The 144,179-nt window shown below is 45.6% G+C and overlaps 1 protein-coding gene and 1 long non-coding RNA gene across 2 annotated transcripts; both read left to right on the top strand.

Annotated features, from left to right (window-relative positions):
- The first annotated feature begins 10,447 nt into the window (after positions 1-10,447).
- On the top strand, positions 10,448-13,594 carry LOC113983506. Its single transcript, XR_003539123.2, has 4 exons — positions 10,448-10,536; positions 10,827-10,890; positions 11,051-11,186; positions 13,257-13,594. It is a non-coding gene; the product is annotated as an uncharacterized LOC113983506 (long non-coding RNA).
- Positions 13,595-76,938: 63,344 nt separating this feature from the next.
- ADRA1D (adrenoceptor alpha 1D) lies at positions 76,939-122,248 on the top strand. The gene is made up of 2 exons (XM_027712654.2): positions 76,939-78,519; positions 120,690-122,248. Exons 1-2 carry the CDS (start codon positions 77,553-77,555, stop codon positions 121,256-121,258), a joined length of 1,536 nt encoding a protein of 511 aa, XP_027568455.1. The 5' UTR covers positions 76,939-77,552; the 3' UTR covers positions 121,259-122,248.
- The last annotated feature ends 21,931 nt before the right edge of the window (positions 122,249-144,179 follow it).

Genomic DNA, 144,179 nt, shown 5'->3' with positions numbered 1-144,179 from the left:
TCTCTTCTTCCTTTCTTCACTTGAAGCTGATTGATTTTCTCTAGGCAGCACCTCTGGGAACTGCAGAGAGATCAATATTTGAAGAAATGGGGAGGCAGCTGTAACATCACTAAATCTATTCAAAAGAAATAATTCAGTATTAACTCAGACGATTTTCTCTTGTGGTTGAATCAAATGGACATTTAATAGAGCTATTAATGTTTTCAAGTGTAGGTTAAAAATAAGAGGTAAACACACGAAAGGGCACCATGTTAGCAAGACACACTGCAGCCAAAATAAATTACAGCAATGGCCACTGGGCCAGGCCTGTGGCTATATGAAAGGAAAACTCTGTTCAGTGCTCAAAAGTTCCAGTTTGGTTAGTTCCTTTTGAATTAAGAGCATGGGGAGGCTGCTGCTACAGCCTCCATTTGGGAAATTTTGTGTGTTTACAGGGCAGACGTTCTCCAGAGTTCAGCTGTGAGAAAAGAAATACAGTGCTTTATTACAGCTGGGATCAGGAACTGAATGAATGGGAAGCAACAACTCCTGATCTCTGTTGGATATTCTTATTTTCTGTAGAGTTTGATTACAAAGTCACAGGAGCATGAGGAGAATGACACTGAACTGATGACTTATGTGCATGGATTGACTTCAGTGAGTGCAAGGAAAAGGACTGGATGAAGCAAAGAATGATAGATCCTGAGATGTGACCCCATCCCCTAGAGATCTCTCTGCCTCTTCTTTGATATCTCTCAAAATTGGTAACAAATTATTATAACATATTTATCTACAGATTTCTATTCATTACTGGAAGAAGCAAAAAGATGTATTCATTTAATCATCATCACAAGGCCTTTTGTGCTTCCACCCATATCCCATCCTGGTTGTGAATTGTCTAACAATTTATTGCCTAAATGATATAAACATTTGCATTGGTGGCTGTGAGTTCATGGCCTTCAGCCACTCTTACCCTGTGAATGCACAATTTCATTTCAAAAATGATATCTTCTGTGAATTTGACATAAAAATAGCAGACGAAGCTGCCTGGCACACTGTGACTCAACCACAGGGAGTAGGAAAACTTGTTTCAGTAGTAAATTACAGCAGCAGAAGAAACTGCTCTGTTTTCCAGGTTTGACAATCGAGGCACTGAGCCAGTAAATATGACTTGGCCAGGACATAGGTTAGAGTTTTCCATGCCCCCCAACACTCAGCACAGGACATTGATTTTTGATTAACAGCAGTAGAGACATAAGGAGATGTTTTCTGTGAGAGGACAGCGAAGAAATAGGATTTCAAAATAAAAAAAGAGTCAGAGATTTATGGAGGAGATGGTTTCCATTTGGGAGGGAAAAATTCACTGTACTTGTTTTTTTTGTAACACACACAAGTACTGGTGAAGGGATCACTGAGTTTGTCTAATGCCTCTTCTGCCAGGGAATGGTATCACTGTTACAAATATCTTTTTAAATTTATACATGGTGAGCTATAATGATAAAGACTTTCCAAAGCCAACTAGAGTTAAATTTAAAGTTAAGGATTTGGCTTCTAGAATCTGTTTTCTGGCACTCAGACTTCTGCTGGCATCATCCAGTCCTCCCTTCTCTCAGCAAATATTGAACATGTTGGCTTTAAATCTGATAATTTTTTAAAATATTTGTGTATATTTAAGTTATTTAAATATTTTTCAAAGGTTATCTTACCTTTTATGTAATTAGTGACATTTTATTCCACTATAACATTGATCCAAGATCACAAATTTATGATGGGAAGGGGTCACGAAGATATTTAACCCAGCAGAATGCAAAAAAATCCCAACATCAAATAGCCAAAATACAATAATATCAATTCTTTTAAACAGGGAATTTGATATCCAACCTGAAGAAGTCAGCCTTGGCATTTTGTTGTTCAGCTTAAATTGATCTGAGACACAACAGAAATGCCAGCTGTGGGTTTTTAATATAAAAGGCTTTGTCAAAGGATATTTTTTGATACTTTTTCTTCCAATGAATTAAGAGATTCCCTCTGGATGTCTCTTCTTCAAAGGAAGCATATTCTAGTTTACTTATATAACTCTTGCCCTAAAACATGAGATTTTCTCCTCGCCATTTTCCACCTGTTTACTATGGTTACTTCAACAAAACTCCATCTCCCAGAATTTTGCTGGGTCAAAACTCTTCCCTACAGACATTCTGCTCACAGTCAGTACAGAGAAATTATCTGTTCCGAGTCCATTGCCCATCAGAAGACGGGAATGCATAAATTATTGGCACCACCTATTGGCCACAAAGGCAAATTATACAGGACTGGGAGGTTAGTTTAAATATTTTGAGTAAATATGGCTTCAAAAGTTCCTCCTGTTATGTTTTATTTTAATGATACAACCCAGAAAAGCCACTCAAGCTTTGAATTTCCTTGTGTCAGAGACAGTTTGTTGGTCTGACTGGGGATACTTCTCCCCAGGGGTCACATAATGGAGGAGGAGGCTCCAGGTGAGCAGGTATCACTAACCTGACTTGAGTTTCAGGTTCTTCTGGGTACTTTTCCCATAAGATGCAAAGTTCTTTCCCATAAGATGCAAAGTTTTTTTCCACTCCATCACCACAAGCACCAGCTACAGCTGGTCAACGAGTCCCAAATCAAAGTGGCCTTGGTGACTTTTGGCTCTTGTGAACCAGGAAAGAAGCTGCATGACACAGAACTTGCTGAGGCAGATGCAAAATTATGGGAATTTCATGAGCAAAAACCCAAAATGTCCTGGCATCTACGCAAAAGATGATGACTGAAAGGAACTGCAAAGATCAAACCCATAATTTGGAGGCAGAAGCATCTGCGTGTTTATGTTCCTGTGTTCATCCCGATTCTCCTGTCTGTGACAAGGTTCACATATATCACATATCTCTAGAGGACGTTTTTTGACTGTGAAAAAAAGCTGAGCTGAGACCTTTGTGGTGACCCTCAAAGAGCAGAAAGAAGTGGAAGGGATCTGAAAACATTTCAGGTGTTTTGAATCATTTTCTATCAAGAAGTTCTAACTTGGATTATCACTATTAGGCTAGAAGTGATGAAAAACCTCTGTGCCATAAGACCTGTTGGTTCTTTGTGGCCTCTGGTGAACAGACTTGTTTGAATGATTTGCATTTTCACTGAATAAAAGAGAGGGGGAAAGAGAGAATGGCGTTTTGCTTCAGGCTACTTTCAACTCCCAAAGAGTTGTTTTGTGTTGATGTTAGCCCCAAGTTATCTACTGAGAGGCATTTTTAGCTCTTGGTGTGCTAAACTATGCTTTCAGAGCATGGAACTTTGGCTCAGCACGGACTAATTGAAATGTGGAAGGAGTCTGCTGAATACTTTAGCACTATTGTAACTTATCCTCTGAAGTTTCCCTAAAGTTTTTTTTTTCTTTTTCTCTTCCTGAACTTGGAAAAACACTTTTCCTTCTCTCTAAAATCTTCCACCTGGAATATATCTACCTCATCATCCTGGTCCTCCAGGTGTTGCACATGAGCTGATCATCTCATATCAGCATCAACAACAGTGGTCCTTTGCTGTTATTACCCTGCCCAGCAGGATTGGCTCCTGTGCTCCAGTTCTTGGAAACAGCAGGGATAAGTGAGGACACTTGACAGACACAGAAAGGCTCAGCCTTCCTGAAATTTATGAAGCACTGCTTGTGTTTACCAGGTGTACCCGGACTCTGCCATGACCTAAACTTTACCATGCCATTTATTCATACTCTGTGGGATAAAACTGGCTATACATAGCAAATAAATAAGCTCATATACCTTCATTTGTTTTTAAAGAGAATATTGTTCTACATGTGTTCAATTTTAGCATAACAGGCACATACATGAGGCAGTGATAATGACAGAAAAGAATTCATTTGCCAATTGGTTGTACTTGCCTGTCAGAAAGAACATTAATAAAGATGTCCCATCATGTCTGATCTTCTGCCTTGAATAAGTCAGAGGGCAGCTTCAATCTTAGGAAAATCAATTTTCTCTTGAAAATACACCTCTCTTTATGGGCTTCTGCTGCAATACACTACATTATTTATTTATAGTGAGTGTCTATTGTTGTTAGACAAGTTGAGGATAAATAATAAAAGCTTGGAGGCTGAATTTAGAAAGTGCCAAGTTTTATTATTACTATTTAGGTTTATAAGCAAGTCAGTGAACTACAGATAACCACCACTGTGTGAATACTCTTTAAGTGAACTGAGAAGAAGGAAGCAGGAATTTAGCATTTCCTCACTCCAACAAATAGGATAACGAGCCCTTTTCCTGACGGCTCCCATGCTTGGGGAGATGAAGGGTATCCTGCCCAGTTTGTACCCATGACATGCAGCACAATGCCAAGTGTGTACTGACCAGGGAATGGTCACATCTTCTGACTAAAGGTCTGGGGAAAAAAAAAAAAAAGATATGATGTAATAGAGGTAAAATGTTGATGAAATTTATTTCTCCAACTCAAGTCTGGTCTGCAATGTGATGTGGACATTTCGGGGTGGGTGTTGTATGGATGATGGTCCATCCATAGTCTGACATTCTCCATGGGGAAAGAACAGACCTGCCATGCAGAAAGCAGCAGTTTTGGGGGGGGTGTGTCTTACCTAGTCAGGACCAGCGGGCCTGCCTTAATTGATATTGTCACAGAATCATTGAAGGGACCATAAAGACCATCTCGTTCCAACCCCCTGCCATGGGCAGGGACACCTTCCACTCGACCTGGTTGCTCAGAGCCCCATACTGCCTGTGGGCAGCCAGTTCTGAGTGTTTCTGGTCAGATGGTGGCAGATGAGTTTTAGGGATGGCCTTTCCCAGGAGCCTGCAGCTGTTTAAATAGTCGCCCCGCGGGAGCCACAGCACCACAGCAGTGTTTGACATCGTTCTACCTCAGCAGGGACAGGCAGAGCCATGGGGACAAGGAGTCCTTCCCACTTCCTGGCTTCCATAGATTACTTTAATTGGTAAAACTATGCTCCTGTCACTGGGGAGGGCATGTCGTAAAGCAAAACACGAACAAAATCCTAAGCCTAAGAATTCATTTGCCCTGAGGCTCAACAAAACTGTTCTGGGTAAAGCTGTGTCTACAGGGAGTCAGAGCACCAGCAGAGAGAGGAATCCCTTGGAGAGGGGACAGGCTTGTCACACCTCTCAAAGGGGGACATAGTAAACAATCCCTATGGCTTCCTGCCAGTCCTTTTGATTGTTTGTTTGTTTGTTTTCCCAGTCATTTTTGGCTTTTCCGTCTGAACAAGGATGCACATCCTCAGTGTGGAGTCATCATCTTTCTAGGGAGAGGGAAAAATAGCTCTGCACACAGATATGTGAAAGTCAGGGGCATTATAGAAATAAGATGCCGGTTTCCTGCTTTCACGTTGAATTCAGCATAAATTCACTATTGAAAGTGGTTAGCAGCTCACACTCCTTCAACACATATTTTTTTTTTTCTAAAGTTAATCAATAAAATTTTTACAGGAACAAATAATTCTGCTTTGTGACTAAACTTCAACAAGTGCTATTAAACAGGCTCCTTTAATCCAAAGCTGTTTATGCAAGCCTGTTTCATTTGTGCTAGGGATGGACGTGATCCACTTTACAGTTTTCAGAACAGAGAACTAGGATTTGAAGATAAACTACAATCTCCATATAAGTAAGTTAACAATCCCCTAGACACTGTGTTTCATACAGCCAGTATTATTCCCTTAATAGATATGAGATAAAAATCACCTTCATGTGCTCAGAAGACAAAGTAATCCTAAATACAATCCTGATATTGCCTAGAGTTGTTTTGGAAATAAAATTTAAGCTTACTCTCCAGCCTCTCTGCTCTACGCTATTCTATATAAAATCAGTAAAGAAATTCAGATTTTTTGCCTTTGAATTTGCTGCTGATAATAACTGCTGTTCTTCTGAGCCTACTGCCTGACTCCAGCTGATTTTCCTATAGAAAGGGCCTTTGGTAGAGTGTGCCCAGTCTCACTTCTTGACTTTCAACACATCCTGGGCAGGTCCTTGCTCTTCAAGCATCACACTACATCGGGTGAGAAAGTTTCTTACACCTCAGTTTTCCTCCAAGATGCCCCAGACATTCCCCTTTCCACGCTCAGAGGAAAATAATTTATTTGTCCAGTTTCTCCGTGTGGCTCTGAGACCCTTTCCCAATCTCCCAAAGGTCTCTGCACAGGACAGTAAGACCCTAGAGTAGAGCTGCCCTCCATATATACACTGCTGATCTTCTGTGGAAGTTTCCAAGGACCTCAGACAAGACTTTGTGACCTAAAATCAGAAAAAAACCAGTAATAATATGTTTTAAAGATTGGCTTGGGCATGCTATTCACAGAATTCTAACTGGAAAGCACATGTGTGATCAAGTACGGCGAACATTTTATACCTGTGAAACTTGTAATAAAACTTCCCAAAAGCTGGTTTGGACTGGTTTGGTTTGATTTTTCCCAACAAGCAAAGTTGCAGAGAGGAATCAATGCTCATAAATTTGATTCCACAATTTTACTTTTTTTTTTAAGTTTAGCTTTGGTTAAAAGCTTTAGGTGTCTTCAAGACCAGCTCATTGAAAGCATGATTTGATCAACAGTTGTTTTCTTAAGTCTTGCTCTACTAAATTTGTTTGATGGATGTTTAACTTTCATTCATGTGGTAGATGAAGGCGAATCAGAATGTTCTTTAGTATAAGGGAAAAATGGTGTATCCTACAGCCTTTAGACTGCAGATCCATGTCACAAAGCCATGGGAGATGTCACCCCAACATCTCTATGTCTCCCACTCTATAACAGGTCTCTGTACAAGTTCCCATGACTGGAAACCCTAGTTTCATTCCATGAGGGTTTACTTTGGAAAGAAACTTGTTCCTGCAGCTTGTGTCCACGTGATCTCTCCCAGCTTCTAAGTGCAACTTGGTTTTATTCCAGAAAATGTTGCTAGATGTAAAATCCAACAGCAAGAGATTTCCTGCAGTCAGATGGAGTCAGAATTGGTACCTGAGCTCCAAGCTGAGCTCCAGCTTTTGCCTCTCCAACATGGACTGGCCAATATCTTAGCTCCAGGCTTTCCAACCCATTTGTGGAGCATAGGAAGGACACTACGTAATCAGACATAATCAGCCCTTTAAAAGCTCCTTGATAAAAAGGTATAAATAGTCCTTGGAACAGGAACTGGAAACCAGCTTTCGCATTTCAGGTGATGGCCCAATTGCTTTGGCTCCCAGATGTCCTTCCTGCGAACCCCCTGTGATACAGAGGAGATTTAATCCCAGATCTGCTGCATGAAGGCTCAGTTTTACCATGAGAGACAAAGAATGCTCTCCCCTGCCTGCCCAACACGTAGGCTGCCTGCTGACAAAGCCATTAGTGGGGCCTCATATGAGAGTTTGAACCTCCACAGAGAGGGTCCGGAAGGCTTTCAGCTTCCCAGGATATGCTTGAAAGGGGGCAGCAATTATCTCCTCTTTCTGCAGCACCCAAAGAGAGCAGATAGAGTTTGTTTCATTCTTTTAAAGGCAAAAATGTACTCATTAGTGCTAGTAGAGGTGGCCTAAATAGTAAGGATCCCCTTGTGTAAGAACCACATGTCAAACCTATGGAAAGGGAGGAGTTTAAGACCCACAGAATCATAGAATGGCTTTTGTTGGAAGGGACCTTAAAGATCATCTTGTACCAACCCTCCTGCCATGGGAAGGGACACCTTCCACTATCCCAGGTTGCTCCAAGCCCCATCCGTCCTGGCCTTGGACACTTCCAGGGTTGGGGTACCCAACCCTCGGTCACCCTCAGTCTGTCAGAGGTTGAACATCCCTTTTGAAACCATCTCTTTTTCCTAAGGCTGAAGGGACCAGGAGAGGAGTCAGGAAACACCAAGTGAGTTGTTGTGACTGTTTCTTACTTCATCTATTGATCTCCTTTAATAGTAGATCTTCTCTCAAAGACTGTCATCTAACCTAAGATTTGTATACAAAGATGCTCTTACAGGGTCCAGCTGGTTGTATCCTAAGTAGGTGAAGTACTCTTGCTGCCTAGAGGTTTCCTTCTCTCTTCATCCTCATTTGGCCTCTCAAAGAATGTAGCAGATCCAGTGTCTTGCCATCAAGGTGTTCCCAGTGTGAACCCACCAAGGCCTTTTACTTAGGCGAGAAAAATCCTATTGAGAGCACCTGACATTTTCTGGATTTAACTTCTGGGGTGAGGCTTTTGTAAAAATGGAAGAAATTACTGAGATCACCCAATTTTTATCTGTTTCCTCTATTTAGATGGCAATTTTCCCATGGCAGGCTCGCCTTTTAGTAAGTGGGTGTCTAACTTGCTGGCACAACAGCATCTGAACGTTAGAAATGTGACAGGCTGGAGGTGTGCATTTGTCACTTAGAACCTGCTTTGCTTTTAAAAAATACATTTTGCTTTTAGCTTTCCTGTAGCCGTCAGTTTGCCTCAAAGTGATACATCCACAGTGTCTTGCAGTAGGCATTTTAATGACACAAATGATACATTCTCCAATGAACAATGATTATGGCTGTTCCCAAGTCTCCTCCTTGTCCATTATCTGTTGAATTGGGGGTTTTTTATTATTAAAGTTCCCATACCAGCTGAAAACCACAGAGTTCCTGTGGGTGAATTTTAAATGAGCGTATCAGATGGAAAATATCGATTTTCAGTCAATTTCTTGGAAATAAAAAAACAAACCAACAACACGGCACATATTTTACAACGAAAAAGTTCACACAGGACACAGGAAATAGAGAGAAATGTTTCCTTCCCACTTCAGTGCAGGAGCTACACAGCGTGTTCCAACTCAGAGAACATGCAAACAATGTTCAGTCTTCAGACAGGGTCAGCAAAGCAGATGTGACTTCAAGTTTACCGCTTGCGAGGCGTGAGAACAATCCCCGGATAATGGGAAGACCTTATGGAGAAGCTGTGGAGCATCCTGGCTAAAGGCACCAAATGATTCACTGAGTGCCATTTCCACATTGCTCAACGCCCCTGGGGCTGCTGGAGCACCAATGATTAGAAAAAGAAATGACTTTGAGTTAAGTGTCTTTAAAGATCGTAGGGGGAGGGGAGAAGAAAACATCAGGAATCCAGGGTTTCCCTTGCAGTTCCCTATCAGGATGCCCTGCTCTCCGTGGAGAAGTTGCATTACTGAAGAGGTGTGAAGTCATCTTAGGGTGAGATACAACCAGTCACCTCCTGGATTTTCAGCCACTCTTGGTTTTTCCATTGGGAGCTGTGAGTTAAGACCTCCAGCATAAAAACTAACTTAGCACATGGCCTTTGTGTTTGTTTAAGTGATTTCAGGTTCAACACTTAGCTCATTGGAGTCTCAATCCTTGACAGAGGTTTCTGTATTTCAAAGAGGACAAGGAGGTGAAAACATGAATTAATGTTTGCACTAAAAGCAGGGCATTTTCCTTGGGAACTTCTCACAGACATATCAAAAAGGGAGACCTGTCCAAATAAATATGCAGTTCACCGACAGATAAAGATTATCCATTTGTCATAATAAAAACATTAAGGAGGCAGAATTCCCTTTCCAAGTTTTTGGAGGGGGAAGAACAATAACATTGTCAAGTGATGTATGTGACAGAGTAAGTTAACCTTTGTAAAATCTGACCAAGGTCAGGTGACTAAGGTTGGAAAATAAATTTTCATCCCACTTTATTATGTGGGTGCCAGGATCTGATAGCTCTGGATCCCCTACTGCACAGACTGACTCAAACTCCAGTTTTCTCCTGATCTGCTATTCCATTAAGTAGTGATGAATTGGAAGCTGAAGCTAGTAAAACTCTAATGTGATGGTTTTTTTCTGTGAGCATACTTATCCACTAGCACAAACACCCACCACTTATTTTCTCCTTCATGCAGAAGTCTCTGAACTGGTGGTCTATGTTTTCCTAGGAAGAAAAAAATAAATTAGGCAAAATTGAAGAATCACTGGCTAATGCTTGAGGTCTGATTTTGATCAACAATCAGTTTAACAGCGTTTATTCTGCAGCTGAGAAAAATAATGCATCAAAATTCATTTACATGCCTTAGTGGAATGCATGTGTGTGTAAATTAGTATAGAAAATTAACTAGCAACGACCCCTTATAGAATCATACAATCATAGAATAGTTTGGGTTGGAAGAGACCTTTAAAGGTCATACTTTGAAAATAATTTTACCTTAGTCATGGTTCTGGAGCAAAAGTATCCACCTTATAAGGAAATAACCACGGGTAAAATCATGACAAATCACCTTTCTGAAGTTCACTTGTTTTTCTCACCTGCTCTTCTGCTGTCTTGATATTTCAGGATATTCCCAAGGTGGGACACTGAAACAAGCTGGTAAGGTGAGGTGGAAAACTCGCCAGCTTGTGCATTGGAGTCAGCTATTCTGTGGAAAAATAGTCAATTTAAGTGTTACAGAACTGAAGAGCTTCCAATAAATTTTCTTTCTTTACTCACAGCAGTTTTAACAGAGGGACTGGCACTCAGTTGTCTTGATCCAGAATTTGGGCCCATGGCAGCAGTGACTGAGAACTTCCTGAGAATCTTTAAAAGGTTTGAAATCTGATCTGTGATTCACTAATAGTCTTTCAGATGATGTCATGGAAATAGTTTTGTTAAAGAGTAAAAAGCTTCATTTTACCTCCACTCTGTGCAGGAACAGGAGACAAATAGAAACCCAGAATTGTTAGTTTGGGGCATTTATTTAACTTTTCCACACCATTTAAGGTTTCCTTTTCATTTTCCAGCAGGGAGTTAGATGCACTTTGACTTCCAGCTCACCAGTTCATTCAAAGTTGAACTCCTGAAAAAAAATGCTTTATTTTCTTCATTTTTCATTCCAGAGAGATCACAAGAGTAAACTTGGAAAACATAGTGCTGAAAAGATCTTGCCTTGAACTTGGTCAGGTGAGTTCAGAATTAGCTTTCCCCGCTACGTGCTCAACTCAAAAAAGACATCCCACAGCATCTGTTCCTCCTCCTGCTATTCTCCTGTATTGAAGGATGGGGGGGGGGGGAGTGATTAAGCAATTATTTGCATAGAAATAATATTGATGTCTGATTTTAGGACTCCATTTTCACTGTGGACTCCCAGATTGCTCTCTGCCGTAAGCACAACCAGGATTATACCAACAGCTTTCTTTAGTGACCTCAAGTGAGTTGGTGCTGAAGGTATCAGTGAAAAATGAGTTCCCAGAAAGCAGGTGAGACCATTGTACCAGTGGATGTGGAACTGGGGAATATTTCAAAGTACAAACCAGTGGTGGTGAAGGATAAGGCAGGGGACACCTTGCATGTTGTTGATCTGTAGTTTTAGCTTTTAGACTAGATTATAACTTCCTAAAAACAAAGAGGGACAGGGAGAAATCACATCTCAGTGCAAGGACATATTTTTCATTTCAGTGCAATTCATACTTTTATCTTGATTTCCCTGCTCTTATATAGCAATATATAACGTAGATTATAGCAGAACTTCACAGCAGACTGCTAATATTTTATGCACCACTGCACAGCAGAATTGATAAGACTCTGCACAACCTCATATGGGCTCTGTGTATGTCTCATTTCGAGGGGGTTTAATGCCTGACTTGGAGATATGACTCTTTTATGCCTGTGCTCTACATAAAACTGTCAATAGCAGTGGAGATACTGTGACAGATCAAGTTTGGATGGTTAGGGAGAGAAATTAGACCAGCAATTTGGGGAAAACAGTTACAACGAAAGTCGTGTTCTAAATGAGTTTTAATGTGCTGCAATAGCTTTTTTTGTGTATTTTTCTCTGCATTTCTCTTAATATTCAAATGTCATTTCAGTTCATGAATATGAGAGCATATAGATGTTTAATTTAATTTATCCAGAAGAAGGTTAGAAGCCTTCCTGATACCAAATCATTGGCCAAGCTGAGTAAAGATTTCTGATCTGACTGCACACTTTCATTTATCAGAAAGATTCACAGTAGGATTGAGTATCTGCCAGAAAAGCTTAGAAAATTCAGATGGAAGATCAAAACTCTCATTTTTGCCTTCCACAAGTTACAAAACACGATATCAGTTTACCACAGGACATAACAAAGTCACTTTTCCTTAAGTCTGTAAATCAAGGCACTTTAGTTTTCTAGAACAACCTGATGTGGCTCAACCATTTAGTTTGCCTAAAACTCTGTAAAATTCCCCATCCTGCCTTTGTTCTGCAACAGGTCAGTCCAGGTGGCTCCTGAACTTAAACATAAAAATCTTTGAGTGCGAAGGGATTGAGTGCAAAAGGGACAGAAGCATGACATTTAAAGGACACACATGTATTTGCTCAGAATACGTATCCAGTAGTCATCCTCTTGGATGACTGCTTCCCTGCACATCCTGTTCCCAGATGAAGTGATCTTTCTGCCTTGTTTATAGAGAAATGTATTGCATGCAATGGTTATTTTCTTTTAAAAAATCTAGGGAGATATGATCTGTAGGCAGCAATAAAAAACTTGCCCTTTTCTTCTGAAAACAATGTCTTTTTTATGGTTCAGTGTAGCACTGTTGCCCACAGGGATGATTTTCAATATCACTGTGTCCTCACAAGCAAAAGAACGATATTTCTACTGAAGCATCAAGAGTCTCATTGCTCAGATGATTAAAGGACACAAGAACTGAGATAATGATTCTGATGTCCCCATTAACACATATTTTATCCTCCATGGTCAACCCAACCAAAAAGCCAAGTCTTGCTTTACCTCAAAAGTGGAAAGAGACAACTGTCCATGCAGGAAGGGGAATGTTGGTCCTGTAGGCAATCGTCTCACACTCGGCCTCTGCCCAGTGTGGGCATCACACAGCCAGGACACTTTATGTCCACAGACAAAAAATTTCTGGCAGCAACTGTGGATGAACTTTCCATGGCTGTCACCAGAACAGTCCTTGCTTTGCCAAAGGGAGCTTTCCCTTTGTGTCAGCTTTTGGATGTGCCTTTCCTGTGAGCACCCCTGCCTAGGGACTGTCTCAGAGCAGGGACTGATGGGCTGTTTTCCACAGTGTCCTGTCCTGAGGATCATGGAATCATAGAATGGCTTGGGTTGGAAGGGACTTCAAAGACCATCTCATTCCACCCCCTGCCATGGGCAGGGACACCTTCCACTAGCCCAGGTTGCTCCAAGCCCCATCCGACCTGGCCTTGGACATTTCCAGGGATGGGGCAGCCACAGCTTCTCTGGACAACCTGTGCCAAGGCCTCACCACCCTCACAGCCAATAATTTCTTCCTAATATCCAATCTAATCCTACTCTTTTTCAGATGTGTTCCTCCCAGCTCTTACAGAGATACAAAAACTGAACAGAGTATGGTGGCAAGAGAAAGGAAAGATGGAAAGGCAGAGGGGAAGGCAAAGGTGAAAGCTCAAGAGAAGACATCCTCGCTTCTCTCTGCATCTTTTCTTTCCTGAACCTTCACTTTCCCCCCACCCCTTTCAACACTTCATTATTCACAAGTCCCACTTGCCCTTTTATCATCCCTTGGTACCATTATCCTTGAAGAGATGAGGAACATTTATATCTGCAGGTCCATTAATTTATGGTCAAAAATGCTTCTGTACAGAGTTTCTCTATTTGCACATTAATAGATATGTATGCACACCCCCTTCCTCGCTCAAAATTATCTTTGAGTCTATAATTACACAGTAAGTCTTTCAGACTCCCTTTCTCCTGCTGTGCTTCATAGAGAACACTATTTTATTGGTTTTGTTTCAATCTTCTCCATTTCTACAGCAGATTGATGACACATTTTTACAGCTCTGGCATTAACACAGAAATAATGATGTTCTCACCCTGTCCATTTCTATAGATGATGCTGCATCCTGATGATTTTGCACCACAGTGGGTTTTTCACAGTGTTTTCAAGACAATCATAATAATGACTGATCATTTATGGGGATGCTGGTCTCCCCAGTTCCAACTTTTCACATGCACAGGGGTAGAAAGGACTACTCAAAGCATGAAAGCCTTGCATCAAAAACTGTGCAACGGTCCTGGGAATATCTTTAAAATATTTAGCATGCCAGAACATGAGCCCAGGGGTGCCCAGGTGGCCAAAAAGTCCAATGGCCCCTGGTCTGTGCCAGCCCTGGTGTGTCCCAGCCCCAGGGCAGTGCCTGTCCCTGTGCTGGCACTGCTGGGGCACCTCCAGCCCTGGGGGCACTTCTGGGACCCTCAGACAGGAGAGACATGGAGGGGCTGGAGCGTGTGCAGGGGAGGGAACAGAGCTGGGAAGGGGCTGGAGCAGCAGGAGCAGCTGAGGGAGCTGGGGGGGCTCAGCCTGGAGAAAAGGAGGCTCAGGGGGGACCTTCTGGCTCTGCAACTCCCTGACAGAGCCGGGGGGGAGTCAGGCTCTGCTCCCAGGGAAAAAGGGACAGGAGGAGAGGAAACGGCCTCAAGTTGTGCCAAGGGAGGTTTAGATTGGATACCGGGAAAATTTCTTCGCAGAAACAGTTGTTAATGATTGGAACAGGCTGCCCAGGGCAGTGGTGGACTCACCATCCCTGAAGGCACCCAAAAAATGTGTGTATGTGGCACTTAAGGACATGGTTTGATGGTGAACATGGTGGTGGTGCTGAGTTGATGGTTGGACTTGATGATCTTAAAGGTCTTTTCCAACCTTAATGGTTCTATGAACTCAAACTGCCTGGGGACAAAAATTTGCTCGTCTTGAGCTGAGTTGTCTAACTCAGAAATGTAATAGTGGTATGAAACCTGTGAAAATTGAGAGGTAATCTGGGGAGCTTGCATTTTTTTGGTCGTGGGGTTTGTTGGGTTTTTTTATACATACACTGTTCAATGATATCAAACTGCAAAAAGTCTGTAGCTATATTAGGGAAACTAGAATATCAACTGATCCTGCATGTCTCTGGAATTAATGCCTGAGAGTTATCGATTCTTCAAGCCTGGATTAGACACCAAAAAAAGACTTGCAGAAGCCAAATTGTGGATGAAATTAACACTGATAGACACTTACCCTGCTCTGCAACTCTTGAACCTGGAAGCCAACTTCAATAAAATGCTATGGACAGAGAGCAGTCTCAGATATATTATGACTTCTTAAGCTTGATAATTATGTAACTACAGAGCAGAGGGAAATTCTGCTTAATGTCCTCTCTGAAAGAAGAACCCACTCAAGTGCTCACAGAAAGCATTTCACTTTGTCTTAGAGATACAGGTCTCCTGGCACTCAGCCTGACTTGTGCTAGAAAGAGCTCCCTCTAATCCTGGAATTGTGTTCCACTTCATGTAGAGGCTCTACAACGTGTTTTTAAATTATTTTCTTCTAAATCTAAAAATTTCAATAGCAGGCTAGAGGGGGAAACATGAGGCTGAGTCCCTCTCAGAAACAAAGTACATCAAATCCAGAGTCAAACCCATAAACAGTAGAGGTCTGACATGATGCAGTGATGTTTTTGAATACTCATGATTTAGATAAAGCAGCTTTGGAATCAGACCACAGAGCTCCTAAAAGTCTGTGGCAGGTGTAATGCCAAGAGGTGCCAGGCATGTAATTTTCTCCAATTAAAATAATTACAAGATTGATCATCAATTACTGCACTTCTGAAAAATAACTGGGAATCCCTCACCCATGGATACTCTGAATGACTTTTTAATACTTTCTGTCAAAGAGATATGATAATCACTGCTCTATATGGAGTATCATATCCACCAGCTCTCTCATGCCTGGTTGTCTTTTGGCAGGTTGTTTGTAGCTGTATTAAAATGGCCTCACAAATGTGAACTAAATTCCCTTTTTATCCGTTTTCTAACTACTTCCAGAAAGCTGGATCACCAGATTTACAAGATGTAGGAATGGTAAACTGGGGTAAATCCTTCTTTCCCTCTCTGTGCATGCCTTTGAATATTTTATCTGCAACCCTGAGATCAAGCACCAAAAATTAATCTGAACTTTATTATATGCTAAACCACCAGTAAAACAGTTCTCTGTTGCTGTACAGTGTCTTGTTGGAAACTTTTCCTGATAGTCTTTTAAAACAGATCAGATAAGGAGCCTGATCCTCTCAGAAGGGAAGAGAAACCTTGCAAGGGCTGGGGAAGGAAAAGCAGTTTCCTTCTGCCCCAAGATCCCTCTGATTTGCTGCAAACACAGTGTTTAGCTGCAGCAAGGCTGTCTGGATGCAAGAGCATCCCGTGATGGCACAAAAATGCAGTTGCCGTTGTTAAGCAGGAACATGAACTCCTGAGGGAACCATACAGCATCAGAGGGGTGGGAGTTCATCAAGCAATGGCCTGGACTGTATCCAGGGCTGAAAATGAGTCCACAGTTCATGATTATCCCAAATAAGATGAATGCAAAAATGTTGTGGGGTTGAAAAACTTGCTTCTCCAGCAGCTCAGCCCTTCTGGACACGAGACTGTGACACCTGTAGGAAAAGAGACTCTGGTAGAAGAAGCAACTCGAAGAGGAGGTCTCTTCATCTCCAAGTCCAACAAATAACATAGGCAGGGATGGAAAGGTGAGCAGATAGATGTTTGGATGTTACAGAAGGGGAAGAAGATAAATAAAGCACTGCCGGCCTACAGAAATAGGAAGGCACGCATAGCACATACGTTTATTTAACACATAAACCATCCCAGAGGTTTGCAGAAAACCCTGAAGACCTTTAGGATCTTCTGGTGGAACAAGCATGGTCTGAATTCACTGCAAGGTTTCATCTTCAGGTGCAGCAAATGAACTGACAACTTCACTCTCAAATTCTCTCCCTCCTCCCCCTCAGCAGCACAGGGAAATGGGGGCTGTGGTCAGTCCATGCCTGCTCTCCAGGGGGAGGACTCCTCACACTCTTCCTCTGATCTGGTCTGGGGTCCCTTCCATGGAGTGCAGTCCCCCAGGAACAGGCTGCTCCACTGTGGGTCCCCCATGAGGTCACAAATCCTGCCCAGCAAACCTGCTCCAGTGTGTGCTCCTCTCTCCACGGAACCACAGCTCCGGCCAGGATCCTGCTCCAGCACAGGCTTCCCACTGGGTCACAGCCTCCTTTGGGCATCTCCCTGCTCTACTGTGGGGTCCTCCATGGGCTGCAGGTGGATCTCTGTTCCCCCTGGACCTCCCTGGGTGCAGGGGCACGGCTGCCTCACCATGGGCTGACCCTCGGGCTGCAGGGGAACCTCAGCTCCCATTCCTGGAGCACCTCCTGCCCCTCCTGCTGCTCCGCCCTGGGGTCTGCAGGGCTGCTCCTCTCACACATTCTCACTCCTCTCCCCCTGCTGCTGTTCCACAGCGGTGTTTTTTTTTTCACCTTCTTAACTGTGTTATTCCACAGGTGCTGCCACACTGGGCCATTGATCACAGTCGTTCAGCCCTCCTGTGAAATTTAGATGTTACAGAACACAGTCTCAAGGCAACAGGAGGGATTTCATAGGGCAAACAAGGCCAGACTTGGGCAGTCCTTCATGCTCAGTGCCTGGTCTGGGACACCAAACTGCTGCTTATCCAGTTTTCAGTCCTGATCAGTTCACAGCCAGGGCTGCCTTTTTTTCCTCTGTATTTTGCTTTAGAAATTGTATCACAAGGGTTAAGTGTTTTGTTTACGAATCCTGACAGGACTGTGCAGTGTTTCAAACATACTGGGTTATTTTTAGACAGAGAATTCTAAAATTAAACATTCGGCCTTCCTAAAAACACCCTGCCACACTTCAGTGGTTCCCATTGATGAGACATGAATACAAAATACATTTTAATTTCCTGCCACAAAACAGAAGAAAAGGAAAATGTTTCTCCCTCTGAACAGAGGGAGTGGAGTATTTTCTTGAAGTACCAAATCTTACCTCTCAATCCTGCCACCCCCAAAAAGGCCTTGCTTGGTGACTCATCAAGTTTATGGGGGAAGTAGAAAAGACCCTGAAGACCTCTGCACTTGAGATTTCGGGTGGGAGGCACAGCTTTGAGTGAAGCAATGCCTTAAAATCAGATGTGAAAGAGGATATATGTTGTAAGTTTTGTAAAGTGTTCGATGGAATTTTTCATGATAAAATCATGTCTAGCATATCAGAGGTAAAATCCTGTCTCCAGGGGAGTCAGAATTTCTGGAGGATTTCCAAACCTTCAGAATTTCTTCCATCATCTTGTCCTTTTTGCTTCTTCTCCAAACTTTAAATAAAGCGTGCTAAGCAATAACAACAAAACCTTTAGCTCTCTCAAAAACAGACACCTCCAACAAGAGCTTTTTATTTTCAGATGCTCAGATGGTTTAAATCCATGCAATTCTTTCAGCGCTGTAGAATTTTGGGTATCCTTGGCTTGACTGAGGCTTTCAGCCTTCCTCTGATGTCTTGCAAACATGGTCCAAGCTCAGGCACTGGAGTTACTGTGGTTGAGATTTGGGTCAAAAAATATGTATGGGCTTGGGAAAACAGCTCAAATACCTCCAATTATCAGCAACTTGCACACTCCAGATGACACTGCGAATTTCCATAGCTGCTTTGGGAAACAGAGTCCTGCAGGACACAGGCTATCCTCAGCCGTTTCTGCCAAACAACTAAACTCCCTGTATTAGTTTCAAAATCCCATATCTTTTTATGGATGAAATCAATTATAAAACTCTTATGTGTTCCTTGGAGACACTATTTCAGCTGATTTTTGGAAACTTAAAATGATTTCGCTGGTAAGCTGCCATCTTGCTGAACAGAATAATAATCACTGGTGGTTTTGTTCAGATTCAGTCCCACAACTAAGATTCCAGAATAATTTAAAAGCAGGCTACATTTTTCTTGATGGAAAATTTCTCCTTGAATACCCAGAACCAGCTTGTCCCCCACACCAACCACTTTCTGGTCTCCTACAATGTTATGACAATTGGGGATTTGTAAACTATTTGCTCTTTTTAAAAGTAACAATGATTTCAACAGCCAAATGGAGCAGTGCCTGCTGTGGTGGTGGAGTATCCACCCTACATCTCCTAATTACTGTACAAGTTCAAAGCAATTTTGCCATCAGGGTGAAAAGTTTCTGAGTAAATCACTTTAGGATGACGTTAGTGAGCCCACTTGGGTTTCTGACGAGCTCCACTGAGACCAGGTATGGAACTATTTTTACAGCCTGGTTGAGAATACTTTACATGGAAATAAACTGACTTTTAAATCTCCATCTCGAGGGTGTCTTCTGGGACTATCACTTGTTTGTGCATGCACGATCCTACGCACTGGCTGATGAGTGAGTCATCCTGCCTGACACCTTATCTGCACAATACCCTGCAAGCTGGAGACTGTGGTCACAGCAGAAAGTGATTTTACTACTCCTAGCTGCCCAGGCCAAAAGCTGAAGCAGAAAAAGGAGATTTTTCTGTCTTTCTGTGTGTTGTGAAAGTCCAATACGCTTTTTTAAATCCATGATTCTGATTTGCAGTTAAAAACTAACAGGAAATAAACCTTCCTTTCCTCTGTGGCTCTTTTGTTCTTTTTTTTGTCTTTGAACTGCATCTCATTTATTTTGGTTAGTCAGTGTTGCTTCCCTCCAAAAGAGAAATCTGTCTTTACATACTTGAAAGGCAAGACCAACTTGGTTTCACATCCTTATCTGTGCAAGAAAAATCAATTCCAGGCCTGCATGAACTCAAGATTAGACACAACTGAGCAAAGCACTCCTAACCTCAGACAAGACCCATGCAAACTTCTCATGTGTCAACTCTCCTGGATCACCCAGTGTAGTTTCTGGACTGTGCAAATCCCTCTGCTTTAAAATCTGCATCTTCATCCAAGCCAACACTGCCTGTCCCAACCCAGACAGCACAGCTGGGTGACAAAATGCCTACAGTTTCCCTTTGAGGGAACCCATGCCTTTTATTAAAAAACACCATCCCTTATGATCTAAAGAAAACAGATGACAAAGAACCATGAAGCCTCTAGGGAAGTTGTTAAAGGGGTGGATTTCTCTCACTAATAAAACATCTCTTCTCTGTTTCTGGTCTGAATATCTCCAGAAGTTTATTATACCCTGACCTCCACCTGTCACAGTATCCTTTTGTCCTGGGTAGAAGAGCTGTATTCTCCCAGAAAGGGTGTCTCTGAAGAGATACTCATAGAAATGAGGCCAAGTCAAGTCTTGATTCTCATTAAGAGTGAAGCTGAAGAGAAAGCTTTTAAATATCTTGATAAAAGTTGTAACCTAAAAGCCACTTCTTGCTGCTTTTTAAAAAGCCCTTTACTTTTTTTTCCCAATATTCTCCCTGAAATACAAATATCAGGCTTGAGTAAAAACATAAGTATTTGTCCAGTTAAGGCTGCATTCAATGTAATGAGTTCAACAAGCATCCAGACCATGTTCTCAGCACATTGGTGTTATTTTTGGGGATGTCCTGTGAAGGGTCATGAGCTGGACTTGATGATCCTTGTGGACCTCTTCCAATTCAGCATATTCTATGATTTTATGATTCTATAATACAACCCATCTGAAAATCCTCTCTCAGTATGTCAGAGCATGGCACTGGCCATACATACAACAGCTTCATGCTGCTCAATGGTTCCTCCACCATAACCCTGTGGAGATGTTATATTGACCCTTTTAATGCTGCACTTTTAAATCCCTGGAGGAAACTGTTCATTCAGCCAGGCAGACACAGGAAAATGCTGATGTTTATGCCCCTTGTCGAAAAATACTGTTTCCTTCAGGAGAGGAATAAAGTCACAAGTGAAGGAAGTATCCTTTCTCCTTGGGAAAGGGGGAAGATAAGTTGGAAGAAGGTGCAAGCTGGATCCTACTGCCTATGAACTCTTGTTATATTTAAGGGTTCAATGACACCATGTTTGTTGATGATGTTACTGTTCTTGTCTGTCCTTGTTTAGTTATGGGAAACTTCCTGCCCTGAAACAGCCTGGAAAGGTGATCCAGGATGGACAAAGAAAACGTACCTGTGTTTGAACTCCACAGTTGATCAGCCTGTCAACAGTTCACTCTCACTTCAGCTGCCCAACATCTGAAATGCTGTGATTTAAATCAGCAGAGACATTGCAATGAAGTTTCTTCACTGTGCTCTTTGTGTCACGGTACTACACTGAGCTGACTCCTGACATGGGGATTTGGGCACAGAATCAGTCACCCAGTGGGCTGTTTACCTTTGCTATTGCACTGGTTTTGTCATCCACCTCTATTTTGGGTCTAATCTGCCAGATTCTTTCAATTCCAGGAACAGAAAACTATCAGTTGGATTCATAGTGAACCGTTTCCACTTTCCCCTCTCAATGGCCTGGTTCTGGAAAGGTCCCTAAGTTGGTATACTAAGATCAGGAGCCTGGTACAGTTAAAACCTTTTATTTCACTTCTCTATTACATTGCCTGTCTAGACAGGATCTATTTATACTTGACTGTACACCTAATTTAGACAAATAAGTTCATTTTGGTAGAAGTCAAGCCATAAATGGCACAGACATTGCCTTCCCTGATCTTTAAACCTGAGCCATTTCACTGTGTACCTATCAAGGTTTCTGCAGATGAGGAATTTCCAAGCAGGGAAGGGTGGGATACTAGGAGGAGGAGGTTTAAAGTCACACAACACCTTCACTGCCTGCAAGATCACGGAGGAAAACTGATCTGAGTGTAATTAATTCATGGAGGCTCTCTTTTCTCCTCCCCAGACTCCCACCACTGTTATTAGGCTTCATCCTCTGATCAGTGCTATCTTCAGAGGAAGATAAAAACCTGTAATGAGTCACAACTATTTGTAATGTCCTGTATCATGGGCTGATGTTGTTTTCACATCCATGTGATGAATTAGCAAAAACCTAGGTTGCATGTCTTAATAAACTGCTAATATTCATTGTCCTGATAAAAGGCAAAGATTTCTTAGGGGGCAGCTGCTAAAGCTATTTTCTTACCTTATACCTTGCAATAGCAGCATCACCAATCTCTTTGGGCCAGCTCCCCAAAAATGCAGATTAGACCTAAAGGACCTGGGTAAAGGAAATACTCAATTTCACTGTGGCACAGGATGATTTCAGCAGATTTTATGATGTATCTGTGAACAGGAGTTAGGGAATGGAGTGTGTCAGGACACATCACTGCCTCTAAGATTAGCTTGCTAGTTATGTTCACATTGCAGAGTTGAATTGTTCAGCTCACTTGGACCTGAGCTATTTCTGTTTAATTGCACAGGAAATGTTTGCCCAGGGTCTCTTCCCATTCCAAGCATTCTGTGATTCCCTGAACCATGGCAGATGCAATCTGGAGGGGGCCACAAAACACCTATTTTCCATGTTGCTATAAAACTCTGCCCAATAAATGTGGGCACATAGAGGAGGCTTCCTAATTAAATCATGCTGGGCCATGGGAGAAAGTTGCTGAGAGCAAGGCTGGTAACTCACAGGTAGGAACAGACTGAAAGAAACTCCTGCTTGGCACTCCCTATCCATAAAACCTGGACATACTAATAAGGTGCTTTTTAAAAATTATTTATTTTTTCCTCTCCTGGCTGTTTTTCTCCCAAATTGTCTGTCCCCATCCCTCCATGCTCACCAGAACCAGCTGTTAAGCAGTGTCTGTGACAATGTGCAGTTGTCAGTGAAGTGATGGAAAAAGACATTGATTTTTTTTGGTGCCAGCTCAGTCGAAGGTGCTCAGGGCTCACTACAGTGTGCTGCTAAGCCAGGGACTGGTCTTATGCCTGCAGCTTCTCTTCCTCTCCTTTTCAGTGTTCCATGGCTGGTGTCCCACTCTAAAGGATGGAAAGGTTCACAAGGATGTCCCAGCCTATTGTTGTCCAGTGTCCTGGACAATGTTTTTGGAGTTTTGGAGAGAGAGATTAGAAGCTCAGGTTTAAGGAAGACATTCCCAGAGAGGGGAGAGCTTCAAGACCCAAACCACCGCTTAAAAAAAAGATTCCAGTGCAATTACTCTTGGATATGAAGGAAAGGGAACATGGCTACTGCTCTTGGCTCCACTCAGTGCTGTCAGTCTCTAAACGTGATATGATCACACCCAGGGGGCAGCATGGACAGAAAGAACTACTCCCTGAATCCCAGGATTATTTAGCCTTGAGATAGTTTTGTGGAGATCCTCAATCACATCTGCAGCTAGGCTGAGAAGCGGAATTTAAATTGTCATAGGTTTTCTGAGGAGAAAAAGAAACAGTAAAGTCCTCTCTGGCCTCTTAATTGCCTAAAAAGGCAAAATTTAGCCACATGCCTTAGGGAGTTAGTGACTTTGTCCTTGGTTTCTATAGTGCTCAGTGATATCTCTGTTCCAGTGCCTGCTCTGCCTTACAGGAGTGTTGTAAGAATAAATGGCATTTGAGTGCTGGCCACACCCATCGTTAAGAGGACCCTGCCAGTGCCAAAGATGGGTGAATGGATTTTACAGCAAGCCCTGGGGGACATGAAAGGACAGCTTGCACAGAGCATGTCTTCTGTTGAGTTTCCCTTTTGACAAACTGCATTTAGGGAAGGTATAAGGATACCAATTAAATTTCTTGTGTTAAGCCATTAAACATTTGAACACTGAAAGGTTCAAATCCAGATACCTTCAGCCTCCAAAGTTCATCTTTCTCATTTTTCTGGGGCAAAAAAAAAAAAAAAAAGAAAATGTTGCAGATGCTATACCAAGTTCTGAGCCACTGTTTGCAATACATAATGAAAATGCCTGAAACTGGAGGAGAATAAGAAAAACACCAGATTGCTGAATACAGAGCTCCTGTCCCATCACATCCTTGCTCCTCTGCTTGTGCCTCATTTGCCACACAAAGTTATTCCACAAAAAAAAGGGCATTTCCACCTCTTCATGTGGAAGCTTCTTGATGGGACAGGTCCAGGAAGACCCACTAAGTGAGCTGAGACTGTCAGGAAAGACATTTTTCCTGGAGATCAGCACGAGAAATTTTTTGGTTTTTCTTGTCTTATAACTGCCCTGTGAGCTTTCAAAAATTATGTGGAAATTCCTCATTCTGGGGTTGAACAAAGCAGCTGATTTTATCACTTTCAACAAATAGTAAGGAGAGCAATGAGCCTGCAAAAGTGCAAAACTTACTATTCACAGGAGTTCTTCTTTTATTTTTTCAAGTGTCTTTTGTTAATAAACCTTTTTCCAATGCCTCTACTCATTACCCACTCTGCAGCTGCTTATTTGGAGCAAAGATCTGAGGGACTGAATTTGGGGATGAAGTTATAATCAGTCACCAAATGAGAGCTGGTCTTTTCTCCCAGGTAAGAAGAAATAGAACAAGAGGACACAAACTCAAGGTGTGCCTTGAGAGGATTAGATTGGATATCAGGGAAAACTTTTTTACAAAAGGATTGTCAAACATTGGAACAGTGCCCAGGGCAGTGCTGGAGTCATTACCTGTGGAAGTGTTAAAAAAAGAGGTAGATGTGGCACTTGGGGACATGGTTTAGTGGTGGCTTTGGCAGTGCTGGGGGGTGGTTGGACTCGATGATCTTGGAAGTCTTTTTCAACCTCAACAAATCTATGAGTCTATGACAGGCAAAGAATAGGACATTTGCTAAGGAGGTCTCCAGCTGCCCAGGCAGTTACTTCAGCAAGGCAGTTGCTCCCATCTTTAAACACTCTTTTTTTAATCCCACCTTTTTTCTTTCTTCCTAAGTATTTCACCCCATTCCCACATGCAACTTGTGCTTGTTAGCCAGAAAGCATCACCTCCCAGGGGCATTCAGTCACCCTGTCCCAGAGATCTGGATGCTGCTGGAAGGTTTCCAAGGCTGCGTTCCAGAAGGTCGTGCCATGAATGCCAGGAGTCAGCTCTACAAACCCCACCAGACCTCTCTAACCTGCTTTTTTTTGGGGGGGGGGACAGGGATGTGAGTGTTGATCTCTTTGGGGAAGTACATTGAAAAGCATGAGGGAAGGGAAGGTGTGTTACTGCACCCTGTCCAGCCTGGCTATGGCTCTTTCTAACCCTTGTGTTCGTGCAGAAGTTTCTAATCATTATCTTTACTGCACTGGTTTGTTTAGTGCCATCATGAAAACCATGATCATTAATAACATTACCCAAAGTGTGTTCTCATGCAGCTTCTGCACCCCCCATGCAACAGTTTGGAGACCCTCCAAGAGGACTTCCTCTGGGAGCTGGCTCTGCAGCTGAGCAGCTTTCACTGCTATGAAACGTTTCCTGATACACTGTGTGTTTGTTCCCTTGGGGACACCTTCCCCCTTCCCCTTCCCTCTGGTGTCCACCCCCTTCACACGCTTCAGATGGACCCCTTGGCATCCTCAGCCTGGCCATTTGGTGACATGCTTGTGCTGTGGCAGCCTGGGAAGGATGGATCCCAAATTCATATTTATGTCATTAAATAAAAACCCTTGGCTTAGTTCTGGTGTTCCTGCTAACAGACACAATCACGTGTCCAACCACCAAATTCTGTGTTTCTCAGCTGTGTATTTTTCCCCTCACAGAAACATGACAGTCCCACTGTTGTATTTTTCCTTCTGATGGAACAGAAAAGGGAGGCAGAGAGAGCCTGTAGGTTATCAAAAACATCAGGGGTCATGAAATAAACTTCCTCACATATACCTCACATGTCTGTGCAGTCTGCACTGAGGCTGAATTTGGTTTTAATAATGACATGGGGATGAAGCGTGAAAGGGTGATGTTGTGGGATATCATTTAAGGAAAAAGCTTTGCATGGTCAGAACATGAAAAAGCAGAGAAGTGATTCCCTGCTTTGACTGAGGAGCTGAAATCCAGATTTTGGATGGTAATAAGGCATTTCTTCTGCTCTCCATCAGTGACAGAGGAGGGCTAGCACAATCATAGAACCAAAGAATATCCACAGGGGTAATCAAGTCCGACTCCCAGCTCTGCACAGGACTATCCCAAAAATCCCACCATATGCCTGAGAGTGTTGTCCAAACTCTTTTTGAACTCTGGCAGTCTTGGTGTCTCTCCACAAGTCCTACCCCACAGCACACACAACACTCTCTATTGCCTCAGCACATGGTGTTCAGTGAGCTCTTCCCCTGCACCAGGATAAAGCAGGCTTTTATTTTTTGCCAAGTTTTTAGGGATTTTTTTGTCTTCTTACTCTGTATTGTCAAATAAAAGCAGAAGAACACTAGAAAATTATAAAAGAATGCAATATCATTTAGGCTAAGAACTTTTCACTATAGAGCTTAATTCCTTTGAAAAGATGAGGGAGGGGATAAGCATCCCTGAGAAAATGTTAGTTCCTGAAGAAGAATAACAGATTTCAAGAAATAACCAAAGCAAAACAAAAAGTGTGAGAAAGACCTGTTGCCATGGGAACAACGTGTATCAAACTGATGTCAAACATTGTGCAACATAATCTCACTGAGTTGTAAGATGCAGTGATGGAGGAGGCTACAAAAAGAGGCTGTCAGTGTTTTACTTATACTATTTTTCATATACCTGTTTGCCTGTGTGGTGTTCATATATCACACCCACACTCCCACCCACAGCACACAGCTGTCTCTCTGAACTTTCTTACCTGTACTCCAGAAATTCAGGTTATGATGGAGGAGAAAGAACAAGGAGAAGAAAAGAAAATAGCATTCAGATTTGGCAAGAAAAACATAGTTGCATCTTTTTAGGACCAGGTAGATGTTAGTCAAATGGGTCAGATTCTGTTCTCGTCTCAGTTCTTTGTTGCACAGTTTTCAGTAATGCAATTCCAGGTTTGTGCCAGTGGAATTGAGACTGGAACAAGAGCATGAATTTCTATGTTAATGTCTTATTATTTCATTTGTGTGCTCTGCAAGTGTCGATGCACGGACATCAGTCAATCCAAAGGAAGAGGGTTGGGGATGCTGTGTGAAACTGCCATGGAATCACAGTTTCCATGGTGATGGAGTGGTTTAAGGGTGGAAGGGAGCTCTGGAGGTCATCCTGTCCATCACACCCCCCCCAAGCATGGTCACCAAGAGCTCATTTCCCTGAGCCATGTCCAGGCTTTATAATATCTCCAAGTATAGACCCTCCACAACATCCCTGGGAAACCTGTACCGGTGCTCAGTCATTCTCACTGTAAAAATGTGTTCCCTGACGTTCAGAGGGACCCTCCTGTGTCTCAGTGTGTGCCCATTGTCCCTTGTCCTGTCACTGGGCACCACTGGGAAGAGCCTGGCTCCGTCCTCTCTGTACCCTCCCTGCAGGTGTTGATGGACTTTGATGAGACCCCCGGAGCCTTCTCTTCTCCAGGCTGAGCTGTCCCAGCTCCCTCAGTCTTTTCTCACAGCAGAGGTGCTCCAGTGCCTTCATCAGCTTTGTGGCTCTTCACTGGATTACAGCTCTTCCCTGTACTTGTCCCAGAACTGGACACAGCACTCCAGGAATGATCACCTACCTCCCTTGCCCTGCTGGTAATGCTTTGTCTAACACAGACCAGGACACTGTTGGTCTTTTTTGTCACAAGGACATATTGCTGGATCATGGTCACCTTGATGTCACGAATATCCCCAGGTCCTTTCCTGACAAGCTGCTTCCCAGCTGGGTGGCCCCAGCACAAACCAGTGCCTGAAGTGCACAAGGTTGACCCTCCCCAGCTGCAGGAGGTGGCAGAAAAAGAGACTTGTCTTCATCCTCTCATGTTGCAAAAGGAGAAACACAAGCTGGTGATGAACTTCTGTGCTTGTAGACACGATGGGCCCCGGGAGCTGCTCAGAGGACAGAGCTGAAGCTTGTGAATCACTAACACTAGTATTTCTGCTGTTGCCAGAGGAAGCACCTGGGTCCTCCAATGGGATCTTACAAAGCCAAGAAGAGATACCTTGATTTGCAGCAAAGCAAGGAGAAGAGAAAGAGCTTCATCCCTGAGGGCTGGAGTGGATTTGGAGGCAGGCAGCAGCTGTAGCAACCAGCAGTTATTTTTATGAACAAAACAAGAATGTTTTTTTCCCATTTGTCCCACAGCAACCTGTACAGATCTTGCACTTTTTAACTTTCTATCCTAACCAGGTAGAGAGATGCAAGCACATATATCCATCTCTACACAGTCTTTCTAAGTTCCTCTGATATTCCCTTTCCAATTTTCTGAGAGCACTTCCAGGGTTCATGAACACAAACCCTCGGCTCCAACGAGCAGTGACCTCACTATCACAACAGTGTTATCCTAAACCTGCCATATCCTCTTGTCTCATCTTTGCTGTGCTCCCAACCACATTCCTCCTTGTTCATACATCCCTTCTGCTGCTTTGTTCCCCTTCCATCAGGCTCCCTGTGGAGCCTGGTAAACCTGACCAGCTTAGAGTCACAGAACCACAGAATCACTGAGCTTGGAAAAGACTTCCAAGATCACCAAGTCCACTGTCAACCAGCACCACCACTACATTCACTACTAAACCATGTCCTCAAGTACCATATCCACATGTTTTTTTAAAGCTTACAGGGATGGTGCCTCCACCACTTCCTTGGGCACTTCCTCAGACTCATCGTGGTTCATCTTGTCCCACCCATGTCCCTGCATGGACCATTCTTCTTCCACAAGCTGTGCCAGTCTCCATCCCACAGACTACTCCCTGGCTGGCAAAGTATTCCAATTCACCTCAAACACAATGTACTAAGAGGCCTCTGCAAAGACCAGACACTGAAATCACATGACAAAGCCATGAAAAAAAAATATAGATGAGTGATGGTGTAAATCTATGAAGATAAGGACAAAAAAATTATAGCTGCTGTAAATCTGAGCAGCCTCCTTATTCCAGGTGACCCTTTGGTTCCTTACACATCTGCAGGTAAACACTGTGCTCCTTCAGAGTGCACAACACCTCCTTGGTGACCTCAACTCACTACCAATTCTGGGGCATAAACCTGAACTCCAGCCCTGTAAGTAATTATTCAGATTGGTCATTTATTGCTGAAGCGGGATTTTGTTCTGCACAAAACTGAATGCCTTTTTTTTTTTTAATCCTTTGTTCCACGTTTCAGTTGATCAAACTTTGCCAAAGACAACAACGCCACTGGATAAAATAAGTTTATTTTGGATTTCTATTCAGGAGTACACCAATTTTCTGCAATCAAGACTGTTTACAGGAAGCACCTGATTTCAGTGAATTGCCTGTTTTTAAAACAGAAAACCTGTGAGAAAACATGAGGAAAACTGTGTGATATTACTCACTCTGACACTTCCACAAGAAAAACTGACGTTTTCTCATATAAAGTAAACTTTCATGATGAAACAGCTGCTGCTTCATATAAGTATCTACTTTTAAAGGTTAAAACAGGCATCAGCAGAGCCATCTTTCCTCCTCCTTTGCAGCTGGCCTGTGATTTGTAAAGTCAATTTGCAGCTTTGAACTCTGTGCAGAGAGCTGCACCAGTAAATCCCTGGTAGACCCAGTCAACATCCACCTCTGCTAGCACCTTTCTCTGAAATGAAAATAAAACTCACTGTAGTATGTGATATTTTGTTCTTCCATCTAGATTTTAGGATTTAGATGGATTGAGGTTTTTTTGTTGTTTCCTTCTCTGGAGTTCCTAACCCCAGGGTGGCTGCACTTCTGCTCCGTTTACATCTTGAGAAACACTTTTGGATCCTTCAAGGTGGTACATGGGGCGTTTGGGTGGCAGGGCTGGACAAGCACCCGATCCCAGCTGATGGCTGAGAGTTCTGCAAGATCCAGGGAAATGGGGGGCTCAGGGGAGTTTCAGCCTTCTGATGAGGTGCTTCAACATGTAGAAGGACAAGTGGTCTGGTTCCCTTGCAGACATCTTCTAGGAGACACCAGTTTTAAGAGCTGTAAATGAAGATTTTCCTGAAGCTAGGCTTTATGCCTTGTTTTTGTCATCCACCTGCTGAACTCCACATGAGGCAAAAGAAGACAGAGCCCGTTGCACCTTCTAATGTTTAATATGAAGTTGCTGGGAAACAGGGAAGAGCAAAGAGTATCGGTGTCCCCTCTTCTTGTATCTGCTTTGTTCTTTTACCTCCTGGAAATTCTGGAGAAGCCAGCCCTGAATACTTCAATGCCTGGAATTACAGAAAGGATGAGTGGAGCTTTCATGTTTTGTTTATTTATGTTTTTGGTTGTTTTTTTTTTTCTCTTTGGAAACAAGATGAAATGATGAGCCATTATTTAGAGCTGGCCTTTTGCCAGGCTGGAGTTTCAGAACTCCAAACAGCCTGGAGGTTGAACTCAGGAGAGAGTAAATCTGTTGCTTTCACTCAAACAAAACTAGTGCTGTTGCCTGGCTTTGTGACTTCCAAGAAAAAAAAAAAAAAAAGGGAGGGAAGGGGGGGTTGTTTTAGCCTGGATTGCTCCACGGTTGCAGTGGAGTCATCAAGATTATGTTGAAGTGAAGTCCTTCCCTTCCTCCCCTGCCACTGTCCCCATGCCACTGTTTTAGAAGAAGTGCAGTCTCAAGGAATGAGATGGGTCTTCAGGATTTGGAGTTTTAAAAATGAGTTTTCAAGTGATTCCAAAAGGAAACCATAGAGGACTTTTAAAACTCCAATGGTGTTGCAGGCTATTTTTGGATATTAAAGTCTCAAGTCAGTTTGATGAAGAACCCATGAATGGCAGTAAGGATTGGAGTAGGTGAATAGAAATAGAAAAAAAGGTGATATTTTGCTTAATCCAGTGTTTCTGTCCAAGCTTGAACCTGGCAACAGCTGTGGTACTAAAATATGGGCAACTCTGCTGCCCAACAGATAAGTCAGACCACAGGGAAACTCCCTATATGCCTGACATAGCACTTGCCACATCTGATCCAATGAATTTTCAAGCAGCAATAAGGTAAATTAATTGTGTGGATGGAGAAACCCCAGTTTGGGATGGAGGGCATTACGAGCTCTACCACAAACACTATCTGTGGTTGTGGTGATATCATGGGGTGTCTGACCTTCAGCTCTTGATAAATATTTAGGTGTGGATTTACTGCAGAAGATTCAGCTGATTTTCAGCCACTGGCCAGCTGCTTTTCCTGATGTTCCTCCAGGCATTCCTGCTCAGTTTCCATGCATTCCCTTTGCCTCAGATGCAGGCAGACAGTTTTCCTCCCTCTTGCTAACAGGACTCTGAGGTCCGAGGGGCATCATGAAACATGTTATGTATCCTACACAGCTTTACTTCAGCAAACTGTTCAAGCCTGAAGAATGGATGAACTGGATTTGGGGTTGAAATAGAGCCTGGAAAGCACCAAGTGGCCTGACAAGCACCTCCTGCATCATAAATGCATCCTGAAAGTACAGGATTTTTTTTCTAAGCAGATATTGTGTCTCCTCTCTCTAGTTCTGCACATTTTGCTAGTATTCACAGGTGTGAAGAGTAGTAGTGACCATGGATGGGAAGAGTTTTGGTTCCAGAACTGAGAGAGGGATGTGACGATTTTTTGTAAATTATTGAACTCTGATGGTAAAATAACATAATAAAACTGTGCCTGGGTTCTCAGAGTGACACGTAAAATTGGCACTGCAAGGAGATGACATGCTAGACAGAGTAATGTTTGGAGTCTTCATTTTGATGAATGTATTTAATCAAACATTATGGATATATTAAAAAAATGATCAACTGGACTAAAAATACTCCGTGAACAAAGAGCCATAGAAAATAATGGGCTTTGGTGTTTCCCTTTGTTTACTCCAGAGAAATTGGAAGTCTTCCATGTGTTTGGATTAGTGAAAGTAGGGAACCACTAGTCTTGACTTACCAGTCATTTCCAGCTGTGGTCCATGGACCTCTCTGGTGGGTGTGGGAAAGATCCTTGCCCATTGTTAGTCAGCTGAAATTCATAACACAGATGCCTCCAATCCCACTAATGCAATTTTACAGCTGCCAAGATGAAGAGGGTTGGAAATTACAAGGTCCAGATGCTCAGCTGGGGCAAGCTGATAGTGCTCCATCCCTACGTCAGCAGACTTGGCTGCGTCTCCCTGGCTGCATCAGGAAAGATCTCATCATTTGCCTTCTCGTAGTTCTTTGTACACAGAGCTGCTCAACACAACATGTTTAATCAAGGAGCCATGCCTGCCAGGCAGACAAGTCTCCACTGCATGGCTATGGAGCATCTGAGGTCAATGTTACCTGAGCAATGGTCAGTAAACCAGGGGATCAAGTTGCCAGTCCTTATTCCTTTAGCACCAGTGAAGTCCATAGCTCTGTGCACATTTCAGTTTTCATAGATCCAAAGGGTTGAAAAGGGGAGCACAAAGCCAGATATGCTCTGCCTTTTTTTTATTTTATTTTTATTGTACAAAACGTCTGCGGGAGAGGGAAGCTGGAGACTGTTTGAGGATTTCTCCCCCAGGCTACCCCGAAACACAAACTAAACCAATGAACAACCTTGTTCTGAACCAGCCAGACTACAGTGCCTCTGGTACATTGCATCATTGATTCTGCTGTGGGGTTTCCACAATGAAAAAAAAAGGATTTTAGTGAAATAATGCTTTGAAGGAACTTTATTTTTTCCCAGAAAATTTCTTTCTGGTAAAGAAAATCCCTTCTTGGGGATATTCTACAGATCCCACTGTAGGCAGTTAACAAATGCGGGTAGTGGATTGCACGGTGTTTGCGGAAGAAAATTATTCCTCAGAATGGGGAATTTGGGAAGATCATAGTCTGATTCATCTGCTCTGAATCAACACCTGCAGCCCTTTAATCCCCTTCCACTGGCCAAAGGAAATTGGTTTCCTAATTATGAACTTAGCATGAAGCGACCCACAGGTATCGGGGTGGCACAAAATAAAGGAGGATCTCCAGCCCTGTGTACAACTGGTTTCATCCTCTGAAATGTGAAAAAACATGAAAGAAAAGTGGTCAAAGAACAAACTTTTGAAGAGAGAAAAGGTTGCAGCCCAAGTGGGTTGTAAATTGGCTGAGCAGTGCTCACCTCACCCACTGCACCTTGGGTGAGGACATTGCTACTGGACCGGTACCTGCTCCAACATCCACCTTAGTTCAGGATGGATCAGCCCAGTACCAACTGGTGTCCAAATTCCCTTCCTCACATCCTCTGGGGTTAGTGAACAGGGTCAAGTTCTTCTGAAAAAACTCTCCTTGCACTGCAAACAATACCACAGTCACCTTGGGCAAAAGCCTCCCTGGAAGATTTACTGCACAGAAAGTGCAGGGATGGCCATGCTGGAGTGGAAATGGCTTGGGAATAGTGTGATATCAAATCAGGCAGCACATGGTCATGTTTGGAGGGGAGATTATGAGTATGCCCCAGTCTTCTAAACCTGATACACCAGGGACCCACCCAAACTGGCTACTGCCCCAAAGAAGATGTAGAAATGGTGTAGAATAACTGAAGCTTTGGGACCTAATTGAACCAAAAGGGTTGTCCAGCCCTGGTACAGCTGCCCAGGGCAGTGGTGGAGTCCCTGAAGGGATATAAAAGCCATGTGGATGTGGCTCTTGGGGATATGGGTCGGTGGTGGCCTTGGCAGTGCTGGGGAATGGTTGGATTCCATCATCTTAGGGGGCTTTTCCAACCTAAATTATTCTGTAATTCTCTGATTCTATCAGAAGATCCATGAAGGCTGCCCCGCTCAGACACCTCCCCAACCCACCAACTCGAAGTTGTCTCACAGAGGAGACAGGTCCCAGGCATCCAAGGCTCTATCCCACCTCACAGGCAGCTCTCAGCAGACTCACCAGAGCCCAACTTTTAGGGAAACTTCTCATCTTACCATTTGTCTGTCCATGGGATTTAATGAGAATGGTTCCTCTGGCTCATTTCTGCTTTACCTGTAGGTGAAGGTCCTGCTGTTTTCTCACAGTGCAAACCCTGACTACTCATCAATTTTGCAGCTTGTCACTGTCAGCATACCATTCATTTGTGTGTCAGAGGAAGCATCCCCAGCACAAAGCCTGTATCCAAGCCAGCACTTGGTGCTGGTTCCTCTGAAACGGAGTAGTCATATTTGTATCCAGACAGAGCAGAAAATGCCATGCTGCCAAAAAAAAAGCAGCTCCAGATTGCAATTCCATTTGCATACAAAGCTTTGGAGCATTGCTAAGCAAAAATTACAACTTGTGGGTGGGCAAAGTTGGTTAAAGCTGATTCTGGTTTGGTTTGGGCTCAAAAAAATAACATAAAGCAGCACAGAGATAGAAGAGTCAGTAGTAAAGGGAGACAGGATAAGCATCTCTCATCATCCTGAGAGCTCCTCGTGGGAGCAGGAACCTTTTTTTGCCACAACCCCCCATGTCACCTAACACAGAGCCATCACTCTGAGGAGTTTTTCCTCTGCTTTAAGGGGATATTAAGAGAAAAGTTGGGAGTGGGCAACCCTCTCTTTTCCAGTTCTGAGGTCTTCCCTCTCACACACTCAGGCGCCAGCTTCTTATAGTGCTTTTGGTTCTTTCCTGAAGCCATACCAATGGCACAGCACTACCACAAAATGACCCAAACTGATTCCAGATCCAATCCCACAAGCCTCTAGAATAATTTGCCAGGAAGGACTGTGCTATAAAGACCTTTCAGTCTACCTGGACAGAAGAAAGCAGGGAAGCCTGGGCATACAGTGACTCAGCTGAACAATCATGATGATTCCCTACTTAACTGGTGCTCCCTGCCCTGTGGAGCTCAATTCATCAAACTGACCTTCTCTTGTCAGGGTGGACAACTCATCCCCAGCTGATGGGAACAGTTACACCAACCAGATACAACAGGAATAGCCTCAGTCTTTGATTTTCATTCCAAGCTGGTGTCAACATATAAACAATGAAATCTGCACTCAGATTTAATTATTGCTAATTAAGTGAGACTGTGCAATAAGTCTACCTTGCCAGAACCTTATGTAAGAGCAGTGTTTGCATGCCCTGATGTTGGCCAGATGCTTTCTGCTGTGCATTAAAGAAAATAAATAGTCAACTACTTTTCCATCAAGTGCATGTTTTGTCCACATCTGTTGAAAAGATTAATGAGTCCTCTTGAACTGGTTTTACAGCAACTCAGATTTGTAAATTACAAACTTTCTTTTTTTTTCCCCAAATATGTAACAAACTAAAAAGAAAAATATATACTGTTGAGTTTTTAGAAGTAGCAAAACTAACCGGCATAAAAGAGGAAACCTGGCTAAAAGTGAAATTTAACCTCGAAAGGGAGCTTATAACAATCAAAAGTTTTACCCTAAGGTTTTCCAGGTTGATCTGTAATTTGATGTTTTCAGCAGTGCCCTTTGAAATGTGCAGAAGTAGAGCAGGACTTCTCTGATGGGAAGATGTGTGTATCATTTCCCTTCTCCAGCCACACTGCTCCACCACTCAGCCAGGTCGACAGTCACCCACACTTGGATTCCAGCACTTTTTTCACTTCAACCCTTTGTCACCAAACCCTTCCCAGCAAATAAAACTGTTCCTGCCGGGCTTGTTGGTGTCCCAGACCTGACCCACCCTCCAAGGGCATTGCCCTGGGCTGTTTAGTTGTCCTCAAGTTCCTCTCAGCAGTGACTCCCAGTGGACCTCAGTCAGATGAAGATGGAGCAAGAGGGAACCACTGAGGAGGAGCAGCTGTTAGTTATTTAAATATTCGCATGATTTGTCATTTTTGGCCCGTGAAATTGTTGCCCATTTAGCTGTGTGGCCTCTGAGCCTTCATTCACCCTCTTGAGCTGTTCTAAATGGAGAGAGGGTTCAAGGAGCTCATTCTTTTCTTTTTTTTTAAAATATTCCAGGGATAAGTAAGTGATCTTTAAGGTCTCTTCCAACCTAAGCCTTTCTATAATTCTTTGAGTCTATGATAATAGCCAAGGCAGGGAGCAAGCAGGCTCAGCAATATGGACATCCCCCACCCCTGAGTTTGGACACAGAGGGAAGTAAAGACCTCTGGAATTAAGTCCAAGCTAGTGGAGAAGGATCTGGTGAGAATCAACAGTAACTTCAGGAAGACGGACCAGAAGCTGGAGGCACTTAGTAAATGTGAGGCTAAATTAGGAACTGTGATTTTATGACCAAATCAGACAGATTCTGCCTCTCATTTTGATACACCTGCCTGACTGGGTCTTTTTTAGGGGCTTTTTCTTGCTCTTTTAAAAAGGTACCCCTGAGGTCATGGGGGGATGTAGCCAACCAGGGAATCCTGGTACAGGTACAACTCCATCCTGTACTAGGGGGAGGAGGAAGAGCCTCTGGTCTGTGTCTGTCGGACCAACACATCCCACTAAGCAGAAGAGAGAAAATATTAAAAGGGAAATACGGCCCCTGTTTCTCTGACAGAGAGTAGAACTGCTCAGCTGTGTAGCAGCAGGCACTTTCTGTTGGAATAGGTTGTTTGTAGCAGTTTGACACAACACTGGAGACCACCCAAGTCCTTGCTCTCCATATTTCCGGCGTCGTATTCAGTTTAGTTTCTTTTAACCAGATAAAAGACAGCCATGGACTTGACTCAGCTGGGAGCAGAGCCTAAATGCCTGTCTCAAATCCTCAACGTGCTGCTGAGTTCTGAGATGAAGCTGAGTAATCCTGGAAAATAAGGATGTGGAACTGGGGGTAGTTAGGTCTGTTCCAGACTCAGCAGGTGAGTCTGAGCGAGAATCATCCATTTGCATGGTACTAATTAGTCACCCTCAGATTGCTTTAAGCATCCATGAAGAGCTATATAGACATGGGAGAGGGTGATGCATCTCCTCCTAAACTGGGTTATCATCAGTCTGTCAGGAGAATTTTCCCCTGGAGGCACCAGTTTGTCGTTTTTCACTCTAATGGAAGGTCACAGTAACTGGCTTAGAGTGAGACATCTCATTTCAGATTTCTGCAAGTTAAGGGAGATGGATGCCCCCGTGCATCCTCTCCTTGGTGCCATATCTGTAAAATAAGACTAATGTAAAATGAGAATAATGTCTCTGTGCAACTCAGGGAACCTTCAGCAGTGAGTGGTTGAAGGCACTAAGAGACTCTCATGGGACATCACGAAATTCTTGGTAATGAAGTGTCTTGTTAATGAAGATGTCACCCCAGCTTTCATCAAGGCAGATAAAGTTTTGCTCACTAGATTAGACCTCATCAGTAGCTTTGCAAATCAAGATACCCAGGACTGCAGTGAGCAGGAGTCTTCAAGTCCTCCTCTAATTATGTCCTTGGTTTAGGAGATCACTCAGTTCGTCCTTGTTGGGACATCATCCCTTGAACTGGTGGAGAACAACTGCAGCAGCCCATTTGCCCCTTCAGCAGCCTTCTTATCAGTCCTATTGCTGACAGAGGTTTCTGCCCCTCAGATGAAGAGCAGTGCTTTTGGTGTATTATTTGGTGAATTTTGACTGGGAAGGAGAGTGGACAGTGCAGCTGGCAGGACCTGCTGAGGGTGAGCTGAGTTGCAGTGGGATGAGGAGGCAGCAGCCCTGCTCTTGGCCAGACATGTCTTGCTTCAGCTGCCCTCAAACAGAGTGTAGGCTTAGGTTGGATATTAGGAAGAGATTCTTTACTGTGAGGGTGGTGAGGCCCTGGCACAGGTTGCTCAGAGAACTTTTGGCTGCTCCATCCCTGGAAGTGTCCAAGGCCAGGCTGGACAGGGTTGGAGCAACCTGGGATAGGGGAAGGTGTCCCTGCCCATGACAAGGGGTGGAACTGGATGGTCTTTAAGGTCCCTTCCAACCCAGACCATTCTGTCATTCTCTGCCCACAACAACCTGCAAGGTGACTTCACTGGCCTGTTCCCCTGGAGGATGCAGCTGCAAGTTTTCTGACTTCAGAGAGGTTGTTATTTGTGCTGTTGTCAATACAAAGAGGCAGGGATGGTGTGGATGAAGCCCAAGGGAAACCCTCTGCTAATATCCTACCCTGAAACAACAGGAAGGTCACAGCTAGTTCCCTGCATCTGCCAGAGTCAACCCCCCTTTCCCATCCCTCCCCCTGCTCTGGGGACAGACACACCATCAATGCCAGAGTCAAGCTCGTCCCAGGGTTCATCAAAATGCTTCTGAAGAACAAATTTTCTGCTGCAAGGAGCCAGATTGCACAAACAGGCAGATGTTTTGCAAACAAACGTCCCAAGGAAGATTGAAATCCCAAGGCACATTTTTTTTGTAGCTCACATCTCAGTTGCTGTCAGGATGCTCAGATCACCCACTGGAGACAAAATATATAGAAACAACCAGCAGAGACAATAAGAGGTGGAAATTTCCAAATGATGAGAGATGAGGTTTGCTTACAGGGTGCAGCAGGGCTCTGAAATCCCACCAGAGACTGGGGCCTTGATACCTACAGAGACAAGGAAAGTCTGCTTCTAATCTGAGAACAGGTAGAGAAATATTGTCCTCCAGAAGAGAAAAGGACCTTGCTACACTCCTGCACCTGTGTCAGATGATGGGGACAACCCGCCTCTTCCTCCCAAGGTTGGCTACAGCCAGTTTTGTCCATTTTGGATAACCCTCTTTTACTTCTACAATGCGTCCTTGTTAAACCAACAGCCCAGCTTTTCTTTGCTCAAAGGGAGTTCAAGGACACATTCCAATGCATTTATACTGAACCATCTCTTCCTTGTCACCTCCTACCCAGAGAATCATCTGTCAACAAGTCTCTGTAATAGTCCAAGAGGCTGAAATACTTTTCAAGTCTCCAAGGGTTACCTCCAGATTGGGCTTTGCAGCACTTCCTGACATCCAGGAAACCAAGGCTGGAATAAATGGCTAAGGGCTTCTCCTGAAGACCTGTAGGATCCTTGTAAAGGCACAGCTCTCCTCTCCCATCATCCACAGAAATGGGATGACTTATGTAGCTCCAACAGACAGACCAACCATAGGGATACAGACGTACCAGGGTACTGTGTTCACCCCTCCCCTTCTCCTGGGAAACTGTTCAGGTTTGTGTATACAATATAAACAATATTCAATCATAAAATCAGCATTTTGGTTGTTTGCACACACATTTGTGGTGCAGCTATGTGAATTCCCTCAGTTCCTCAGTCCAATGAGTCAAACAGAGTTGATTTTCCCACCATCTGCATGGAATATCTGCAAGAGAAGTGCAGTCGTGTCACACAGATGTAGACCCATGGACCTCTCACAACAGAGGATTTTCTTTTCCAGTATGAGCCAGAAAATACCACTGTGCAGTCCCCTTTCAGCCCTCCTTTCCCCCAAGTGCATTTAGGACACAGCTCCTTAGTTAGGGTTGGTTTTGTGCTTTGGAGCATCCTGGCTCTAAGTAGTGCCACCTTAGCACCTCTCATGCTGAGGGATGTGAGTATTGAGAACTCCAATGAACCTGTTACAGTGGATTTTGATTCTTCTGTTCTGTGACAGTCTCAGTCTATCCCCAAAGAAAAAGGGTTACATGTGTTAAAGTTAGAAATTATCCTCTCCATATTTGTAGGTGCTTCAAATCTTTCTGATATTGTAGCATCCCAAACTGCACGTGGTACTGTGTCAGGGGAAGTTTAGGCTGGATATCAGGAAAACTTTCTTAACCCAGAGTGTGGTTGGGCACTGGAACAGCATCCCCAGAGAAATGGTCACAGCATCAACCCTTCCAGAATTCAAGAAGTGTTTGGACAACACTTTCAGGCACATTGTGGGATTCTTGGGGTTTTCCTCTGCAAGGCCAGTGGTTGGACTTTGATGAACCTTGTGGGTCCTTTCCAATTCAGGATATTCTATGATTCTATGATCTTTCTTCTGTAGAAGTTCTCCACTTCTTCCCTCTCCATGGGTTTCGTAGTTCTTCAAATCCTGCACATTTCTTTTTTGTACCTGATGCTCCCATCCCTCCAAAAAAACCTTTCCCACGGCTTCAGGCAGCAGAAATTGCAAAAATACTTTACTCAGCCTCTGAAGAGACTGGCAAAAATTGTGTCTGACAAAGATGGCTTCATAAACAGGGTCAGGGACCAGTTGTACCCAAGGAGCTGGCCCTGGGGCAGGTTCATTTCAGCAGATGTGAGCTGCCATCCCAGCTATGTGGGCCTGATGCAAAGGGCTGCGTGAGACCCTGGTGAGTCACCCTTGGTGTATCCAGTCACCCATGATCTAATCTCTTGAAACCATTGCCTAAACAAGACTAGTTTTCATTTCGCTTCATGTAACACAATTCATTAATGTCACCAGAGCACATGTTGGCTGAGGAATCAGCTCCCCTGGATTTTGGAATGGAGCTTGGATGGCAGTCCTGGGCCTGCCTGTCAACCTGTTGTCTTTCCAAACAAGCCTGGGATAGGCAGCCCAGCCAAGCAATCAAGTGCCCAGTTAGTGGGGCGAGACTGCCTGGAGCCTTACATGAAATATGCTTGGGAGGAGTCTGAAGCTCGAAGCCAAGGCTGGTTAGGGAATAAAAAACGTCCTATTTTGGGTGCTCTTGCTGAACATTCCACTTGAAGGAATTTCCTCCTCGTAAGAGGGAACGTGAAATGGTCAGGCACCATTAAACTGACAATTTTATATTTTGATTTTGTGTGTTGTCTATATATAACCAGAAATCTGCACAGCAGGTCGGGTAATGAGGAATGACCTAGGGATGACCCTCAACCACATCATCCTTGTGCATTTTCTTGCTTAAGAAAACAGGGTCTCACATCCTTGACAGGCTGGGATGGAGCTTTTTGTTCTTCTTTTCTGCACCTGTTACCAGAACTTCCTTAGAGGTTTTCATATATAATCTCCAAAGTGGAAAAAGAGAAAAAGAGAAAGAAAAGGATAGGAGAAAGAAGAAAAGAAAGAAAAAAGGAAAAAAGGAAAGAAGGCAAAAAGGCAAGAAAAAAGGCAAGAAAGAAGGAATGAAATAAGAAAAGAAAGAAGGAAGAAGAAAGAGAGAGGAAAGAAAGAGAGAGAAAGAAAGACAGACAGAAAGAAAGAAAGACAGAAAGACAGAAAGACAGAAAGAAAAAAGAGAGGAAGGAAGGAAAAGGATAAGAAAAAGAAAGAGAAAAGGAAAAGGAAAAGAAAAAGAAAAAGAAAAAGAAAAAGAAAAAGAAAAAGAAAAAGGAAAAGAAAAGAAAAAGAAAAAGAAAAAGAAAAAGAAAAAGAAAAAGAAAAAGAAAAAGAAAAAGAAAAAGAAAAAGAAAAAGAAAGAAAAAGAAAAAGANATAAAAAAAAAAAAAAAAAAAAAAAAAAAAAAAAAAAAAAAAAAAAAAAAAAAAAAAAAAAAAAAAGAAGAAAATAAGGGGGAAAGAAGACTTCCAAACCTCCGGGACAACAGCAGCTCCTACTGCTGCAGGTCATTATCCTCCTGGGTTCATCAGTCTTTTCTGAAAGTTAAACTGTGTGTGGTTTAGATTTCAGCTTTAGCAGCATCACATCAGGGTAGCTAAATAACTGTGAGACCTTTGCAAAACCCTTGCTTTTTCACCTTTTATAATAAGTAAAATAAGACCAGTCTGAGAGCTTCTTGCCCCAAAGCAGGTCAGGTTTATACCTTCCCCAGTATTAGCCTTCCATAGCCTGAAGATGTGTGAGGAAACATTAAAAATTAGACTGTTTGGTCAATAATAGGCAGGGTTCTGCCTCTACTTAGTTTATTAGTGGAGATGCAGCACTAGGCTGGTGTGAGGCTTTCTGAGTTGTTCTATGAAAATTTAAAAAATCAGCCCTTTTTGTCAATAAACTGGCTTGTGAAGTAAAATTTGAGTTACCAACTCAGCCAGTGACTGAGTGGTTTCCCTAATCCTCTGCCTTTCCAGTCCACACCAACAAAGTGAAGGCAATGGAACTTATCTTCTTCCCTTTGCCTCTGGATGTCTCAGGCTTTTAATAGTGCAGAGCACAGCAGGGTAATAGAAGCAGCACCACAGTCAGAAGTACCATGTCCTGTCAAATCTCCCCTGTGCTGCACAGGTCAGGTTTGGTTTATGGTACTTTTCCATTTGCAGTTCCCTGTGGGAGTCCTTCCACACCTCTGGGATGGATAAAACTGACTTTTCTTACTTGGTGATCAATAAAAACCCTGAGATTTCCCTCTTTTTGGACTTTGTCATTCCCTTTCATCAACCTGTTCCCTCCCTGTGTTCGTATTGGCCTTTGCTGAAACTTTTAGCCAAATCATTCCCCAAGTGTGGAAAACCTTTGTGTAATCACCTTTCTTTACCTCTCTTGGCTGCCCAGATGCTCCATGTCCTCACTCTTTCCTTTTTCTCATGTGGAGCCAAAGAAACTTTTGCTCCTTGCTCCTCATCCTCTGCAAGATCTGATTCCCCTGACACCTCATGCTACTCAGCCTGGGCTCCTGTGCCATTTGCTGGAATTCCAGATTTCTATAGAAAAGGACCAGAAGAAAAAAACACAAAACCTTGTCTTGCATATCCATGATGTAAAAATAAACTAAGTATTAACCATTGACTGCTCCATGAGGCTGTAAAGAGCCAGACTTGCCCACCTAAGCAGGCACAGAGAACTTTTCCATATCTTTTTATAACTTCCTACTCCACAATTCACCGTCGCTGCTTAATATGTTCCAAATTGCACCTTTTTTCCTTCTCAGAAGAAAAGGTTAAATGGTCAGATCCCATTCTGTTACCCACTTTGAATAGGAAATTGCTCTTTAAGCAGCCTCCTCCATGCAATCAGGGGTGAAAGCAAGGGGCACACTCCCTAAGGAATACCTTTCCTGTCTCACCAGGATTTGGGGAGCAGGTTGATCCCTGGCAACCACACAAGGTTAATGGAGGACTGCAGAGGTAGAAAAGTGGCAAAACAGCTTCAGGGGGTGTTTTTCTCTGGGAATCCAGTGTTCCTGACTCCCTGATGGAGCCAGATGGGTTGGTTATGCCCCAAGCAACTCCACATACACTGTCATGCTGTGTGCAGGTATCCAAGATTTTTGGCCTTGTTTCCCATGGATGTTTTTCATCCCTCCTCCAAACTGCTTGACATCCTGATTAACACAGATAATTACTCTGTAAATACCTTTATGGTAGTCCAGACCTCCATGCCAGAGGCTGAAGACTCTCCACAAACATGGATGTCCTCAGTGTTGGCTTGAAGAAACAGACCATCAGAGTTGCTTCAGGATGCTCAAGTCCTTTTTTATTGTAACAGAACTGCTCTTATTACACCGGAAATTAATCCACTGGTGTTAAAACAGTGACACTCCAACCCACAGCCCAGTCCTGGGCCCAGGCTGGCCACAGAACCAGTAATCCCATCCCCAGGATTTGGGGTACTTCCCAACCAAGCTCTCCCCAAAGAGCAGTAGATTTTCAGCCCTGCCTTTGCACAGTTTTTATTTTCTTGTGAAGATCGAGCACTCTGGAATCCACTGATGACATGAAAACAAAGGAGCACCAAAACCTCAGTAAAATGGTCAATCTGTAAAGTGACCAAGAGGATGTAGCACAGACCACTCAGATTCAGCACAAGTCAAAGAGAGGAACAGGAAAACCAACACAGACAAGTGGACTCACTGTTGCTGGAAGTATTCAAAAATGTGTGGATGTGGCACTTGGGGACAAGGGTTAGTGGTGGCCTTGGCAATGCTGGGGAAATGGTTGGATTTGATGATCTCAGAGGGCTTTTCCAACCCTAAAGATTCTTTGATTCTGTGTAGTCAGACATGCAAGGCATCAGGGGTTTTGCCATGGGCAGAAGGCTCGTAACAGTTGTCATCAGAGATCACAGTCCCTTATTGATCTGCTGAAACATTCCAGAAATTATCACATTTTTTCCTATGTGAATTGTCATTTTTGGACACTTTCATGCTGTTAGAACTCTTTTAGTAGCGCTCTGCAGGTCCTGAAAACCTGAGCTTACAAAAAAAACCCAACTGAAATCAAGCTGGTGACAACTCAGTGTATGGGTTGTGGGACTGACTATGGTGTGATGCTCTTTGCAGGTTCTTTGACTTCATTGGTCATATTTGTTGAATGCCAGGCCCTGTTTGTAAACAAGGAGAGTTCAAGAAACATCCACCAAAGAGATCAGGTAAAAAGTTTATTTAACAACATACTGCTCAGTGCAACAAGTAAATAAAATAACAATGCAGTAAAACTATGCTATGGCCAATGCATACACCATGCTGGCATGAGATGTGTGTGAGTACAAATTAAGAAGTGAAAAAAAAATTGATACTTAAAAGCAAAAAGAAAAAGTATTTAAGGCTGCTTGCAGGTAATTCATAAACCAAGGAAGAAAATCCTGCCTTTAGGGTTTTTGTTTTCTTTTTTTTTTTGTGTCGGAAGCAAACTATGTGGTGGATAGTTCATTACAGAAACATAGAATCATGGAATGGTTTGGGTTGGAAGGGACATTAAAACTCATCTCATGCCATGGGCAGGGACACCTTCCACTGTCCCAGGGACACCTTCCACTAGCCCAGGGACACCTTCCACTAGCCCAGGGACACCTTCCACTAGCCCAGGTTGCTCCAAGCCCCGTCCAACCTGGCCTTGGACGCTTCCAGGGATCCAGGGGCAGCCACAGCTTCTCTGGACCAGGGCCTCATCACCCTCACAGCCAACATTTTCTTCCTAACATCCAATCTAAACCTACCCACCCTCCTTTAGCCATCCCAGTTGATACAACCAAGCAAAAGGAAAGCTCTGCACACAAGTTCCTCATCCGTCGCAGGGTGTGTGCTGCTGTTGGGAACAGATGGATTGTGGCAGCTTGTATTCACACCCACCCCCATGTCTCATATAGTTTGACCCAAGGAGAGAGAGAATATTCGGGCACTAACACGCCTTCAACAGAACTCACGTTGTTTTGCAGCGCTGTTGTGAATCCCCACACTCTGGAGATTTCCAGGAAAGTGCTATCTGTGGTGGGAAAACCACCCTGTGCACACTCAGCTGATCTGGCTTTGTCAGGCAAGCAATAATCCCCATTTCTCTCCATGGCACCACCAAAACAAAACCAAAAAAAAAAGCCCATGACCAGGCAGCTTTTACAACATGGATTAAAACTTCACATCATCCCTTCAGCCTCACGTGCTCTCTCCAGGACTTGGCACAGCTTCACAAGGCTTTGGACCCTCTCCTCACTCTCACTTGTTGGGTATCACAGTTTGTGCAGCCTGGCCACCCCTGGGCAGAGGATTATCCCTGCTAGTCCTCCCACCCAGTTGCTGGATGGACATTGGGTCACGGGAGCCGTACGTGCCAGGGCCAGATGGGGGAGTGAGCCTGACCTCGTGGGAAGGCTGTTCTTCACATCCTCCCTCACTTTCCGTGTCCCCGTGAGTTAGGGTGAGTTTCCAGACTGGCCTCGGAAGGGTGGAGGGGAAATCAGAGCGTGTTCCTTGTCCCCATGGGACAGCACTGCAGGTATTAAAGTTAGTTTGGTCTTTGCCTTCAAATCCAGATGGCTTTAGGATTTAATTAGTAAGATGTTCGTGATTTTTTTTTCCTTCATCTGAAAAGCAAATCCGCGCCAGTCTTGCGTGCAACATGTAATTTATAAAGTCCTGGAGTACAAGCAGCAGCACGAATGGAAGAAGTGGTGACCAGGAAAACCCTTCAAATGAGAACCAAACTAGCTGTGACAACGCTGGTTTTGCACAAAGAATGTCAGGGTTCACTGCAGCCCCAGTTTTAAGAAAGGATGGCAATGGGAACCCTTCTGGCTCAGCAAAAGGGAAACAGCAAACGAAAAAATGTCTTTCAGCAGGCAGAAGTGAGATGGTTTTGTGAGCAGATGCACTGTTAGGGAAAAGCCAGATTGACTTCAACTCTAGGTTGAACCAACTCCTAATGATCACACAAAGAACATCCCAGGCAGACAAATCTGACAAGTTTTAGTGGGAAATAACTTTTTATTTCATTTTGGAACATTCGGCAAATGCAGCCAAGACTTGCATTCAAACACCTCTTTTGAACAGTTTTCTCTGTAGCCAAGGATCTCTGGCGGCCTTTTGCTTTCCAAAACATCCCTCTGTTTCTTTGCCCACCCCTTCAAAAAGGGAAGATTTTCTGCCCTTGAGTTGGAAGGATGTCACAGGAGGTGCAGTCTGATTGTGAGGCCAGAAAACATCACAGAGTTGCAGCGAGACGTACCTGAATAAAGGCTCCTGGGAGAACCTGGAGCAGTTTCTGTGGACACAGAAGAGTATTGAAGCCACCAAACCAAAATTATTCACTATGATTCAAAGTGTTTTGGTACAGAATAGTTCAAAGACTGTATCATCCCAGAAACAAGCAACCCCAGGATGACACTCAGCTCCTCATTTCTATTTTGCATAAGGAGAGAAAACATAGTGATGGCAGAGCCAGGAAAACCACAGCAATTTTAGCCCGTACACAAGCAATTCCCTTCGAAAAATAAAAGCTGCCTTGAAGTTTAATGCTCAAAATTCTAAGAATCCAGGCCAAATTCAGATCACTAAGGATGATTAGGGATTTCTCTGAAAATTGGAAACACTAATCTGTTGACATTCTTATGTGTATTCAAGACTAGCAGATGTAAGGGGCAAGGTTACCTCTGGTGATATTTCAAAAAAAAAAAAAATTTACTCCAGAAAACATAACCCTGGCCTTATTCTAGGAATTGCTACATATTTCTTGAAAAATATACAAGAAATTGTGTATTTGCCTCTCAGGCTGGAGGAGGACACGGTGTGTGGACAAAGCAGTTTTGAAGTGGTTCACTCTGCCTGTAATTGCAGCAGGGTTTGGGGCTTGATGGTTTCTTGACTTTTTTTTTTTAATTATTATTTTTTAACCATTAATGATGCTATTGTGTGTTTTGGGACCTATTAACTGTAAACAGATGTGGGCTTATCAATGCTCTGACAATGCTTTCTACTGTTTCAACTCCCTTGAAAACCAAGGGTTTGTGCTTCTGCTTCATGAGCAATAGGCTGGTTTTTACTTTTCAGTTGGAAAACTTACAAGGAGAAATTTGTTCTGAGGTGACAGAGGAAGGTTTTGGGTCACAGAGCCCTCAGGACTCCCACCCTGTCAGAAAAGCAGGCTGAGATTTGCTCACCCTGAATGAAACCCGCCTCTCCCCGCAGCTGTCCCCAGAAACATCCGTGGATGCGGTAAATGCTGGAGGAAAATGAAGGGGGGATGATGGAGTAGAAATGCTGCCACTCCAAGTGGCTGAGGCATCTCACTGAAAACCATCCCAGCACATTTTGTGGTAGACACACAAAAATTTGCCCGCCTTGGCTTCCAGAAGGCTCTTCAGCTGGGCTTGCCTCCCATTCAGCAATGGTGCTGGTTTGCAAAGGGGTTGGCTTAGAGGAGAGGGAGGCAAAGAGGAGTTTTTCTGAAATGTGTTCCGGAGTCTAAATAGCAAATGAAGTCTTCTGAAAACCTGGCTTTGATGGTGGGTGACAAGCAGGTGAGCATTTGCCTGAGAGCTTTAGAAAAACCAAGCCTGTGATGCTGAATAATAGAATACACAGACAGAAAAGAGCTGATCTCTCACTGACATTCTCCCCCAGCAACGCAGAATTGCTCTCGGCGACACATTTTCCAGAATCCATTTCCGTGTCAGACAAAGGCTCGTGCTTTCAATCTGCACAGGGGGGGGAAAGATGAGAGCAGAGACAGTATCCTGCTTCTTGGGCAAAAGGCTCCCAAATCAGCACAGTCTGAACTAACACGAGGACAGGCAGCTGTTTTCCTTCGCCCACTTGCTTGCAAAGTCCAAGTTGTGAGAATCACACTGCTGGGCACGGCTTGGGGGTCCACCAAAGGATGGTGGTGGTGGGATATTTGGCAAAGTGATGGCAGAAGTGCAGGCAGTGGCCACAGGGCACAGAAAAGGCGAGATTTGTACTCTTTCTTTTAGGTCAACTAGTGCAGCTAAAAAACAAACACACAAAACCCCCATGTTTACAACAAATAGTCCTTTTTCCAGGTCCTGAAAGCATCTTTCTCATTAAACCTTCCAGTAATAGCTGAGGCTGGGGGAAGATGTTATCTCTTCCATGAGATGCAGCCTGAGGAAATAAGATTCTTTGTTTAGGATTTTCTAATCTGACCTCCTTCCAACCACAGTCCCTGTACCCTTCATGTATTAAATTTTGTTATCAAACTTATTGGGGCAGAAATCCCCAAGTACATTTTTTGCAATTACTCCCGTTGGCTGAAGATCTTCCCAAAAGAGGCATTGATCCTGAAATCCTGAGAGCCAGACTCCCCATGCTCAGTTCCTTAATGTACCTGCTGTAACTGCTTATATTTGTGCCAGAGAAACAGGGAACGCTGCTACATTCCTTGCTGGACCAGCTTCTCCTGGGTAAAAGGGTAGAGCAATATCAACCCTACAAATGCAACTGGTTTTCAGTGGTGTAAATAGGACTTGGACATGCTCCAGGTGCAAAGCACGGGAGAATCTGACACAGGGAGCAGAGCCAGGGACATCCATTCCCTTTCTTCCTCCATGTGTGTTTCTCGTTGCTTTGACTCCCTGGTATTGGTGCTGGTTTGTGCTATAAGGCACAAAAAGTGGAGGGTAAAAAGACAGGATCAGGTGCTTTGGAGAGAGCAGAGTTCCTTTGCAATAGAGCAAATTATTCTCCTCATTGCAGGGAGTGAGGGATTCACCCCCTGCACCTGAAAGTACCTTCTTAATCTAAAACCAGAGCGCTGAGCATGTTCTTACATTAGCAGAGAGAAGACACTGACCCTACCCATTAACTCTCTGAAGGTGTGTAATTAGGGTCTGGAGTTAGAACAAGAGCTTTTGAGGGAGAACTAAGGCAGGAGTTCAAGAGGAGTTTTGAAGGGCTGTGGCAAACACCCTCTTCATCCCTAAAGTCTTGCAATCCGGCCTGAGTGACGTGGCCGAAAGTTCTTGCATTGAGAAAACAAACGACTGGACTGAGTTCAAGACCCAGCAGAGGAAGTCCTTTCTCTGCTGTTGGCTAGGGGTTAAGCTAGATGCGACGTTGCCTCTTGTGGTTAAATGTAATGTTAAAATTGACTGTGTGTTTGGGGTAAACAGTCACGCACTTCCTCTGCCACCGGTCAGGCTGATGGGGTGTGAGCCATGTACCTCCCCAAACCCTTCAGCCATACCATGGACTGATGCCCCTGCTGCAATGCCCCACCCTCCACAGGGACACGAGCAGCACCAGAGTCCCACCAGCTTTATTCTGGAGTAGATAATGGGTGGGAGGAACTTCCTCCCCCCTAAGCACATACACGGTATCAATAGGTTATTAATAGGGACTCCAGGGCTTCAAAGTAACAGCAGATTCTGTAATAAACTTATCAGTTGCCTTCAGGCTGTCATCTACAAATCCCAGAGGGAAAAATGGTCTCTGAATTGCCTTGCAGCCCATGAAAAGTAATTAAGAAATCAGAACTATTGTCAGCAAGCTGAAGTTTGCTGTTCGGGAATCTACTACTCAGCAGAAAGCACTGAGGTACCTGCAAACCAAGAAAAGTCTTGGGAACTTACCAAAAAAAATGAACTTACAAAAATTACAACTTACAAAAAAGAGAATTACCTAAATCAGCATAACCCTCTGTTAAACTTTTAGTTCTAACACCTTCACGTAAAGCAGAATACTGCAGAGAATATGCATTTCTTCCTCCCAGAGCACCATAACCCCCATGGCACAGCTGCACTCCTTTATCCCCTGCCATGGATGGACAAGCTCTGATTTTTACCCTCTGTGACCTTCTGTGAAAAACACCAAGCACTTTGTTTTTCCCCTGGTGGTGTGAAAAATCCCCAGCAGAAATGATAGGTCTGGGATTCAGAAGGATACTGCTGTTGAGTGTCTTTTTCAGTGTCATTTACAGACTGTACTGATTTTCGTGGGCTACCTGCTATCAGATGTGTGTCTGCTTCTGGCTCTCTCTTTACCTTGTGACTGAAAATGTCACCTTCTTTCAGGCAGAAGTACTTTTCTTGCTCCCTGTGCATCAGACATCTTGCTGCTGTAAGGTGTTAAAACAATCTCCATTCATTTTCAGATAGAAATCACTTTTATTTGACCTCCAGTCAAGAGACCACCCCAAGAGAGGCAGAGACCTCAGATCAGGAACCACCTTAAAGATCATAGAATCATGGAGTGGCTTGGGTTGGAAGGGACCTTTAAAGGTCATCTAATCCAACCCCACTCTGCAATGAGCAGGGACACCTTCCACTGGACCAGGTTGCTCCAAGCCCCATCCAACCTGGCCTTGAACACTTCCAGGGATGGGGCAGCCACAGCTTCTCTGGGAAATTTTTGCCGGGACCTCACCACATCTCATCTAACCCTGCCCTCTGGCAGTGGGAAGCCATTCCCACTTGTTCTGTCCCTCCACTGCCTTGTCAACAGTCCCTTTCCAGCTCTCTTTGAGCCCCTTTAGGTACATGGGGACAGAAAAGTGTGAAACTTGTGAGGAGAACAAAATTGCACGTGCTGGAGTGACAAATCCAAATGGCTGAGCCTCCCCTGGCAAGCAAGGGAAGATGCTGCCCAACCCAGCTCCTCTGGAAGCTGCTGGAACGAGAGATCGTTCACCAGCACTGAATTCCTGTGGTGGGTGAATTTTTGAGAACTAATAGTCTCTGCCCATCTTCCGTGCAGGAAAATTCCTGAAGTAACAAAGCAACTGGGCTGCAGGCACAGGTCAGAGAGCACCAGACATATATCCTGCATTTTACTGTACCCTTCTCCCCAGCTCAGCATCATTAACAGTGATAACATTAACATAACAAGCAGTCCAAATAAGGCACAAAGATAGCTGGTGTCCTTCTGCATGAAGATGACACCCCTCAACAAGGGGATCATCCTTGATGAACCATTAAATTTGCCTCTAAAACACAGACTTACAATTTCTCAGTGAGCTGAGGAAGGGCCCTGACTGAGAATGGGTCAAGTATATAAGGATACACCATCCTCAGAGGGGACAACTGTCATACTTTGATAACCCTGGTTAGATGCCTCTTCAATGAATTCTTCCTTCCGTAATTCCATTCCCTTGCTTTCTGAAGCTGTGTAAATGTTGGGCATCCCCAGCATTTTGCAGTGAGGGTGCCACAGGTGACAGGATGACTTGTGAAAAGGATTCCTCTTTTCTCTGTCTCCTTTCCACTTCTTTTCACACCGTTGACAAAAAAAAAAAAAAGAAAAAAAGAAAAACCTTCTTGGCCTTTTGAAAATTTCTTTGTGTTAGATATGAGAAGAAATTAATCCTCATTTCTCAGAAATGGGTGAAGTTTTACCTGAAATCTCACATCCAGTGTAGGGATTTCTCTTTAAGAAAGCCAGAAATGAACTGGAGGAACTCCAGGGTTCAGGTGTGTTAAAAAGTGACTTTAATGAATCACTGGGAAAAAAAAAAAAAAAGAGCTTTTTTAGTCTAAAAATAAGAAGACAAGGGAGGATTTAATGGTCTGCTCATCTAAAACAAAACCAAGAAAAAAACAAAACTTTATATAAAAAGATGGATCATTGTTCTCTGTGCCCAGGGAATTCCTTTTGGAGCAGGACACAAATTAATTTCCTTTGCAGCAAAAGAGATTTTGGTTAGAGAGGAAGCCAATCTTCCTAAGTGTTTTCTTCCAACACTAAATTTTATCTCTCTGTATCGTACATTTCCCATCCAATGTGTGAGATTCCTCTAGAAAGTGATTCACCATCTTTTCAACAGCCCTGATGTGATATGTTTTATCAATATTCATAAATAAATTCTGCCAAGGAGTGGACTTTAGATCCATTCCCCAGCTGCCCACACCACAAAAATCATTACTTTGATCCCTGGACGGTTTGGGTCATTCCAGTTCTCTCCACAGCAAAGTCTGGTTTGGTGAGAATTTCACTGCAAGGACCTCTCCCAGCAGGCAACAGGAGTGAGAGGAGATTTTGGGGCTCATCTTCCTCCCTCTGTACAGTTTTCCAACAACATGCTTGTCTTTGCATCCCAAATATCCCCGGGGACTCTGCGATTGCAACAACCCAGATATGAAATGTTGTCCCCTTGCTTGGAATTATTGACAAATCCCCCCAAAAGCTTAGTGGTGTGGAGATGGCCTGGTCAAGGTGGGGCTAACACGAAGTGCAGACACAGGCTGGTGCATCACTTCACCTCAAGGTTCAGGATTGCTCCTTGGACCTCTTTGATTTACCAGCACAGACATATCCCTTGAGGTCCTGCTTTTTCCACAGGAATGTTAGTGAGAAGAGAACCAAATCCCTACATTTTCGGTCTGAATGTGTCTTTTTGATCAGATGGTCTCGTTTGTTTTCTCACAATAAAAAATGGAGGATAAAAATGAGAGAAAATAGCCCCAAATCTGCCTTCTTGTCTTTTTTTCTCAGTGGTTTCAATGCAAAATGCTTAAGAATATCTGTCTGTGTGTCATTTTCAGTTACATTTTGCATCCTCCTTTTATTTTTTTTTTTTTACAAGGAGAAAGAAGGGTTCATTGTCTTTTTTAAGGAAGAGTATAAAATCAGAACATTTTTCACCACTTCGAAAGGAAAAAGGATATTTGGAAAAGGCAAAAAATCATGGGTTGTTTTTTTCCCCCCACTTAATTTGTTTGGGGAAGAGGATCAAGGTGCAATGTCAGGTTTTTGCGTTGAACACCAGGTTTTGCCAGCACAGGTTTAAAAATCCTGCTGCCTTGGTGGCTGAGTGATGCTGGGTCTATTCTGGGCACACTGGGCTCCAGGCTCTGTTCCCATTTCATCCATACTTCTCCAAACCCAACACAACACATTCCTGCCCCAGATGACTCTCTCCAGGCCTTTTTTTCTCCCCTCTGACCCTTGATGCCCCAGGAACCAACCATTTGATCTATTTGTCTCTTCAAAACCACACATTTTTCTGTTTTCCCTGTTGCCTGTTCTCAGGACAGAGTAAGAGGATAAACTGTTGCTTGGACTCGTGATCTTTTTCCCAAAATCGTGAAGGATTTAAAACTACATTAAGCCATCCTGGCATGGCCTGTGGGGCTGTGGGCTCCCCTTTGACTGAGAGGAGGTGTAACCCAGAAGCTCCAGAGTGACAGTATCTAAAGTTACCTCTGTGCCACTGTTGCATGGCCACCAACCCAGCTCATTGATGTGCAAGGAATGGGATATCTGGGACCACTTTTAGGATGGTACCTGTCCCACCTGCCTTCTTTGGGCTGGGTTGAGGTCAGTCCTCTCCTGCTTTTCTTCTGTTTTCTGGGATGAAGCAGCCAGACAGGACAACTAGAGCCCTACCTATGACCCAGACTCACCAAAGGGAGCCAGCTGGCCTGGTGGGCAGCGTTCATTGTCCCTTTTTGAGCAGATTTTCCCTGTCTGCAGGGAGAGATGTGCAGGTTGGCATCCTCCCAGGGCTGAGCTCAGTGCCTTCCCTACAACTGGATCACTGGTATAAAACAGCATCTTCAGTTTCTCTCTCTTTTCTAAAGATCAGATCCTTCCCTCTCCCCATCCCTGCTTTCCGGTCCATCATCCAGCTCTACACATGATGGAGGATTTCTCTCCAGAAGGACTGTTATTCACCCTTTTGTGAGGCTCTAGGTTTGGAAACTTCTTTGAGCGTTATAATAGAGGTAACCTGGGAAGTATAACTCTTAAAAAAGCAAATTGCCTTTGTTCTGCCAAAATCCTTTTTTACCTGGATGGGGAGAGAAATCCTCCATCATGTTCAGAGCTGGATGATCTTTTCCCCATCCAAGGAAAAAGTTTGAAATGATTGCTGTTTGAAGAGATCTCTTGGAGCCTCAGACATTGGGACATAACTTTTGCAGGGCTCTGTGAAGTCCCCAGACCTGTGGAAGGCCAGATGTTCAGTAATTATAACAACATCCCGCAGACATACGAATCAGAATAGCTCCAGTGAGGATACCACTCATCTGCTAAATGAACAAATAAAATTAAGTCTGTTTTAGTGGTATTGATTTGCAGTAGCCAGGGAGCTTCTGTTCACTGCTCTAGAAAATAATAGAAAATAACAGAAAATAATAGAAAACTTGCATCTCTGTAAAGTAAGGAAGCTGAGGAATAAAGCACTATGAGCAGCTCTCTTCCTTTTAAGCCTCTTTTCCTCAGGAAATAAGGCTGTACAATCACACTGTGTGTTTTATCTGCCTTCCTGTGGCAGCCCTAAAGCAATTCTAGCCCTTTTTAGAGTGTTAAACAAATTTGACAAGCCATGTAAAGCCTGAAAGATATCATGGCATATTAAAGATAAAATTTACATAAAAATACTACGTGGGAATGGTTCCCAGTACCTCTGTGACATGACTAAGGGAGTCTGCAGCTTGTTTCATTTCAGATATTCTCCACTCAAAAAAGCTGGACAATATCTGGGCTCCCTCTTTGTATCCCTCTTCCCTCTGAGCAAGATGCTCTCCAACCACATGACCAGGATTGCTCTTTAAGGAAGAAAGAGCTTTTATTTTCTGCTGATCCTTTTCAGCCCAAAATGGTAAAATGCTCCAGACACTGTAATGTGAGCTAAAGGCTAAGGAAAATTAAAGCATAAGCAGGGGAAGAGTGTGGCTTTTATCTTTGCCTGGTTATTCATGCTGATGTCTTTCTCAGCACTTCTCTCCCACTTGTCTGGCAAATTAAAAACATAAGGAGATAAAATAAAAGGTTTCATTTCCAAAAGCTGGCTTTTTTTTTTATATTGTGAACAGTTTTCAAGCCCTTTCTGTTCTACTGGGGATGGGACTCCCACAGTCATGCTTTCTTCCAAGCATGAAAGGACTTCAAACGCTCAAGAGATGCGCTAAACATTTGCCACATGATGCAGAAAATCAATAATACCATTTTGGAGAATTCCCAAAGCAGAACAATTCTGGTCAGCATGCACAGTCCTTGCACCCTGGGATCATGTCTGCTTTGCTTCTGGGTAAACTGAGGTGCAGAAGCAGCATGTGAATTTATCACAGAATAAGCCAACACTCTTAAAATAGTAAGTGCAGCTGCAGATGCCCTAATGGACGGTCTAACCTTCGCCAGAGCTGAGACATAAGGCTTCCTTCTCTGTCCTGCTTGGAGATGCCATGGAATGAACTGTGAGGCATCTGACAGTGAGCCACGAAGTCCAATAAACTTCCAGCCAAAATGTGATCAGCCAGTGCTGAGCACCCACTCACCCACAGGGGCCAATTGCTGCCTCAGTAGTGAAGAAGGAACAAACGCAGGTTTCACACGTTATTCTGACACATACTGTGGAGAATTAGAAGACTCAGAGCCTGGTTTTTAGCTGCAAGGCACACATTGTGTTCACACCTTTTTTTTTTTTTTTCTTTTTTTTTCTCCCCAAACAGGATTACCTTGTCTGTGCTGCCTTTGGGGAATGATCCTTGGCAGATGGAATCTCCTGGAACGGTGCTGTCCAGGAAAGCACCAGCACAGGGCAAAAGGTGTCCAGGATGGTGAGCCAGGGCTGGAGGCTGTGCCTGGGACTTGGGGACATCAGATATGTGTCATCCACTGCTTAACCAGCTCTTTGCATGGTGCAGGAATGCACAGACATGGATGAGCCATGGAACAAATCCTAGCTGTCCACAGTGATGGATGGAAGCCTTCAGCCTATGCTGGTGCTGGGCTCTTCAACAAGAGCATTTTATTACCTCCAGATTTGGCCTCAAGACCTCTGTTGTAAAAACGCAGTCAGCCCAAAATCACAAAGGTAGGATTTGCCATTTAGGGTTGATGATAGGCTGGCAGAGAGTAGAACTTGTCCTGAGAATTTTATGTATCTCATTTCTCCCTCTGGAGACTACTGAAGTTAAGAGAGGATAAAGTAAAGCGAAAACCACATATTGTCTTTATTTTCTCATGGTGCACAATAGAGGAGGAATAACACAAACACCAGTAAATCCAATGTCTCTTCTGGGAGAAAATCCTGTTGCATTTGGAAGAGGCTGTTGACAGATAACTGGAAGCGTTGAAAGCGTCATTTTGTTCGAGCAGTCTCTTGCTATTTATAATCATTGACATGCTGGAGTTGGAGGCAGATTAAATGGGAGGCACAGAAGTGACGACTGGAGTTTTAAAGCAAACCAAAGTGTATTTAACATGGGGATGGTTTGTTCCTCGTGCTCTGCTTTAACTGCCCCTGAGAGCTTCTCTGCAGTGAAGAAAAGTGACCTTTTGTGCCAAATTTCGGGTTGACTTTCTTTACTGCATCCTGCCTGGCCAGTGGAGTTGGACAAGCATTATCAAGTGTGAAATGAGCAGAAAAGCCCCCCTCAGATATCTGTCGGCAGTAGGCTAAAAATACAACAAGCTGGGCCACTGTACTGCTGTGCCATACAGCCAAAAATCATCCAGATGCCAAGAGTTATTCTTTGCCCTCTGTTGCAGAGGAACTCGTGGGAGAAATGTGCAGTGATCCCTCACAGTCTTTATGGTCCATGAAACATTCACTGGGACCACTTCTGGCGAGCCGTCGCCTCCCCCAGGGTCTGTGCATATGTGCAAAAATAAGCTCATTTTCAGGCTACTTTGCCCAAATTCTGCTGCCACTTCCAGGGCTGCAGCTCTGCTTGATGAGTCCCTGCTCATGGCAGAACCTGGCAGCACATGGAGATCGTTTCACCCTGGGACACCGATGACACAAAGGATTTTTGGACATGATTATGGCCCTGCTAATCACCCAGTGCCAGAAGGGCCTTTCCAGCTTGACAAATGACCATTTTTATGCCAATGTGTTATGGAGCATTTATTTATAAAGTTTTCTGGGGGATTAAAGGATATTTTTTTCCTTTCTCAGGCAGTGGAGCAGAATGGGCAGAGCATTGCACAAGAGACTCAGTTCTATTTCCAGCTCTGACAATGGCACAAAATACATGAGTGGGGCAATTCACTTCACCTACTGTTAAATGAGATAATGAATCTTGCTTTATTTACTTTAAAATGTTTTGAGATCCACTGACTAAAAAACCCACAACAGATCAACATGAAAACCCAAAAGCATTATGAAAGCAAGTTGCTTTAAGGCATTCTGAGGATGAATGTTCCTCAGAGGCAGCAAGAAAGAGCAAAAGAGTCAGTGATGGCTTTAAACAACACCTAAATTGCATCTCTAACTTTTCTCCTGCTTTCTTTACTCAGACCTTCTCCAAATTTCTGCTTTTCCCACAGAAAACTCCCAAGGCGTGACTTCAGCCTCAAACAGACTTACTCATTTGAAACTAGGGACAAGAAGGATTCTGGCTTCTGGAAAAGCAAACATAAGACTTCTGTGAAGAATCAAACAAAAAAATTAAGTGAAAATTGATCTCTCTCCACATTTCTACTGAAGGAAAGAGGTGCTGGAGACAGAAGATGAAGCAAAGCTTCAAAAGAGCCTTGGTGGATCCTGTTTCTGCCTGTTCAGGTGACAGCAAACCCGGGATGGGCTGGATTTGGGGCAATTCTGCCGGTGCAGACTGTGATGGAGGTGGAAGGTGGTGGTGGAGAAGAGAGAGGGGGCAAGTCAGGATATTCTCACAGGAATTCCAGGCAGCAAGGCACCTCAGACTGTGAAGTCTTGTCTCGAGTCTGACATCCCACCACATCTTCCAGACCCTGTGAACCCAGAAGCTCCACATCATCCTCAGCTGCCTCAGCCCAGTTACAGCAACAACCAGCATCCGAAGTGATGTTCTGTGACTCAGCCACTTTCCTGCAAAACAGTGGATATGGAAGAACTGAAGCAATTGAGCACCTTGACCTATTTGGACTTTTTTTTCCCCTCCTCATTTTTCTCCTTCAGAAATCTACCCAGAAGGCTCTGCCTCAGCCAGCAGCAGCAAGGAGGCTCCTGCCCAGCAGGAAAGGCTGAACTTGAACTTGTGTGCAAACACTGAAACCTGAAGTGTAGATCCCATCATGTGTCAGCATGGACTTGCATTAACCTATCACCTGCTTGCTCTGGAATGATGAAACACAGCTTTCAAATTCTTTTCCTGTAGGATCTGTCCTTTTTTTAATCCATTTCAGAGTTTACCCAGATGCATAATAAAAGTCTGTAGTGCTTTTGCTTAAACAAAATTCAACATAATGACTTTCTGAGTCCATGCATAGCTCAGGGACTGTTCTGGGGGCATTTTTGCTGCCTGGCCATCTCCCCATTTTGTTGTGAAAGGTTAAGCTGCTGAAGGGACAGTTGTGATGGCTGACGGAAGGAACAAAGAGCTTTGGATACGTGTCAAAGCTTTCACAGGACTGGTTGATCATAGCTATTTCAGGGGCATTCATTATCAGCATATCTGAATAATTAGCCTCATTTTCCAGAGGAAACAGCTACTAACTACAGCTTGGTGCTTTCTGACACAACCATTTTCCCAGCTTTTTAATGTAACCAGTTATTGACCCTTCAGGGGGCTGCTCAGAGCTGTTGCAGCCCAGACAATTGGATCAAATCTCACTGCTTTGGACTCTTCTGGAAGTGCTACATGGGCGAACTTCTCCAAAACAGGTTCCAGTGTGAATAACATGTCCTGGTGCTCAGCTGCTCCATGATATTGGTTCCAATATTTACTCTTGAGCTCCTCAGGGACCTGAACCTGATTTATTCATAGTTCATCTTTGCAACTGCTAATGAAAATGGTTGCCAGGTTTACTAGTATCAAGAAGATTGCTTGAAAACAGAGGAAAGCAAGTCTTGGTCATGGTGCTCTCTTCCATGGGTCCCACCTTATGGAGAATGTGAGACTTGTGTTTGTCTTCCAGCTGGAAGCCCAGCAGGAGCCCTGCCTCTCCTTGTCCACTCCACAGTGAGTAGGAAGATTCTCACTTTTAACTTGTGTCTCTCTTTAGTAAAAGAGCTCTTGAGGGATACTGCAACTCCTACCTGTGTTTTAAATGGCTTCAGCTGAAAGAGAGCAGGGTTAGATGGGATATTGGGAAGAAATTCTTCCCTGTGAGGGTGGGGAGGCCCTGGCACAGGTTGCCCAGAGAAGCTGTGGATGCCCCTGGATCCCTGGAAGTGTCCAAGGCCAGGTTGGACAGGGCTTGGAGCAACCTGGGATAGTGGAAGACGTCCTTGCCCATGGCAGGGGGTGGAACTGGATGATTTTTAGGTTCCTTTACAACCCACAGCATTCTGTGATTCTCTGATTCTACAAACAGGTTACTGCACACTCCACTGAATTCCTTCTGGTGTGTGCCCTTTAAAGAGCTGCTTGAAGAATTGGCTGACACAGGTGAAGTGAAAAGTCAACAACTCACCTTCTAGACACGTGGCTTTTGCCACAAGCCCTTTAGATCTTTTTAACCCTCCTGGTCTTTCAAGTCTTTGAGCAAAAGCCTTATTACAGTGTGTAACTATTATGCTGGCTGGCAGCTTGATGTGGCTCTGCGTTGCTCATGTGCCCTTTTTCTTACAGTTTTTCTCTCTCAATCTGATTAATAGATTTTGCTTTTTTGGAAGCATCTCAGCCTTGACATTGGGCCCTTTGTGACCTAACACCTTTCACACCTTCATTCTCATCTCCTGTGTGCTGAGACTCTCAATACTATATTTATAAGGCAGTTTTTTTCCTGCAAATTGCTCCCATGTATTTTGCTATTTAATAGTTATTGGTCGACACTGAAGTGCTCAAATAGGACCTCAGTTGCTCTCTGCTGGACTGTGACACTCCCTGCCCTCCATCTCATCAGCCTCCATGAAATGGCACTATTTCAGCTTATGTTAACAGCCATAATTGTACAGTTCAGTATCAACAACACTCCAAATTTCAGAGCTGGCTCAGTCTATGAGATTATTAGTAAAAGTCACAGACAGCTTTGCAACAGATTAGACACAGCTCTGTCCTTGGAGAGCAGAGCCAGGAGGGTTATCTCAAATCTGCTCAGGAAAGGAGGCTCGGATAAGAAACAGGGTTACATCCCTTTGGAATAAGCTGAGCAGGCTTCCATAAGATTCCTAAAATACTTAGGATTATAGCCTTATCTTATTTGTCTTTGGGGGAACTTTGCATAACTTGAAGTCAGCAAATATATAGTTTACTTTGCTTAATGGCTCATTAACATAACAAACCTGTTTTCGGTAGTATTAGAGCCATTGGCTTGATACCACGCTGAAGTCTGAGAAATGCTGCAATTTTGGACAAGTTTAACATAACTGAAAACCTCTGCAAGGCTGTGGTTCAGTCACTTGCTTAAGTACACTCTACTAAAGAAGACATTGATTAGAATTCCTTCCCCTCCCAGCACTGTAACCTCAGTTACTCCGTCACCTCGACGTCTTTGATAAATGGATATAAATGACAAATGCTAATAAATTCCTGTGCCATTCACACAGGTCAAGAAAACAAGCAAACACAGGATTAATACAACTGAATCAGATACTGTTTGCACAATAATTAAAGTCTTGAAACGTAACCTCTCTCTGTTTTTAATAATGAATGTTTGTAAATCACTGTTGCCACAGGAGATCATTCAGCCTTATAACTTCCAGCCTAATTTTGGTAATGATTGCTTTTTCAGGCTAACACTGTTCTTTAGATTTAAAGTTAGCAGTTTAGTATGCACATAAAAAATAAGTACATCACCTCTAATATCTCCCCAGTGGCCAGGTTTCACTTTGCATGACTGAACCATTATGGATAATTAATATTGGCATGATTACAGTTTACCAAATAAAACTGTGGGCCCAGGGAGTAATAACAGATCCACAGAACTTCTCTGCAAGTCAGAGGGGTGTATAAAATCTTGGTGACTTGCTGTTAAGTGCTACAGTCTGTCTGCCTCCAGATCATATAATTTTGGTGAGGTCTAATGGATGAGTGATGTTGAAATCCCTCATGTTGGTCCATCCCAAAGCTACCACATCAGCACAGGAATTAATCCCTCCCTGGCAAGCTGCGGGCTGCCAGCAGTGCCCTCAGGGTGCCAGGTGGTGGGTGAAACTTCCCCATCTCTATGGTAGATTCAGATGTCCTCTTCAGAGTTATTCTTCTAAAAAAAAACAACCAAACACCTAAGCTAAATAAATTTAACATTTAATTTTTAGTATTTAATGTTTCTCAATGACAATTTTGTTCTATTCTATTTGTCAGAGGCACTGGCAACAAAGTGCAGTGGCAATATAAGAAGTAGTCAGAGATTTGGGGGAGTTACCATCCCTGGAATTGGTAAAAAAAACGTGTGGATTTGCCACTTGAGGACACAGCTTGGTGAACGTGGTGAAGGGGCTGGGCTGATGTTTGGACTTGATGACCTCAAGGTCTTTTCCAACCTTAACGATTTTTGTGATTCCATTTTTTGATTCTGAGCAAAAGCCTTTGCAGCAACCCGTGCCTCAGTTTCCACTGCAGTGTCACTGCCCCCAGTTTAGGAACTGAAAGGAACCTGTGAACATAATTGGGTGTGTTGGCATCCCACAGGAACTTCTGCCATGCACAGCCTTGCACTTTCTGGGGGCCACGTTCACAAATCACAGCTCCAGTGCTCCAGACCACCTGTGTCCCGACCATCACATGTCCCATTCCTGAAGCTGTGAGGGATAATTCAAATTATGTGTATCCTTTACCATCTTTCTTGGATTTCTGTTACACACAATGATCTCTACAAAGATGTGCAGTTTATTTATAGCTTATAATGGACTAAACAGTGCAAGACAGACTGAAGTAAAAGAAGTAGCTTGTTCTCACTTTTTGTTCTCCAGCCTTTTGTTTGCTGCACAATCAAACACGTTTCTGCAGCTCTTTTGAATTTTCCATGCTGTTAACTGCCCACAATTGTATTTTCTGAATGAGTCTTGTAACTTCTCCATAAAAAATCTCTGCTATAACTCCTTTTACATGTACATTTTTCCCCCTCACAGAAGACATCCTAAATTGTACAAAACTGGGAGGTCAAGTGTAAGAGAGAAGCTGTGACTGTTCTCACCTTGTTCTGCACCAGCAAAGCAAAAAGTTGGTTTCATCTCCCCCCTCCTCCCTCTCTTTAGTTATCCCAGGGCAAGCACAGCATTAAGTTTTGTGTTTGTTTTTTATACCCTCTGCCTTTCCCTGTCTCTCTCTATCCATACTGTGAGATGAGAGGAGGTGCTGAGATTTCTGGATGCTTTCAGAGTGCTTTTTTTAACTTCCCCTTTTCTTAAAAGCCTCATTGCCACTACAGAAACCCAGGCCATCACATTTTATTTTTTCCTTGCCTTCCCTTTCCCCCCATCACCATCCCACTCTGCTTTCAGGAGGCTACAAATACAACTCCTGCCACCAGCACTAAAATGCCCCCCCTGGACAGCTCTGGGGTAAAGTTTAAAGCCCCCAGGGGAATGTGCTTCACTTTTGTGTGTGTGTCCTTGCCTAATGCTGGAAAGCCTTTCAGCCTGACCCATGCCTGGAAGGAGTTTTACCCAACAGAAGTGTTTTGCTGCAGAAAAAGGCAGTATGTCACTCCTGCATCAATAGCCAGGTTAGAGATATGTCATAAAAAAATGTACTAAGAAACCTTTTTTTTAATAACTGGCGTGTTTGGAAGCTTTCCTTTACTATTAGATATGACGGAATCCCAGAATCATGGAAGGGTTTGGGTTGGAAGGGACCTTAAAGATCATCCAGTCCCACGCCCTGCCATGGGCAGGGACACCTTCCACTAGACCAGGTTGCTCCAAGCCCCATCCAGCCTGGCCTTGGACACTTCCAGGGATGGGGCAGCCACAGCTTCTCTGGGCAACTTGTGCCAGGGCATCCCCACCCTCACAGCAATGACTTTTTCCCTAATATCCAATCTAAACCCACTCTCTGTCAGTCTGAATCTATTCCCCTTGTCCTGTAACTCCAGATATATCTGCTGCAGCTGTAAACTGGGTGACACATCCCAGAAACGAGCTACTCCTTGTCTTGGGAATATTTCGTGTTTCCAAAATGCGATGTGTTTGCCAAAGTTCTTGATCCCAGTTCCTCTTCTACCTTCTTTTTCTTAGTTTCACAAAAAAAATTATTTTGTTTAATGCAATCTAGTGTAAATCAATCAATCCAAAGTATTTTTTTCTTTATAATGCATATATACATAACTAGATATAGGTATGTACATAAATCTTCCTTATGTGCTCTGGTGGGATTTTCACCATGCTGATGGAGAGCAGGAATGATTCTTATCAAATTCAGGTTCTGCCAAGTTTTTGTGATGTTTCCTGGATTCCTGGATTAGAAGTGGATGTAGGTATGTCATTCTTGACAAATTCCCTCTGAATAGCTCTCATGTATCCCAGACACAAATTTTTCAATAACCATGGAGAAACAGGTGCAAAAACAAGAAAAATATATTTCAAACATTTTTAAACTGTTTGTGAATCAAAAAAGATTTCAGGCAACTCAGGTTACTTCATCTCTTTAAAAATCCAGAGAGTTTTTATTCCTTTACACATGGCATTCCTTTTTCCATGCCAGGCAGCTGATGTACATGATTTGTGTATCTCGGTTAAGTTGGTTTATCTGAGACTTTTAGAGGGAATCAAAGGGCAAAATGTGTTCTGACGCTTAATTTTACGAGGACATTTGTTCTGCCAAACAATTAATTCTTTAAATTCTTCCAAATGGGAAATCATGCTTTCTGGCCCATCAGCAGACTTGTTATTCCTGACCATAGAGTATGAAAAATAACAGCCTTTTTTGCAGATCTGAGTCCATGTGACACCTCTAATTTACAGCACTGGTAAACACAAATGGAATTAATGCCAGGTGAGGTTTCCAAAGGGCTTGGGAATCGGATATGCTTTGGAAAAGCCTGCTGACCAAGGATCTGTTTAAGGAACACACCTGGCACACCATCCTGAAAACTTTTCCTCACCAGAGGAGCAGTGTTGGACTCAGCATTCAACACGACTGGGTAAGAGCTGGCAGGATTCACCCCTCCTTAAATTCCTGCATTTTACAGAGCTGTCTGGACATGTAGGAACAAGCTCTAACTATAGCTGACTTTATTTATGTTGCTCATGCCAATCAACATAGTAAAGAACTTGGGACATTAGCACCCTGTTATCTCTTTGTCTGTACATATTGCAATCTGTACAAATGAGGAATTAACTCTTTCCCCCTTCTTTACCCTCCTCTTTCTTCATTTTCTTGCAATGTTTTGCACTTGCAATTCATTCTTTTCAGCCTTTAGCTTGCATCATTTGAGTTTTGGTTTTTAGAATTATCACAGGATTGAAACCACCTTCATTTTTGCCCCTTCAGCCTCTCAAAGAAATATTGAAAAGCCAGAGGTACAGGTGATAAAAGAAACAATCTCTCCATGAAGGTTTTCCAGAGTCATCTGGGCATGTCCACGAGTAACCAGACCTGGTGAAACCTGTTTTGAGCAGAGTATTGGACTAGATAACCTCTGGAGGCCCCTTCCAGCCTAAAATTTGATGTCATGGGTCCATGAAATTCCAGCTGTGCTATGTTTCCCACGATGGTCAATACCAGTATATTGACCAGGTATCTTCATTCCCAGTAGAGGGACGGGGGCCTAAGAAATGGAGTCATACCAGAGTGGCACATATTTTAAATCCTTGTTCACCCTGAGCTATTTGAGGTCTCTTCATAGAAAGATGGACCTCCAACATCACTGAGCTGAAAATTGCCCTTGTGTCATCCATTACCATCAGCTGTGTCATCTCCTCTCTGAACTAACAGCAGAGCTCATCACAAGCCACAAATTTTCTGTAGACCAAAGTTACCAGGATTTCTGTGCCAAAATCAGTCTTAGCCACGACCACATCATTAGATGACCTTCCCATCGTCTCTCTTGGCTCCTTTTTTTGGCTACTATCCAAATTAAAAGTGTAATAAAACAAAATAAGGATATCCCAAACCCTGAGAGATCATAGAACGTGGAAATATCAGATTAATTTCCAGTAGCTTCACAGCAATATGATTACACACAATTTAAGAGTGTTATGTCACATTAGAATGATTCAAGTGAGAAAAAAATGTTGCCATGAACTTGATTGATTTTTATTTACAGCCTGGTGCATTCCCATCTCTGCAGGGCACTTTTCTTTTCCACAGCAGTGTGAATTCCTGACAAATGTTCCTTGTGTGCCGCTGTCACTCATCCACTCTCCTGTATCACCCAGCTGATTATTCCTTCTGTGGACTAGAATTTTACATTTGGCCTTATTGAATTGGACTTTATTTTTTCCAGATAATTTTTCCAATCTTTCAAGACAGTTTTGGATTTCAGTCTTGTCCTTCTGCATGTCCACATGGATTGCAAATGTGACCAGTCTGCTGAATTTCAAAATCATTAATAAAAATTGTTGACTGGTACCCGTTCTATGGAGATTTATGCTTTTGTTTCTTAATACAACATTGTGGTCTGATATTTTTCAGACAACAGTTACTAATGCTTTGCTGTTTTCCAGTCAAATGCCAGTACAATAAATATTAGCATTATCTAATCCTTAGTTCTCAAAATTGCTTAAGACACTATTTAGTAAAATAATGTCCAGACCTTAAGTCAGAATATTTAACATCTACGCAGTTTTTTCCTATCCTCCAGGCCTACTGCTTTGTCAAAAAATGAAATTAAAATTCTTCAACACAGGTTGTCCTTAAAAAATAATAAAGAAGTTTCAGCAGTTATTCATCCCTCTGTTGTCTTCTTCATGCTTACAGACTGAGGATTTATTTCAACATTATTCTGGAAACCAAAATGATGCCAACTCACTGGATCACCCATCCTTCTTTCCAAAGACTAATACAGTCTTTCTCCACCTCTCCCCACCCCATGTTCTCAAAGGTCATTACCATATCTCCGTGGGTTTTTCCAGTTGTCTCCCAGAATATACACAGGAGAATGCTGTCAAGTCCAGATCCTTTGAAACACCTTCCTGATCTATACTTTTTTCCTCCCATTATAGCCTGAATTCTTGTTTCTTTTCAGTGATATTAATTCTGACAAGTAGGTTTCTTACAACTTTCTTAAGCTATTTTCCATGTTGGAATAATCCGTATGTCTTCCTTTAACAGGAATTTCTTAAGGCATTGCCAGTTCTCCACAATTTTTCCCTCTAAAAAAGTTATCATCTGGGCCTTAACTCCTTCCATTTGAGGAAATGCATTTTTCTGAAGACCATCATCAATATCTTACCTTTTTTTCCTAAGATGTATCCATACCCTTTTAGTCTTATCCAGGCTGTCCTCTACCTTCATGTTCTGAGTCTGTTTCTATCTGCTCTACTAAAAGTCATAACATCTTCTTGTCTCTTTGCTTAGGTGTTTTTTTGGGTTTTGTTTTGTTGTTTTGTTTTTTTTTAGTTGCCCATCAAAAATTATGGCTTAGTAAAATCCAGAGTTTTAAGGGTTCTTCGTATACACTGCTGCAGTCTTCTTTCCAGACATGTCTGGATCAAAGAATTCCTTTCACACATCCCCCACTTGCTACCAATAGTTACTACTGTGACTAATTCAGCTGATTTTCCAGAAGTGGATTCAAAGTTATAAAGTGAATCTTTCCCACTGAGAGTTGGAAGATGGTTGTGGCACTTGATGAAGATACCACAGAATCCCAGAACAGTTTGGGTTGGAAGGGACATTAAAGACCATCCAGTTCCACCCTCCTGCCATGGGCAGGGACACCTTCCACTAGCCCAGGTTGCTCCAAGCCCCATCCAACCTGGCCTTGGACACTTCCAGGGATCCAGGGGCAGCCACAGCTTCTCTGGGCAACCTGTGCCAGGGCCTCACCAGCAGTTTCTGTTTAGCAAAGTGTTGCCACCTGTGAATTTTGATAAAATCTTGCGACTTTACAAGTTGATCTGAATGCATCTACCTGGGAAAAGAACTTTGAGTGGGGTGTCTGTAATGATTCACAGTGATTGCCAAGACTTAGAGGCAATAATGAAATACAAATATCCAGTATAAATGAGCAAGCATCGGGCTGGTCAGATTGTTTAACATCATTTGGATAAACATCCCAGAAATCTGAGTATGTATCACACCCTGGCATGTCCTGCCTTGGCCATACATCTCAATTCAATGACCATCACCAGGATTTGCCACTGCAGAGCCAACCTTGTTTCTGGAGAGAAGCTCCAGTTAAGCAAATCTCTCAACTGTGTAGTTTTCCCTAATAGGAACATGCTGCTTTGGACACATTATTTGGAAGGATACAGCATTGCTTTGGGAAAGTCAGCCCTGCAAGGAATCCACCCAAGCTGTCCAGCAGATACTTCAGAATTAAGTGTGTCATATGAGAAGGAAACAGCACATTTTCTAATCTTTGCCAACCACACGGGGATCCATCTCTCTTATGTTTCATGTCCTGAGATCATGACCACGATAAGAACTGAATTAAATCCCACAGACCTTGTTTTTCCTTGCAAATTGGCTTAAGCTCATCTCCTAATCAGGTACTTGAACCGTTTGTGTTTCTTGGCTGAATTCCAGCCCGGGCTCACCTCTTATGAAATTATTCCAGGTCATTACCCAGTCTGGTGATCCCAAACCAGTCATTATGGGAAAATACAACACTTGGAGCCAGAAAAGGGAAGAGGACCAAGGCAGATTCCAGGTAAGAGCTTTGGACCCTTAGTCTTGTGACAGATCTTGAAGTCTGCTTCCCAGAAGACTGTCCCACATCCTTCCCACCTCCTTCAGCTTGGCACAGAGAGCTGAGTACCCACTGAACGTATCACGGGGTCATGAGTCCTACCAGTATTAAGGCAGGTCCATCTCCCCTCCTACCAGTGCTGGCACCCACAGTCTTGGAGCACTGAGCCCATCCCTCTTGTCCCAGACGATTATTTGGGGTAGATGGGACACCACAAGTCAGTGGGGCACATCAGCCCTAATGCCCTAATGGCTGGGGGTAACAACATGGTTCTCCACCGTGACAGAGAGACACGAAAGGTGTGTCTTTTGTTCAAAAAGAGTCTCTGTTGATGTTCCTGGAGCTGGCTTTAAAATGGTCAGCCTTGAGTTAGGGAGAGTCAGAGCAGTGCATTCCCTCTGCCGATCCATTCAGCTCATAATTTCCTGATTTATGGAGTGCCACAACGTTCTCTGTTTTCTTTTCCACTGCTAACTTTCCCGGTGCTTGCTGTTATTTTTTTCCCTATTGAGCTTTGAGTTGCTTTATAGAAATCCTAGGTATTTTTGGAACTACCCATCAGAACACCAAGAGCTCATTTTTAGGTATCTTGTGTGAAAGCATCTAATTCCTGCAGTCCCTGAACTGACACCTGAAGGCATTGCTCCACCTGGATGTATTAGTGTTCTCAATACATTCAACTTCAGGTTTTCCAGCCTGCTATAAAAAACTCCAAAATTAGTTTTGCCTCTATGAACTCAGGGGGATTTTATTAATCTGAATCCAGTGAGTTATTTTTAAAGAATTAGACAACACCTGTGGAAGTATTCAAAAAACAATTATATGGAGCAATTAATGAGCATGAAGGGATTTTTACACTAAATTGTGCCATCAGCTCCCTGCTTTATCAGTTTTGTGTGCTTTGAGTTTCACTGCATCAACACAGTGAAAAGAAGACGAATTCAGGAAGAATTTCTCCACTGAAAGGGTGGTTAAACATTGGAATGGGCTGCCCAGGGAGGTGGTGGAGTCACCATCCCTGGAAGTGCTCAAGAAATGACTGGGCATGGCACTTAGTACTCTAGTCTAACTTGACAAGGTGCTGTTTGGTCAAAGATTGGGTTCAATGACCTTGGAGATCAAAAACATAAAATCATAGAATGGTTTGGGTTGGAAGGGACATTAAAGACCACCTCATTCCACCCCCCTGCCATGGGCAGGGACACCTTCCACTAGCCCAGGTTGCTCCAAGTCCCATCCAACCTGGCCTTGAACACTTCCAGGGATGGGGCAGCCACAGCTTCTCTTGTTATGTATCTCTGTCTTTGGTGTCCTTACCAGCCCTTTTCCTCTCCTTTAGTGCATTTCTTGGCAATTTTGGCTTCACTTTGCTTTAGCAGCTAATCTGGAGCCAGGAGAATATTCAAGCTCAGATATATGTAACTTGGCAGCTGTGGCACAGCCAACACTGCCAAAGATGTGCAGGAAAATTGTGCAGGAAAATCCAGAATTTCTCACTAGTACAGTACTGCACCCAACTGTTTTATAAAACAAGAAGTGATCTGAGGTGGGGCACTGTTACACAACGGGATTTTCACACCTTTTCATGCTGAAAATACACGACTGGGTGCTAAGAGCTCTCCTAAACAAAATCTCTTCCAAGCACTCAACAAGCTATTAACAGTCATGCTAATTTTGCTCACATTCACCCTCTCTCCTGATCCCTCATTGCTCTGTTAAGGTACTCCTGTCACATGGAACTGTTTGAAATGAGGAGGCACCCCTGGATGGTGAGGACCTGAGTTCTGGTCTTTACTGGCTCTAGGAATTGGCAGTTAAATTCTTCGTAAACAAATAGAACCTAAGGCAAACATTTGCTTCTCACACTTTCTCCAGCAAACACGGCTTCAGACGAGGGGAGGGAAAAACAAACTCCACCACCGCCCCCTCAGCTTTCCATAACTTCTGTGTTCATTTTCCATGCTTTATTTTCCCTCATCCTGGAAGGAAAGCAGAGCAGGAGAAAGCATTAATCTCTAACCACAGCAATTTCCTGAATGCCAAAGAACTGCTGTCAAAACCAAGGATTCACTCACTGCTGGAACATCTGCATCAGATTACTGCACTTCCCTTTTCACTCCTGCATCATGGCCTGCAATCAGCCACTGCTGCAACCCAGAAGCCATTAAAAAATATCTGTGTTGGGTTCCTACTGTTTTTTAATGTGGCCTTACTCATCTGCCTCTGCCTCCCTTTCCAGGTTGCTGCCTCTGTACCATTTTCTCCAACTGACTGGCAAATTGTTGATAACACACGCTTTTCTGAGGGTGTATTTTTCTTCTTTTCCTCTCTGTACATTTTTATTCTGGTTCCTACTAAAAATGATGATGATAGTTTTAATAATGACTGATTCCTTGACTTGATTTAGCTCTTCACGTAGCTGACACAAGCAGATTACTCATTGTCTTCTCCAAAGTAGCTTCCATGAACCTTCGGGAGTCATCTCTCTTGTTTAATTGACTCTTTAGATTTCAAGATCCCTAATATCCAGGTACAGAAAGACTGATTTGGATAGTATCTTCTGGGGCCATGGTGATCCAGGGCGCCTAACAGGGGAGACAGCAAATTTGGCCCCTTTCCCTGAAGGATCTTGTTTCATACCTTTGTTTCTTTGCCTTTAACAGCAAGAGAAAAAATATATATGAAATTTCTCTCTACCCTCTTTCTTCCACTGGGGGTGTGTAATTTGAAAGGCACCTTCAATAAAAAAAGCAACCTCTTCACCAGTGGGAAGGGAGATCTGATCCCACTTTTTGGGGGTTTGGATCTACCACCTTCCTCCCTGGAAGGTCAGGAAATATGGTGTATGCTACAATTACCAGGTGGTTGCTTAAAAAGCTTCAGCTTTAGAAACACCATGGTTAAAAATTCACCCAGCAGTGTTGTCTAAAGCCCCCTGGAGCAGCACAGAGGAAGGGGAGGTGACCATCTCCCCCTCTCCTCAGCAACCAGGTGTCTCAGCCATTGGCTGCTGAACTTCCACAGGGTTTGGAAACCACGTGGAACATTTTCAAACCCCACCAAAGCTCATTTGCAGAAACAGGGTTTGTACCAAAGCATGAAGTGAAGAACTTTGGGAGCTGCAGCTCTATAACATTTCCCATCTAGAGAGACATCCTGAGAGTGGAGATCTGGGAAGTCTGATTCAAGGCATCTCGTTTAAGCTTTGCAAGGGCATCCTGGTTACATCCTGGGATGGGCATTCACCTGGAAAATACATCTGCATATGGCCCATGGCTCCTGAAGCAGCTGCTCTTTAAGCTCTAGAAACCCAGGAATGCTTTTATCTATCACTGCCCATTCTCCTCCCTGGCTCTGCTTGCCAACAGAAATCCCTGGCCTGGAAGGCCAAGTTCACTGGCTGCAATGACAAAGCAGCACAGAATCACTTGGGAACAGCTAATAAGAAACTGATGCTGCCACCCAAATAATGGAGCCATTGCAGTAAGGTCATTCCTTCAGCAAAATGTATCTTAATGGGGCTTCTCTGACCCAGCTCACCTCCAAACTAGAGAGTTATCAGCAATGCTATTTTGCTTTTATCAGCCAAAGCAACTCTATTGTTCCCTTCTGGCCTCTAAATCAGAATGCATCCATGCAGTCATTTCAGGGCCTGGGGGAAGAGAACAAGCCTCACCTACACGTGTCCTGCTAAAAGCAAACATCTGGCTAATGCCTTCACATGGCCATTGCTACATCTGTTGCTAAATTCATTACCCCTTTAGCTCTGTAGGTTGCATCAGGTTCAATATTTGGACCAGCAGCTGGAGACATTATTCAAATAAGCATCAAATTCGGATATTTACACAAAGATATTTGCACACAAAGGTACAACCTCTTTATTGGAAATAATATTTCCAGACTAGGAAACTTGGAACACCACTCCTGAGGACACTCCTTGGTGGTTTAACAGGGGGATTTGCAGAAGCGATGAAGGAGACTGAGAGGAGACCTCGTTGCAGTCACAACTTCCTCATGAGGGGCAGAGGAGAGGCAGGCACTGATCCCTTCTCTGTGGGGATCAGTGACAGGACCAGAGGGAACTGCCTGAGGTTGTGTCAGGGGAGATTTCGGTTGGATATTAGAAAGAAGTTCTTCCCCCAGAGGGTGGTTGGGCACTGCCCAGGCTCCCCAGGGAATGGTCATGGACCCAAGGCTGCCAGAGCTCCAGGAAGGTTTGGACAACGCTCTGAGGGACAGGATGGGATTTTTGGGGTGTCTGTGCAGGGCCAGGAGCTGGACTGGATGATCCTTGTGGGTGCCTTCCAGCTCAGGATATTCCATGATTCCATGAAGTTTAGTATCCTTTTCCAAAAAACTGCTCCTCAGACTTTGATTTATGAGCAAAAGAGTCAGCCACGGGAGGCAGACCCTCACAAGTCAGAGGGGCTTTGGTTCAGAGCTCCAACCACACCTGCCATTTGAGGCAGCTGATGGCCTGGATTTCAAACTGGTAGGAAAAAATCCAGTAATGGCAAATAAACGCTGACATTTGGGTGAAGCAAAATTTTGCAGAGAAACAAAACTGCCAACAGAAATATTTTTCTGCGATAACAGAGCAATTCTTTGTTGCAATTTTGACCTTTTGTAGCATTTTTATTTATATACTTAGTTGTGCTGTGATTTATCTTTTATGCTGTTATTTATTGTATTCTATACATCAGGGACTGTTCTTTTTACATCATCATTAGCAATTGTTCTGCTAACTGCTAATTCTGTTAGTAACTTCTGAAGTAATTGGCCTTATGTTTTGCTCATTCCTCCCTGAAAAAAATAAAAAAAATATTTGGAAATGCTGATCTAAAATGTTCTGCTTGGTATTGGAGTGTTTTATTATATGGCTTTTAAGAGAGCAAAAGGCAAAAAAAGAACATCCCTGAGGAATGCTTCATTTTGAACACATCAACATTCCCAGTGAAACAACAAACATGTCCCACCAGCCCTATAAACCACATTTATCTGCTTGTTCTATCTACCCATACCACCTGCTTCAGCCTCCCAGAAAGCAGCACAGCACTCAGGGCTGTTCCCCTTGCTCACAAAAGGACCTGGCCTCTCTCCTTGGCTCCTGTCCGCTGGATTAGGCTGTGTCTGAGACATGGGGTGGAGATTTGCTCCTCCTAAAATGCCCACAGCCCACCTGTGTCGACAGGCACTGATTGGTGATGGCCTGAAAGATGCTTTGCCACCTTGCTTTAATGCCCCTTTTTTTGGGCTGAGTTTGGAGGGGCTCCATTTAGATTCAGCCTCTTTCCTCCCCTTGCTGCGTCAGGTCTTGCATCCAGAAAGCCAAAATAATTTCTGCTCCTCAGTGTCTTCACTGCAAACCACAGATGGGCTCTGTGAAACCACCTGCCCTGCACTAAGAATGTGGTCAGAAAGAAGGAGTTAATGAGCTTGATAACCCTTTTCCCAAGGGAGGGGATTGAGATCCCAACTGCAGTGCTGTGTCCAGCTCTGGGGACCTCAGCACAAGGAAGATGTGGACTTGTTAGAGGCCACGGAGATGCTGCCAGGGCTGGAGCCCCTCTGCTCTGGAGCCAGGCTGGGAGAGTTGGGGGGGTTCCCCTGGAGAAGGGAAGGTTCCAGGGAGAGCTGAGAGCCCCTGGCAGGGCCTGAAGGGGCTCCAGGAGAGCTGGAGAGGGACTGGGGACAAGGCATGGAGGGACAGGATGGGGAGGGATGGCTTCCCACTGCCAGAGGGCAGGGATAGATGGGATATTGGGAAGAAATTCTTCCCTGTGAGGGTGGTGAGGCCCTGGCACAGGTTGCCCAGAGAGGCTGTGGCTGCTCCATCCCTGGAAGTGTCCAAGGCCAGGTTGGATGGGGCTTGGAGCAAGTGGGGATAGTGGAAGGTGTCCCTGCCCATGGCAGGGGGTGGAATGAGATGGTCTTTAAAGTCCCTTCCAACCCAAACCATTCTATGATTCTGTGATTCTTTTTCCACATATTTTGCTTTTTTTCTATTCAAAATTAATAGGAAATTAATTTCCTGCTCCAAAATTAAATTAAAATATGTAAGAGGAAGGTAATAAATTGCTCTCTGCATCAGCTGGCAACAAGCAAAGAAAGTTTAGACTAGACCAGAGGAGACCTTCCAACCAAAAGGACAGTGATTCCACTGCAGGAGGGGAAAGCTGCCATGAAGCATGATTTTGGAATAGACAAATCCATTTGCAGGAGGGGAAAGCTGCCATGAAGCATGATTTTGGAATAGACAAATCCATTTGCAGGAAAGGGGCTTGGACCAGATCCCCGCTGTCCTTGTCACATCTGTTTTGGGGACAGCTGACCTCACTTTCATCAACAAAAAATAATTCACCACAGTGAAGCCAAAAATAACATTGTAGAATCATTTAGGTTGAAAAAGAGTATCACCACAATCCAACAAAGGCGGACAATTTTCACACATTCACAATTAAAATCAAAATTCCACCTAATTCTATTGTTTTGTAGCAATGTCCAGTCCAGGTTCTGCCCACTGCCTCTCCCAGTTAGTGACCTGATCTCCAGTTTCTCAGGAGTTCCATGTTTGGAAACAAAGGGTACAGCAGAACAGGTTTGAGTCGTCCCTTGCAATAACTTTCAGTCTATTTTTCAGTGTACTGGAAGACCTGGGGTCAGCTGGACACCGGAGCCAGCAGAGCTGGACTTGACCTCAGAGGAACAAGCAATGAAGACTGATCCTGGCTTCCCAGAGGATTTTTGGATGTTCTGACCAAGGCAAGGCAACCTCACCTTCACAACCACTTAGATATTATCATTTTGCCACTGTTCTGCATTGACTGTGAGCAGGATCCATTTTTCCCACCTCTGGACCTGGGAAATGCTGCAGGCAGATGAACCGTGGCCGACCTTCCTTTGCAGAGCAAGGGAAGAATCACAGAATCATGGAATGGTTTGGGTTGGAAGGGACCTTAAAGATCATTTAGTTCCAACCCCTTGCCACGGGCAGAGACATCTTCCACCCGGGGCACGTCTCTCCTTGTTATAAACCCTGGAGTCTTAGGATAACCTCTGCCCCAAAAAGATAAAAAAGTGTAAAAAATAGAGGGAGGAAAGAAATGTAAAATGTCAAGAGGGAAGGAGCTGTACCTCTTTCCTGCTCAAGCCCAGCAGATTGTCAAGGCACTCACAGAACTCTGTGTGCTTTTACTTCAAACCCTTCAGTTCCTCCAAAGAGACCTACTCCAACACTTTTATTTGGGTTTAAGTGCATCAGTGTAAACCTGTTCCTCATTAGTTTAAATTAACCATAATGGCCCTGATTTAAACACAAACAGGGAGACAGATGAAAAGCAAGGAGGTAAAAGGATCATAATGAGCTGATGATGTTCTTTAGCTGAGCTGAGGTGACAGCACTGGACATGATCTCTCCCTGCCCTGGCTGGGGAGGGAAAGGCTTCTGTGCAGCCTCAAGGGTTTTAAGCATGGTTGGGGCAGGTCCATCCATCCTGAGCAGCTCATGAGGTGGCAGCCCCCAGCCTTACCCCCACCCTTCAGTTCACCCATCCCATCCCTACATCCCGCTCAAACCCTGCTGTCAAACCTCTCAGCAACGTGGACAAGTTGTCTTTGGAGACAGCAGGAGAGGAGGAGAGCTCACCCAGGGAGGGCAAGATGCAGGGAAGGTGCAACCCTCACCCAGATGGCATTTCCTAACATGTCACTTGGGAGAAACCTCCCTTTTCTTCCTAGGTGGTTAAAATCCTGCTGTGCGTGAGAAGCTTCAGCCCAGCCTTAGCTCTGGAGACAGGCACATGTTTTCTTTATCTCTGGATGTCACTGGATAGATTAGATGAGATATATTTATCTAGACAACAATCTGTGTTGCTGCAAAGATATGGCTGCAGAATTCCATGGGTTGAGATCATCCCATGCTGAGTTTAGCACCCGAGTGAAAAACGATCCTTCATTTTGGTGGTTGACATGTTTTCATCAAAACATAAGGAAAATGAGTAATTTGGACTCAAGTGTTGGGTGTTTGGGGTTTTTTTTGGGTTTTTTGTTGTTTTTTTTTTTTTAATTCACATTTATAAAGCAGTAAAGAGTTTGTGGGGCGGGTTATTTTAAGCAAAACCATCCTTATGAACATTGTCCTGGTGCAGTATTTGTTCCTGTCTTCTTGTATTTTCCAGTTTGCTTGTTCCCAGCAGGGTCAAAAACCCAGCTCAAGGAAGGAGGATGAAATTTTAAGGAAGAAGAGACTGCGTGAAAGAAATAAGAAAGATCAAAAATGTGTCATTTCCTGCAATTATAGTCAAGGAAAATTAAGGAACAAATATGCTATAATATTTTTTGTCCACTCTCATACCCAGTGTATCCACAGATCTCCCATGCTCTGACAGCATCAGTTAAATCACTCCACTGTCCACTTGGACTGCCCTTTAAAATAACTTTTTTTTTTTTAAGAAAGAAAAGTTGAAAAATCATGGATAAACACACTCCAAGGAAATATTTCCTGTGTACAGTAGAAAGAAGCTGAGGGAGAGCCCCTGCTCCATGCTGGGGTCAGTCCCCATTGCAATGTATGGAGGCAGGTCACGGGGAGGAAACCAGTGTAAACAGGATCTGCTTTTATCAGTGGGAAAAAACCCCAACCCCCTTAAAATTGGCCAGAAATATGTGTCTATATGTTATAGTCACAGGCTGCTGTGTCCAAGTCTTGCTGCAGGGTTAAGTCAGAGGCACAGAGCTGTCCCTGAATGCAAGTCCCTGCCTGTCCCCTCTGCTTTGGGAAGCAGCTAGTGAGGGACAGCCCATGCCTTCACCCCCAGCAGGATGCCTGGACTGGGGTGTCAGGACCAGGGTTAAGCATGGTAAGGATGTTTGCTGGAAGCCCTGAATGTGGGGTGAGAAAGGTAACCTGCCAGCCACACAGAACATCCTCCTGGTGGGATGCTGGGGCAAAGGGGAACCTGCCAGCCTAGAGGGACATCCTCCTGGTGGGATGCTGGGGGAACCTGCCAGCCTGGAGGGACATCTTCCTGGTCGGATGCTGGGGGTGGGGGGGACATGCCAGATAGAAATGACATCTCCCCTGGTGGGTGCTGAGGGGACATGCCAGCCATGCAGGGCATCCTTCTAGTGGGATGCTGGGACTGAGGTGGGCATGGCAGCCTGGCAGAGCATCCTCCTGGTGGGATGCTGGGCCTGGGGGTCCTGTCAGCCATGCAGGGCATCCTCCTGCTGTGATGCATCCTCCTGCTGTGATGCATCCTCTTGGTGGGATGCATCCTCTTGGTGGGATGCATCCTCTTGGTGGGATGGTGGGACTAGTGGAGGGGGGAAGAGGAGGAGGAGAGGCATGCCAGCCGTGCAGGACATCCTCCTGGCGGGATTCTAGGGCTAGAGGGGACACACCAACCTGGCAGGGCATCCGCCTGCTGGGACGCTGGGGCTGAGGGGGGCATGCCAGACTGACAGAGCATCCTCTTGGTGGGATACCTGTGCCGGGGGCCACGGCAAGGCGGTCTCCAGCGGGCAGGTGTAGCTCCCCCTCAGCCCCAGGACCCCCGTGCCGGGGGGACACACGGACCCGCCGGGCAAACCCTTTGCTCTGCTGCCGCCCGGCGGTGACGGGCGGGACGGCTGCACCCGGGTACCCCCCACCCACCCCCGGGGGTCTGCACCCGCTGCTGCGCGACCCCTTCGCGGGTGGGTTCCCTCCCGTCCGTGCGTGCCTGAAACCCCCCGTCCATCATCTCCCATCTCCCTCCGCCCGCCGGCTCCGCCACCAGCTCGTCCTGCCCTGCGCTCGCCTCGTCCAGCAAAGGAACGCTGCTGCCGCCCCGCCGCCGCCTCCTCCTCCTCCTCCTCCTTCCCTTCCTCCTCCTCCTCCTCCTCCTCCCCCGGCAGCACCTGACGCGCGGGGCTCCCGCCCGCCCCCGCCCCGGTCCCGTCCCGCCCCTCCCGCCGCTCCCGGTCCGAGCAGGGAGCGGAGCCGCCGGCGCTGCCGCCCGAGCCCAGCGCAGCCCCCGGAGCATGAGAGGGCGGCGGGGGGGCCCCGACCGCGCTGCCCCCCCGGGCTGAGCGGCGGGGAGAGCCCGCGGCGGGGCGGGGGGCAGCGCGGCCGCACGGCGCGAAGCTCTTTCTCATCCCTCTCTCTCATCCCGCTCTCTCATCCCGCTCTCTCATCCCTCTTTCTTATCCCTTTCTCCATCCCTCTCCCCTCCCTCCGTCCCTCTCTCATCCCTCTCTCCATCCCTCCCTCCATCCCTCCATCCCGGCCGGGGGAGCGGGGTGCGGAGTGGGTCTAGGCGGGGGCTGCCGGCCGGGGATCATGCCGGGGGAGCTGCGCCTCGGCACCGCTTTCTCCTCGCCCTCCATGGAGCCCGGACTTTCTCTACAATGACTTTCCCCGAGCTGAGCAATGGCAGCTTGAGCGGGAACCGGACGGGACAGGGCAGCCAGAGCGGTGCCAACCGGTCCTGGGGGCTGCAGGGTGAGGAGAGCCCCGACGGCAACGGCACCACGCTGACTTTCGCCTTGGACGTGCAGGCGGTGGGCGTCGGGGTCTTCCTGGCCGTGTTCATCCTCTCGGCCATCGTGGGGAACATCCTGGTCATCCTGTCGGTGGCTTGCAACCGGCACCTGCAGACGGTCACCAACTACTTCATCGTCAACCTGGCCATCGCCGACCTGCTGCTCAGCACCACCGTGCTGCCCTTCTCGGCCACCCTGGAGGTGTTGGGCTTCTGGGTGTTCGGGCGCATCTTCTGCAACATCTGGGCAGCGGTGGACGTGCTGTGCTGCTCTGCCTCCATCATGAGCCTGTGCATCATCTCCGTGGACAGGTACATCGGCGTCAAGTACTCCCTCAAGTACCCCACGATCATGACCGAGAGGAAGGCGGGGGTCATCCTCGTGGTGGTCTGGCTCTCCTCCATGGTCATCTCCATCGGGCCCCTGCTGGGGTGGAAGGAGCCGCCGCCGCAGGATGAGAGCATCTGCAGCATCACAGAGGAGCCAGGCTATGCCCTGTTCTCCTCCCTCTTCTCCTTCTACTTGCCCCTCATGGTCATCCTGGTGATGTACTTCAGGATCTACGTGGTGGCCAGGCGGACCACCCGGAGCTTGGAGGCAGGGGTCAAGAAGGAGAGGAATAAATCCATGGAGGTGGTTCTGCGCATCCACTGCCGCAGCGTCCTGGAGGACCCTCTCTCCAGCACCCGGAGCAAGGGGCACAACTTCAGGAGCTCCCTCTCCGTGCGGCTCCTCAAGTTCTCCCGTGAGAAAAAGGCAGCCAAGACTCTCGCCATCGTCGTGGGTGTTTTCATCCTCTGCTGGTTCCCCTTCTTCTTCATCCTGCCTTTTGGTAAGTGACCCCGTCCCCCCTCCCAGCCCTGCTTCCTGTGACTGGACCCTTGGGGACCTGCTCTTTGGGATAAACTTTCAGACAACTCATGCACGGATGTGAGGGATAGGTAACTGATGAGTGAATAAACCAGCAATGAATTAATTCAGTTAATTAACACTCAATATTTATTAACCAAACTCATATAATCAGTCAAAGTAAATAGCAAATGAATAAAATAGCAGCATAATAATTGCTTTAATTAATTCATTCTGCATTCAGCATTTTAAATAATGAAGTTTAGGCTAAGGAGCAAGCAGCTCTGTTTCAAACAGGCTGTCATTATGGCACAGTGGTCTCCAAAGAGTTTTGCTGTCCTCCCTTCCTCCCAGTTTGGGAAAGGCACCTGGATGTGCCTCCGTGGGTCCAGGGCTCCCACCTCTATTGGAGATGACTGAGGTTTGATCTCCCCAGGGAGTGTCAGAGTCTGAAGCATGTCTCACTGACTTCCCAGGATGTCGTTGTTGTGCAGGGACCTGGAGCAGGACCAGGTATTATCTAAGGGTGATGGGAGAAGATCCTATGTGATTTCCCAGGACACTCCTTTAGGGTTGTCTGACAAGTTGTGCTCTAAAGTTTTGGCAAGTTGTCTGTGAAAAGGAGGCAGAAGAGGCGTGCAGAAGAGGCTGAGCAGGCACAGAATGTGCTGGGGATATGTGATGTCCAAAGCAACATCCCCTTCCAGCACCAGTGCAGGGATGCCAGTGCTCTTCCTCACCACCTCACTGAACGAGCACCCAGCTCAGGGGACCTGATGAGCCCCCTGGAATGCTGTAATAAACCTGGAGGGGGGGAAATAGAGGTTAAAATAACTTGTGGATGTCAGCAGCAGCCTTTTGCACAGAGCTCAGCAAAGCAGAGAGGTCTGTCATTCCATCTGCCAGCGGGGACCCACGTGTCCCACAGCCCACCAGGGACTTGTGTCCCACCAACCCTGCAGCCAGGGAAGCAGTACAGCTGGTTCTGCACTTTTTCTCAGGGTTTTTCAAATCCTCTTGCTCGAGGCTCCCTCTCAAGTCAGTGGAAACAGCATCGTGACCACGGGACAGATTTTGACCTGTGGAGGTTTTGAGCTCCCTCCAGCACTGGGGCTGTGCCCCTGGGGACAGCTGGAGCCCAGGTCTGTGAGACACCCTCCAGTGGGATAAATCACCAGGATTGATGGTGTCTTGGGAGCTGAGGTGTCCCTGGAGTGGTGGATCAGGGCTGTGCGTGTCTGCTCTCACCATGCTGCTGTCTTGTACTTCTTTGCTCCAGTTTCTCTGTCTGGGTGAGGGTGGTATTTGGGAAGTTTATCTCAGCTCTCCACGGGGGTGAAATCGCTGCTGTGGAGAGTTTTCACCCTATGTGAGCGTTGCAGTTCATGGTAAAACTCGGGCAGGGAGCAGTAAGGCTGCACTGAGCTGCTCTCTCTGCAAGACCCGAGATTAATTGCCCTGTCCGACCACGCCTGACTTTCCCTTTCACTGAGCAGGTACATGGGAGGGGGTTGTAGCCTGCAAATAAAAAGTTTGGGAGTTGTGGGGTTTGGGTAGATGCCAGTACCCAAAGGCTGAGCTCTCTGGGCAGCCCCAGTCTGATACTCTCCTCCTCAGCCAGAACCAGCAAGAACCAGCTCCAAACCTCACTCACACCTTTACACCTTAAAATTACAGAATCACGGAATGGTTTGGGTTGGAAGGGACATTAAAAATCATGTAGTTCCAACCCTCTGCCAACCTTGCAGCTAATGAAGCTGGGAAATGGGATCCTGTTCCTCTGAGTTACTCCCAGTACTTGGAAATAGAGAACAAACATGAGGCAAATACTTTTTTAGTAGAAATAAAAAAATATTTTGCCTTACTGTAGCTGTTCTCCCTTGAAACACTTGAGCCAGCTTCTCTGCTGGTGTAAATCACCACCCTTGTGCAGAAGTCAAAGGAGACACGGTGATTTCCACCGGCTAAAAATCCAAACTTCATTCTTGAAGTACCTCCCATGAGCCCTTCGAGCACACAACTTGCCAAGTCCTTTATAAACACGGCTTTGATCTTTACTTCCTGCTGTATTATATGTATAACATAAACACGGCAAAACTTCATTTATTTTATGACTACAAAATATTCTGCTTCTCATTTCCCCACCCTTCATTAATTGCAGTTTTCCTATTCAAATCTCAAAATCATTCCGGGGCTATCTGGGAGGAGAACAGAAACTTCTAATCTTGGATTTTACAGCTCAGGACATGAGTCTGAAACTCACAGAAATCAGCAAAGTCCACTGTAAATTCACAGTCTGAAACATACTGGGGCCAATTCTCCTTGAAAAGAAGGTTATAAATGTTTAAGTAGAATGGTTTTTATTTGTTTGTTAGACAAAAATAGGTGAAATAATTTGGGACCAACTGGAAATTATACTTATACACATTTTAAATGAAAATTAAATTCTCATGAGAAACCAAATAACTTTAAACTGAAGTGAAATGTATTGTTTCAATTTGAGTAAATGGGAGTCTATTAAAAAATGAGCGCTCAGAGACATTTCGAAGTGAGCTGTTGCATTAAAATGAAGTGAATAAGGGATCTGTTTTCTTCCGAAAATATCCAAATGTTTTGACTGTTTTTTCCCTCTTTGACATGAATTCGCAAGAAATCGTCCTTGGCTCGCACTGTTCGCTGTCATCTGATCATACTTTTTAGGGATAAGGAAATTTGTCAAGTGAAAAAAGACTCTCAGCTCTACTTAGCATTCCCTGAGCACTCAGAAACTTCCGCGCTGGCTCCGTCGTCGGTGTCTGTGAGTCTGCACAGATCTTTGCAGCTCTCTGCAGAATAGTTTCCACATTAGTTACACAGGAGCAATATTTATCACATCAGGGCTGAAAAGCTGAAATAAGCAGTAATTTGAATGACACAATCTATGTGTGTGTGTGTGTGTTAAATGCTGTCAGCTGTTTCTCCGTGCTCGAACGATCTACAGCGATCTTTCTTCAAATCATCTCAAACTCCCCAATACCTCCATGGTCTGTTTATCAGCTGAATAATTTAGCTCACTCTTGGGTGTGGGATACGTGGGATGCCATCACCAGGAGTTTAAACAAAATTAACAGTTCTGTGGCTAATAAGACTCTTCAAGCAGCGGGTTCTTCAACCCGAGATGAAATCCTAATTCCCAGTGTGAGGGTGGTGCCCTTGCTGGGTGTGCAGTGGAGCTCTAAAAACTGCTCTGTCTCGGGATCCTGGGTGGTGGTGGTGGGGTTTGAGGCAGGATTCCTCTTCCCTTAGCAAACACCTGTCTAGAGAACATAACTGGAGACTTTTCAGAGGTGTGGGCAAGGAGTTTAAGGCTGGTTTATAGGACAGGATTCATCTCCCTTTGGTTGTGTCAGACCATGAAGATGATCCAAGGGCTGGAGCCCCTCTGCTCTGGAGACAGGCTGAGAGAGCTGGGTGTGTTTAGCCTGGAGAAGATAAGGCTCCAGGGAGATCTTGGAGCATCTTCCAGGACCTAAAGGGGACTTATAAAAAGGAGGCAGAGTGACTTTTTATATGGGTAGATAGTGACAGGACAAGGGGTAATGTTTTTGAACTGACAGCAAGGTTAGATGTTAGGAAGAAATTCTTTACTCAGAGGGTGGTGAGTAACTGGCAGAGGCTGCCCAGAGATGTTGTGGATGCCCCATCCCTGGAAGTGTTCAGGGCCAGGTTGGATGGAGCTTGGAGCACTGGAGCAGGCTGCCCAGGGCAGTGTTGGAATCCCCATCCCTGGAGGGATTTAAAAGTATGGATGTGGCACTTGAGACATAGTTTAGTGGTGGCCTTGGCAGTGCTGGGGAATGGTTGGACTTGATCATCCCAGAGGGCTTTTTCAAATTTAACAATTCCATGATTCTATAGAGTCTTCACTGGCTCTTCTGCTAATGGGAAACTCTGCTAAAAGTTAGGTGCTGGGTTTGCCCTTGCATAGGGGCACCTGTGCAAGGTGATCAAGGAGCCAGAACCCCCTACCCAACACCTTTAGATAGATAGTCACCTGCTTTCCAAAGCCTGATCCAGGGGGAATTAATTAAGAGGATGAGGAGGGATGGAGCCCTGGTCCCCATGCACTCCTCTGCTGGGGACCATGCAAAGGCAATGTGGGTCCCCAAATGGGGCCATCTCGGGAGTGCAGTTAGAGATCTTCTCCATCACCACCCCAGAGAAAACAAGCCTCTCTTGGGATCAAGAATGCACTAGCTGGTATCCAGGATGGTGATTTACACACCTCAGTGGCTCTTGTCTTTTAAGAACCATAGTCTAGTGTGAGTGAAGGGCTCCCATGTTTGTTATTCTTTGGATTTGGTTGGAAGTCAAGAGCGGTGTGAGGAAGCACAGCAGCACCTGAGTTAGTGCCACACAAGGGAGACACAACCCAAGGCTCCCTTCACTCCATCCTTCCACAAGCAACGGGTTACCTGGACGAGGAATGACTTAAGAGATCCCTCAGGATGAGCAAAGCCCTCCGTGTTCATAGTTGGATTGGTGACTTGCTGTGCTTGTGCTGTGCTTGTGCTCATTTCCAGGAATGAGCCAGAAAAACAGCGTCCTGCCTTTTTCACCTGCACCCTGAAGGAAAGGCAGATGCTACACCAGCGAGGCCCAGAAAGGTCTCCTTCGAGCCAAAACATAAATGTGTTTGTAGATGCTGTTTTTCACGGGGCAGGAGTCCTTTCACAAAGCATTTTGGAGAAGATGGGCTCACAGAGGTGTAGCAGTGCTCAACTTCAGGAGCTGTCACTCGCAAAATAAATGATGGGGATGACACTGTAGGTGGAAGCACATTTCAGATGAGACCAGGTCTGTTCTGGTAGACGTGGAGAATCTAATTCTACTCTGATATAAGAGCATTTAATATGGTTTCCTGATGAAAAAAAAAAAGGGCTTATGTCATCACTCTGTGCCTGAGAGCATGGAAATTTTCACCACCTGATGAACTCTTTCATGACAGAATCATAGAATGGTTTGGGTTGGAAGGGACCTTAAACACTGCTTAAACACTTTCCAATCTCCTGCCATAGGCAGGGACACCTTCCACTATCCCAGCTTGCTCCAAGCCCCGTCCAACCTGGCCTTGGACACTCCCAGGGATCCAGGGGCAGCCACAGCTTCTCTGGGCAACCTGGGACAGGGCCTCCCCACCCTCACAGGGAACAATTTCTTCCTAAGATCTAATTTAACCCTTCCCTCTGGCAGTTTAAAAACATTTCCCCTTGTCCCATCACTCCATGTCCTTGTCCCCAGTCCCTCTCCAGCTCTCCTGGAGCCCCTTTAGGCCCTGCCAGGGGCTCTCAGCTCTCCCTGGAGCCTTCTCTTCTCCAGGGGAACCCCCCCAGCTCTCCCAGCCTGGCTCCAGAGCAGAGGGGCTCCAGCCCTGGCAGCATCTCCGGGGCCTCCTCTGGATCCAGCAGCTCCACGTCCTTGTGCTGTTGTTCCCAGGGCTGGAGGCAGCTCTGCAGGGGGTGGTTTTACCTCAATGGGGCAGAGGGAGAGATTCCCCTGTCTTGACCTGCTGGTCACCCTGTTTTCGGTGCAACCCACCATCAACTTCAATCACATTTGAGAAAGTGCTAAAAGTCCTCAATATACCAACTTCCCATAAAAATGGAGAGTCGAGTAAAGGAGTTGAAACTTTTTTACTCTCCCTCACAGAAGGAAGGTTGCAGAGCAAGCTCAGCCCCTGGTTAGACATCAGAAAATACTCACTAAAAATCTACCACAAGACACAATCTCAGAAAAAAACTAACTTCTTTAGTGTGGTTTTACACAGGGGGACCTCATAGGAAAGGTGATTTGAAAGTAGGAGGCTGAAAGATAGAACATTTAATTACTTTGATTGTCAGGGCAGTTCCTTGTCTCTCCAGAAATTTTCTGAGTTATGGTGGAAGTGGCAAAATTGACATGGAAAAAGGAATGCCAATTGCTTTCAAATAATTATTTATGGCCCAGAGCATCAGATCAACCTGGAACAAGAGCAACTGGGATGAACTGTTCCATCTGCCACATGTCCCCCATTGAACCTGATTCACGGGAACCATACATTGATTAAAAACACCAGCAAAGACGTGGATGGAGGCTCAAAAGCTCTGGTTGGATTTATTGGACATCATCCAAACAAGAGGCACCACAGGATGTTTCCATGAAATGGGCTCATGCCAAATTAGCATAAATTCATTAAATTATAGGGAATGGGTGGATGGATGGATGGATGGATGGATGGATGGGTGGATGGATGGATGGATGGATGGATGGATGGATGGATGGATGGATGGATGGATGGGTGGATGGGTCTTCCAACTCATCTCCCTTTCTCAGGGAAAGACCACTTGGCCCCAAACCACTCCTGAGCCATTTCAAGGCTATTCTTAAAGCACTGAAGTGAGGGGAAATCCATTGCTTTTCCCAGACAGATTTTACTGTTGCTTCAGCAGCCCTCAAATGTGATTTTTGCTTCTGTTTTTCCCACTCAGAGTGTCTGCAATAACACCAGGGCTGTGCTGAAACCTTCCAGAGTGTCATTCCTAGGGCATGACAGCAGGGATTCTATGGTGGACCCAGCACAGGGACAAGTGAGGGTGTGCATCCCACTGGGATAGCACTGGAGGAACAGTCCAGGCACAGGACACCTGGCTGGGAGTCACCTGCAGTGATTGTGTCTGTCTAGAGAAACACTGAGGAAAAAGCAACTGGGAGCTGGGCTTCTCTCCAGGGAAAACACGTTGACGTCCTGCAGAAGGGCACAGGAGAGAATTACAAGCAGGCCCATGGATAACAAGCCTGTGAGTAACAAGGATAACAAGCCTATCAGTAAGCTAAAGTATCAGGCAGTGTTGATTCCCTCCATGTGGCCCCAGTGCAGAAGCCACCAGCGTGCAGAACAGCAGGGAGACAGCCTATGTTTGGAAATAGCCAGCCAAAAACAACTATTTGGAGCCCAGCTGAGTGTGTGGGGTTCCTTTCCTGCCCATTACCTGTGTGGAAGGCCAGAGATGGATGGAGGGGCTCAGGACAGTTATTGCTGCTATAAGAGATGCCTCATTCTGGACCTCAGATAATTATTTGGGCACCCAGATTTGGACATCTGCTTTGCCTCTGCCTGGCCAAAGGAATGCAGTGATTGGAATTAGGACCCAAATCTCCCACGACCTGCGTGTGGGATTACTCTGCTTCCAGTCTATCCACTGCACCACCAAACAAAACTATTTAAAGCCAAATGTCTTTTTATATGGCATAGTCTTGACGCATCTGGAGGCAGTTGCTAAAAGGATGTACCACAAACAGGAAAAAAATAGATCTTGAAAAACTTAAAACTACTGGGATTCAGTGGGCAAAATGTTATAAAATCTCTCAACAGGGGTTTTGGAACCAATACAAAAATACACCACATAACCTTAAAATCATCTGTGTCAAGCTGGGTCTGATGGTTTTATTATATTTGACGAAACTTCATCCTGAATATTCTGAGAAGGAGTTTTTAATTAGTCTGATTTATCCTCGTTAATTTGTATTTGGGTAAATATTTGCTTGTTAGTCCTTATAATCTGGTTAACATGATGTAACAAAAAATGAGCAAAAGAGTGGGCTGTTCTTTTGTATGGTCATGCAAGGTGGTTGGCTGATCTCTTATTTCCAACTTGCTTTTAATTGGTTTTGCTACAAAAAAACCTCCAGCATGAATTAGGTATGTCACGTTAGCAAGTAACAGTGTCAAGGCTTCATGATCCCTGTAGGGTTTTAATTACAAGTGCTCACTTTTGTGATTACATGGAGCATTTTTGCCCAAGGCACTTCAGAAAATGAGTGTATTTCCTTGGGAGAGCAACCTAAATTATCTTCTGATTGATCAGACAGGAGTTTTCTTTGCTGTGATTACTGTGCTCTAGGTAGGGCTGATAGTATCTTTTGACATTATGGGATCCTTCTGGAGTAAAGTTTCAGTTTTTGGTGCCAAACATTGACTATTAGGTAAAGTTTTCCATTCTGTGCCTTTGTAACAAGCTGAGTTTGTTCTGCCAAATGTGAGAGAGCATGAGATGGCCATAGGTGAGAAAGATGACAGGAAAAACACAGCCTTTGGTTCCTGTCATGAGTGTTATGGGGACAGGCTGGAGTGTAAAAAGCTCTGTCAGAGCAAAGACATTTCACTCTAGTGGGGTTAGGGATTCTTTATGTCAGGACAGGGCAGGAATTAGACAAAGCTGGTTCAATACAGCCAAATTCTGTAAAGAGAGAACGTTCTGTAAAGAGAGGAGTTGTCAAGGCTGGGAAGTTTGGCAAGACTGGAGTTTGCTGTCAAGGCTGGGAAGTTTGGCAAGACTGGAGTTTGCTGAGGAAAGGCTTTCAAGAGCAATGACCTGATGGTGTTTGATGGGCATTTCTGCTGCCCTGCAGTCCCCTGTGGTGCTCATTTCATAGAATCACCAAAGAATCATGGAATAGTTTGAGTTGGAAGGGACCTCAAAGACCACCTTGTTCCATCCCCTGCCATGGGCAGGGACACCTTCCATTATCCCAGGTTGCTCCAAGCCCCATCCAACCTGGCCTTGGACACTTCCAGGGATCCAGGGGCAGCCACAGCTCCTCTGGGCAACCTGTACCAGGGCCTCACCACCCTCACAGGGAAGAATTTCCTCTTAATATCTAATTTAACCTCCCCTCTTTCAGATGGTGCCTCACAGGTCATACCAACCTCCAGAGAAGTAGCAACAGGAAAGCAACTGAACTGCACCTCTCAGAAGAATGTAATTGTCATTGGCAACAGAAAGTATTTCAGGGTTTGGTTGGTTGGTGTTTGGGCAAAAGAAGGCTGTAAAGAGTTTCTATCATGAAATGTGTGTGGTGAAAAATCCAGTTTTCCAGTTAATAGGTGTTTAGACTTTTTTACCAACCCAAATTGTTCCATCTCCTTATCCTCTTTACACACAAAATTTCCAAGTCCTCTGAAGGTGTCTAAGCAGGAGATTTATTTCCATCATTCATTACAGGAAAACTTGACCCTTGTTGTGTTGAGTTGGTTCTGTGGCTCTACTGAATCAGCTTTGTTCTCTGACTAGGATGATGTTTAGGAAACAATTCTTCATGGAAAGAGTTGTCAAGCACTGAAACAGGTTTCCCATGGAGTCACCATCACTGGAGGGGTTTAAAAGCCACGTGGATGTGGCACTTGGGGACGTGGCTCAATGGTGGCCTTGGCAGTACTGGGGGAACAGTTGGACTTGATGATCTTGGAGGTCTTTTACATGATTCCTTGATTCTGTGATTCCATGATTCTGCTTCTGCCTGCCCTGCTTTCTCAGATTCGGTGCTGTATGAAAGTGTCCCATGGAGGCAGAAGGGTGTACTTCTCCCTGCACCATTATTTACGGGTGAGATAAGCCCAAGGAAGGATTTACTGGAGTGGCTGGAAAAGGATATGGTTTTTTTAGCTGCTCCTAATGAATAGCCTTTCTCTGAGAGGGCTCGTAGCTGATGCACTTGGAGCCAAGCCCGAGAACCACCAGGTCTGGTGGCAGAAAACCAACTGCCAGCTCAATCAAGAGAGGGCATTTCCTGCTCCTGGGAAGTTTCCAACCTGAGGGAATTCACAACTCAGTCATTAAGGCCCCTGAAATGCAACTTTTATTTTTACTCCCTTCAGTAGCTGGGGGGAAAAAAAAAAATTAAAAAAAGCCATTTACAAGGGATTCCTGCTGGGAGAAATCCCTGCCCCAGACAAGTCCAAGCTGCCTTTCCTGTTGCTCGCAGTGGGTTGTCACATTGATGACATTCAGCTAAGGAAGATCAGCAGGATATAGGGAATACAGGACTGGGTCCAACCAGCTCTCCCCAACACAAATCTGCCTGAGAAATGTGCCTGGAGCTGTAGGAACATGAGGTTGTTGGTGCCACGTGGGTTCAGGATCTGGAATCAGGCCTTCCCCTCTTGTGTTCAGGAGTTTGTTTATTTATCACGTTTAATGGGATCTGTACTTCCCCCAGTGAGTCAAAGGCTGGAACAAGTCACAAGGGTTATCCTGCCTGATCTCCTGAATTAAAGAACTCCTGGCTGCATTCCCCTGCAAGGCTGTTGCAAGTGGATGCAGAAGCCCAATAGCCAGACTGCAAAAGAGGTCCATGATGGGGAAAAAAATCCCAAAAAATAAGGGAACCGAAGAGATCTCCAATTAAAGGATCAATTATGGAAACACTGAGCAGGAAAGAGCCCCCTCTACAAAAGAATCCTGCCCCAAACTCTGCTGGAAGGGCTGGGCCATAGTTGACTCCAGGAGACATGGACAAGACCTTTGTGAAAGCATTTAGGTAGGGAAAAGATAAAAAATAAGCTTGTTTATCCTAAGCGTAAAACTGATGATTTGTAGCATAGAGACAGTGAGGAATGGGAATATCTTCATGGCATGATGCTCTTTTCTTGTGGCAATGGGGCAAGAGGAGGTGAGGGCAACTTGACCAGGAAAGGGACAGGAACCTCCATCTCACCCCTGTCAGTTTTCCAGCTGTAAAGTTCCTCAGACCAGCTTCACAAATCACTGAGGAACAGCCCATGGGTAATCACAGGGGTCATGGAGGGCAGTGATCCCAAAGTCCAGGGACTCAGACCCACTTTTGATCCCCCAGGTCACCAGATGAAGCTGGCAGTGGTGTTATTTCTTGCCCTCTCACCCGAGTCCCATGCAGGGCACCTGACACCCCTGTATTCCCACCCCAGATGTGTTCTCAGAGATGCAGTTTGGAAGGGAATGGGGCACACACACACATGACACAGCAGTGGAGGCACCACCAGCTGCTCATGTCCTGGTTTGAGTGCAGAGAGCAGGGGATTTGGGTTCAGAGGAGATTCCAGCTCTTGAATCTCAGCCTTTGAAGCCAAGTTCTCGCAGAGACACTTGTCAAAGGTCACCAGAAAGGTTTTTCAGCCACAGGCAGTTTCAGTTCCCAGGGTCCCTTCCATAGGAATTATCTGGAAAGCTGTGAGGATGTACAGTGTGATGTTCCAACTGGCATCCAGCCATGGGCTTGTGGGGATTTGGGGAAACAAAACAGAGTGACTTCACATCACAGGGTTTGCTTCTGTGTATTCCTCACTCAGAGAAGAGCATAGAATTGTAGACTCATGGAATCATGGAATGGTTTGGGTGGGAAGGGACCTTAAATACCATCTCATTCCACCCCCTGTCATGGGCAGGGACACCTTCCACTGTCTCAGGTTGCTCCAAGCCTCGTCCAACCTGGCCTTGGACACTTCCAGGGATGGAGCAGCCACAACTCCTCTGGACAACCTGTACCAGTGTCTCTCAACCTTCTCAGTAAGGAGGTAGAAGGAGCAAAGCACAGAGTTTTGCAAGTATTGCATCTCTCCCTTCCTTCTGCCTTGCAAGAGCTGAATTGTTTGGGATTAAATCATGAGGTGCTTCCCTTCCAGTGACACCACACAGTTACAGCTCTTCAGGGCTCTCTGCAGACGGACCTACCCGAGATCCTTAATGATGCACAAGCCCATCATTCATGTGCTTCAGCCTCTTTTGTGTCAGGGGATGTACAAACAGGAGTGTTATTTCTAGCCTGGAGGAGCTCAAAGTAGTGGATCCAGATGGATGTGGGAGGCAGGAGAGCACCCAGTGGTACCTGTGTTCAGGCAGACTGCAGTTTTGCCAGCATTTGGGCAAAGGAGTGGGGAATAGTGGTGCAGGTATTGGCAGGTAGCTTCTGGGAATGCCCCTGAGGAGAAGGGACTATTTTTCATTGCATCTGATCACCTCCTTGGCCACCACCCTCCCTCCCTGGGTCCCCTTTCCTGAATATCCCCTTACCAGTGCTTCCTTTCTCATCCATGGCTCTGATAAACAAGGAATGTAATTATTTCTGGTGTGCAGGTAAACAAAGAAATTAGGACCAGACTTACAGGTGAAGATTTCTTTGTGTAGTTGTCTGTTGGTAGGTGGATGTGTCAGCTCCCATTACAGACCATACCTGCAGAGCTTGATTGCTATCCAGGTTTGGATTGCAATTTACTTCCCTAAAACATGCCCAAGATCCCCTAAGGTAGGTGAAGCAACCACATGAGGTTTTTGATTGCAAGACACAACCTCGGGGAGTTCTGTGCTCTCCTATGGGGACATCCAGAGACCAGGAGGGACATCCCAGGGCATTTATCTCCAGTGGTACGAGACATGTAGGCAGCCAGAGTGTCTTCTTTAAGATGACTTGAATTGCACCCTGGATTGCTTTCCCAAGAAATTAAAAAGAAAACCAGACACCCCTTGGGTAAGATACATCTGGTAACACGCCCACACAAACATTTCTTTCTCCATCCCATAAACTGGAGTGTAGGATGTGCCCTGAAGCTTGATACCTTGTCATGTCAATACCTTTCCCTCAGATGCACCTTCCCACAGGCCCATTCTGAAGCTGTGTCCTGAAAGTAAAAATAAATGGGTCACTACAGCCTTCTCAGATGGCCTGTGAGGAATCAGTCTGGCTTCCCTGATGTCACTGCCAAGCATTAAAGGGCACACCTAATGCTTCAGGGCAGGAATAATAAGAAATATATATAAAAGTCTTCAAAGGAAGGGCTTAATCTTTGCTGATGGGCAGAGGTGGAGAAGAAAAGTCATCTGAGGGACTTCAATGGTCTGTTTCTTTGGTAGTCTCCATCACTTGGCCTGTATATCCGGACAACTTGGACTCCACTGACTTTAAAAATAGATGGAAAACATGGAATATCAGTGGTGGGTTTGGCCTCTCCGTTTAGGGCATGTAGTGACAGGAAGGTGTTGGGTTAGGTGGTGGTGCACACAAAGCTTCTCCCGTCACAGCTTTAGGTCTTTGCTCACCTGCCAATGCTGAGACATGAGAACCAGCTCAGAAACACACAGCATTCAAGGCCAGGTTAGGCAGGGCTTGGAGCAACCTGGTCTGGTGGAAGGTGTCCCTGCCCGTGGCAGAGGGTTGGAACTCGATGTTCTCTAATATCCTTTTCAACCCAAACTCTTCTATATGACACACATGATGCTCAGCCTCTTCCTGGGATTCGTTAGCATCCCTTAAGGACCCCAGCAGGCAGTGTGGCTACTGCTCTCCTACAGGAAGGATCCATGAACTTCCCCCAAAGGTCAGGGGAATGAGGACGTGGGCGGTTTCATTTTCCTGCTGCGACGACAGGGCAAGGGAAAGTATTTACATTGAAAACAGAACTTTCCCAGTGTCTGTGGCTGTTTGAGTCAAAGGCAGTGAGGGAAGGGGGCTGAGTTGAGAGTGTTTACATTGAATGGGGCCATCAGCCTGTCAGGATGTATTCCACACGTTCTGGAAAAGGTCTGTTCCTTCTCCCTGTGTACTCTCACTGCAAACCCAGCAGCCCGCACTCAAAGAAACCACAGGTGATTAAATTAACATTAGCCTAACATATGGAACAAAAATAATTTGCTTCAAACCCAAACATTTACTGCTCAAAGCAGAGCTGGGTGGCTCACAGCAGAATTCAGATAAGAGAATTGGAGAGCAACATTGCAGAAATGTGATCGTGTCTGCCATCCCACCACGTGCACTGGCAATCCCTCAAGTGCCTTCTTCCTTCCTAACTCTTCATCTTCTTCTTCCTCTTCCTGTTTCTCCTCCTATCTGTACCCCTCTGTGGCTCTGGTGTGCAAATACCACAGGCAGCTGTCACCCCCTTGAGACAGGATTGACTTCCACTACAGATCCCAATGGATCAACCATGATCCCCTTCAAAATCACTTGAGCTTCATGTGTGTCCCAGTCCCTGAAACTCTGCTGCTGTGCCTTTGGAGAGACCATTCCGGATCATTATTGCATCCAGTCCTTGGAAACTTTATTGTTTGCAGTGGGAACCTATCAGTATCTCATTGCAAATTAGTTTTGTGTCCGTGCCATCTTCCTTAAGTAGTTATGTTTTTTCCTTGGCTTTCACCCTTCTGGCAAACAGCTGGTCAGGGGTCTTCTTCCCCTGTAGCCTCTTCTTGTTGCATTGAACAACCTAATGAGTTCCCTTTTGCCTTTGTCATCCATATTCCCCACCGTGGTCCCTCTGGATTTACTCCCTTTTAGATCACTGGTGGTTTGGATGCTTCGGGAGACCAACCTTGTACTTTACACTCAAGTTCTTGAAGATACAAATGGGTGTCTGGGCAAGTATTGCTTTGTGGTAATAACCCTGATGTCCCTGGCAACAATATTTGTGGCAATCACACTTCCTACCAGGAGAAGAGATGGAGAAGGCAACCACCTGGACTGCGTTGATGGATGTCCCCTGTGATTGCCATGGCACAAGCTGTGCAGGTTGTTGCTCTGGCTATTAGGTTGGCACTGGGTTTGGACTCTTCCAGCTCATGCCACAGAAATTTCCAAAGAAAAGTGTCTAAAAAAATAAATGGTTACTGCCTGCCATGCCCAAATTCATGCTTAGGATTGTACCATTTTGTAAGCTCGTCTTTTTTGCTGCTGTTTTGTTGTGACTCTCCAAAGGACCCTCCTTACAAAATCAGCTGGAAACATCTCCCCAGGTCACTGGACGGGTCCCACCTTGCAGTTTCGAGGTCCCCATCAGCCAGTGCTGGAATGTGGATTAAGAAATGCTGCTCCACTGCCAGATGTGAGTCATCTGCCTCTCGAACTTATGGTCACCATGGTGACCATGTCAAGCACCTCAGAAAATGATCTGGGAAAGTCCATTTTTCTTTCTCCCTGTTTATTTCTTGACACTTCCAAATGACTTCCTCTCACCCTTCTCCTTCTCCAGCCCAGAACTGACTGCACTTCAAGTTCACAGGGGACCACAGAGACTTTATTTTATCCCATCTTTCAGGCACATGATGTGATTCTTGGGGTGTCCTGTGCAGGGCCAGGAGTTGGACTCGATAATCCTGATGGTTCCCCTCCAGCTCAGCATATCTTATGATATTCAGTTCTACCACATGCATTTGAAAAAGGTGTCACAGCCCATGAAAAATCACTTTACTTGTGAAGAGAGAGACAGAGGGACTGAGCCAGCCATAGGTGATACCAGGACCTGCTTTCCTCTTTTCTCATCAAATAGTCCATCAGTAGAATCTTCAAGTGGACAGGCACTGGAAGTTAGCCTGGGCTGCACCTCTTCCATACAGGTGATCATGGATCATACCTCCACCTGCACTGAGGACTCAAGAAGGAGAAAACACCTTTGCATCAGTCACAGGAGCAAAGAATCTCAAGGTTAGAAGATTTCCTTGGATGAAAAATCCAGGAATCTCTTTTCTTAGCTAACCCTTAGTTTATGCTTAGCCTTGCTGTCCCATCCTTTCCCACCTCCAGTGCCAAAAATGTCCTCTGGGACCTTTGCAAGCACCTCCCAACCCTTCAGACAAGGGGCTCAGCTTTTTTTCCGTCCTCCATTTCTTATACCAATGGACATCTCTGTCTCTTGGCGTTAGTAAAAATCCTCCTGAGGGATCTGTCAGGCACCCAGGCAATGGTTTGGGCATTTTTACTGTCTCTGCAAAGTAAGACACTGAATTGAGGTGTCTGCATTGGGGTCACCGCTGTTGTCACCCTGATACTTGTACAGGTCCTTGTACTCAGAGCTTGTTTCCTTCCTTCACAAGGTTGAGTCCTTCCTCCTTGAGGGGCTGTTGGTCTCCATCCCACTCTGAATGTCTCTTTTAACCAATTCTGGTGCTGGTGGGCTGGTCACCTAAAGTTTCAGCACCAGCAAATTTTCCTTGGTTTCATCCTCTCCAAGGTTATCCTTATTCCATGTTGCTCCATTTCATTCCCTACACAAAACAGAAACACTGTGGCAGGTTTTGACAGGTAAACTGGAGTTTTGGGTCCTGCAGACTCTGTCAGAAACCACCAAGGCTGGGAAATCAGTCACAGTGCTAAACTGTGCCTCTGTTACCCCAAATAGTGGTAAGGAGTAAAAAACATCCCACTAGACAGATGTTTCCATTAAATTTGGGAATGTCTGCAAAACCACACAGAAAAGGCCTACAAATGAAAAACAAACTGAGCTGTTTATTGCCATTGGCAAACAGGAAAAAAAAAAAAACAACAAACAACCAAACAGCAAAACAACAGCAAGTGCAAGAATGTGATCATTTGGGAACAATCCATTATTTGTTATTCCTACTAATAAAATATATTTGGACTGCAGCTCCATCCAGGAGCATGCGTGTAGGAGCTGGAATTCCCATTACAACATGGTAATTCCTCACTCTAAGGACTTTATTGCTTTGGTTTTGTAAGCTTAACTGTGCAAAGTGTTGACCTCTGGGCACCATTAGGTTGTGGAACTACCACAGGTGATCCACAGCAGATGCACAGAAGAATATTAAACACTGGAATGTTTTCATTGAAAAGGTGGATAATGATGTTGTTGAATCACCCAAGGGAGATCCAGAAGACTGATAATGGTCCTTTATCAGCAGGTTTAGGATCAACTGAGAGAAGAGTTGGGCCAACAAAAGGAAATTAAACTCTCTCTTTCAAATTGACCCATAGTGTCCTATTTTCTCTTGAGTTTTGATTATATTTGGTTTGTAAACTAAAATATAAGCAAATTTTAATGCAAAGCACTTTGGGATGTGTTCCTCCCTACCCCGAAAGAAAAGCTTTGCTTAGAAAAATTTCGATATTGAAACTTTGCCTTTGTTTTCCAAATCCTTTCTTTCCCTGTCATCTGCTTTGGCCAAAATAATTTGGTGAGTTTGTCCCACATGAAAATTTGTGTTTGTCTCTTCGAATCTGTGAATGAAAGAGACAACCAATAAATTTTTGCCCTGCTATCATCAGATGAGTTTTTTTTTCTGGCAGGTTTCATGAGAATGGTGTCAGGAGAGATATCCTGGCATGGCTGGAAAGCTCTTGGGAATCTCTGTGTAAAAAGTGATTAAGGAGGCTGTATAATGAAGCAGACTTTTGTTATTGCTATGAACAGCTACAATATTTCTTGGTTGTACCAATTTTTTGGATTTGCAGAATAAGTCCCAGGTTGAAATCCACCACTGTTGCTCTGTATATCCCAAAAGCCATCTTAAGGAAGGAAGTGGCCTCTTTCAGAGGAAAACCATGGACTTAGCAATGGCAGAGAGCAAGAAAGGATGTCACCAGCTCTTAAAAACTAATCACCCTTGAGCTGTCTCAAAATCCAGGGAGGAGAGGTCACTTTGACATTGTTGGTCTGCAAGTTGTCAGTGCACTTGGCCGTGGGAGCATCACTGAGGGTCAGGTACCAGGTTGGGCTCAGGGAAAAATTCTTCCCAGTGTTCCCTCAAAATCCCTCCCTGGGGCTCTGGGGTGGGTGGTATCACCCACCCCTCCTCGTGTTGGCCACAGCTGGGACACCTGTGCCACAGGAGATGAGGAACAAGGGCAAGTTCATGACCATGGAGGTTCCCAGGTCGAGGACCAAGGGAGTCCTGACAGTCTGCAGGGCCAGCCCATAAACTGGACTGTCCCTCTCTCTCGGTGGGAGCATCCAGGGATTTCTCAGTGCCAGGACATCAAAGAGGAGATTGTAACCAGCTGTCTCATGGTTGTAATTGATAGCAGACCTCTTTATTCCACAGGGAAGTCTGTGAGGGAACACAGCCAAGGGAGGTCGAAAGGAATGAACAAAGGATCATGGATTTTCCAGAGTGTGAGGAGGGCAGAGACCACCTTCACCCCAGGGTCTCCTCCAGGAAGCAATCTCCTAGCTGGTCTAACCCCTCCTCCTTCCCTGAGGACAGAGTCCATCAGTGGGCTCTGGACTGATTTGTCACCCACCACCCAGGGGAATATCTTATGTCACTCAGCTTCATCTTGTTTAACTGGCCCAGTGCGAGGACAGGGCAGGATGTCAGAACAGGCTGGGGGATGAAGGGGGAGCAGCCCTTGGGGCCCTGGTAGAGGAACATCTGGTCACAACCCAGCAGTGTGTGTTCACAGCCTGGAAAACCAGCAGCACCCTGGGCTCATCCCATGCTGTGGGCAGTGAGCAGAGGGAGGTGATTCTACCCCTCCACCCTGCTCAGGTGAGACCCTCACCTGCAGTGCTGCCTCCAGCTCTGGGGCACCAGCACAAAAGAAACATGTGGAGCTGTTAGAGCACGTCCAGAGGAGGCCATGAAGATGCTCCAAAAACTGGAGCACCTCTGCTGTGGAAACAGGCTGGGAGAGTTGGGGCTGTTCAGCCTGGAGGAGAGGAGGCTTTGGGAGACCTTATTGCAGCCTTCCAGTACTGAATGGGGGCTTTTAAGAAAGATGGAGAGAGGCTTTTTTTTACCAGGCCTGTAGTGACAGGGCAGGGGGCAATATTTTTAAACTAAGAAAGAAGAGAGTAGGTTGATTGGACTTAAGGATACATTTTTTTTACAGTGAGGGTGGGGAGGCCCTGGCACAGGTTGCCCAGAGAAGCTGTGGCTGCCCCATCCTGAAAGTGTCCCAGGCCAGGTTGGACAGGGCTTGGAGCAACCTGGGATAGTGGAAGGTGTCCCTGCCCATGCAGAGGGTTGGAACTGGATGGTCTTGAAAGTCCCTTCCACCCCAAACCATTCCATGATTCTGTGATGCTGTGTCACTCCAGTGGCTGGGAATCATCTGGAAACTGTGGCTTAGAAAAGCAGCCATGATCCCTTACTGTCTCCTCCAGAGGGTCAGTGTAGGATATTCTGCAACTCAGCAGAATTCTTCCTTGCTTTGATTTTGCAAAGAAGCAAAAGTTGCCTTATTAGAGAGCTCAAATGGGAATTTTTCACTTAGGGTAATCTGAAAATCAGCATCCATTTGTCAAGGCATGTTTTGATCTTCTCCAGTAACTGGAAGGACTTTCTTCCAACAGAAAGTGAAATTGTCTGAGTATAGAAGCATTTTGTCCTCCATTCTCATCAGATATCAAAAGAATAAGAGACTATTTCCCATAGCTTGCATCACTTCTGTACTTCCAAATCAGCAGCTGAACTTGCTGCCCCATCCAGCATAGCTGGAGATGGAAGTGTTGGAAGTGATGGACGTCAGGAGTGCAGGGCTGAAATGCCTGATGGCATCCACAGTTATGCAAAGCACAAACATGGTTGCACAGACCTGCCTGTATTTGCGTTTTTCAACCTGAAAAATGGCTATTCCAGGTACAAAATTGGCAGTTTCACTGCCTGCAGGTGATTGATGGCATCCTTTGCATCGAATTGCTGGGAAATAGTGCATTAGACATGTTAAGAGATGAGAAAAAAAAGAAAAGAAAACCATTAGGCAGAGGTTAAAGTGGGAATGGAGAAGAGATCCATCTGTGCAAGCTCTCCCCTTCTCCTTCATTGATGCAGTTATGCCAGAAGGTCCTGTGCTCTCCAGTGTCAGTCCAGAGTCAGGAACAAATGCAAATTGGTCACGTTTGACCTTCCTGCTGTAATATTTGGGGCATGGACTCAGCCTCCTGCACACCTGCAAAGCACTTGCCGTTCTCCTGGGTGTGGTGGCCCAAATTAAGGGAAACGTTTAAGCAGAAGCTGAATTTACGAGATTCCAAAGTATCTGGCCTGGATGTTGGCCAGCAAGGGAGGATTTCATTGGGAAACGCCAGTTGGAAAACCAAGCGGAAATGTCCCAGGTTTAGCAGCTCCACTTCAATCACTACTCATGGCTCCAGGGCAGTCCATCCATGCCAAGTTTCCATGGTTTTCTTGCCATGGAACCATCAGAGTGAAACCTTGGCAGCTCTGTGCTAACCCGGAGTTGACTCCTGGATCCAACGCCAGTAACCTGGAAGCCCCGGAGCATCCTGGCTCCAGAAAGGATTTTCTCGTACTTCAGGGCTTCCCACTACAAGTATGTTGATTTGGGGAACGTTAAGACACTCCAGATTACCAGATTCATAAATTCCAAGGATTGCAGAGCTCCCATTGCCTGAATTCCTGTGTTGCTCTGTCCAGGGAGAGCTGGTCAAGGACTTTTCACCTTCTGTACCCTGTGGCTGGGGAAGCTTGAGAAAGGGGAGAGGGGAGACTGCAGATCCATCTAGGGGTGGTTGATGACTTGCATGGTTGTCTCCATGGATTAAGAAGTGAGTCCATATCATCTAGTAATTGTCAGGTTTCCAGGGATACATCCCTTTTAGACAACAGTGTGCACTGGAGGTTCTTAAAATTAATTTTTTTTAAATTCATGGTTCCTCGGAAATGTTCATTAATTTTTTATTGCATTCTTTTTTCTCTCTTTTTTTTTTTTTTGAAAGAGAACAAATATCAAACACCAAAATTTCCCACAAACCAGGCATCTGGATTTCCAGATAACTCTGTTCCTGAGTGTGGATTGGCATGTTCTGCCAAACCCAGGTCCTAACAATTCCATCTTGTCACATTAAAATCACGGGGATTTGAGCCACTGGCTTTGTGCAATTGTAGATGATTGAGGATGGGAACTGTTTTAAGGGGTGATCTTGTCCCTCCCTTGACTTCAGGTCAGAGAAAATAGATCTGGCATGTAAAATGAGCACACAGTGGAGTATTTCCATTACATGGGAATGTCTGGTTGTCCTGGTGTTATGAAACTGGTTCCAGTGTGCAAATTTGCTTTTGCTGCTTCGTGTAATTCAGGCAGAATCTGCATCACTACAAGTCAGTTCTGTACAGATGTCATTGAGGACAAAACTCTTCCCCCCACAACAGCAGTGCAAGTATAAACTGTGTGATATAAATTCACCCTCAGTCCAATTCCTGATTGATAACTTCAACCTTTACTGCCTCCTCTTTCCCAACAGCGCCATTGTACCAGTCTTGTACCTGACTTTCTTCATCCTAGAACTCCCCTACACACAACACACACATCCTCACCCTTCCCTGAAGCTGAGCTGATTGTTTTAGGATGTGAATTGTCTGAGAATATGGTTTTCTAGCAGATGCTTCCAAGCAGCTCAACTTTCAAAGGAGTACAGATTATGATATGTGTAGGTTAAATGCATGAACCTAGGGTATATGTTATTCAGAAGTAATTATTTATCTCTAAAACTGATTAAATATAAAACCTGGTTCGATTCTAATTTTTTGGTGCAGCTGAGTATTGTCACTTGTTAAAAACATAGTGTCATTCTTGGGATGCTGGAATTTTGCCATCCTCAACCATGACGTGTTTTGCCGTGCCTTGCTTGATTTAGTGACTTAGAAAAAGCTCCAAATTTCTCACCAGACACTTGGAACCCAGTGGGAAAGAAGGGCACCAACACCAAGCACTGCTGCTTGCACAGGAAACCTGCTTGGTCCATGTTTTCAGCAGTGGTTGGAGCAGATACCCTCCAGAGATACCCAAACTCACTTATTCTGTGTCTCTTAAAGTTAGATCCAAGTGGAAAACCCTGTAAATCAGTAAAGCTGTAATCGATCCAGTTTGTTACACTTCATTATTCCACTCTCAGCCTTTTCTTCCAGCCTGTTATGCCCGTATCATTAGATAGCTGACTCCCACCTACATCCCAAAATTGCGGAGAAGTGTCTATACCCGTACAATAAATGCCTGGGAAGTCCCCAGCTGGTGAAACCAGCTGGAAGATGACAGCCTCCACCTCAGCCTTCAAAACAGGGTGGCTTGTGTGCAAGCCACCAGTTGGGAGTGGACCTTGGGAAGGTTCCTCTCCCACACCACGCCTTGTGCTGGTTGCACAGGCCAAAGTCATTCCTTCTTGCTTTCATGGAAGTGTTTGTTCCAGTGGGGAGGATGTTCAAAGGCAAGCTTCGAGCTGACAATGAATATGCAACTGGGGAAAACTGCCTTGGCAGTAATGCTCCAGAAGCTGGGAGCACATGCCCAGGCATTTCCATGGGTGGTGGGTGCCTAAACTCTCATTCCCTGCATGGGACATCCTGCTGTTTTCATTGAAGGTGTACTGGGAGTCCCAGTTAGATCCAATTTCCACTCCGGGAAGTGGCAGGTCCTGTGTCAGAGTTTCCAACCCTGTGTGAAAGTTTTGGATGTCCTGTCTCATGCCAAGCAGCACAAGGCACTTCGGCATGGGCACTGGAATTGAGCCTTTCACTCACAAGCAGATAACTAAATATGAGTGTCAATTTGTGACATGAATCCTGCCCTTGAATACCCCAATAGTCTGGGTCCCAGCTATTCTGGCTCATTGAAATCATCTCTCTCGTGCTTCTTCTCTGTCATTCAGTGGATTTCATCCTTTTTAAGTGTTTTGTTTCAGTCCAACCATGAAGATGAACAAAGTCTAGTGTTGTGTGCATATTTTGTCTTCTCTCTGCGTATCATTGCCTGTATTTATTCCAACAACTCCACCTTCAAGTGAGCCTTGACTTCACATGTGTTCCAAGGTCTCTTGCTTCTCCTGTTCTTTGCCATAAGAGGTAACTGGGATCCATGGAGCCTATCCTTGTTTTAAGTGGATGTGCCATTATCAAGAAAGGACTCTGAGCTGACGTTCCCATTTCTTTACCAAAGCAGAGCTCAGAAATTGCAGTCTTTTCATTTCTCCATGTTTTTCCCTATGGATGGAAAAGGACACATCTGCTGAACAGTTTGCAGCTATGCTTTCCAGAAGAGAGTTTACTTGGATCCAGGATCAGTCCAGGCTCAACTCCAAGCCCGGCAAGGAGTTCCTCCTTTTCTGCTCAGACATGGATTTCTGCTCAGACATGGATTTAATGGTATTAGGCAGGATGTTAATGGTTTATAGCTACTTTTAAGAGGTATTAAAGAGGTTATCAGACCAGGGCAAGCACAACTGAGCTAACCTGAGCTTTCAAGCTTGGATAACAGCAGGGAAAAAAATACACCTGGAAAAACTCATCCCTAGAAATCAGTCATTGGGCAGCCACATGTCTGTGTGCAGTTTGGAACTAAATAAGCCCTACTGCCATGGAAAATTTATCTGTGGAGTGGAGTGATTTGGGCCTTCCAAGTGTAACAGGAGGATGCAAAACCACTCAGGGGTGGTAGGGAAAGCATGACCTCCAGATATCCAAGGATAAAGGGAGAAGTTTTCAGCTTCATGTGCTCCCTGTGGTTTGGACCCCATGTGCAGGAACAGCAGCCCAGACACCTTTTTCTTCACCCCAACACACACAGAGGCACATCCAGATTTTAAGAGCTTGGTTCAGTTAGAAAAGCAGGGGTTTTTTTTAACCCCAAAAGAGTTGTCTGGCTGCAAACAGTAATTGCTGCCCCATTTCCTGCTACCTCGGGTCATGGCCTCTGAAATTCAAACCAGAGCATCCCAGTGATTTTGTGAGGCCTGATGCATAACTGGGAGGCAGCATCCATTTGCATGTACATGTGGGAGAGCTGGGATCAGAGGACTAATCTGCTTTCCTCTGGAGACAAGTGCCAGGAGGTCACTCTGTGTGTCATCAGACTTATCCCAACAGAGAGCCCGGCGTCCAAGGTACACTGGGAATAAATTACACTGATTAAGACACTCCCCAGCAGGGGTGGCTTGGAGGCAGTGGGGATACATGGCCAGGCCAGTCTCTGCAAAGCCTCTCAGAGCTGCCACTGCCTCCTCAGCTTAACAGTCTGCGTGTGATTTTTCACAGCTTCATGTATCCCCTTTCCAGCCATCCAGGATGAATCCAGCACTGCAGCTCCAGCTGGAGAGCTGGCACTTAGGAATATGTGTTTGTTGGCCTGCAGCGTTTTTCAAGATATTTGCTGAAAAAGAGCCATCTCTTTTCTCTCATAGTCTTCTACTGACGTGCACAAGGACATCAGTCTCACATTCCAGGCACTGCTCTTCCACACTCACACTCAGGCTTTCAGCCTCTCTCTTTTATATCCCATGAAGTGTCCTGGCCAATTCACCAGATTTTTTTTTTTATATATATTTTATTAATTTTTATTTTAGAAAGTGGACCAGCTCTTGCTCCCCAGTCTGACTGAGGAGAGCAGTCAGGTTTTGAAAGGATCATCCCTCAAGGGTTTCCCTCAGCACCTTGCAGGGAGAGGTCCAGGTGATGTTCACCCCAACCAAGTCACAGAGGAGAGCAGCCCATCCCCTCTGGGCCAGCAGGAGGAAAGGGAGCCCCTCAAGGACAGAAACAAGGTGGTGATCACTGAAATCACACCTGCAGGTGGGATAAAATAATATCCCAGATGCTTCTGTGCTACGGTCATGGGATTTGAGAACTTCTTTATGAGAAAGCCCATGTCAGGGTATCTGACACCTGGAGTCAAAGGATTTGGCTGAAGGTGAAAAAGGGCACAGTGACAATGTCCCTTTGCATGGATCTACATGTCTAGGCATGGAAGGGTCATGGTCTGTCACCCTGAGAGACATTTGAGGGCAGTTTCCTTGCTTTCTCTCTGACTTATATTCATGGGGCTGAGATAACCTCCTTGAGGGAAAACAGGAAAGCTGAGGAAAAAGGAAATAAGGTGGAAACACCTTAGGGAGAGGAACCTTCTGGAGGGAATGGAGAAACAAGGGAGTCACCTACCCACCAGCAGGAGAAGGAGCAATGCCAGGTGATGGGAGCACTGGGATGAAAAACCTCCCAAGCTCCTTGTGCTGATAATTGTGGGACTCCGGTGCCCCTGAGCAACCGGCAGAGTTTGCCAAGTGCTTGCAGGCAGGGCTGCCCTGGGATTGATTTTCCTCATTTGGGCATGGCCAGGGACAAATGTGTGTCCTTTGGCACCTGTCCCTGCGAGAGTGAGGCATCACCACAGGGATGAAAGGACAGAAGAGAGGCACTGGCAGCAGATGCCATTTGCTTGGCTGACAGGGAACAGGGAATATTTTGATGAGGATCTTCAGAAAGTCTTCCCAGAAGAAAGCATGAGGTGTTAGAAGGAGAAGGGAGATATTTATTTATAATAAACCATTTTAGTTTTTCGAGGGTTTTTACTTCTCTTGATCTTGGTTATACATATTCTGCTGGACTGACAGGGAAAGCTCATAGATCAGGAAAAAGGCATGTTATTAGAATAGGTCTTTTTCATGGGGTCTTGCATCGAAACATCTGCTGTTACAGCTCCCTTAGGGGTCCTTAGAACCACTCCCAGGTGGGCTGTGTGCCCCACAAATACAAGGCAGTATTAGCAGTTAGACACCAAACAGCACAAGGACACCCCAGGCTGCCCCCACCAGCTGTGCCCAGAGCTGCAAAGCAGCTTTAGCATGTCATAGAATCATCATAGAATGGTTTGGGTGGGAAGGGACCTTAAAGATCATCTAGTTCCAACCCCCTGACATGGGCAGGGACACCTTCCACTAGCCCAGGTTGCTTCAAGCCCCGTCCAACCTGGCCTTGGACACTTCCAGGGATCAGGGGCAGCCACAGCTTCTCTGCCCAACCTGTACCTGTGACTCACCACCCTCACAGGGAAGAATTCTTTCCTGCTATCTAATCTACCCTCAGTGTCACAGACTGATTTCCTCAGCAGCACAAAAAAAATGCAGCTTTAATGCTGCTGGGACCTGAATGACTCTTCACAGCTGGCTCAGGGCTCTGCTCATGGCATCCACACGGTCCTTGAAGACCTTGGCATCTGTGTCAGCTTGCTTTGAGAGTCAGGGCCCAGAAAACCCTCTGTGGTGCTTATTTCTTTCCAGCTTTGTTTGCTCTGGGTAATTACTGACGCACCGAAGGATATTAGCTCTGCGTGTGAGGGTGCAGAGAGACTGAGCGCTCTCAAATATCAACACTGTAGTTCACTGTAATTAATTAAATGTTGACATGATCCCCAACAAGCAAAACCTTCATTATTCTCAAATTAAACCCCTTGACACAGATGTTTGAATCATTGTCAGTCCCTCTAACTGCGATCAAATGCGTAGAAATGTAGACACACTTGTGTCGAACGCGGGGAAAGCACTTACAGCAGGGAATAAAGGTCACTGCCATTCCTCATTAAAGCAGTTTCTGGAGCAGGCAAAATGATTTTTAAATAGTTCTGGCCCTTATCGTGTTTTAAGACCCAGGATAATTTTTACAGTTCTTCTGTATTCAAGACCTACTGCATTTTGGAGAGGAGTTTGCAAGCCTAGAAGGGACTTCTCCGAGGATCCACTGTGATTTACAGACACCTGCAACCCCAGGCGCCTCCTTAAGGATTTCTTGAACTCCCCCATTACTCAAAACCAGTTTTTTTTCTTAGAGAGACACTCAGCATTAACTCAGGACTGCAAATAATGGAGAGCCCGTGCTTCTAGTTATGCTTTTCTCAGTTGTTTTATATCCTTGCTATCACAGATGACTGCTTTCTTTCCACAGTAAATTTATGCCACTATAACTTCAAGCCTTTAAATTTTCCCCCATTCTTGGCTAGATTAAAGATGTGTTTGCTGTCAGAAACAGCTTCCCCTGTATTTCACTACAATGCATGAGCAAATTGCTTCATTCTCTCCTGGATAATGCAAATAGATCAAGATCCTTTAATCTCATGTCTAAGTTGATTTTTCCAGACCTTCATGTTGTCTTGCAGAGCTCCTTAGAGCATTTTCTGTCTCCTTGACTTCTTTTCTGCACTGTGGGCACTCAAAAAGGACATGATTTTCCACCTGAGCAACCTACATTTTTCAGTCTTCTTGGTCTGGTTCATCTGTTCCCGTTCTTGGCTTTTTTATGATCTGAGCATGAGTTATTATTGTTAATTCTCTATGACACGTTGCTCCTAGGTGGATTATACATGTCTTTTTGCCAAAAACCTTGAGAGTCATTCGTTGAGGAAGGTGACTCTAAGAGCAAGTCATCAACTTGTTCCTGGAAGGAAAAATATTCCTCCAAGGAACCATTTCACCAAAATATTCCCATGTGCTACTGTTCAGGGTGAGCACAAAAATACTGATCCAGAACTGACATTATTGCCAATATATGCAATACTGGGATTGATACTGGTGACCTTCGTGTTCAGAAGATATTGTCATGCTTAATGCCCATGACTTTAACGAGAGTTCAGTGTGTAACTACCTTTAAAATCTGTGCCATGACCTTTATGTCAGGGATCATGACATGGCTTAGCTTCACCCAGTAGTAGAAGATACTTGTCTTTAATTACAAGCAAGTTGATGGTATTGAAGAAGCATATCATTGGTGTTTTATGAGACAGATGGTTTGAGTTGCCAGGGAAGTTTGCTCTTTTGAATATCTGGAGGCAATTTGTAGGGGATCTGCATTGAAGGCAAGCTCAGTCCTGCCTCACAGCAAGTGTGGAGCCTCCTTACCCAGCCATAAATTCATTGCACAGAAATAAGACTGAACAACTCTGCTTGAAGTCCTGCTGACCAAGACATCCTGGGAACTCCCTACGAGCCCCTCGTTGGACCCCCAGACTGTCTCCCTTTAGACAGCACTGCTGGTGGAAGGGCACAGGCAAACCAAGTTATATATGGAATGTTTTTTTGTCCCCCCGACATGAGAAGCCATCAAAGTGCCCGAAGAGGGAGGTGGCAAATCAGAAACTACTTGGTGATGACGGAAGAAGAGAAGACAATAATTTCCTGGGATGATTCTTTTCTTGATAGGGGCTGTCCACAAAAGCAGCAGTTTCCCAAGGAGGAGGGGAAAGTCCTCTTAAGGTTACTTCCCTGCAGTGAGAACTAAATATGCAAAATTAGCATATCCAAAAGCTAATTAATAGTGAAGCCCATATCAAGGCAGGGAGTGCACTCCATATCCCATGTATGTTAGTTCTGAGCAGTGAGTGAAGAGCACAGGAGGCAAAGAGACTTGTTTATCTCATGAAAAGGCGAAAAGGCAGACAGATATCTCCTGGGAGGTACTCAGGTTGCCATCAAAATTGAATGCAAATCTTCATCTTTTCCCTTCAGGTTCGGAGATTAAAAAAGAACTAGAGGTAGGGCTGAGATGGAGCAGGAAGCATATCAGTGGAGAATGAGCCTCATCACCATAATGAGGCACTTTGAGACATTCATCTCTCCTCAGCAGAGACCTCATTGCCCTGTGCAGGCATTTAAACCAGGCAACACAGCATGGGTTTTGCATTCTCTCTCCTGAAATGTCTCCTTAGAACTCCACATGGCTGTAAAGCTTAAACAAACCCACCATGATATGGTGATTGGTCTGCTGCTACGTTTCTTGGTCCTTCCAGCATTGTCTTTGTGCTTGTCCCAGGCCCAGACAACCAGGCCTGGATAAGACAACCAGGCAGTCACTTTTTGCCTCTTGTCTTGTTTTACTTTCTGTTCAGCCATGACATCCAGGTGGATTGCTCAGGTAACACAAAACGTTGGTAATCTGGGTTTTCTGGGCTTGTCATCCCTTCCCTCTGTCAGGTCCTGATATCATTGCACGTGATTAGGTTTGGTCACCCCGTCCTCATTAACGGATTCATTTAGATTGGAGAAGACCTCCAAGATCATCAGCTCCAACCTTTGACCAAAAGGGTCAAATTTTTAGCCATATGCTTCAAATTACCATAGCCAAACCCTCCCAAAGAGGCATCTCCATGCAGGTACATCCCTCAGCTCTGCTACCCACTGCACCATGTGCAGGCCAAAGCCATCCCAGGGTCCCTGCTAACAGCCTGGGTGCCCCTCAGGTGAAATCTGGTCCCTTGTCCTGTCCCTGTTTGCTGTACCCAAAGAGTCATGGCTCAAGTACATCACTACAGATAAGAGCAACCTGATCTAGTGGGTGGCATCCCTGCTCATGGCAGGGGGGTTGGAACTAGATGGTCTTTAAGGTCCCTTCCAACCCAAACCATTCCATAATTCTATGACTCTATGTACTGCTACTCACATCAGGCAGATAATATGACCCTCCCTGTGGACATGGTGGAAAGGACTGAGTAATAGGGATCCTGCACAGGCAACCAGTGCAGCATTAAACAGGGGACCTCATCCCTTCAAGTTAAGGGCTTCAGGAACTGTTGGGAGTGATGAGGATGTTGTTATCTCACCATTCCTGTTATATTTTTGGAGCCCTCTTCCACTGACCCATTGTTTTCTGAGAGGGGGGGAGAATGTCTCTTTTTGAAGTGCAGTGTTTTTAGAGCTTCATATCAGCTGAAAAGTGGCTGGGCCGAGACAGACCAACTCTCTGCTATCTCCCCTGAATATTTCCAGGTTGGGGGAGAAGACGGAAATACAATTTATTTTTTTTTTTTAAAGTTTCCCTCCTTGACGCGGAAAAAAAATATAAAGAAAGAGAAGGCGACCGATGAGAAACTGGATTTTTCCATGCAAGCGGAAGCCAAAAGGGCTGTGCCTTGGAGCTGAGTGCGGAAACAGGGCAGGCGTTGGAGGATTTTCCCCTCTGAGCCTGAAAAGAAATCAGAAGTTGGCTGGCTGGTCTCGAATAGCCCCTCCTGAGCCTGTGAAACCGGTCACAGTTTTTCACCAGAGCTGAAAATATCAACCTCCCCCCCATCCTTTCTCCCCCACCCTTTCCTCCGTGACGCCACAGCACCCGTGTCCGGCGGTGCAGCTCTCTGGAGGATGCTGGTCAGGATCCCTCGGAGCCAACAGGCCTGGGAGGGGGGCACAGGCTGCAGTGCCAGGCTCCGTGGCCAGTGACGTGCTGTCTGCCCAGTCCTGAGATAAACAGAATGTCCTCGGGACTGGCACGGTGGAAATGTGCTGAGGAAGCTCCCACACTTCCTCCTGATAGTGTGCTTTCCAAACGCTGACATCCCGCCGCTGGAAGGTTCTCCAGGCTGGGAGCCACCAGAATTCCCAGCAATCAGCCACCAGTCAGTAAACCTTCCACTGTGGCATCTTTCCAGCTCAGTGGTGTCACCTGTGTTCGGGTCCTGGCAACAGTCACCCGCCCAAGGTGAGTTCTGCTCACCCTGAGCTGTAAATTGAGGTCTGGGATCACGTTCTGGGTAAGGATTTTTTTTCCTGAGTTGAGTTGGGCCCAATGAAAAATTGCCTTTTTCCTCTGTCCAGCTCAGATCTGGCCTTGCTGTACATGAAATGCCATGTGTTCCCAGCAGGATTCAGCCCTTCCAAGGCCTACCCTGCAGCCAGATCTGATCTACATATTTACGAGCTTGTAAACAGGACAGGGCGGGTGAGTTCACATTCTTAGAAAACCAAGTGCAGAGAAAAGAACTTCTGAGTTGGAAAAACAAAGAGTAGTCTTGGGTCCGACCCAGCAAACACAGTGGTTTTTCCAAGACTTGGATGGATTGCTTGAGAATCATTCCCCACCATTCCTTTTCTACAGGATTCCTCAAGCTTACTCCTTTGCTTGGAAAAAAATGTGCATTTCCAATGTTTCTGACCAGAGTGGAAGAGGCAGCTTGATAGGAAAGGGACATTTTATCTTGGAGGTGAGTGGAAGCCAGGCTTCTGTTTGCAGCAGTCACTGAGGAACAGCAGTTCCTTGCAAAGGGAGGTTTAGGGAAGCTGTTAAAGGAGTTGCACAGCAGAAGGCAGTTGGAGGGCTCACCACAAAGTGCCACTGTCAACAAATGCAAGAAGTAGTCTAGAACAGCAGTTCTCAAACTGTGGTTTCCAGATCTTGATAGTCCATGAAGGCCTGGTAAATGGTTCATGGACAGCCAGAGAGTATGGGAGCCAGGCAGCAGAAAATTATGAGGATTAACAGTTTTCCATAGAATCACAAAATGGTTTGGATTGGAAGGGACCTTAAAAACCATCTAGTCCAATCCCCTGCCATGAGCAGGGACACCTTCCACTAGACCAGGTTGCTCCCTGTCCAACCTGTCCCTTGAACACTTCCAGAGATGGGACAGCCAAAGCTTCTCTGGGCGACTGGTTCCAGAGCCTCACCACCCTCTGAGTGAAGAACTTCTTCCCAATAACTGATCTAAGTCTCTCCTTTTTTGGATCAAAAACATTTCCCCTTTGTCCTATCACTATCTACCTGTGTAAAATCAATGCCTATGGCTGGATTTTTGCCCAGGAGACATCCTACTTATGGCTTACACCGGCTGAGACGGTGTTAGTCAGCTCACCCATAAATGCTCCCCTTCCCTGAGGGCTGATCACCCTGGCTGTGCTACCCAGAGATGTGCTTGGGGTGCCTCGTGCAGAGTAGGGACCCCCAGCCTCGGACGCAGCACGGGATGCTCCCGTTTGGAGAATGGAGAGCCACGGGAATGCTCCTCTCTGAGCGGCACGACAAGCTTAGCATTGCCCTGGAGGGAACCTAGCAACCCCACAAGGCCATTGTGCCCATTCACATCCTGAACCAGATGGAAATTTTCTTTTTAAAGGCCGCCCCAAGCGTGTTTCCTCTGTTGAGCCATCCAGGCAGGAGTCTCGCTGTGGTCTCTCACATCAGCACATGGATTCCAGCCTCCTTTCTGCTCAGACAGCAACACAAGGGCTCTTGACATGTGAATTGGTTACCCTGACTTTTTTCTTCTCTCAGGAGACTATTTTTTTCTTCATTTGCATCTGGTAAATAAGGACCTTCCTGATGTCTCCCTTTGGATTTGTCATACTGGTCAATCCTTGCTTTTTTTTTTTTTTTTTTATTCTTTTTTCCTAGTTTTATTTATGTCCTTTTGCTGAGTCTCATGATTCTAAGATTTGTTTTCAAGTCCCCTTGGGGGCTGCAGCCAGGCTATTATTTGTGAATCATTAAGGAACAGGCAGTTGGATACACATTTATCTTTCCCGAGCATAGGAAACAATGCAAAAAAAATATTGCCTTTAAGGGAGCCCGTACTAAAAGTCAGATGCAAAAATCCTACATCTTTGTCTTCTCTTTAATTTTGTGACTAATTTCAAAGACCGTCTTCCTGCTGACCCTGCTCTATTCAGCACCGCCTCTGTCCTGAATCTGCTGCCCAGCCCTTCTTGGAGATGAACCAAGCAGCTAAAAAGGTTGTTCCAGGGCAGGGGAGTGTTGAGGTGAGTTAATGGACAGCTTGGTTCGAGGGCATGGACAGGACAATGTCTAACACCAAGCTTGGGGCCATCAGGCCCTCTGTGCAACCTGGTGGAAGGTGTCCCTGCCCATAACAGGGATTTGATGGTCTTCAAGGTCCCTTCCAACCCAAACCATTCTGTGATTCTCTCATTAAAGCATTGCCTTACCCATTTAAAAGATTTATTACAGAGTGAGCTTGGTTTGCAGTATCCAAGCCTAGGTTTTGTTTCAAAATCTCTTTCCCTTTCCTCTGCCTAGTCCTGCCTGAGTAGAGTCCACAGAACTCCTGTTGAAAATCAAGAAGCGGGAAAAACTCATAGAATCACAGAACACCAGGTTGGAATGGACCTCAGGGATCGTCTGGACCAACCTTTCCTGGCAAAAGCACAGTCCAGACAAGATGTTCCAGCACCCTGTCCAGCTGAATCCTAACAGTGCCAAGCACTGGGGAATTCCACCACCTCCCTGGGGAGATCGTTCCAGTGGCTGATTGTTGTCGTGGTGAAAAATTGTATGCAGTAGGAATATCCCCAGGGGTGAGTTGTACTCACTGCCCCTCATCTTTCCATGTGAAAAGGGAGTCACAACTTCTTTGTAGCTGCACGGTGCTACAGGCTCCCCTCAGCCTTCTTTTCTCAAGGATCAGTAAACTCAGTCATCATCCTTTCCTCACATGGTGGCTTCCCAGTGCTTGGATCATCTCTGTGGCCCCTTTCTGGACCCGCTCCAGCCTTTCCACATCTTTTTTTGCATAGTGGGGACCAAAACTGAACACAGTGTTCCAGGTGTGGCCTCAGCAGAGTGTGACTATGACTTCTTTCTCTCTGCTGGTGATGCCCATGTTGGTGCAGGTCTTCCTGCAGGGTGGACCTCGCTTCTGAAGCGTCCACTTCCACACTCCTATGGGTAACATCAGGAAACTTCATCAGGATGCACTTGATCCCAGCATCCAGGTGACTTATGAAGGCATTAAACAGCGTTGGGCCCAGTATGGATCCCACTTGGTGGCAGGTTGCCAGTTTGGGAAGGAGCAGATTGCTGCCACTCCCTGACAGGGGGTGCCTTGTCAGCCATTTCCTCACCCACTGCACAGACCACTTGTCCAGACCATGGCACATCAGTCTCTCCAGCAGACTGTGGGAAACCATGTGGAAAACCTTGGAGAAATCCAGGCAGACAATATGCACCTCTCACACCACTGTGTGCTGCTGGTACAGTTCCCCCTTGCAGACCGTGGTATCAACCCCTTTGCAGCATCAGGCCAGAATTTCTTAGTTATTCCTCTATTTTAAGCATGACTTTCTTCTTTAGAGATCTCTCACGAAAGATGGAAGGTTGTATATTCCATTCAGGGCAAGGAAGTTTTGTGCATGGGACATCCAGGTCCTTGGAAGGAGAATGCAGTGAATGAAATGACCTTCTGGGAATTTGCTGCTGCTGCTTTCAGCTGTGAGTCCCCAAATGAGGGGTCAGTGCCCTCTCAAGAAAGATGGCACATAATGGAATTGGGATTGTTCAGCCTGGAGAAGAGAAGGCTTTGGGGTGACCTAATTTTGGCCTTCCAGTACCTGAAGGGAGCCGACAAGGAAGATGGATAGAGACTATTTACAAGAGCCTGGAGTGACAGGACAAGGGGAAATGGCTTCAAACTGACAGGGAGTAGGTTTAGATTGGATATCAGGAAAAAATCTTCCCTGTGAAGGTGGTGAGGCCCTGGCACAGGTTGCCCAGAGAAGCTGTGGCTGCCCCTGGATCCTTGGAAGTGTCCAAGACCAGGTTGGACAGGGTTTGGAGCAACCTGGGATAGTGGCCCAGGGCAGGGGGTGGGACTGGATGATATTTAAGGTCCCTTCCAAAGCAAACCATTCTATGATTCTGTGATTGAACCTTCTTTGAGCCCCCTCACCTGTCCACAATTAAGTCACATCAGCACATTCCCAATGCTATCCAGCAAATGACAAGTTTAGCTACACTTTGCTCAGGAATCAAACTAATTACTAGACATCAACTATGTTGTTAAAAAAAATAAGAAAATAGGGGGGAAAAAGCCAGTTTATGGTCACAGCCCCCCAGAACGAGGGCTGTAGAGCAGACCAGAGCAGCCTAAGTACTTTATAGGATCTTGCCCAAAGCCTGTCTCGTGCCCCATGCAGTGCCCCCGTGGTCCTACCACATAGTTACTCTCTCGTGGAGTTGTGAATCTCTGGAAGAGCTGGGGGTGTTGTGTGTGGGAGCCCACCAGAGTGGATCTGCAGTCTGAAGCAGATGCTTTGCATTTCATGCCCTGTGATGTGGCACAGGGGCATATGGAGGTTGTTAAGGGTGCAGACCCTGCTGGGACAGCGCTGGGGGGGCTGCACATTCAAGTCTTCATGTTCTTTTGGGGGTGGTCTCTGGAGTGAAGTGTTCCCTGGACCACATTTATCTGGAGGGGTCTGGCTGGACCATGGTAAGCAAATTAGCACTGTGTACAATCCAAGACTCGAAATTATCCGTGAGGTTTCTGTCAGGTAATAGAGCAGATGTGTCTGTGAGACTCTTCACTGTCACCCTGCACTGGTGAAAGTCCTGTCCTGCACAGGAAAGAAACTAATGCACGGGAAGCTTTGGCAGCTTCTCAGAGAGGATCAGACAACCAGACTCTCTAAGGGTCAAATCCATCAGGTCAAATCCAGGTGTAACCTTGGATTGCCATGATGTGGTTGCCCATGAACCAGGATCATCTGAAACCTGATGTGATCCATCTGCCCAGGACAGGCTTAGGACGAGATGGATCACTCCATTCTCACCACAAGATCTATCATCTAAACCACTGAACCCAAGGACCTGCTCAGATGCCTGAATTCAGTTGGGTGATTCACATAAGAGACCCACAGTTTTCAGGAAATTTGATGCCTCAGAAACATCCTCACGGCAACGGTTCCCACCAGTGGTCCAGATTCCCAGGATTGCCCTGAGAAAAGCTCCAATGTGAGCTTTGGGGGGAGTGAAGGGCAATTTCAGTCAAAGTCCTATTGATGTGCTGCAACTTAGGGGAAAGCTTTGGAGACATCACTAGGACCACACTCCTAGAGGTTGGGGGACAGGTTTGGGGGCCATGGATTAGACCAGCAAATGATCAGAACAAGGCTCTGCTGCATTATCCTTCTCTTGCAGACAGGCAAAACACGCTCAGACCTCAGCTTTGAGATCCTGCTTGAGAGTGCTGATGTTTTTCAGAGCCCTTGACACCCCTCAGGCTGATCTCTCCTGCCTTTGCAACCACCCCAGATTAAACCAAGCTTCCCTGACCCCCACCACACCACAGTCTTATCGCCCACTCCCTGGGGACCCCACACGCCAGATGTGCACACCCCACCATGGGCTCTGGCATGGCCAGGGGCTCTCCAACCATGGCCTGGGACAATCTGGGACAGTCTAGAGGGTCAGCAATGACCAGGGGAGTGGTGGCTTCTCCCTGCTTTTCTTCTGGGCCAGCTCAGGGTGCGGAATTGGAGCAGGCAGGCAGTGCCTACGCGCAGAGAGACACACAGGCAGCTCATCGGGGCTTTCACTGGAAAGCTGCTGCTTATCCGTGACATTGTTTATGGGGTCGGCTGGAAGGCTCACAGGCCTGAGGAATTCCACCCGATATCCCAACGCCATCGTCCTCCAGGGAAAACGCCGGAGCCACTGTGGACACACTGTCCTCCTCCCTGCGCCAAGCAGCTCTTGGATCCATCCTGGGAGGGCAGTGAACTCCCTCATCACTCCAAGGCACGCCACCAGCTGCAAGGAGGTGTTAACCCTCTAAGGACCCTGATACGCCTGCAAATACCCAGTGGAGGTGGTCGATAGAGGGTGGAGGAGCAGGATGGGAAAGACTGGTCGGAATCTGAGGCTCCCAGTCACACACAGAAATCCTCGCTGGTATCCAGCCCGCTCTCCCATAGCTTGGACCTGCATCAAAGGGATTAGCCATCACAGGAGCCTGGGAAGGATCTGGCAAGGAGAGAGGCAGGCTGTGTAATGAGCAGAAAGGGGCAGTTCGTGATTACTTTGGAATAGATTTAATTAATTTGCTTTGTGAGAGAAAAAGAGGGAAGAGATGGAGTATCAGTTTGGATCAGATATAAGGAAGAAGTTTATTACAGTGAGGGTGGTAAAACACTGACACAGGTTGCCCAGGAAGGTGGTAGATGCCCCATCCCTGGAAGTGTTCAAGGCCAGGTTGGACAGGGCTTGGAGCACCCTGGCCTAGTGGAAGGTGTCCTGCCCATGGCAGATGGGTTGGACTAGACGATCTTGAAGGTCCCTTCCAACCCAAACCCTTCCTGATTCTGTGATTTTTTGACTCTTTCTTTGGTCAGGAGAGCCCACAGTGAGCTTCAGCAGCTACAGTACCTCCTGTGTCAAGGGTTTTCCTATACTCTTTCCTATTCTCTTGACTTGCTCCTCTGATACACCCCGAGGGAGTCCTTAACCCCCTCCTAAGTCTTTGAGGTCACATTCAGGAGAAGTTTGAGCAATGAGACACCTGTCCCCACCACAGTGCTAATCCTATATATGGATTTCTACAGCTTCCTGACTCAAGAACAGATCGGTTGGCAACTTTTCTTTATTATTTTCCAAGCCCATCTCTGACACAAAGTCCAGACCAAGCAACAGCAACACCCTTGTCAGTGTGAACAGCCCTGTTGGTCCTTGCAATTCCAAGTTCATGGTAGGACAGCACTGGGGCATGACTTTGTCACTGTGTTTTTCCCACCTGCTCTCACGTCTGCAGTGTTTCTGTGCCATGGACTCTTCAGGACATGCTGTAAAGTAGGGACCTTTTAAAACAAAGATGCCCTTGCCAACTGCAGCAGAAAGCAAGCCTGCTCACAGATTCTGGCTGTGTACTGGGAGCCAGGGCCAGAATTTAGATTGGACTGGCTCCATTTTCGTTCACGCATTTGTCTTTTTTCTTGTTTTGCTTTATTTTTTAAGCACTGAACTCTGGGACCAGCAACTCTCCAAACAATCCAGTGATATCACCTTCGAGTGAGTCATGGGGAGGGCAGGGTGGAGAAGTGCAGGCAAGGAAAGATTATGAGATTGTGCTAGCTCAAACAACCCAAAAAAAGTGGGATATGTGTTTGGATAAATGGAGGAGAAATTGCATTCACCAATCACCCATTACACAATGTCACAGCATTGGGGAGCATGCCTGTGCCTCCAGACATTTATACCTGGCTGCCTCTTTCCCAAATATGAGCAGGGTGACCAGGAATAACTAGGAAAAAAAAAAAGTATGAGCACATACTTCATTGCCTCAACTTTTAAACCACCAAAAAAAAATGAAATTTAATCTTCAGATCGTGTTTAGCTTGTGTCTTCAGTCAGTTTGCATGGTGCAAACAGGCTTTCCCTGAGCTCACTGCAGCCTTCTTAATTTCTTGATAGTCCTGATGACAATTATTTAGGGTTACAACAGGATCTTCAACCCTTGCTCAGACCCAGCTCTATCACTAGGATTCAGATTCTGCCAAGATGCAAAACAATCTTTTATAAAATGATGAAAGGGATAAAGTCCTCAAATGGACCCAGCATTATTATTAGGTTTTGTTTATTACAAGGAGATAAAGTCCTCTTCAGGATCTCCACAAGCTGACATGGAGCCTTCTCAACAAGGCAGTGGAAAATAGAGAGGATGAGGCTCTGCGTCCCACCCTACCTGGAGCATCCTGCACTGAAGTACAACCAGGATCCTCCATCCACCAGGAGAGGGAGAATCACTGAGCAGGCAGCCAGGGTGGAGAAAGGGCACCTCAGAGGTCTGCCCCTACTCCCCAGGCTGTCTCTGTGTTTTTCACACGTGGATTTGGTTGGGTTGGATGGAGGCTTCCCTGCTGGGAACACGACCCCCAAAAGCAGCAGCCCTGTTCAGGAACAAGCCAGGTCTCCATTGTCCTCTCCCTGTGAGGGCTCTGGGGTCCCAGATGTTCCAGCATGGCAGGGGGGTGCTGGATCCCAGCACAAATACTGTGGGTGGTGTCAGTGCCCTCCACACCAACACCATCCAAAGGGTGGATGTCCCCAAGGTGGGTGTCACAGCCTCCTCCTTTGGAAAGGATACCAAGCTTTGCCAGGAACTGTGGAGCTGGATGCCCAGGAGAGGTGCCCAGAGGGCTGATTTTGAGTGAATAGGAAGAACTCCTCTTTGAAACAAGACCAGGTTTCACTGTTTTACTGTGCCACAGGTCCTACAATAATTGTTATTCCTGTTCTTTGGCATTGTCCTATTCTCTTACACTGAGATATCAGGCTAAAGTGCTGGTGCATCACTCTGTGTTGCTGTTCCTGATCTTTTACTCCTGTTTTCTATTTCTGGACCTTGGACACATCTTTCTCTGTTTCCTGAGCTCTTCAAGTGTCCACCACTCAATACTGCCTTCCACACATTCTAACATTTATGCTCTTATATAGTAACTCTGACAAACCCCAGCCCAAAAACGCTTCCTCTCTCAAAGTGTTGTTGCATATTCACGTACATGAAAGCAAGACTTAATTTCTTCCATTCTTTACTCACTCTCTAAGTAAGACCTCACAGCCCATCAGAAGAGCCTGATGCTCCAGCACGTACAAAATTTCCAGCCAAGGAGCTGTTCTGGGGACTCCCTGCCTAGTTCTGTTCATCCCAGTGCAAAGAAATGGGGGAAACTGTGGCTGCACTCAGGACACGTCCCTTGCAAGGGCTTATTTGCATGGCAATGAGGATGGTAATGAGCCCCTTGTCTTCAGATGTACACGAGGTTCTAGCGGGTGAAAAACCGGCCAAAGTTGAAATTCAGACGATTCATGGCTTCTCTTTCTTTTCAATTTGTGTTTTGTATCTGGATGCAAAAGACAAAGCACGTAGTACAGAGACTGAATTGTGCAATGAACCACTAAACTCTGGATATAAGTTGTTATTTTAACAAACCAACAGGCTGTTTAAGCAAGCACCAATCTCTTAAGTAGCCTGGCTCGAGCAGTAATTACTAGTTGAATTTTAAAAGAGACCCTTCTTTTATTTGCTTTGTTACCATAGCTTTTTGTTTTCTTTTCCTCTCTCTTGAAGCTAAAAAAAGTGCTGCATAAAGCTGCAGCTCCTCTGAGAACCCAGTGTGCTGCTAACAGGGTTCACAACAACACTGTGAAAGAGTTCAGGGAAATTAGCCCCTTTCTCCGGTGGGGAAACTGAGGCACGAAGCCTCTCCATGACAAGGGAATGAGCAGGATTACATCTTTAGTGAAGTCCTTCACCTGCCTTGCTCCCAAACACACGGAGCTATGGCAGGATCAAGCTGGGACAACGTGATGTTGAAGGCATGAGAGCCAGGGATTGCCTTGCAGAGAGATCAGGGCTCTGTGTAGAGGCTGGTCCCCAGGTGGAATCAAAACATCATAGAATTATAGAACTGTTTCAGTTGGAAGGGGCTTAAAGATCACTTAGTTCCAATCCCCTGCCACGGGCAGGGACACCTTCCTCTACACTAGGTTGCTCCAAGCCCCATCCAGCCTGACCTTGGACACTTCCAGGGATCCAGGGGCAGCCACAGCTTCTCTGGACAATCTGTGCCAGGGCCTCACCACCCTTACAGGGAACAATTTCTCCCCAGTATCCCATCCAACCCTGCCCTCTGGCAGTACGAAGCCATTTCCCCTTGTCCAGGCCTTTATCCAAAGTCCCTCTCCAGCTCTCCTGGAGCCCCTTTAGGCACTGGAAGGAGCTCTAAGGTCTTCCCAAAGCCTTCTCTTCTCCAGGCTGAACACCCCCACCTCTGTCAGCCTGTCTTTGTAGGGAATGGATAGGGTGTGGGTCTGGGCAGGAAAACAAACCCACCCACTGTTCCCAAGACCTGAGACTGAGGAGAGGGATTGATACTGTTCTTGGAAAGCCATGGCTGAAACACATTGCCTGAAGTATCAATGGTTCCTGAGGGTCCACAGTGGTGGGATGGGGGCAAGGTGAGAATGAGGGATGGCTCAAAGCCATGGTCAGATGGAAAATGGAGGAGATGCTTCATGCAGTGCAAAGGGGGGTTGGTCCCAGCACCCCTGGGGGGTTTAGAAGCCCCTGGCTGTCACTCAGGAGGCAGTTTCTGCTGGGGTTAGAATCAGATGTGGTGATTCAAGCAGCATAGAGCCAACTCATAAATCTCACCACTCTCCCCGAAAGAACAAACTCCTTTAATCCAAAACAACCAAGGTGGAGTCATTGCCTCCACAAAAGCTAACTCTGGTGTTAGGGAGATGGCGGGAAAGATGGAGAGAGATTATTTACTAGAGCATGTAGTGACAGGACAAGGGGGTTCAAACTGTCAGAGGGCAGGGTTAGATGGGATATTGGGAAGAAATTCTTCCCTGTGAGGGTGGGGAGGCCCTGGCACAGGTTGCCCAGAGAAGCTGTGGCTGCCCCATCCCTGGAAGTGTCCAAGGTCAGGTTGGACAGGGCTTGGAGCAAGTGGGGCTAGTGGAAGGTGTCCCTGCCCAAGACAGGGGATTGGAATGAGATGGATCTTTAAGGTCCCTTCCAACCCAAACCATTCTGTGGCTCTGATTATTGCTCCATTCAAACTCACTGACTACACCACCAGCAGCTGCACGTTAAGCTGCAAATGCCATTGATTTCCATGAAGCCCCTGGGTATTCCCAGCACAGAGATGTCATTCCTGCTTCCTGTCCTTTTTCAGTGCCTCCTTCAGCACATATTGACAACCAGCATGGACTCCAACCTGGCTTGGATTGGCCTTCAGCAGATGGTTAAGCTGCATGGCCACATCTGTGCTTTCCCTGCCCAACCATCACAAAATGCTGGGATCTGTCTGTCTCCTCTCATGTCCCCATGGTGGAATAGCCCACATACCTAATGTTGAGTCTGCCTGTAATTTCTCCACTTTTTAGGGATGGGTGTGAGGAAGTTTTACTGGAACCAGCACTCTGAGTTTCCTGGATGATGGTTTTCCTCCAGCAAACAGCCTGGGGAGCTTTAATGCAGCGCCAGTCACGAATTTCTGGCTCCTGGCACCTGTTTTACTGTTTTGACACCAGGCTTTTTAGCTCAGGGAAAATAATAATGATATCCAGAGTTAATGTTATTTACTAAAATACAAATTAATGCTCGGTCACATGGCACAATTTGTCATCCAGAGCTAAAATTAAAAGAAATTAAGGCTGACTCAGACAGTTATTTCAGATCTGAGGGGGGAATGCTAAGTGTTGAGGCCATGCGGGAGCAACAGTGACATCTTCTGGCTCCGTAAAAAAATCTCCAGCTTTTTCACCAAGAAAACCACAGGGAAACTCCACAAAAACTTAATAGGGGTTGGGTGGACAAAAGAGTTTTCAAGTGGGAGGGACAGGCTTTGTGGCAGTGGATATTATCTGAGCCACCTTAGCATGACTGAAAATTTGAAGAGAGGGTGTGTGACACTGATGATCCAAAATGCCTGAGCAGAAGAGTTGAAGGGGTGTTGCTCTTCTCTCAGTGCAGGGGACAGGGCTGTATCCACACTTTTAGGCTGCAGGGAAAGTAAAATATGTAGGAAGAGGCAGGCACCAAGAACTGATCCATGCAGACCAAACACTTTTTCCTGTCTGACGTGGAATAGGACAGGGCCTGGCTGCCTTGTGTTGACAAACCACGACACAGAAGCTGTTCCCCAGAATGATGGCCCAGCCTCCCTGTGAGCTGTGTGTGTTTGCACAATGGCTCACAGCTGATTTGGGGGTGCTGGTTCCGCTGCTGGGAGAACTTCTGCAGTGGGGGCTAGGAGAGTCCTGCCAAAAATACAATATTATCCATCACGCTCTCAGGCACAGGGTGTGACTCTTGGGGATGTCCTGTGCAGGGCTTAGAGTTGGACTCGATGATCCTTGTGGGTCCCTCCCAGCTCAGCGTGTTCTGGGATTCTGTGATCATCATCACTGAAGGGTTGATGCCTTCCAATCCTGCACAGGCTAGATCTTCCCTCTGGTGGTAATGGCATTTCAAGTCAAGGACCTAATAGCAGAACTGTAGAATCACATAATGGGTTGGGTTGGAAGAGACCTTAAAAGTCATCCAGTTCCAATTCCTGGCCATGGGCAGGGACACCTTCCACTAGCCCAGGTTGCTCCAAGCCCTGGCCAACCTGGCCTGGGACACTTCCAGGGATGGGGCAGCCACAGCTTCTCTGAGAAACATGCACCAGTGTCTCTCCACCCATCACACCTTCAGTCTTTTCTACACGTCTCTACCTCTCCCAGGTTGGACTGACCACCGCCCTCGCTCCCCCACGCTCCCATCCCCCTCCTCTTCCTCTAAACCACATTTCTTTTAATCTCTCCCAAGGTTCTTTCTTCCCGTCTCTGAAGCCCTCCGAAATTGTCTTCAAGATCATCTTCTGGCTGGGGTACTTCAACAGCTGCGTGAACCCCATCATCTACCCCTGCTCCAGCAAGGAGTTCAAGCGCGCGTTCATCCGGCTGCTCAAGTGCCAGTGCCACCGCAGGAGACGGCCCATCTGGAGAGTCTACGACCACCACTGGAGAGGGGCCTCTGCCAACAGCTCGGTGCAGGACTCTGAGACAGACCTGAGGCCCAGGATTAACACCCTGAACAGCTCCTTCATATTTAACTCCTCCTTCCAGGAGAGAGCCAGTAAGAGGCGAACGCTCAGCTTCAAGGGCTGGAAAATGCTCACTCCTTTCCAGAAACCAGCGTCCACCCAGCTGAAGGAGAAGATGAACAGCCTTTCTAACAAAATCCGGGGTGGCTCCAGCAAAGGGGGGGTGACAGCCACCTACAAAACAGAGGTGGAGTCTGTCTCTATTGGGATCCCTCATGATTTCACGGAAACCATCGACTATCAAACCCATGACTTAACAGACTGCTGTGGGCTGAGAGAAACAGATATTTGAACCCTCTGGAACAGCTCTCGATGGTTTCTTTAGAGGTATCCAGCAGAAATGTGGAGGGATACCATCTGTGGGTCTGTCAGGCAGACTGGAAGCAGCAATCAGGTATAAAATGCAGTTGCCCAAAGGTTATCCAAAAATCCCCCACGTGGCGCTCAGCCCCTTCTGTGGGATTATGGGTTCCTCAAATAAGAGCCAATGGCATATCCCATTTTAGCAAGCCTCAGCAGGAGGGGAAGATGTGGGGTGGATATGACCTTAGGAGAAGAACTGTCTCCCTCCAGGGGATGGTTGTCTTTGACTTTGGAAGAAGCTGTGCAATTAAGGGAAACCAGGATGCCTCCTTTGCCTTAAAAACACCACCGTGAAATCTGATGGAAAGATCAAACCCCAAAAGATGCCAACCCTGCCTTAGTACATGTGATCATGTTTCCATCCAGGAAGGACACTGCCGAGCAGCAGCTTGCAGCTGATCCTTTAGATGATGGGTTGGGAGCTTGTAGGTCTGCAGGGCTGGACAGGACCTCCAGCCAAGCCCTTGGCTCTGGAGGTTGAGCAGACTGGGGTATTTCCAAGCAGGGTGGGGGAATCCTGGCTCTCAGCCATCATCTCTGCAGTGACCACAGCTTTGCCCCTTCCACATAACCTGGTTTTAGGCTGGAGGAGGAGTCCAGATGTCTACACAGGGTGTGCAGGTCTCTCTCCTCTAATTCCAGCCTGTGAAGCATTTCCCATTTCACTTTCCAGTGAAACACTTGCAATCCACCTTGCTTTAGTGCTCATCCATCTGTGATACAGAGAGTAACCGGTTCCTTTTGGTGTCAGTCATCCCCAACCTTTTCTGTCCCCTTCTTGCTCTAGTTGTTTCTCTGAAAAAACACGGGATAAAAATACATCCCAGGGTATTCACTCAGGACGAGAGGAAATGGCCTCAAGGTGTGCCAGGGGAGGTTTAGGTTGGATATTAGGAAAAATTTCTTCACTGAAAGGGTGGTCAGGCATTGGAACAGAGAAGTGGTGGAGACACCACCCCTGGAAGTGTCCAAATATGTGTGGATGTGGCAGCTGGTGACATGTGCCATGTAGTGAACATGGTTAGTGGTTGGACTCGATGATCCAAGAGGTCTTCTCCAACCATAATGATTCTGTGATGCAAGTCCTCAACCATCCTGCTCTGTGGCTCAGGAAAGGTGGGATGGCTGAGTTTGGAAGTTTGCGTTTCCACTGCCCATTGAGTCAAAGCTAAAATGGAACTGATGTGCAGATGGATCTCCTCCCCAGTCAGGGTCATGCTCCTGACTCTTCTCCCAAGGGACTTCCCAAAAACCTGATACATCAAACCTTTGGTTTTGCCTTGGGTGTGTCCGCTAACATGGTCAAGAGCAACGACAGTAAGGGTTGATTTTCCCTGCTCACAGCCCCAGAGTGTGAGCACCCCTCAGGAGGGCACCACGGTCTCCTCCGGGAAACTCAGGGAGTTGGGGCCATGACAGGCCCACCTCGGCCAGGCGACTCAGAAAGTGGTCACCCAAACTCTACTTGGCCCTGTGTTGCAGGCACTGGTTTCAAAATTCAGGCTGGTTTTATCAAACTTCAGATAATGATCATCAGGTTAAGGCATGAGCAGGAGACACGTAGGTGATGGAGGTGAAGTCTGGATCTGAGCTGAAGCAGCTTAAGCCAGGTGACTAAAGAACAGGAACGTGAAGTCAGAAGGTGGAAACATGGCAATGAATGTGTTCCTGGGTGGAAGCTCATCCACATCAGCACTGTCCCCCAAACCCATGAGGAGTCTTTCATGAATGTGCCTACAGCACATGCAGCTGATCAAGGGTGGCTGTCAAAGGAAGATGAAAGGCTCCTTGGCACATTAGAGAGAATGTCACCTTTCTTTCTGCTGTTCATTTGCTTCAAAGTAAAACAAAAGAGAGAGAAAGTTGGACTTTTTTATTTTTTAGTCTTTTGAGCAGTGCATATTGAGACTAGGTATCTGGAGTTGGTCCCATCTCAACACCCTTAACACCCTTTACTTGATGCAGGACTCCAAACTGGACCAATTATTGCACAAATATCAGGAGATTTTGTCCAAATATTTTCCTCCCAGCAGCAAATCCCACCAAGGCACATGGGGCAGCATTGCATTTACACTGAAACCAGACTCATCATGTTCTCCAGCATCTGCAAAACCACCCAGAGGTTCCAGCTGGGGAGGTTCAACCCCACAAAAGCAGGGACCCAACACCCCGTGGGAATTTTTGTGGGGAAATACATCTTTTTTTTTCCCCCATATCTTTGGTTTTTCGGGGAAGTGAGACCCTGCAGTGATGATGGGGTGACATGAAAAGTCATTTTGCATTGTAAGGACTGCAGGTGCCACTGGTTTTCCAGGGAGCTTTGGGGATCCTCATGGGAGGCACTGGAGATGTAGCAGAGAAGGGACCAGGGAGGGGGCAGTCCATGAGTGCATCCATGACCAGAGAGATACATGTACACACTTTACTGTATTTATATACATGGGTCATCTCTAAAATACAAGGCATTCTCCTACAAAGGGGCCAACATCCTCCTATAAATGAAGATTCAGTAAATGTTGGCAAGCATTCCCATAAATGAGTTGGTATTATTGCTTACACTTCTCCCTGACTTTTTTATCTACTCCTTTTTTTTTTTTTTTCCCCAGTTTTGAAACATTTACATTTACAGCCTCCAGCCCCTTGAAAGCATCTGGAAGGGAAAGAAAGATTAGTCTGGAGGTTTGCTGCCTCTCCATCCCAATTCTTTACGCACCTACAAGGGAGAAAACAAGGATAAATATTTAAGCACACATGAACACACATGTCAATGCCCAAACTCTGGCTCAGTTACTTACTGAGTTTGATCTGGCCCCAAGAGATGCCCTAGAAGGTGCTGTAGGGAAGCTTTGAGCTCTGCTGTGCTGCATTCAGGCAAAATACTTTTTTCTCACCTAAGCCAGAACCCTCTCTTTCATTTGGCCTCTTGCAGCAGAAGCAGTGCCAGGACTGGACTCTGGGACTGCTCCTGGAGGGGTTTGATGGGAGCAGACAGGGCTGTCATTGCTGGCAGGGGGAGGAACAACAATGTCATGTAAAATATGACCCAAGTCTGTAAAACTGAGCATTTCTCTTTGAATCCCTTACTTTTCCAAACTCTCCCAAGTTTGGAAACACGGGCTCAGACCTTCAGGAGGTAAATTCGGTCTGATCCCACGGATTTCTCTGGACCCACAAGGGTGTGACCAGCTGAGGGAATGGCCCTGTTTCTCCAAGTTTGCCACACAGGCCGTTCCCCAAAGCACCTGCACCTTGCTTTTGCAGCAGATCTCACCTCATTGCACTGGCTCCATGTCACTATTGCGTTGTCAGACCTTGCTGCTTCAAGGAACTAGTTGTTGATGAGTTTTGGTGTCACTGGACTCCCCTGAGTCCACGAGGGAAGGAAGGTCCCTGTCAGCCTGAGCTGGACTGCAGTTGGGTTGCATTACTATTGTTTACAGCGTGTATATAAGTGTACATTTTCTTTAGCAGACATTGGAATTTTTTATGTATAGATTTTTATTTTTCATCCCCAGACGTATTTATTAGCCAGAGTATTTCTGTTTTGTGTTCCGAGTTCTGTCAGATCGGTGTAAGCTCTATGGAACAGAATGCACATATTTTTGTTTGTTTGTACCAAATACATGCACAAACCTGTCTAAAATGTTGCTGTGAATTGTTGCTGTGTCTGATTTTTAAAACAAGGGCTGTAGGGACTGAGGAAGGGAGGGAGGGAGGGAGAGAGGGAGGGAGGAAGAAACACCTGAAAATTATCCACTCGTGGTTATTTCTCAAAGACTTTTTTTGCAATTTCACAAGGATAATCTTTCTCACATGCAAGAATTTGTGACAAAAGCAAGTCAGGGCAGAACAATCTCAGGGATGAAGGGGTTGCACCTCCCACATCTAGAGAGTAGGTTTAGATTAGATATTAGGAAGAAAATCTTCCCTGTGAGACTGGTGAGACCCTGGCACAGGTTGCCCAGAGAAGACGTGGATTTCCCATCCCTGGAAGTGTCCAAGGCCAGGTTGGATGGGGCTTGGAGTAACCTGGTTTAGTGGAAGGTGTCTCAGGGAGGTCTTTAAAGTCCTTTCCAACCCAAACCATTCTGTGATTCTTACGTATATATCATATATATATGTGTGTATGTGTGTATATATGTGTGTATATATATACACACATATATATACACATATATATAAATATATTTTTATATAAAAATTTAAATATATAAATATATATTTATAAATATATATAAATATATGTATGTGATATATATCTGAGACAGGACAGGGAAAGGCGAAAGGGAAAGGCAGAAGGAAAAACCAAAAGGAGATACAACATGAAAACACTGGATCAGTATTTGATAGCAGTCAGAGGTGAAAAATACATCAGGGAATTTGGGGACAGAGAATGGAAGAGATGGAGAATGACCTTGAAAATACCTTTGCAGCTCTGAATACATCGATGATGCACTTTTAATTTGACCACTGTTTGCTTTTGATTAGTCCAGCTCTAGAAAGATAGAAGGGACCTAGAATGGATACAGGATGGTTTCCATCTAAAGGATAATTAAATCAAGGGGCGCTTTCCTGGAACACAGAGATGACTGAGGAAGAACACAATGGAGCTCTATAAAACCAGGAGTGCTGGGGACAAGATGAATAGTGGATGACTGTTCTCTGTTTCTCATAAAACGACATCAAACCCAATTATCAAAATGAACAAAATGAGGTACATTTTTGAGTGGTGGAGCTCATCACCATGAGATATTGCACCTGCCAGAAGTCTGTAGGGGTTAGAACAGCAACTGAGGGCCTCAGTGACAGGTAAGTCCATCAGGGGCTGTTGGAAACATTTATATAATCTCTGAGCTGAGAAATCCCTGAGGCAGCAATTGCTGTCAGCTGGGAGAATATTTCAAGGGATATTTCACTGTTGGCTTTTTCTTTCCTTCTATTCCTCCCAGTTTCCATCGTGAGAGAGGGGATTCAGCTGGAAGGACCCAGGCTCTGTGTGTCCCCTCCATCTGAACTGAGCCCATCCATGCCCCAGTTACATCATTCATTTTCCTGCTCGGAGGCTGAAATGAGAAAATAAACAGAAAATTCAAGATTAGTCTCCAATGCACATTAAACCATCAAGGTCACATGATTTTGCCATCATTGTGTGCCAGTTCCTGCTGGGGAATTTCTGTTACCACTCAGAATTTGAAAACCATGTCCTCAATAAACTGACTTTTACAATCTTTCCACAGGATAGAGATTGTAGCTGGGGCTGGGATGTGCCCAGAGTTTTCCCAATAAACTTCAGCCATCCTGTGCAAAGGCTTCCACCTGTATTTTTTTTTTTCTCCATTTTCAGACATCTGAATGTCCCTCCATGGAGACACACATCATGAAGAGTGACATTAAGGTCGCTGATAATTAGGTTTGCTTTTTCTCAGTCCCATCTGTGGGATTCAGCTCATGGATTTAAAACATCTCCATTCAAATAAGGTCTGTGTGTGAGTCATGTTTAAACCTCACTAGAGAAAAAAAACCACAATAATTTATGTCTGAATATAGGTGTTTCATTGCATTTGAGCCATCCCAGGCTATCCAAGACATCTACACATGGAAATAGGACGGAAAACCTGTTGTGCAAAACTGACTCAGGATCACAGCAGAAGGGCCTGACCTGTGAGCTGGGAACAGAAGTTGGGCAAAGAACAGACAGAATGTGAAGGTCTGATCCCTTCTCATCCCTCAGGAAAAGAGGACACAGGATATTTGCTGAGGTTGAGCTCATCACCAAGAGTCAGATGAACGCTTGACTTGCAGGGTGGATCCCAGCAGCCAGTCCCTGTGGCATCCTGGAGGTCCTTGGAGTCCTGACAAGGCGGTGGAAAGGACACATCAGAGATAGAAAATGACATTGAGGTCCCATGAGACCAGGAAAAGAAAAGGTTTATAGCAAAATGTTCAGTTCCATTCCTAACAAACCAAACTTACCCAACATTTCTGCGCGCAGTGCTGGTGGATAACGGGTGCCTTGGGGTTTGAGGGCAGGGTGTGGGCATCAAAAATAGGCTTTATGCGTTTTCTGGCAACACTGTCTTGCATTTATTATGCCCAGATCTCCAATCTAATTTTTTTACAACACAGCCCCAAGCAGGTTGATTCACACAGTTTGGGGATTGCTGGGCTTTCTTCACTTCTCTCCTTTACCTTCCAAAAGACTGAAGCAACGAGGGGCTCTGCCCATGATGGTCCAGTTGACCATGGCTCAAAGTCTCACTGAGACCTTAGAGAGAGCATTTGGATTTTCACAAAAAAAAAAAAGAAATCCAGGCCCAGTCCAGCTCCTGTGCTGAATATTTACTTTTCTTTCCTTTGCAGCTGCTGCTTTCTGGCTGGAGAAAAAAAAAAAATAATTCCCTAAGGCCTGTAGATGATTCATAAATCTCACTGAAATGTGACCATAATTAAGTAGCAGCACCATTGCTCTGAGATACAGCCTGTTCAAATCCCTCTGCTCTCTCCTGGCAGACCTGTGGCCGCCTTAAAGCCTCACAGAATAACTCATGGATCAGAAATTCGAGTTCAGTCGTGGCAGGAGGGTATTTTTGGGAAGAGAAGGTCCCAAATCTCCACCCCATCCGTGGCCAGGAAGTTCCAGGTGGCATCATTAGGAGAGCAATACCACTGTCTTTCTGCTTGTCAGCGGGGACTTTCCATTTCCAGAGTTTGCAGAAGGTGTTTGAAATGCAGAAAACTGAGAGGAACACAAGAGAAAACAAGAGAACAAGAGAAAACCCCCAAAGCCCCAAACCCAGTATTAACCAACTAGAACATGCAAGGCCAAAGGAAATTTGCATTGAGTTATCCCAAAAACTCTTTCTCATCTACAAGCTGCCTTGACACAGATTGGGATTTCTCAGCAGGTTCTTGGAAGAAGGGAATGCCCTTGGGTAACCCTGTTTTTCTCATAGCAGGGTAGTTTTATGGGTTTAAAAGGTTTGCTCCCTCGACAGCATAGTTGTTAGTCTGTGAGTAAATTGCCATTGTTTTATGCATGTTTATCACCCCAGTGCTCAGCAGATGATTCACAGTGCAAATCCAATTTAACTCTGATCGCTGTGGCACTTCCATTTCTAACCTGTTTTGGGCTTGCAAGCTTCAATGATGCTTCTCAAAGCTTTAGGGTATGTGGGAGGGGGGCTGACAGAGTATAAATATGTTTTTTTATACGTACATATTCATATATATGTATTAATAGAAACATCTACACAATCTGTGTAGACATAAAGACATACATATGGATGCAATTTATCCTCCTATCACTTTTTGGTGCTCTTTTTGCAAAAGCACTCTTTTGTCTGTGGTCACCATCATACCCAGACTGTGTCTCATGTCCTTCTCTGACTGCCCAAAAGTCCACACGTTGAGTGCAGCTGCTGCATCATCATGTGGGTGATGCAGAAATCAACAATGAGTTTTCTAATATTCCATTGCTGGAATCAGTTGCCCAGAAAGGACGTGGATTGTCCCTCACTGGAGTGCAGGCAAATATTTACCTTGGGTAGCATCTCAGACAGGATGGATCCTGCTGCAGGTGGTGGGGATGTTCTGAGGCTCCTGTGAGCTGCATCATTCCATATTCTGAGCTGCTCCATGTGTCTGCTCTCACCTCTTTTTTAGGGAGCTTATGAAGAAAAGAGGGAGTGACTTTTTGCACAGGCAGATGGCGACGGGGCAAAGAGGAACAGTTTTAAATTAAAAGAGGACATATTTAGATTAGATGTTAGGAAGGAATTCTTGGCTGTGAGGGTGGTGAGGCCCTGGCACAGGTTGCCCAGAGAAGCTGTGGCTGCCCCTGGAGCCCTTGAAGTGCCCAAGGCCAGGCTGGATGTGACTTGGAGCAACCTGGGCTAGTGGAAGTTGTCCCTGCCCATGGCAGGGGTTGGAACTGGCAGGTCTTTAAGCTCCCTTCCAACCCAAACCATTCCACGATTCTATTATTCTTATCCCCAGCCTACCCTGAGGAATTAAAAACTGGGGTTTTTTTTCCATTTTTGTGACTTGGCCATCTATTTCTGCTTGCACTGTAGGTTTTTATCCCACCTCCAGCTTTTTAAACTGAGCAAAGACAAATGGCTGTGCCAACAAACTGCCTGTGAAAAAGAATTAAACACACCCCTGCTGATTAATTTACTATAGACATGATTTAGCTTTTTTGTCCAGTCTCCAGTTTCTCCTATCAGCCCCTAAATGATCATCTTTCCCCTGGCATGGTGCTATTCCTGAGGGTCACACAGGCTCCAGCTGAGCCCCTCTCTGTGCACTGACCTCTTGGGATCTGGGAAGCAGGACTCTGTCATTCCACAGGCAAAGGATTAGTAAATCCACTGGCAGGAAGATGAGGTCAGGGAAACTGAAAAGTGAGCACAGGGAGTAGTTAACAAACAGAACAATTTTTCTCAAATACTTGAGGGGTTCTTGAAATGCAAAACTTGGGAGAAAGGAGAGAATTATTTTGCAATACATGCTCTGGATGAGAGAAAAGGAACAGGCTTGATGCAGAAGTTTGCTCTCCTGCCCTGCTTACACAGGTCAGGCTCAATTACCAAAATATGCTGTCTGCCCTTAAAAATAAACTCTTTTCTGTCTGGTTTGGCAAGTCCTGCTGAGCTTAAAGTGTTGGCCAAAGATTGCACCTGTTCTGCTGAAAGGAGAAAATACCCTGTGCTGAGGCATCTGCTGCTGACCTAAAGGAACCTGCATGAAAAAGTAAAGTCTCCTCTCCTCTCCTGTAATTTATTTATTTCCAGCTTTATTTTTAGCACCCATTTTCTTTGAATTACATTTTTCTACCGAGGGCCCCTTCAGCTATTTTTGCTGCTGGAAATTGGTCGGACAAGTTATTTCTTTTCTTTTTTTTTTCCCATCCTTTTAATTTAGTTATTTATTTTGGAGGGATTTATTAGCAGAGAAAAGAACCTGACTGACAGCCTGGGAGCTCTCTCTCTCTCTCTCTCATTCCATCCTCTCTGTAAGCCAAGGAACTGGATTTTGACACTCGGGACATGCAAAGAAGTTGTCACCAGTGGGCCTCGGATCACTGGATTTTTCTAATTCCTTTTCAGCCCACCTCTGCTTTCAGCCTCCAAGTTACCCTGTAACTTCTACCCATTTGCTCTGCATAAATGGGTGTCATTAATTCACAAATTATAGACCATCATGTCCATCCTCACCATCCCTTTTCTAATGGAGCAGTTCTATCATAGAATCATGGAATGGTTTGGGTTGGAAGGGACCTTAAAGACCATCTCCTTCCACCCCCTGCCATGGGCAGGGACACCTTCCACCATTCCAGGTTGCTCCAAGCCCTGTCCAACCTGGCCTTGAACACTTCTGAGAGATGTGTATCCCAACCTTGACCTTTTCTAGGCCTATCACATCCTTCTTAAGGGCTTGTGGCCAAAGTTAACCTGACTATTCCAGTTGCAGCTCCATCAGGAATAACATCACGTGCATAACATCATCAGGTACATGGAATAATTATATTTATCTTTATCCTCAATTCTTTTCCCATCAATTCCTACCGTATTTTGGCCTTTTTGACCACAGAACTGAGGTTCCCATTTCAGCTATTCCCAAAGATCCAGCAGCCCTTCCCTGAATGCTAATTCCCTGCTCCTGAGTGCACGGCCACCTCTGCATGGTTTTTCCCTCATCTGCATTATTTTGCATTCATCAGCATTAAATTCACCACCTGCTAATCCGATATCAAGACATCCCTTGCACAAATATTCACATTTAGCATTAGCTTTGACTGCCCTGAAAATGAAGGATCATCACCAAACTGTCACCAACCTATTTACACTTTTTCCCGAATCTTTTTGGGACCTAATAAATTTGTCCAGTGTCAGAAATGATTGCTTAATCATATTTTTTTTTGCTTCTTCTCTATTTATTCCATCTGTTATTAAGCCAGAAGACCTTTTACCTTATCCCATGACAGCTTAAAGAGATGGGAACCTCTTCAGGGTAAACTGCTGAATGTAGAAACAAGGCTATAATCACTATAAAACCTTTATAAAAGCCACCAGTGTTGACTGTATGGAAAAGAAAAGTGGAAGAGGGATGGATGATACCACTGGAGAGGAATTTCAAAGGCCACTGAGTGTGTGGATTCTGTGAACATTATGCCTCACATGCCAACTGCACTGGATCCAATATTTTTTCCATGGGAGCAATGGACAGTCAAACAGCAAAAGTCCATGTGGCAGGCAACTGCAAAGTAAAAGGGTCATGTGTTTATTTTAAACAAGAAAATGGTGCTTTTGCCAATGTATTCCTAAAAATACTGTTAGCAACACAGAAAAAAAGAGCTCATGGGCTGTGAACAGACACAGCCCAGACTTTACATGAATTAGTTTATTCATTTTAATAATTTAAGTAAACAGAGAAAAAAAAAATCCATAACTGCATAAAAATATTCCAAAAAATATTCCAAATATTTCCAAATAGGTGTCTTCAAGAGGTAATACCTAATGGAGGGATAAGGTACCAAAATAACTGAAGAAGGATTTGGAAATGTCTTCAAATGAAATTGGAGTCTCTCAGCAGAGTGCAGAACAAAAGGAGGAAAAGGCTTCCAGCTCTGCAGCTCACTATGAGGGAGGTTGAAAGAGGAGCTGGATGAACCTCTTGCTTTGAGAGTCTCAGATCAAACAGAGCAGAGAGAGTTGAAAATCCTGAGTTGAAAAGGGGAAAAAAAAGAGTAAAGAGGAAAAAAAAAAGGACTATAGCATTTGCATAGTCCATAAATAATTAATCAAGGAAAGGGAAAGTTAAAACAGTGTTATGCTTCCCCATCCAGGGGAGATATCTGGGCATCTCCAGAAGATGTCCTCGGGATCCTCAGATTTGGGAAGGGTTGTCAGTTTGTGGGAAGGGTTGTCAGTTTTTTGGAAGGCCAGGCTGCCCTACAAGGGTGGAAAAGTGAGTCAAGGGGCCACAGAGATGGTAAGGAGTTTGGAGGGTGCACACAAAGGAGATGCCAAGGCAGCTGGGTTCACCCATTCCAGAGAAAACAAGGTTTGAGGTGGACATCTGGTTGCACTGCTCCAGTGGGATTGTGGAGAAGACAGAGCCAGGCTCCCCTCGAGGCAATGGGTTCAACATCCAACAAGAGAAATTCCCATTTTTCCATATTTCCTGACCAGGGGTCCAGAAGGATGTGCAGCCTCCACCTTGGAGATACCCGAGACTGGACGGAACAAGACCCTGGGCAACCTTGGGGTTGGCCCAATGTCGAGCAAAGGACTGAGTTAGAGACCTCCAACATCCTTCATTCCTCAAAACTAAGATCCTTTGGAAAACAGATCACATCTGTGCAAGGCTTCCAGCTCTGCCCTTTAGGAGGTGGTTTTTTTTTGTAGGCTACAATTTGTGTTGGGTTAAATTCCTTTGAGGTTCCAGTGAGAAATGTCATCCCTTTTTACATGACAGGCAGAGTGTAGAGCTCTACATTTTTTTTTTTCTGGAGAGGAACAGCCAGATTAGAGGCTCTGGAGAGCCTCAGAAGCAACATCTCCTACCAGGCCACAGAGCAGCCCCACGTACACCCCTCGAACAGCCGCAGAGCTGTCCGGGCACATTTTTTAAAGACACTTCATTCAGAAACACTGGCTGCCATCCAGAATACTAAAATGATAATTAAAAAAAAAAAATTAAAACTGCTCTTCTTCCCTGCTGGTTTTGATTTGTTTGCATCAAGGGGAAACCACAGTCCCTGTTGTTCCATTTCAGATGTGCTCTGAAGGTCGGCACACCCTGCACCCCGACAGCGCTCATAAATCAGGAGTGAGCTAAGTTTTCATCATCCAAATTTGTTCTGACTGTTTAGAGCTCTTCATCACTTCTCTCCCATCACCAGAATGGTCAGCAACTAAAAGGGCTCCAAGGTCAAGGGATGTGTTTCCAAGAGAAAGACCTTCTCACCCTGACACCCCAGTACTTACTGTTTGAGTCTCACCAAGGAGAGAGGAGAGGACTCTGGAGCTGGTTGTGACCCATCTCTCCAGGACACTCCACATGCTGGACAGCAGCTCCCAGAGCTGGTGTTTCCAACTTCAGGAGATTCTGGGAGTCATTTGGGGGGCACAAACAGCATTTACCCAGATAATGGAGAAAGATAAACCAAAATCCCAGTGTCGTTTGGATTTTTCCTCGCTCGCTCTAAAACAAAATGTGTGTAAATATCATCAGCTGGGGAAAAAAAAACGCTGATGGCTGGAAGTGAAATTTTTCATTAGAAGCAGAAAATAAATGGGGTGTACTCAGAGGAATCTAGACACAGAGACTGAGTCACTTTTATGCTAATATGTCCTCATCAGACCTCCCCAGTGGATACAAAAAAACAGTCTTATTTACTGTAATTGAAGTTTATGATAAAAGCACTCTCATGTTCTCCATGTACATACACATCTATTCAGAAAAAAAAAAAAAACACCTTCTTTTTCTCTCCCTTTTTTTGTTCTCCATAACTTCTCCCTTTTTTTCTCTTTGGAAAGTGTGTTTTTCAAGTGAAGCAGCAATACCTGCTCAGAGGTGTAAAAGCAGAGGTTGGCTCAGGTAGGTACCACACCTCCACCACCCTTATCCCTGGTCACTGTGGCTGCTGTGACACCAATTGCCTCTCTCTGCTGAGGTGCACAATTTCATTTTTCGTGTCCTTCTCCTGCTCTTTATCCTCCTCCTTGATGACTCTGAGCTAAGAAGAAAATTGTTGCAATTACTGGAAGGCTGTTGCTCTGATCTAAATGAGTTGCAGTTCAATAAAGGCCCAAAATGCAGCACTTGGCTGCAAAGCACCTTGATGCGGGGTGGTGAAACCAGCTCCAAAGGAAATAAATATAAATCTGACAGTTGTTCTCATCTCTGGGAGAGCTGCCTGTGAGCATTCCCAAGTTAGAGTCCACTGATCCCGCAGCTGATCTCTCCCAGTGTTTTTCCTCTCTTAGTTCTGGCTGGCTCAGATCTCTCTCTAACCAGGAGCATTAATAACCACACCAGCACCTTTTCTCCTCTCTCTGGCTCCTTTCAAAATCTTGATGGTGGTCAGAATATCCTCCATTCACGCAGGGATTGGGAAAACCTTCCCTGCTCCCAAACCCTTTTCCGCAGCAAGCAATTTAACTCCCACCTCCACCACAGCAAGGAGACCTGCTCCAGGCCACCATCCCTCCTCCACACACCCACTAATGACCTGGAAATCATTATGCTTTGCATGATTTATGCTCTTCTTGCACCACAGCTCAAGAAATCCATCAGCACCTGGGCTCTTGCCCTGGCACAGAGGTGGGATGATGCCTGAGGATACAGCAGTGCCAGGAACTGGAAAGCTGCCCTGTTCCACTGTTGGTCAGAGCATTCAGGGACCTGCTGAAGGGCTAAAGTGACGTGGACATCACAAAATCCCACCAGATTAAACCAGAGACACCCCAGGGGGTTGAGTTTCCTGCCAGGTACATGAGAGGGAGGTCAATGTTTTGATTGCATCCACATGGAATCATAGAATACCTCAATCTGGAAGGGATCCATCAGGATCATCGAGTCCAACTCCCTGCCCAAACTCATCAGTGAAGGAAGTCCAATAATCGTACTTGATGGGACAAAACTGAGAGCAAACTCACCAGAAACTGCCTACATCAGGGAAAAAAAAAAAAAAAAAAAAAAGTAAAAATCCAGCAAAATGTATCTTTGACCCTCCGTGAACAACTCAAAATATGCAGAGAAGCTGCCAAATTTTTCATATGGTTGATGCTACCAGGGGTTTTTGACTTTCTGGAGAAGGGCCAGTGCTTATGATCAAGCACCTAAAAATTGTGTTTGGTCAGAGCAGCTGCACTCGTAAGGCTTTGTGGCCCTGGGAAGGAAACAGCCTGCACCAGGCAGACCTGGGGGGCTCCAGAGGAGCTGTCCCCATCCACGTCCCTCTGGAATTTTTACGTGACAGGCACTGGGAGAAAGGGATGTGAGACAAAAAACCACACCACTTTTTGACAGTGGGAACAGGACCTGCCACTCCACGCCCCCAGAGCTGCCATGTTACTGCAAGTACTTAATGAGAGCTTGTAGAAAAATAGAAGGGCTTTTTAAACTGGCAGAGCATCAAAGGATAAGAGGCACGGTTTCAAACTAAAAGAGAAGTTCAGAGTAGATGTTAAGAAGAAATTCTTCCCTGTGAGGGTGGTGAGGCCCTGGCACAGGTTGCCCAGAGAAGCTGTGGCTGCCCCTGGATCCCTGGAGGTGTCCAAGGCCAGGTTGGATGGGGTTTGGATCAACCTGGGCTAGTGGAAGGTGTCCCTGCCCAGGGCAGGGGGGTGGAACAAGGTGATCTTTAAGGTCCCTTTCAAACCATTCTTTGACTCTTGATTCTATGATTTACTGGTAGATTTGGCAGTGCTGATTTAATGGTTGGACTTGACAACCTTAGAGGGCTTTTCCAGCCTAAATGATTCTATTTTGATGGTACAGCACGAAGGAAACACAGACTCACTCCTGTGCTTGTCGGCCTCCTCTGGAAGGAGAGTTGGCCAGATAACCTAATCCCAGAGTTTGTCTTCCTTTTGAATCTGCAAGACAAGTCCCAGCACACCTGTGGGTCTGCTGCATCCTGTGACATCAAACAGCCTGTATTACCTTATGTGCTTTTCCAAAATAACCCCCTTATTTGTGTTGTAAACAATGCAGGTGTTTTTTGAGGACAGCACACTGATTTTTCTGTGAAGGTGCTACCAGCATTAGTCAGCTCCCCAGTATTTATAAACCACCCTGGTTTGTTTGCTTTCGTGACTGCAATTACAGAGTGAAAAGAGGTTTGTATTGAACTGCCTGTCCTGATGCAGAGGTGTCACTCTCCACCAGGCACAGGTTATCTGGGAACCCTTTCCAGCTCAGGATTTGCTTGGTTTTCCGTCTTCTGTGTTAGTTTGTATTTTATCAGTGCTTAATATTCTCTGCTGTGGTGGTGCTAATTCCCTGGGCTTTTTTTAGGTGTCTCTGAAGTTCCTCCCTTGCTTTTGACTACCTAAATTAGTCCTGTGCCATCAGCTGCCTCATTGGCCTCTATTTCCAAGCCATGTATCAGCCCATTAACCAGCACAGCACGCCTGGGGCTCATCCCTGCACCGTGACCTTCTGCCACAGCTGACCATTTAATTTTCCATTTGCTTTCTTCCAGCACAGCTGTGGAGCCATGACAAGAGTTTCCCACTCACCCTGAGACCCCTTATCTCCCTCAGGAGGCTCTTTAGACCTTGTTAAAGACCTCCTGGGCATCCAAATGCATTGTGTCCACCAAGTCTCCCTCATCCCCCCTTTTCCTGATGCAGCCATTGAATTGCAATCCCTCTGTGAGACCTTTCTCCTCCACAGGCTGCTGGGTCCATGTGCTCCTGTCCTAAGCTATCTCCCTGAAACTCCATTATCCTGGTTTTAAATATAAGATCAAACTGACTTCCCCAGGACATGTGTAAGGAGGGACGACCTGCAATTCTCCCAACCTCACCTTAAGGTTTTTTGAATATAAATGGAATCTTCCCTAAATCCCAGTCCTTGCTTCTTTTCCTTAGTAAGTCAACCAAGACCTAGCTAAATTTCTCAGAAATGCTTGCCCAGACAATTTGAACCCCAGCTGGGATTATTCAACCTGGAGAAGAGAAGGCTCTGGGGAGAACTCAAAGGCCCTTCCAGTACCTAAAGGGGCTCCAAAAGAGTTGTATAGGGACTTTGGACAAGGGCCTGGAGAGACAGGACAAGGGGAAATGGCTTCTCACTGCCAGAGGGCAGGAATAGATGGGATACTGGGGAGAAATTTTTCCCTGTGAGGGTGGAGAGGCCCTGGCACAGGTTGCCCAGAGAAGCTGTGGCTGCCCCTGGATCCCTGGAAGTGTCCAAGGCCAGGTTGGACAGGGCTTGGAGCAACGTGGGCTAGTGGAAGGTGGGGGTGGATAGGGGGTGGAATGTGATGGTCTTTAAGGTCCCTTCCAACCCAAACCATTCCATGACTCTACAAAAATCACTCACTTAAATGTGGTGCAAAAACATCTGCCCAATGAAAAAATGTGTTTCTTCTTGCTGTTGTTTCCATCCAGCAACTCACATGCTTGGCATTGTCCTCAGGGCACCTGCCTGGAGACCTCTCCTCCCGAATCATAGCATTCCTTTACATTATCTCGTTATTTCTCTCTCTTTCCCCTTACCCACAGAGGAACTCCTGTCTGTGTTCCCTGGAAGGGTTGGTCAGTGGATTGGCACATGCATCCTGACCCAAATCCTCCAGGAAAAGGGGATCTACCCCATCCCAGGGTGAATTGAGGTGGATCCCTTTTGATTGAGAAGGATATGTCTCAGCCGTCCTCAGAGCAGGGATGAGTGGCACTGAGCCTTGCTTGGTTCAGCAAAGCTCCTTCTCTCCCACTCTTGCATTTCCCAGTGGAAATATTTGTCCTGGAGCAGCGGGTGTGGCTGCAGTGACGCTACTGCATAGCAAGGACATGACACTCTGCACAGGCTGAGGGGAATGGGAAGGAGGGTGGAGAGTGCAGGGCTAGAGCAAGCTGTGGGAAGGGATCCTGCTGGAGAACGAGTTCAGAACTCATCTGGGAATTCAAGGTCATGCAGACACTTTACAAAGTCCACTGCATCGGCAGCTCCTGCTTAGGAGAGCAATAAACATGTAATTTTTTTAATATATATATTTTTTTTCTATTTTATAGTAAAATTATATTATATTTAAATTTTATATTAAATTCTATTTGTAGTCCCCCTAGTGTGTATTTATATGTTTACATACATTTAGATAAAAATATATTTCTATATAAATATACAAAGAAGAATATACGAGTTTATATATCTATATGAATATATACATATATCTGTATGTATATATAGATATATAGATATATTTACCAAGTGTTTTCAGTTCAAGCAAATAAAACCGTGAGCCAGCTGCAATAACAACTGAGTCCAGGTAATTTGAGGGGCATTTTATCCCAAATCCACCCTTTTCCACCCACCTCTGACTTTTTGTTATCTACTCTGGCTCTCTCCCTACTCCATTATCTGGAAGTAGGGGTGCCTTAGCACTTCTTTTCATGAAGTATTTCAAGTACAGCTTTTCCACCTAAAAATGTGGTCCAAAGAGGTGAGACAGAAGTGGGTTTGACCAGAAGGGCCATCCCTTGCTAAGCCACACACAGAACACCAACTGCATCATCTCCAGATGGGATTCAGGAAGCAGAGAGAATCAGCCTAAAATTAATCCTCACCTGAAAAAGTTTTAGGGGAAAAAGCTGTCATTACTCTGTCCTAATTGTGCTGAAAGCCTGGCCCAGTCAGTGCCAACTGTGCCAGCAGGCAGCTTGACATTCCTATTCTCCAGGGACAGGAAAGTTTTTATGTCATTTAAAAGTGATGTCGGAATGGTTTCCTTGGGCTCAGTATCATGAAAGAAGGACATGGAGAATCCCCCAGTCCTTCCCAGCCATCCTGCCAGAACTCCATGGGAATTAAACTCGTATTTTTTTTTGAAAGGGGAGCAGAAATCAGAGGATCAAACCTCTTGGGTTGTCCCTAAGCCTGGGAATAGAAGGAAGGTGTTGGGGTCTGACTGAGACCCCATTGTGTGGGAGGAGCAGGATGGGTGCCACCAGCTCCAAGCACAGGGACTAATATGCATGAAGGTGGGGTGGCCACCTCAGGCTTACTCAAAACATGAGTCTGGGCCTATCTTTGTCCTAAAATGTCCAGTCTGGGCTCTGGTTCTGCTTGCAGAGAGATCCAAAGGTCCGTGGACCATCTTGGGGCACATCAAGAAATCCCCTGCCAAGCTTGCGGTGTCCAGGGACACGAGCAAGGTGTCACAAGGTGATGGACTCAACCATCAGACATCCCACTGTGAGAGATGGAGGGTCATATAGGCTCAGGTAAACAAGGAAGGGACAGGTATGGCCCAGATGAGAGAGGCTGGCAGAGTGGGACAGGACAGGAGCCTGGAGGTCACCGAGGAGAGACCTCATTGAGCTTCCTCACAAGGGGCAGTGGAGGGGCAGCTCCGGTCTCTGCTCTCTGTGACTGGTGACAGGACCCAGGGAATGGCTGGAGCTGTGCCAGGGCAGGGTCAGGTTGGATCTCAGGAAAAGGTTCTTCCCCCAGAGGGTGGTTGGGCACTGAACAGGCTCCCTGGAGTTTGAGCACAGCTCCAAGGCTGCCAGAGCTCCAGGAGGGTTTGGACAACTCTCAGGGACAGGGTGGGATTGTTGGGGTGTCCTGTGCAGGGCCAGGAGTTGGACTGGATGATCCTTGTGGGTCCCTTCCAGCTCAGGATATCCCATGATTCGATGATTCCTGGCTTGTGCAAGCCTCTTCTTTTCCTACCACACAGGAGCACAGGGATTGTCATCACAAAGCAGGTAAAAATTCAACCCATTCACCCAGGAAGCAGCAGCATGACAAGCAAAGGCTGGTGCCTGTATTTATGGGCACAAGCACATCCAGGTGTTGTCAAGATGGTTTGAACATCCCCAGGTGAGGAAAAAAGCATCCATTTGGACTGTGAAGCGTTCTTACCTGTAAGCAAGTACATTTAGGGTTTCCAGTCGTGTTGTAAATGAAGGCAGGCAGTGCAGGGAAGGAGAGCTTTGTTCTAATGTCCCTGTGCCGACGTTTCCTGGAGATTTACAGCCCTCAGCTGGTGACTCTCGGCACAGCCCTGCTGCAGACACTTCCCATCTCAGGATGAGTGTGTGCCCTCTCTCCTGGCTAATCTGTCATCTGCACCCACCCATGCCACCCATGTCAGCCTCAAATCCTCCCCTGGGCATCCCAAAACTCCTCCTGGTTCCTGGCATCCCACTGGCTCAGCTCTCACCTGCTGCCCAGCCAAACGTGACATATTTAGCTCTGCTATTTTTATTTATTTTTTTTTTTAGTCTCTCCCCTTATAAATCAACTTCTCCATCCCTTGAATCCCTGCCTGTGCTGCTGCTTTTCCACTTGGCAATGCCCAGTTGCCAAATGCCTGACAAATTGCTCTTTGGCAGCCACCTTGCCCAGGGCCACACTGCCCGTGAGAAAAGTGAAGCTGTTCCTCCTCCTCCCAACATAATTCCTCGTTTTATTGCTGCTCTCCCACTCATGCCCCTCATCTTACAGACACCCACAGCAAACCTCCTGCCATGAAGACACCGGGCCAGCCAGGGTTAGGAAATCTCTCCCTGTGCTTCACAAAGGATTTTTGGATTTTTTTTGCATTGGATCAAGCTGGCGTTGCTGGGATCAGAGCCCTGGGCTTGGAGTAGTTCTACACCAGTGGCTCAACCCTTGTGGTTTGTCCCCCTCATGAGATGTCACCAGTACCTGTCCGTGAGAAGGGAGGCTGGTCCACACGGACACGTGTGACCAACTATCCTTGCAGACCAGCTAGAGGCTGCAGTAGGGAAGAGCAGGGGACCAGAGAGAGGTTCTGGAAGGTGCTGAGCTCCCATATGTGGGTGGCCCATCCCTGGAATTGTTCATGGCCAGGTTGGACAGGGCTTGGAGCAACCTGGGATAGTGGAAAGCATCCCTGCCCAAGCCAGGGCGTTGGAACTGGATGATCTTTAAGGTCCCTTCCAACCCAAAACATTCCATGATTCTACATCCCTGCAGCTCATGGAAATCCTCCATATCCAGCACATCACTCTTGGACTCACACACAGGACCTGATTAATCACTGTTATTTCTCCAAGGGGACACCCAAATCCCGTGGGGGATGGGAGGCTCCTCAGCCAAACCCACTCCCTGGACACCAAGCAGTGGGCAATCAGTCTCTAAGGGAACCTGACACATGTGGGCTCTGACAGATGGGAGATCATCCAACTTCTTCCCTCCGCCTCCCACAGCTCCTGCCAGCCCCTCAGATATCCCAGGGCATCCCAGGAACGGAAACACAACTCACTGATGAACAACCTACTCCCTGGACCGTGTCTGTGTCACCCCTCTGGGCTCCTGCTGCTCTCACTTCACTCACATACACATGTGTGAGTTTGCACATATTTCCTACAGTGTCCAATTTTTAACAGTTCTAGGGAACATTTTTAATGCCACGAGGTGGCAGCACAAAATCACCTTTCGCCACTGCGTGTTCAGGCTGCAGAAGGTCCCCCAGACCCCGTGGCAGGGAGCAGTCAGTGGTCTCACCCCAGGGACGGCCCCAGCAGGAGAAAATATCCAATCCCATGAAGTGTAGAGCCAGGACCCTCGTTTTTCATCACTGAACCCCCTGTAATTTCAGCATCCCCTCATTGCAGGCACTTTTATTTCCCTGAGCTTGTCCATCTTTCAGGCACTCGTGTGATAACCCCGAGGTGACCCTGAGCCTGGTTTGGACACACAGAGCCTCTGGGCTTCACCCCACAGCACCGAGGAGCTGGAGGAACTGGTCTGATGTGCTGAGAGGTGCAGATGAGGCAAAGCAAGACCACAGGCACTGAGAGAAAATACAAGAGAGCTGGAGAGGGACTTTGGAAAAGGGCCTGGAGTGACAGGACAAGGGGAAATGGCTTCACACTGACAGAGGGCAGGGATAGATGGGATATTGGGAAGGAATTCTTAGCTGTAAGGGTGGTGAGGCCCCGGCACAGGTTGCCCAGAGAAGCTGTGGCTGCCCCTGGATCCCTGGAAGTGTCCAAGGCCAGGTTGCACGGGGCTTGGAGCAACCAGGGCTAGTGGAAGTTGTCCCTGCTCATGGCAGGGGGTTGGAAAAAAGTGGTCTTGAAGGTTCCTTCCAACCCAAACCATTCTAGGATTCTATGATGACCATTAATGTCCTGACCTTCAGGTAGATCAGTCCTGAACGTACCCAACAGAACGCTGCAACTCTTATCCCACTGGGGCTTTTTCCTTCTTTTTTCCAGTTCTGCATCTCCACACAGGGGAAAAAAACTCACAAGAAGGGATGTTTGGGCTAAGAAAGAGGAGATGAAGGCTGCAGGGAGCCCTCAGCAGCAGCAAAATCAGGGTAATGATATGTCTGGCTCAGAGGCACATCACAATCTGCTGCCATTCCTACACGTCTCAGAATCTCCCAGGGGGTCCAGTCTCCTTTTCTGCTTTGGGTATGTGTTTCCTACTGGCAAATAAATCAGCACCAAGGAAATTTCCTGGGCACCAAGCTCCATCCTGTAAACTGTATAATCAGCACCCCCTGGTACAGCCTGGCTTGTGCCCATTTCCACAGTTTGGAGCCCAGCATTGGTCCTGGACAGGTCCTGTAGGGCAAGGGGGAAGGGATTAACACTGCAAACATCCACAGAAAATCATGCTGGGAGCCTTAAACATGCTGGTGAACATGAGTCTGGATGGTCCTCACTGTGTGGGGCAGCACAACTACAGGCCACCAGTTCAGGCTTAAATGCTTGGGTGTGATGAGCTCAGATCTCTTTTCCAGCCTTAATTACGTGATTCTGTGACTAACCACAGCGGGCTAGTTAGAGACTAAAGGGTCTCTGCTCACCCCAGGTAGGGAACAATTTGTGCCAGGAGGGATAAGGCAGAAGCCAGGACCTGCCCCACAGTTCCACCACCCTCCTCGTGCAAGAGGAGCTTTGAGCTCTCACTTCAGCTTTTCGAACAACCTCCTTATAAAGCATTTCTTGCTGCTGAGTTCAAGGGTCACAGAATCACAGAATTTAGGCTGGAAAACTCTGAGATCACCCAGTCCAACCGTTTCCCCAGCACTGCCAACCCATGTCCCCAAGTGCCACATCCACACAGCTTTTAAATCCCTCCAGGGAAGGCGATTCTACCACTACCTTGGGCAGCTGTGACAGGGCTGGACAGCCCTTTCCATGAGGAAAGTTTTTCCTAATAGTTTTCCTAATAAAGTTTTCCTAACCATTTTTCCTGGATCTCCCAGGAGAGGGGCAGCCAGGGACAGATGTGCCCATTCCCCTGGGGCATCATCATCTATGAGGCTTCAGATACCCATATACTGCCTTCCCCACTCAGCCAGGGGAGCTCTCCCTAATTAATTCTGAGCAATTAGATGCCTCTTACCTTTCCAGCACCCACACACCTGCTTTCCACCCACCTTCATCCTACTGCTGAGCTCTTGCTGGACACGGCTGGAGTGAGTCTTGGAGAAGAGGGAGCAGGTGGGGGGGTCACAGAGCCCCGTGGTGACACCACCTCCCCTTGTCACATGCTCAGGGTGGCCTTTGCTGCTAATTTTAAGCACCTCTTAGTAAACAATTGCTAAATTTAGTGTCTTTGGAATATGAGCCTTGTATTAAAGGCTGGATTGCTGGTGGCTGATGGAAGCAGAGGAGTGAAGGGGTGAAGCAGGATTGCCCTGACACAGATCCCTGCTTGGCAAAACCAGACACCATCATCACACTGTCTGCACAGAGCAGAGAAGGGAGCTTCAAAACCCTGATCACCAGCACAGCTGCTTGTCTTGGATGTCCCACAATTAAGAAGCCACAGGATTCACAGAATTACAGAATCATTTCAGTTGGAAAAGGCCTCAAAGAACATCGAGTCCAACCTGTGACCGACACCCACCTTGTCACCGAGCCCAGAGCACCGAGTGCCACATCCAGGCTTCCCTTAAACACCTCCAGGGACAGTGATTCCACCATCTCCCTGGGCAGCCCCTTCCAGTGCCTGACCAACCTCTCAGTGAAGAAATTCTCCCTGAATTTCTTCACTGAAGAGAGAAAGCATCTCCTTGTTTTTTCCTAGGTCACAGCCTCATATGCTCGAAGGATTTGGTTTTCTCCTCTGATTCCACTTTGCAGCAGATCTGGCTGCTGAGAAATCAGCTCTGGCTCCTT

This window comes from Pipra filicauda, unplaced genomic scaffold, assembly GCF_003945595.2.
Source record: "Pipra filicauda isolate LSUMZ 115617 unplaced genomic scaffold, ASM394559v2 scaffold422_size665910_pilon, whole genome shotgun sequence".
In the NCBI taxonomy this organism is placed as follows: Eukaryota; Metazoa; Chordata; class Aves; order Passeriformes; family Pipridae; genus Pipra; species Pipra filicauda.
This window is presented reverse-complemented; position numbering and strand designations above follow the sequence as displayed.

Excerpts from the sequence above, each read along its gene's own strand:
- ADRA1D (XM_027712654.2), top strand. The coding sequence starts at position 77,553 with ATGACTTTCCCCGAGCTGAGCAATGGCAGCTTGAGCGGGAACCGGACG. Across the intron at positions 78,520-120,689 it reads CTTCTTCATCCTGCCTTTTG|GTTCTTTCTTCCCGTCTCTG; the intron begins GTAAGTGACCCC and ends ATCTCTCCCAAG.